A 144,179-nucleotide genomic window follows, 5' to 3' on the forward strand; every position below is an offset into this window, starting at 1 on the left:
CAACAACAATGCAAGTAATATGCTCTAAAATCAATAACTTCTTATTCATGTTCTTTAGACCAGGGTTTCCCAAACAGAGACTCTTTCAAGTGTAAAAACAAGCAAACAAAAATGTCCTCATTATAGATTTGTTTAACAAACAAACACAATTAAATAATTTTAAATAGGTGCATTGTTTAACTGCGTACAATAATATTTTTGCTATAAATTTGAGTTTTATTTCCTGAAAGCAGAACCTATTGGGTTACCAAAATATTTGATTATTTTCAGGCCAAATAACATTGAAGTTGAACCACAAATATATTTATAACTGCAAAGCAGTTATTAGATTCATGATATACATTCTATTCATAATACACATATTCTAGGTCACCTGTATATGATCTATTGTATTATCCATTGATAATTGTATATACAATGCACATTTCTCTTACAACTATTTGATCAGTATTTGCATATTGTATACCTTTAAAAACACATATTTGAGATATTGTATACCATACAACATGTATATATTTATTTGCATATAAATTAATTCGTTTATTTATTCATTTTTTTTATACACCGCTGCAAGGTCTTGAACTCTGGATTCACATAATCTATTTTAACCACAATGCTTCCGGTAATGTTTTTTAGATGTAAATCTTAAACACACAGTAACGTTGTCAAACTTTCTTATAACCTCTGCTGAGGAACATCTTCTGTGCCAGTACAGTATTTATGATCTCACCAAAATCCAGAGTCATTTGGACCGAATCCTGGTGATGAATCATATTCATTCATTCATCCATTCACTCGTTCATTCATTTACTCAAGATACACAGCGCAGCTTGTCTCAGGGAGTGCTTTCTTGCTCGAAATAAGCGCATTTTGCACCGCATCCCGCACTGTTTCGGGTTAAGAACCTGCTCTCTGAGGAATCACTGAGGAGCTTCTTGCTTTGGGATGAGCTCAGAAGATATCAGTACAGAGTAAACACACGCACACTGGGAGGGAAGGTGGGAAAGGAGCAGCAATAATGGCGGAGTGCACCGTTTCTCTTCAGTCTTCCCAACAGCCGCAGTCCGGCCGTGCGCTGTAGGATAGCGGTTCATGTTTAACAAGTAAGTGCGCTGTCTGGATTTATTCTTTAGGATTATTTATCCGTCTCAGGAATCATATTGAGCCCCGATACCGCGTGGTTTTATTGCATGGTATAAATGCGCCTTGTGCATTTCTTCACAGCATCACTTGGATTTTTTTTTTTTAATTATTATTGATCTATTTCTGTCGCATTTGGTTTCTTGGTGCGCATAAAGCACGCATGCACTGAAGGCATTTCAGCTTTAATACGGATACATGCGTAGATATTTGATATTATAAATCAGGACTATTTGGTGTATTACATAAGCAGTAAGGTGAGCAGTAACCTACAAAAAAAGGTGGGAATATCCTGCCTTTGGATGGCGCTGATTCACACACATTGGGTATTTGGATACATTTGGATTGACTTTAATGATGGGGATATGCTACTGCACGAGATGCACATTTATAGTAATAATAAAAAAAAAACCCAATATAAAAAGTTAGATATATTTTGAAAAAGAAAATGAGTAATAGTGACACCTTGCATTCATGAGGCAAAGTGGCCTGGAAATAACATCTATTGGAATGCTGTGGATTTGTTTTTTTGTTTATTTAAACACTCAATAACGCACACTCAAATGAATGCTCACACTTTCTAATATGAATGTTTTTTCTGAGTAGTCGATAGTGAACAGGTAAATATCGAGATAGCGATTGTCTCTCGGTGTATCGGCGCATCCGTGGCTGCAGTGTGCAGTGGAGTGGTGAGGGGCGGACGGAGCGGGTGTGGTAGACAGCAGCGTTTTCCCTTCTCAACAATTATCCTCCTTTACATCGTCGTACACTTCTTCCTCAGTGCAGAATCGTCTGTGCCTTACTTTAACCAACACGCTGCTTTTTCTTTTATTATTAAACACAACGGGCTCCGCCGAGAGACAAAACCGCACTACTGCAGCATTTTGGTTTTGATTTTTTTTTTCTTGAAGACAATCAGTAATGAAATCCTGCATATGGATGCGCATTTTCAGTCCCTAGAGGAGCAAGTGTGTCCGAGACGAGCTGTGTAACCTCGCTATTGGTGCTTTACTGATCTGATCAACAGATATGCAGGCATTTCGGTAAAAGCAAAGGTAAGCAGAGTGTCGGGATGGGATTGCGCATCGAGGGCGATGTGGATTCGGATTGAGCCTGCAGCCTCGGTAGGGGTATGAACAGGGAGATTTGGATTGGCGGATGTTAAGGGGGATTTATAAATACAGAGCTCTGTGTTTAATCAGACGCATAGGGACGTATGAGTAATGCACCTTCAGCGTTTACACCATCTCGGTCGCATTCGCGTTTTGCAACAGATCAGGTGAATTGCATGCCTCGTTGCGCCTCGAAATATATACGTATGAATTAAACCGTATCGCACATATGACGACACACATATGACGGCATGTCATGCATGACAAAAACACACTGCACGATTAAAGCAGGTATACAATTAAAAGACTGTATCATGAACAGCGTCACGGTGTCTGCTTTAGTGAGTGGTGCTGAAGAGACAGCTCCCTTCCACCAATCTCGTCTCTCCAGGCCTCTATGTTCCTAATGTATAAATATGGCGTATATTTATTTCAGGCGCATTAGAATCATCATCAGCACTATGAGCATCACGATTCTGTTTCCCCATACTACAATCGACTCGACGTGTGCGTGAGCCATGATTAAAGCATGACCTGCAATATTTATTCTCTGAACCCAGAATGATTAGCGTATGTTAGATCAAAGAGTAGGCTATAAATTTTGTGATTCATCCAAGCCACGTTCATTCACTTGCACTCTGAGATTATTCAGGATGCTCACAGCACTCGATAAACCATTTAGTGCTTGACTGGAGGCCTTGTTTGCATATTGCAGACTTAAGTCTTAATTAACACACAGTAAAATTGTGGTGTTGTGTGTTCTTATTATTGATGAAACCTACAACCCATATTCAGTAGTTTTTACAGTTGTAAAGAATATTTCATTTTCTTTATTACCCATATAAGAATATATCTTGCATATATCTTTACTAAATCTATTATTTGTTACACACATTATCTTGAGCAGGACACAGTTTTCTTCAAGAACAACAAATTTCACCTCTTTCTATCTGTTCTTTTCATCCTTAAAATATGTAATGCCTTTCAGCTTAGGGCAACCCACCATACCTTATTCCATAACAGACACATGAGCAGCCTTGCTGTGTCCTAGCATTTAATATGTCCTTATTAGCCATATAAAAGGTTCAGATTATTTTCAGTTGAATTTCTTGCTCATTAAATCTGATTTCCCATATTGCTTTCTCATTTCTGTATAATTTCTGGTCAGTGTGTATATTTAACATTTTATTTTATTATTGTATCAGCATTATAAACAGAACTCAGGATTATACTTTCAGTTGAAAAAAAGCAGCAACTTCATTACATATTGCCAACAAATAATCAGACTAATGTGTTTGATGACTTTTGAGCAAATATTTACATACAGTGAAAGCAATTAGTGATATATGATACCCCAGCAGCTTTTGGTGCTGTGAGGTTGCTCAGTGATAGTACTCAGTGGTGCAGTAATGTTCTGGTTGGACTGGTTAAGTTTGTGGCTCACACATGCGGACCGGCGCATGTTGATATATAATTCAGCAATAAATGCATCACATAGAAGATGGCTTGCTTAAAAAAGCTATTTTATTCCCATCTTTATTTCTTATCATTCCACTGGCCCAGCGAAGTAAGCAATGTCACCTTCACATCTTCATGATAGTTATTATTAGTACAAAGCCATACAAGATCCACATTTAAATTTCACAGATGCTCTTGATCTCCTTAAATGAATTACAAAATCAACAGAGATAAGAGTAAGTGTATCAGAATGTAGCAGGATGCTCATGGATGCAGGCCTTGATAACTGAGATTTGTTGTGCCCATTTATATATATATATATATATATATATATATATATATATATATATATATATATATATATATATATATATATATATATATATATATATATAAAGGTATGAGTCAGACACAATCAAGTGCTTTGTCCTTTTTAAGTCTCTCCAAATTTAGTGATAGTGTGTTTTTTAACTGGAGGCTGTTATTTTTAGTCTTATGGGATCTGTGGTAAACCTGTGCAAGTGTGATGTTTATCTGTAAGTTTAACTTATTTTCATTTGACCTTATGTTTATGATTAGACAAATGTCTTATTGAGTCGTGCTCATGGGTATGACAAAGATAAACTGTGATCTTTATCATATTTAATGCATAAGAGTGAGCTTCTCCAAACTCAGATTTAGTTAATACTTTAAAAGCCTGTATATTCTACTCAAATCATTTGTCTTTTTTTTTCAACATCCAAATATTTTCAACATTCAGCTTTAAAAAAAAAACTGATATGGAACCATCTTCTCTGTTCTATGTCCCAGAGCTCACTGCCCTGGATGGTCCCTAAATAAAGAAGCAGTCGCTGCAGGATGAAAACATGGCTGCACCCCTTCTTGCACCACCAGGACCTGACAGCTTCAAACGTTTTATGCCAGAGTCTCTGGCTAACATTGAGAAGCGCATTGCTGAGGAGAAAGCCAAGCCTCCACCCAAGCCAGACAGCAGTTATCGCGATGATGATGACGAAAACAAGCCCAAACACAACAGTGACTTGGAAGCGGGCAAAAGCCTTCCCTTCATCTATGGGGACATTCCTTCTGGAATGGTGGCGACACCACTGGAGGATCTTGATCCTTTCTACCTGAATCGGAAAGTGAGTGATTGAGTTGTTTAGCTTGTGGATTTTTCTATTTATGTTATTCAGTAGTGCATTTTTCTGTTCATGGTGGTTGTCTAAAGGTCAGCCTGACCTTGTTGGATAGGAGACAAACATTATCTTCTTCGAAAATGATCCATATGCAGTCTATAATCTGTAAAATGGGTCATATAGCATTTTGGGTACTTTATAATTTGAAATGTGGAATGGTTCACATAAAAACGCTACATACTATTTCATGTTTATAATAAATAAATGCTATGCAGTTCCAACATGTACATCACCATATAGTGCAAAATCCTTATGTTAATAATGTTTAATCTATAATTTAAGTTTGTACTTTACATAAATAAACATTATGTAAATAATCAGGACACCAAACTAAACATTTTGCTATGTATATTTTCCACACGAATGGTTTAAATCAAACACCAAGATCCGCCATGAAGCACACGTATATAATTTTTTTATACATAATTACAAATGTATACAATGAGTACTAATATCTCTTTTCAGTAAAATCTATGTTTTAGGTGTAAAACCGTCATGGAGTATAAAACATATTGTATCTACTGTAATAGTAAAACACATATCTTTAATAGAGCTATGTGAAATGCACTTGTTTTATTAATTAAAGCATGTGCAACTAGCAACTGATTAAAAACACTATATAGCCAAAGGTTTCTGGATACTTGAACATTACACTCATATGTGCGTATTGAACATCCCATGCCAAATTTAGCCTCTCTTTACTTCTATAATAACCTTCATTCTTTTGGGAAAGGATTTCACTCAACTTATTGAGATGCAGTTGTGGGAATTTGTGCATTAGCAAGTTTAGCTGGTGATGTCTGATGAGGAGGCCCTGGTGATGCAGATTGTATTGCAGTTTATCTTAGATGTGTTCTTTGGAGTTGAGGTCAGGGGTCTGTGGAGTTCTTCTACACCAAGTTTATAAACACCATGTGGTTATGGTCCTTATTTTGTGCAAGATACATAGTCATGCTGATCTTTATGTAAGTGAAAGGAAACAGTAATGTTTCAGTACAATTGTGTGCTTCCATTTTTGTGTCATAAGTTTGGTCAGATGTCAATGAACTTTTGGCCATATAGTCAAACAAGTCATTTTCCAGTGTTCATTATCACAATTCATGTCTTAGTTCAAGGGACTGTAAAATGATGTGAATGTATGCCATATGCATGCTACACATGTCCATCTACAATCAATATACTTAAAAAAACACTGGCATTTTGAATATTGTCTCATTTTATAAGCCTTAAACAGAAAAAGGAGGGATGTGTGGTGCAGCTTTTATCAGCTAACACGCTGTATGCTGATGGCTTTGGGGCTTAGGGAGAAGGTCAGCGGTAGAAACTGTTGAAGCACTGCTGTTCCAGACGACAGACTTCAATAATTGTCCTTCCTCTAATCTGCCAGAAAGGTAGTGAACAAAGAAGTTGGCTAGCACATTCCCAGCCCTATGAAAGGACAAAATATTTAAAAAGAATCTAGTCAATGTTTTGTCATATAGATTTAGCACAAAATGAATAATACCTGTACTATTTAGAACTAGTTGAAAGTAGCAAGAAATCTGCCTGTTTAGCCTTCTGGTAAATGCTAATTTTTACAGCCCACAAGCCAGCATTTCTCTATAGAACCATGTATGTTCATTGCTCTGCATTAACACTAATCAGTAAGCTAATTAATTTAGCATATTGTTCAATTACATTTGCTTTTGCAGTTAATGGAATTCAGAAAGCTTTTTATCTTGCCCAGTGTGATGTTAGATCTTAGTGAAAAAAGTCAAAAATTACTGATTGACTTATTAAATGATATTTTATTGTTATTACATTTCCATATGTTAATCTTTAATTAAATGCATTGCAGCATGAGAAGCTTTTGTTTGTCTGGCCACTGCTGCAATAACAAGTTCTAATTTCTCCCAGTGCTTTGTTAGTACCAAGCTAATGATCCTGTTGTTTTCTCAGTATGAAGTCAGACGGTTTCCTAAAACATACAGATTGAGGTTATATTTGTGTAGTGTGTAGCATTTGTAGTCGGTGTATTGGTTTGTGCTACTTCGAGAGTACCATATTAGCTACCACACTATGCATTAACTAACTACTAAATATCTGAGCTCGACCCTTTTTGTTAATTATTTAATTAGTGGAATCTAGCCTCAATGAAACACTGAGATTAAGTTAAATTAAGCTACTGATCATGGGTCTAGTTTGTTATCCTGAGGTTTTTCAGCTCTGCATTTATATACCTCTAATGACAATGTTTTGTGTACTCTGAGTAGATTTGTTATTTTTCCAGCTGTGTGGCCTTGTCCTGTCTTCTTGTGCTTAAGAGTGCTGTGGCTTGGTGCTAAGTGCACCCATGGAAGCCTCATTAGATCTACCACGTTGACCTATCCTAAATAATGCATAGCACTGTGTGTTGATGTTATATGTGCACCGCTCTCTTTCCTTCACTTTTACTTGTTCACTGTCGGTTTATCTCGCCTACACTCTCCCTCTTTCTATCTAACTCTCTTTATCCCACTCTCATGGAGTGCATGCTTCCTGTTATGCAACCGCTCTGCCTACTGCACAAGAAGGTGATCTCCATCTCATGGTGAAACACCCATTGCTGAAACCTGTTTGAAAAAATCCAAAACCTGCTAAATCCCTTTCATCTCGTTTCATATTCAGCTTTCATATTCGAAGCATAGTGTAGCGATATGATCTTCGCCTGATCCTCATTTATCACCTGATATGTTTCTATTGTCGTATGCTAGCATTGTTTTTGTTGTCCATGCAGCGGGCACAGTGTGCAGGAATGAAACACAACTCGCTGAGCTTTTCCTGCTCTTTTTACAGTGAGTGCAGTGCAGGAGTTGTGGCCAGCAGCTTTTACAGCCTCTTAGAGACAAGTCAGACCCAATACACTGTCAGCAACAATTAGACCTACAGGCTGGCTGGTTGCAGGAGCAGCTGATCTAAACGCAGCCAAAGACCACACTGCTGACAAGCTAAGCACTGAGCATGTGGGTCGTCGGTTTGGTAGGGGTTGTGGCGCTAAGGCGGATGTATTTAGGGAGCAAAACACACAGAACATATTTTGTCTTGGCCTTTGGCTCAGACTGTGCCGAATGTGCCACGTCCCAGTCTCAGATGACTCAGCACTTTAAAGCTGGACAGGGCTTGGCTGCACCTAGTGATAGGACATGTTAGAAGCTCAGGAAAATAGATTTGAGTGTTCTAGCATTCTCCTCTTGACCAAGAACTAATTTCATGCAGTCCTCGTTTGCTTCAAGTCTCATTTTATAGTTTTAATTTTGCTTTTATATTGATTTCATTCCCACTAATTTCTAAACTTGCTTGTTTTTTTTTGGTTTTGTTTTACACTTTTTTAGTAAACTGTAGCTCCACGTTACACCCCCCCCCCCCACACACACACACACATACACACACACACACAATAATTTACAAGGCAACTAAGCTGGAAAGTGCTAGAAAGTGCTTCACTGATGCAACCCTCCCCTTGTTTTTGAAATGCTCTACGCAATCAAGCTCGGCTCCAACTAGTTCTGATGACACACTCAAATCCTGCACTTTCAGAACAAAAAGGTTTGTTAGTTCGTCCCTCTGGGAGACGCCTTAAACGTTCTGTGTGGATCCTTAAATATTGTTACAATATTAGGCATGCTTTAAGGTAGAACCTATTTAGGAATCCAAGTGTATAAGCCCCACCCGAGCAGCGAATGTGTATTTTTTAAGTAGGAAATGTTTTGGCATTTAAAATTCTTGTGATGCCAGGAACAACCCTTTTCTCAAAATTGTCACTTCCAGTGAGTAACTCGTTATAAAGATATCGTGCAACGCAATAATCTATTTAATAGTTATTATATAAAAGGGTTTATTGGTATAAAAAAAAAAAAAAGCCAACGAGATTTCCAAATATAGATATTTCATTAAAAGTAATGATAAATGTTGAACATGTTCAATATTTTGAATAATACCCCAATGTTCTAAAAATCTTGAATTGATCAAAAGTGGATTATTCATTTGTTCTGGCAGCTGTGTTGGCTGCAAAGGAAATGAAAGCTTATATAACAATACATATGTTTTGAAAAGTAACAGTTATTTCGAATGGTGAATATTCCACATAACCTAAAACTTTTTGTATAATGTTTTTCTGTAAAGACATGTCTATTTTTAATTTGTGGAAGGAATCTCAAGTGTCAGTGCTTTGTATTATTCAGATCTTTTTTAAGGGCAGGACAAGTTGGCAATAGATTTTCTAATGGAAATGATAACACAAAGTAATTTAATAAATTGTTAAAAATTGTGATTACCATTCTTTAATAATTCATTGGCAAATTGTTGTGGGTAAGAAAGAATAAAGTATTCTACAATGTGGTGTTGTAGAAAATGAATGGCTGTTAAAGAGTTTATATTCCTAATAGAATTAGAGGTTTAACCATTAAGTAATTGTTTTTCAATAGTGGAATGCGAATGCACTCGTATGAAAGAGACTAAATGGAACCTAAACACAAAACAAGAAGACAAAGAAAATAACCTGAACTATGGAATAAGAAACACACCAGCATGAGACGACGTGTGCTGTGACAGCTGTGGATATACGTATATGTGCATCTCAGCAGTGAATTAGTATTAAGTCCAGAGATCTGTGGCTAATAGGAAACAGTGCAGTATTTATATATCCTACTAGAAGAAACTCACTTTTACACTTGGGAGACATCAAATTATGTAATAATTTTCTTTCCTTTTAGACAGTCTCAGTGAACTACACTGTAACAGTCCTCAGACTTTATGAAGGAAAGATGGGCAGTACTGAAAGTATGAAAAACACAGGGTGTTTTATGTGAATTTCAGTCAGTCTGTGCTGTAGAGTATCACTGGGTGAATTAGAATGTTTTTGTAAATATTATGATTAGGCTTTAAATTCAAATTGATTCAGATGCATTAACTGTTGTACTAAGATGTTATCCTGCAGATTTTGGAACACATTATTACATCTGCTTATAGCACATAAGGAGGAGGCGTTTGCTCGGCATGTAGGTGGTGCTGTATATTACTCAAGGCGTCTTGTCTATCGATGTATGAAGTAGGTGCTGCAGTCCGATCTAATGACTTAAGTGCATGGGCTGTTTTCATTCTCTTGACCCTCCTCCCTCTCCTCCTCATTTCCCCATCACTCACATTCTCACTCTCTGTCTCTGTATCTCCCACCAGTCTAGTACATCTTTCAGTGTTGTTCATCTCCTCCGCTAGGCTTCTGTAATTTGATTTGATTCATTTTCATCATTCATTCCACCTTTAAGACTCACTCTTATTTTTTCCCTACACTGTTGTTTTTCTTACTCAGCCTTTCTATGTCTCTCTCACTGTACTGTTTGGGGTATGATTTCTAACACCCAGTGAGTCCCTCAGTATCCTTATATGAAAATCACATGTTAAATATATTACACAATTGAGATGTAACTTCAGTTGTTTCATATGATCGAAAAATCTTGCTTCAGTTTATAAAATTTTCATCTTTCTTTGGACAAAAGCTGCAATTTTGAGGTATGTTGAAATTCAGACCCAATGAGCACTGACTTGCATAGATGAATGTCACACAAACCTAATCTGACTTAACCTTGTCCATAAGACAGATTATTATTATTGAATTAGTGAATAAGTCCTTTTTATGAACATGAATAAATTTGTTCTTATGACTTTTAGAGCGATCAAATTCATGATCATCCTTTTTTCACATAGTGACAAATATAACTGATTATGTTTTGATCTTATACAACACAATCTCCTATTTTTGTAGAGATCTATTTTAGATTTTAGATTCTATGATTTAGCAGGTTTGGTCTAAACCAAGTTCTCATTCCATCCAGAAATTCCTCTTTACTGCAGCCTCTTATTTTATGAATTAATTTTCCTCAGTTTTTTTTTCTGTCCTCATTTCCTTTTCTTCTTCTCCGTTGTTGCCACAGTTCCAAAGTTCTCATTTTTCTGTTCTGTCTCTGCTGTCTCACACTAAATTATACATTTTCAGAAACCTTTTAACTTCTCATTTTTTATACACCAGAAATGCAAATGAAATTTTTCAGTTTGTGTGTGTGTTCGTTTTTGTGACTTCTGAAATGAAACTAGAAAAAAACAGGACTAACCCCAGCTTGTTATGACCAGCAAGATAGTCATTTCTTTTTCTAAAAAACAATTTGTGTTTGTGCGTGTGTGTGATTAAGTGTCCCTCAGGTGTCTGCCACTAACAGACTGATTGAACTAAACTTTTCCAACCAAAATCCAAAGCCAGTGTCTTTAAAGTGGACCTTAATTAAATCGAACGTTTCTGCAGTAATTACTACATGACTTGGTTTGTGATGAAGAGTAGAACTGCATGATACTGACAAAATACCATGTGGCACACACACGCACATAGTGATATGTATATATATATATTTTTTTTTACGACTGTCCAACATGTAATTATTAAAAATAGAAATAGAATAAGGATAAAAAGAAGTAAAATAAATAAAATAAAAGTACATAGTATAAGTATATTATAAGTATAGCTAAAAGTATATATATATATATATATATATATATATATATATATATATATATATATATATATATATATATATATATATATATATATATATATGCACACACACACACACACACACACACACACTTATACATGCTAGAAAATATATATATTTATAACTATATATACACAAATTGCACAAAAGGGGATGGATATATGTATGACAGATATTGTGAATGATTTATCCAAATTTGGACACAAACACACACATCTTATTTGTATATTGCAGCCTTCACTGTCAGCGAAGTATTATCGATAACTATACATTATAAAGCACATACTTTCTCACACAGAGAGATTCAGAGTGATTGTGTTATGGGACCTTAATTAGATGAATAACACCAGTTAGATGATTCAGTATTCAGTCTCAAACGATTTCTGACATGTTATTCTATAGTACATTTTAAAGAAAGCATCTTACCAGTGAACAAGATCTTTCTGTTCCTTTAAATCTCTTGGTTTAATATGATGTGTTATCAGTATATGGTGGTTACTGTGGAATAGAGTAAATGGAAGAATACAAACAAAACTGTCACTCGTATCTCTAAAACGTTTGTAGTAAACAAGCATACACACATTCATTCATTCTCCTCTCATGATGAAATTCCAAATGTAACTGTACACCGTGTTTAATCTATAATTCCTAATGGTTCTTTGGGTCTACAGGAGAATTTTTGGAGGTTCTATGTAAAGCCCTACAAATTAATTTTCTCAGAAAGCTTGTTTTTTAAAATCCCTAGTTACTATCTGCCATTTCATTTCAGTTGTTAGATCCATTATGAAGGTTCTTCATCAAGGAAATTTTAGTACATAAAGCATGATGTACTGAAACATTTATCTTGAATTTTTATTCAATGATTTACAGCTGAGCATGAAAAAAAACAGGGCATATGTATTATTTTTGGATGAAAATAAAACTCTGAGAGCCAAAAAAAAAAAGTACATCTGAAAACAGACAGAAACTGGCCTTAGGATACAAAAGAGATGGAAGGCTCTGGGTGGTAATTAGAAAATATAACAAATGTATGAACTGTACTATATGTGATAAATATCCTTCCTTTGTTATTTTCTATTTGTTTGTTCTGATTGATTACTGTAGTTTCCAAAAACACAATTATAAAAAAGAAAGAAAAAGAGAAACGAAAAGACATTTTTTGAACTGAATTTTTTTGAACTGAATTTCTAACCTTTTCAGTGTGTATTAATGTAATTCCTGAAACTATATGTATGAAAATATTGCTTACTTATTTGTGTTTATGGTTAAAATATTCAGCATCTTTGTATAATACAGTGTGAAGCTAACCCTTCTCTCTCTCTCTCTCTCTCTCTCTCTCTCTCTCTCTCTCTCTCTCTCTCTCTCTCTCTCTCTCTCTCTCACTTTGCAGACATTTATAGTGGTAAACAAAGGGAAAACGATCTTCCGCTTTAGTGCCACACCTTCCTTGTACTTTATAAGTCCTTTTAATCTTCTTAGGCGAATAGCTATAAAAATTTTAATACATTCATATCCTTTCAATATGCTTCTTTATTCAATGTTCTATGACATCTGGAGAAATTACAGAATTAATAAAGCTACATCCTCTGTTATGGTTAGGCATCAAATTCTTTTAGGATTGCAATGTGTGTGTATTTGTTTAAGTGCATGCCTGCAGTTTTTACATGGCCACAGAAATGACATAAAACAGGTGGGAAAGAAGCTGGGTCTCTCCCCAGGGAATTGCATTTGCAATAAAACGACATCAGCAATTGCAGGTCAGCAACACTTTACAATGTTTTTTTGATGGCGTTTAAAAAACGACTTCCTGTGCATTAATATTTGAAATGTGAGGAATGGCTTGTTTACACTGCCTTAAGCATGCTGAATCTACTTTAGCACAGAGAAGATCCAGCACAGCTGTTAAACCCAGCCTGTGCATTAGCATGATTCCCAGGAGTGATCACTGTGCATGTAATGAGTCAAATTCCTGGAAGAGATGAAGCAGATTCCAGTGTTGGATTATTAAGTCATTAAGCTGGAAACTATTTTCAAAACTCTGTGCCTTTAAAGTACCAAAGCAGGGGTGGCGAAATCAGTAACCATCACTCTTATGTCATTTATTTGGTATGTATTTTTCACAGTGGTGTAATGTTATATTTACAGCATAAACCACTGATTTCACATCCCACCACCTGCTGCACTATGAACATCATCTTTCTTTTAGTGAGCACAGATGATCTTTTTAGAATAGGCAACATGTATTATTATAAAAAACTGCCATGTCACTCATCTGCTAACTTACAAACGCCTCAAAATGCAACATAGTGACAGAAATAAAAATGACTTGCCTTTCACAAATATCTTTTAGGTACAATATTAGAACAGGATATATTATAAATCTGCTAGCCAAAACATTGTTCAGTTGGTCAATGACACATTTGTTAGAAATGCTTAATTGTTATATACTCACTTCATTTAGTTGGTATTAATACACTAGCTAGTTTGCTGGCACATTAGCATTTGTCCCTCCCTGCTTATTTACTTACAACTGAGTGGTTATATTTTAAATCTCTGTAAACTTTGTGATATATCATGAAACTCATGAAACCTGAGTTTCGGCTGTGAATTTAGTTAAGTCCTACCTAAAAAACATAACATAAAAAAACATAGCTGGTTTTCACAGCAACCTACAGAGTGAAATACTGCTGATTTAATCTAAATAACACAATTATGACACAGTAAATATAGATCTACACAGTGAAGGTTTAAGGACATTATCTTTTCCGACATTATTCGTTTGATCAATATTTAGCTCAGAATTAGAAGTTAAGAATGGGTACTGTGTGCGTATCCTTCTAAAGGCTTTTGGCCGTGTTGCATTATTTGATGGTTGATGTGGCATCAATCCAAACCACCAGAAGCATTAAAACTGTCTGGACAAATAATAGCATAAGCTTAAATTTATTCATATGCCATTTTTTGCAATCGATTCCGGGTTACATATTAAAGTATTATTTGAATATTATAGCATACAAAGCTTTAAATATCTGAAAATCTGAACTACATTGACCTGTATGCAGTGTTTTTCTCTGTCAGTTATTCCAGTTTGCCTTAACAGTTTCCCACATTATTCAGCATGATCATAATGTGTACGATTTTGACCAACTGTGTGTTCATGACGTTTAGTAATCCTCCAGAATGGTCCAAACAAGTAGAGTAAGTACTCCATTTCTCACTGCATGAACACCACTATAATATATATCAATGCTTGAAATGTTTTACACAAAATCAAAAAATAAGGCTGGCAAGTGTGTATTTCTGTATATGCTTGAGAAATCTAAATTGAACCATATGCATGAGCTCCTCAGGGTAGCGTCTAATGTCTGGCCACACTACAAGATTTATACAATCCTACCCAATGTTAAAAATGTGAGAGACTCCACAGAAAAATGGAGAAAAATTATCCTGGATCGTTTTTCAGTCCTCCTACACTACAAGAATTGCTCAGAATAAAACACCACTCTTCCAGATTATGCTTTCAAACTAAAAAATAGATTAATGTTCCCAACTCCCTAAAACTGTGATCTCTCAGAATTTCTTATGAAAATTAAAACACCGGTTTGGCTGTCAATTGTAAATGTGTTCTTCAAATATCGTCTAGAGGTCAAGAAGTAATTATTGAACATTACATATTTTTATTCATAATGACCACAGATTTAATATTTAATGGCATTTTAAAATAGGAAAACAATTTGGGATTAAATCAAAATCTCTTACAAGATTTTAGAGGAATTTCTTTATTACTTCTTGTGCTACATCTAAAGGTTTGTCTATAAAGAGTGTTTATCTATCAAAAATCAATAATGCTAAAAACCCTAAATTACCCAGTGGGTCTTTAAAGAACAGTTGTTGAATCCTTGTGTAGTGTGGCATGAGATATCCTTTTTTTTTGTTATCTTCTAAATACACAATGCGCTTTAAAGCCATTCAGTCCACATTTCAATTTTTTTCTTGTTTGCATGTTCTGGATAATTAGGCACTTGTTCGCAATACTCTTGTCATGATTGGGTTTTTACTTTTAAAATTGGATCATTACAGATATTCATAAGCTCCTTGTCACTCTCTTGTATATAGGTACACATTCACAGGAATTTATACGTTCGAATCAGTCGTCAAAATCATTGCTCGTGGCTTCTGTATAGACGACTTCACATTCCTGAGAGATCCCTGGAACTGGCTGGACTTTATGGTCATCTCAATGGCGTAAGTATTTTCTATCACACTCTACTGTTGATTGCAAAACATTGGAAAATGTTTTAATGAATAAATAATTGGTCTGAGTGCAGTGATAGAAATTCAATATTGTCACAGCTTTATAAGAAACAAATAGCTGTGAACTATTATAAGGTTATAACACTAATTATACTATTTAACACTAACTAACTTATTACACTTAACAGAGGAAGCTCCTAATTTTCTTCTATCCATCTAATCACTGCTTAACAAATAACCTTTGCTATCCATTTATCACTGCTCCATTTTTCCGAAGTTGACCTTTAAACTAATCAAGTGTGGGTGGGGCCTATTAGAATATTCTTAATTTTTAATTAATGTAATGGATGCTTATTTTTTGCCTTTTCTGTCTACAAGAACAAATATATTAATACATATTATAGATTATTAATAATATAAGATATATATTATATAAGATAATTATTTTAGTGAAAACAGTACAGAAGAGGCTGAGTAGAATAATATGCCTGTCCTCTTCAATTTCTATTTTATCTTTCTCTTTAATGAGTGTGGTGTGCATGTTGTGTGAGTTCTATATAGTATGTTTACTTTAAAAGTGTTCCAGCAAAACTGTTTTTTGTCCCTTTTCCTGACAGCTCCTGGAAAGCCATGGGCCATGCTTTGTTTTATATTTCTTTTATTTCCCACACATAAGTCTTTGTTTATGGGTTCATTTTAAAGTCATAAGATGGAGAAATGCTTTCCTTGATGTGGGAAAACTAGCAATCATGTCAACTGTTATTAGAATCCTAGAAATCTTATTATGGAAATGATTCAGCCTGTTTATGGCTTAATTTCATTATAACTGAATGTTCAGTTTTAAATGGTATAATAAAATGTATTCACATTATACACACATTTAAATCAATCTTTCGTTTGGCCCATTTACATTGTAGGCTTCTGTGATATGTTTTTCGGTTTGAATTCACTATTTTGATTTCTCTAATAAGGAAATCAATACCAGTGCTTAACTCATGTGCCATGCTTATGACTTATTTCACTTAGAATTTACCCATAAACAAGGAAGCAGTGTCTTTGACTTAAATGCTGTTTCCTACTGTGTCCTCCACGTGAAATAACACATTATAAAGTAAATACAGGAAAAGAATCATATATAACTGATACATGGCTTTATTTGATTGCACAGTTTTGGTTTTCCTCACTAAGTGCATATAAATCAACTTTTAATATGGCCATAAATGCATAAACTTTACAAATAGCAATGGTCTTGACTAAAATAAAACAAATAACAGCACCAAAGTTCTGCTTGCCATAGATGTAAACCACAGATGGACATGCTCCACACAAATCAATAGTCTTTTTCGATTCTTGATCTGTTGAATTATAAGGATAAATTTTAATCTGACCTAAACCGGAAGGTTGATCAGCCCTTACTGTAATGTCTGCCTGTGGAACTGAACCATTGTCCTCGTTTCTCTGTGTAACTTTGATTTGATTATTGCAGGTATATAACAGAGTTTGTAAACCTAGGCAATGTCTCAGCTCTGCGCACGTTCAGAGTTCTGAGGGCATTGAAAACTATTTCTGTAATCCCAGGTAAGAGCATGTGTGGATGGGAGGGGCCGGGTCAGTGTTAGGTGTGTGTGTGTGTGTGTGAGTGTATGCGTGTACAGTACGTGCGTGTTGTTTCTTTTCCTTTTCTTTTCTTCCCCCCTATGCGTGGACAGGCTCTGTGAGTGGTGTAGTTCCTGGTCCAGTGGCGTGCTGGTGTTCTTGCCGTGTTTGTGGTGGTCATTGGTGTCTGTGTGTGATCCTCCCTTATTTCAGATATGTAACAGAATTTGTGGACCTGGGAAATGTATCTGCGCTGAGAACGTTCAGAGTTCTCCGAGCATTGAAAACTATCTCTGTCATTCCAGGTGAGGCCCAATTTAAACACTGAGGCTGAGTTTTGCGGTTTTTTATTTTCCTTTCTGTTTCCTTTTTTAAGTTTCATTTCACTGTTATGATTTTAGCAGAGATTACATTAAAAGTGACTACTTGTCTTTCTCTTTTTGTTTTTATTTTCCTTCCACCTCCAAAAAAAATCAAAAATGGTACTTATACATTTTTGATAGGCTTTGCAGTCTACTATTGCACTATGGTCAGAGTACACAGTACACAATAAAGTAAATACTAAAGTGCAGGACAAAATCATGTAAGAAATGTGCATTTTATTATATACTGTGTATATATATATATATATTTATATACGCACACGCATTTTTGAGAACGTCGCACACACACACACACACACACACACACACACACACACACACACACACACACACACATATAAATGTGTGTGTGTGTGTGTGTGTGTGTGTTTGCGACGTTCTCAAACATGCGTGTATATAATATACTATATTGTATAAAATATAATAAGGTTCAACTAGGATTTTATGTTATAGTATAGTTATAGCACGCACACAGGCACACACGCGCACACACGCGCACACACACACACACACACACACACACGTGCACACACACATATATATATATATATATATATATATATATATATATATATATATATATATATATTTATATATATATATATGTGAGTGTGTGTGTGTGTGTGTGTGTGTGTGTGTGTGTGTGTGTGTGTGTGTGCTATAACTATACTATAACATAAAATCCTAGTTGAACCTGCAAAACGTATTCATATACATTAATATACATATTTATATTAATATATTAATGTAATGTTAAATAATTGTTAAAATAAATTTATGTGTTAACAGTGGGATAAAATTCTAAGCACTTAGATTCAGCATACAACATACTCGACTCTACAATTACTGACAACCTACGAAATAAGAATGAAACTGAAATAAAATTACATTTTATGTATTTATGTATTATGACAAATTATGGTTATACTGTCTATAAAATATTAAAATAATTATGCCATTATATACTATTGACATATATGAATGATTGTCTCTTTTAAAGAATATAAAACATTTTAGAGACCATTTTATTTTTAATTTGTTTTTTTTTATTTTATGGTTTGTTGCTCATTTAAAATCCAGCAGAGCAAAATCTAAGCATAATACAACAAATGTAGGAAACAGTATGAATAAAAAAACACTCAACAGCAAATTATATTATTTTGTATTTTGGTTTTAGTATTTAAGCACCTTAGAACAATCTTATTAACTTTTAAAACGTTAAATGTTATAACTTTCATAACTTTCATACATGCATGTGATTTCATAAATAAATATTAAGCTGAGCTTTAAACTAGAGATAGAACTTTTATTTATTTATTTCTTTTTATGAATATATATGTATGAAATGTACAGTAACAATGTAAGGTAAAATGCAGAAATATTATTCCATATTAGATAATATAATCTGTAATAAATTATTGTTTTTTGTAACTTTTTTGTTTGTTTCTTTTACGGCTTTATTCAAAATCTACATTCCAATAAACTTTTTAGTGAACTTCTAAAAATATACTTTTTACTTATTTATGAAGACTGCCAAGCCTAGATTGGGGATATATTTTATGCTGCATGATGCTTCGAAAGACACTTGCTTTTATAAATATTATAGCCCAGAATGAGCTTGGTTGACATATTTAGCTAATAAAAAAAAAAAAAAAAAAAAAAAAGGAGTTTATTTTATTTGTGTAGCGGCCTGGGAAAATTATTTACATTTTGTGATTCTTGACATTTTTCTCTATATATAGCTCTGAAATGTAGGAAGTGAAATATGAGTCTCTTTTGCTTTAGTCTCAACCACAAGCACAGGTTTTCCATTTTAAACTCCCATAAGTGAAAAGGGAAAAGATTGCATTTAAAGGCTGCATTTTGCATCACTGACATTTTAAGAATCTGTATCTTATTACAAACTGATTCAATCATTACTGATGGTCTGTTTCACTATATGGCATGTGACTCTCTGATAAAATCATTAAAGGGTTATGTTCACTGTGTGAGAAAAATCACATTCAGGTTGCAAGGTTATAGACATCTTTAATCAGACTGACTGTTTTTACTGATGCATTTGTTTGACAAATCAATTTGTGAATGATCTTCACAAAAAGACATCAATGCAAATAAAAAAAACATTTACACATCATTTTTGAGAAATGTTATTATAATTTGTGATGTAAGTAAAATAAATGTCAGTGTGTGTTACAAACTAATCAAATCTATAATAATTCAGTCACAGTAACATCCAATCGACTTTCCCAGACCAGACCACATTTAAAATAAATAATAATTTAAAAAAAAGTAAAGAAAACTGGATACTTTCAGATCACTTACAAAATTAAAATATAAATAAAAAAAAAATTCTGGTGTCTTTTATGCTTCATGAGCAAGTAGCAGGAAACAGTATAATATAATGATTTGTGCAAGTCATTCTCACAAATCACTCAAGGTCATTTAGAGGACTCGAAATCATGCTAAGGGCAATATTTTCAGTTTTAAGAAAATATTATTTATTAGAATTTTTAGGAAAGCTTGTTACTTGTGCTTAGTGCTTAATTTTGACACAGTAAAGTAAAGAGGTTTGGGGTATGGGGCTTTGCACTTGATATTACAAGTCCAATGGAGCTGCATCAGGTGTTGGACCGTGTGCAATCAGCCTTAGGGTTTAAATGCCCTGCATGTGATCACTGCTTTGTTCCCTCTTCCTGCATGCTCTGCTTTCCCTCTGTCACGCCCCCCCCTCTTGCTGTGCTTTAAATATGAATGGATGTCAAATACTTATTAAAAGGGAGTCCTCTCTTTTGGTCTTCATAGATCACAGCAATGAAACTTTCACAATACTGGGACCTGTATGTTGCTTAAATGTGTGTTCATGCATAAAATTTAAGATCGGATTACTATATTACTCCTGATTCTAATTTCTGATTGGCCAGAAGGTGTTAAGTTATTTTTAAAGTAGTTATGCTCAATTAAATATGTTATTTTCTTATAGCATATTACATTGACGATAACTAATTTTGTGAGGAGAAGTATATTTAGCCTTTTTGGATGAAATTTGCCCTTTCTCATTTCCCATTTTTCCATTTCTCAGTAACAGGACAAGGCGTTTTTTTTTATTACATAAGATAGAGAAATAAAATCAAAACAATGGCTCTTTATAGCTGCTATATTATATATAAGCGAGGATAATACACTAATTGTGATGATAAAAATATACAAAATGTACATAGTGAGCAAAAATATTTATTGTTTGCAATAGAATTTGTAATGGGCTGTAATTGATCAACATTTGGTCAGCTTTATTTTTTTTTTTTTACTTCATTTGTTTGTCAGATGTTTACAGAGGGAATGAGGATAGAAAGAGATGACTCCCAAACAGTTACTGTGTAGTCGTGTGATCATATTATATGATATAATTTTTTATGTAAGTGTGCTTTTGTACTTATAAAGGAGGTCAAGGCATGATTATAAAAATTGGTTTAAATGTTAAGTTAGTGGACTTTAAACATGGAAAATTATACCCATAGGTGAGTGTGTGTGTGTGTGTGTGTGTGTGTGTGTGTGTGTGTGTGTGTGTGTGTGTGTGTGTGTGTGTGAGAGAGAGAGAGAGAGAGAGAGAGAGAGAGAGAGAGAGAGAGAGAGATTATGAAATTAGCTGCACTTTTGGCTCTTTTTAAAACGTTTTGTCTTTCTTTCATGCCTTGAGAACCCTTTCGTTCACATCTGGCAGTTGAACACATACACAAAATTTCTATACTTTTCTCTTTGCCTCTGTGTGTGTGTGTGTGTGTGACATGTTCACCACCACCCAGGTCTAAAGACCATTGTAGGCGCCTTAATCCAGTCAGTGAAGAAGCTGTCGGACGTGATGATCCTCACCGTGTTCTGTCTCAGCGTGTTTGCACTCATCGGCTTGCAGCTTTTCATGGGGAACCTGCGACACAAATGCGTTATCTGGCCCATCAACATGACCGAGTTATACCAGGCCAATAGCAGCCACATCTTCAACTGGAAAGAGTACATCATGAATGAGAGTGAGCAAAACATCATGAACCGCATGCCCTAAAAATGCACACACTCTCAGATTTGACCTCTATGGGTTTTGACAGGAGCTTTAGTAATTGAGGAGATTGATTTTATTCCTGGAAGGGATTCAAGTGACTCAGAGCAAACTGTAATAGAAATTGAGAAGTTTGGGGGACAATTATAAAGGATGTTGACCTTCAGGCTGAAAAATGTTTAAGTAAATACATTTTCTTACTGCACTTAAGTATCATTTAAATGGATTTGTACTTTGCTTGATTATAAATTAAGTGAAATTCTCTCTCTAACGTTATTTATTACTAATGTTTAAAACATTAAATCACATTCATTAGATGTGATTCCATCACAAGCAACTGTATATTTGATGTATTGTTTTTATTCTTAAATGTAGAAGGTTTTTTTTTTTTTACCCTTTTTCACTTTCTAATCACTATGAACTGTGTTAGCATTAACTGTAAAATAAAAATGTATGGTTTGTCTAAAGCAGGGGTCTCCAACCTTCTGTACACCACAGAAGGGTTTTGTAAAGACTCGTGCAGACTGGTTGTTGGGGGAAGGGGCTATTTTATTCACACACACACACACACACACACACACACACACACACACACACACACACACACATTATTTTACACACACACACACACACACACACACACACACACACACACACACACACACACACACACACACTAATTGTATTTAATGTGTGATTAATGCAGCATGCATTTCTGTTTGCCCATTTTTTATTTAAAATTAAAATAAATAAATAAAAAATAGGCAAAATTACTTCCTTCAGCACAACATACATTTCACATTCACAATGTCCTTTCTTTACTCATATTTTTTTATATATATATATATATATATATATATATATATATATATATATATATATATATATATATATATAATTTCACCGAAAAATATTTTTATTAAAATCACCACAGCGTAAAGAACACAAAGCATCAGTTGGCGCTCCTGGATTGATTCAGGATCTAATCACTTTCTTATTGCGTTCGTTTGAACCCAAACCAAAGATTTGGCATGAATTTAAATCAAAGACTTAATAATATTAATAATAATTTATTATATATATATATATATATATATATATATATATAATAAACCTCTCTCTCTATATATATATATATATATATATATATATATATATATATATATATATATATATATATATATATATATAATATTGATTAATAATTTGAGCACATTTAGTAATATGGACATTTTACTATTAATTGAGTAAGCTTTATTAAAATATCATGGACAACCTGGAACTGGATTGAAAGTCTTCTTACCCTGATCTTTTGTACTTTTAATAGCACTTGAAACAACTGGAATTAACTGGAGTATTTTATCTGTTTCTCATCAGCCAATTTTTACAAACTCCCAGGAAGCCTGGATGCTCTGTTATGTGGGAATGGCTCTGACGCTGGGTAAGATTATTTGTAGTCCCTTACTCTCTGCCCAGCAGTGAATAAAATTAAACATGGTTCATCAAAGGCCTAACTATCAAAAAAGTTCTTATTTAAATAATTGTGTGTGCTGTACAGAATGCTTATTGTGTGTGTTTCTGGTTAGTCGTTGTCCAGAGGGCTACACATGTATGAAGGCTGGACGCAATCCAAACTACGGCTACACCAGTTTTGACAGCTTTGGATGGGCGTTTCTTGCTCTTTTTCGCCTCATGACGCAGGACTTCTGGGAGAACTTGTACATGCTGGTAAGTGTGCACTATATTTTTTCGAATTAGGCTAAAATATTATTTGTTTATTGTTATTGGCAGTATTGTCAATCCATTGCAATATGCAATAAGCATTTTTTATTCGATTTTTACTCGTTGCTCGATAACCATAGTAAGTCATAGCTTATATAGTTATTTTTTAACGTGCCTATTCTAATTCTATTGTTGTAAAAAGTCATATTAATAAGGAAAGCTGTATAACCTCTGATAAGAGGTTTATTTACGGAAGGAGTCTCTAGTTTTAGTGCCTTGTGTTCAAGATCTTTTTAACTTCATAAGCAAGTTCAGGACAGATAATGCAGTTATTTCTCTGTCACAGAAGTTGTATTTCTTTTTCCTTTTCTATTTTCTGTCCATTCCACAACATTACGAAAGTATGCCAAATAATTTTTATTTATGAAAGGATGCGGTATGAATGAGCTAAAACTCATTGGGACATGCTATATATATATATATATATATATATATATATATATATATATATATATATATATATATATATATATATATATATATATATATATATATATAATCAAATAAAATAATCAATTTTAAATTGTAGCAGAAACTCCACTGTCACAGCACTCTATCATTGATTATTTTCCTATGACAACATCCTTTATCAAGTTAATTTCTTTTTTGAAATGTTGTAAGGCATACTTGGATTTTATTTTTTTTTCACAAACATTAATTGTTCTGTTCAGCAAAGAAGAAAAGCAGCTTGTTATTCCAGTCATTAAACACTATTTAAAATCATCTCATTTAAAAAATTTTTACAAGAAATGTCATTTTATGTAGATGCTGGTCAAACAACACAAGCCATCAGTTTCCTTCCTCCATGCAGAGAGTGAATGCAATACATACTTAAATAGTCCTGTGAAATGCTGTAAATCCGATTATATGTAGCAGTGAGTCTGAGCTGCTGTAGCTGTGTATGTATTCAGCCATGGTGCTGAGTGGAACATTGTAGGCTGCTCTGTAATGGCTGAAACACTTTAGAATACAGGAGCGACTGGGAAGAGGCATGAAATATTAACCTGCGGATTACAGCACAGGCGGACTGATGAGAAATGACTCCCAGATGGGAGCACGTAGCTTACCCTATTTTTGTTCCAAGCTTTGTTTTTTTTTTTATTTATTACTTTGTATTTATATTTGCACACTTTCATGTCATACTCGTCATCGGCCCCCTGTTTCTCTAAATGGCCACAGAGCTATATTTATTCCCACTCACCTCCGAATGATAAAGCTGTTTTCCAGTTGTTTTCTTATGGTGTTCAGTATGTCAGTTTTGGGCGTTTTTTTTTAAACAAGTCTTGATGCACACGCAAACCACCTCAAACTGTAATAATTCATGTATTTTTTTTATTATTAAAGGGAAGAAGATGGTTTTAAATGTTTTTTTAAATGCAACATATTTATCCATTATTACAGAATGCCTATTATCTGCAGCATTTCATCGATCTTATCATATGCATATTAATATGTAAAAACTACTCATGTACAAATATGACTATTTTATTAAATATTTATTTGGTATATGGGACCATGAATTAGCATGAGAATGAGAATGAAATGCAGAATGAGAAAATAGATATCCAGGATATTCAAGCTCCTTGACCTATAAAGTTTCATTATAATATTACTTAGTGACATTTCCTCTTTATTAAAACCAGAACATTTTAAATCTTCCACATATATTTCTCTAGCTATTGACAAAGAGACTGTGTTACATAAATGTCCTTGTCGCCTTAAAAGATCACATGATTAGGTAAGCCTTCCCTGTCTAAATTTTATTTATTCTTTATATTTCTGTAATTAGACATTAAAGAAATATCTGTGGCGAGTGGGTCTTTAAATTGTAAATAACTGAGATGTAAATACTAAAAAAATTACATACAATACAAATATAGATGTAAAAAAATTTGATCCTTTTTTAAATATTTATTTGTTTGCATCATTAGCATGATGGTGTCCTTGTAGAGGTTCAACTGTGAATCAAAAAATTATTTTTCCCAAGTAAAAGTCTAGCAGTTCTCTGGTTTCCATAGAAACTGACAATGAACCAATCAAAACTCTCAAATTATATGACTCAACTTGGTTTTCCAGGCCCAAACATACAAAGTCACCATTAAAAACCATTAAATGTAGAGAACCAGGTGTAAAAAGGTGATCAGCTCTACCACAGTTTAGGCCCCATCCTGTCTGTACAATATGACTGATTTGTGTTTGTATACAGAGAGCATGCAAAATAGGTCAGATAGAGAATCAGCAAAATGAAAAAGGATCTTGGCTTCTCAAAGGGCAGATTCTGATTACAATATTACTTACAGCTGGATTTTTGCTATTGGTTCCCAATATAGACACTGTCCCTCTTTGCTGCTTTAATTACCTATACTCTTCTGGGAAGATTTTCCACTAGGTTATGTAATGAGGCTATGCAGTTTCGGCCACATTCAGTCACAAGAACATTAGTGAGATCAGGATGTGATGAGAGTTGAGTGGACCTGGGTTGCAGTTCGAGTTCCAGTTCAGTTCTTCCACGCCTACTTTGGTAAATCCATGTCTTCATGGATCTCGCTTTGTATACAGAGGCCGTTAAAGCAGCCACTTATTTCCAGTAAAAGCTTATAAAAAAGGGGGAAATCACGGAATTATTAAATGTCTTATTTTTTTGACTATTCAAGCCACCCTATGGTGCCATCTAAGCCTTCCTACACAACACCTAAACATGTTTCTTACTTTAATAATTTGTTTGCACATTTTTGCATTTTACAGACTCTACGAGCAGCAGGGAGGACATACATGATCTTTTTCGTATTGGTTATCTTTGTGGGCTCGTTCTACTTGGTCAATCTGATCCTGGCTGTTGTAGCTATGGCCTATGAAGAGCAGAACCAAGCCACCATGGAGGAAGCAGCACGGAAAGAGGAGGAATTTAAAGCTATGCTTGAACAGCTTAGAAAACAGCAAGAGGATGCCCAGGTTACTATTATTACTGTATAGTGTCCTTTCTATGACTATAGCTTTTAGTAATTTGTCATGTTTTTTTTGTTAACATTTTGCATACATATGGAGTAATCGCTCGGGTCGGGGACTTTTGCAGGCGAACGCCATGGCTACATCAGCAGGTACGGTGTCGGAGGATGCAGCAGAGGATGATGGAGTGGAGAACCTGTCGTGTAGCTCCTCCGAGATGTCCAAACTCAGTTCCAAGAGTGCCAAGGAGCGCAGGAACCGAAAGAAGAAGTGGAAGCAGAAAGAGCAGGACAGGGAAAAAGGGGACTGTGAGAAGTTTGTCAAATCTGAATCAGATGATGGCAGCAAGAAGAGGTTCCGTTTCCCTGACAATCGCTTAGGCCGAAAGTCCTCAATTATGAACCAGGTGAGTCAGAGGACCCAACTGTAGACGTAAGTGTGCTCAAAGCCAAAAAGACAATTAGAAAAGGACATTTGTATTTATTGCGATTGTTTACTGTTTCATTATTATAAATGGTTCATAAGATTCCATTATTTCACTAGTCTGGTATTAAATAGTCTGACACAATAGTAATAGATTAGTTCTATCTATCTATCTATCTATCTATCTATCTATCTATCTATCTATCTATCTATCTATCTATCTATCTATCTATCTATCTATCTATCTATCTATCTATCTATCTATCTATCTATCTATCTATCTATCTATCTATCTATCTATCTATCTATCTATCGATCTATAGCACATTTAACAATGGACATTGTCCCAAAGCAGCTTTATAGAGATTATAGAAATCAGTTTGTTGCTTTATTTTTGAAGTTTATCATGATATTATAAAGACTTGATAGAATAGCTATGACTCACTTACTGTACCTTCTCTTAATTTTTATAAACTTTTCTGGTCCACTTCAGTCTCTTCTCAGCATCCCTGGCTCGCCCTTCTTATCCCGCCACAACAGCAAGAGCAGCATCTTCAGCTTCAAAGGCCGGTGCCGGGACGCCGGCTCTGAGAACGAGTTTGCAGATGATGAGCACAGTACTGTTGAGGAGTGCGATCAGAGACGCGGCTCGCTGTTCAGCCCATACCGTCGCAGCAGCTACAGTGGTTACCACGGAAAACACAACAGCACGGTGGATTGCAACGGGGTCGTGTCTCTAATCGGGCCTGGTCCGGGAGGACGCCTACTGCCTGAGGTGATAATAGATAAGGCAGCTTCTGACGACAGCGTAAGGACAGCTACGTGTAGATCAGTATAGGCACGGACATCTTTCCTCTCTGAGCCTTGGCTTTATTTTCCTTTACTCGTTTTTTTCCCTCTTTTTCACCTGCATTTGACACTATGATTATGGTTATTATTTTGACTTTGCTCTCTCTTTTGCCCTTTTTTAGTTTTGGGTTGAAGCTCGGTTACCAAGCTGCCTGTGGCTGCTGCCCTTGCCAGAATGAAAATGAGAATTATCACGTAGGAAAAAGAATTGCAGAAGATTTTTGCACCCAGGGGAAAACAGAGATAAATCATTGTGTACCAAGTACACAAATAGTTAAATAATTAAAAATAAATAAACAATTTAATAAAATGTCCACAGTTTGCTGGTTTACACCATATAACCTAATGTTATTTAGGACACTTGGTTTAATTAAACAATTTAACACTTACCCTTAAAGGTGGCTAGTATTTTACATTCCGTAGTTAGCCTAACATTCTCTGGCTTGCCACTGGTTTACACTTGAGGCAGAAAAGCAAGCATCTCACCCAATATGTGTTATTATACAGTTCAGTAGTAATCATAATGCTTATTAGTTTTTAAGTGAACCCTTATAACATTTGTACTCACAATTATTATCCGAAGAGTAACTAGCTTTCTAGCAAATATGGTTAATCATTCAATAATATAATAATTCTTCTAATGGTATCTAGTTTGCTAGTGAGCCTGGATAACTGTTCCAACTGCATTGTAGTTATACTAATATCAGTTTTAACTTAGTTTACACACTGTAATTGTTTCTATTAATCATAGCTAGGTTGATACATTAGCAAACCTGAAGATTTGCTAATATCTGGCTAAGTAGTGTTTTGTGTAAACTAGACCCGATTGCCTTTAGAAAACTAGCTATTATTAGGCTTATTACTATTACAGTGTAAACCCCGAACCAGAGTAGCACAAATTCTTGTTTAGCCAAATGTTAGTAGCACAAACTAGTTAGCAGAAAATATGCAAATTAAAACCCTAGTAAAAACATTTTTCCATGTTAATCTAGCTAGCTAGATAATTCATGTTTTGTAGGAAATGTCAGTTCTGTTCCACATGCTAATTTCTTTAAAGGTACTTTGGGTATTTAAATAAGTGTACTGGGTAGAAATAAATGCTCAGGATAGGAAATCTTGCTTCTGGAAGGTCTTACAATTATATATAAAACTATACACAGCAGCATTGAAAAAACTTAGTTGCCAATTTATTAGTTGGTAAATCAACTCACCTAATAAATTGGTAACCTTGTGTATATGTGCATAAAATATCTGGTAAAATTGCACTCAAAAGCACACATTATATCGTTATCATTTAACACAAGTAAAGGATAAGCATGCATGTTTCTTTAGCTTGAGATTAGCATTTGTCTTGCATTTGTCCTTCATTTGAATGTGTTCAATCGTCCTCAAACATTCTTCTCCTTCCTCTTCTTCATCATGTTTGTTTATTCATCGTGTAAAATGTATTTACTCGTGCAACTATGTTTTGTGGTCTTTCTGTATGTCTTCAAATGATCTCCCACGTATTGCTTTAAATAAGTGAAACCGAAATTTATTTTCAGATGCATTAATGAAAGATGGACATTAAGATGTCACTTCTGCATATGTCTGAGCACTTAGACCATTTCAACCATTACTGTGGTGTTTCAGGAGATTCTCACTGTGTGTCCAAAATGAACAGTAATGCACATCCTGCCTGCTTGATCAGGCTCTAGATCACATAATTGTCTGTTTGTGTGTGGTGCAGAAGAGGATGCACAGGCTGTATAAATCAGACAGCCTTCATATCTGATCATTCTGTCACACATTCTGTCTCACTCATATACACAAAAGAGTCATCTTAGCAAGTTAAATATTATGAGATATTGTCTCATGTATCTAGTATTTCTTAATATAAGATTACAATATTTTTATAATCCAAATATCAGCTCATTAAACATATTCCTGGACATAACAAGCTTGTAGTTTTCTATTTCCTAGAAATGAAAAATACATTTTGCTTTATTTAAAAAATAAATGCTTAAAATTGGCAAAAGTATATAGGGTATAGAGAAAATAATATTGTATTTGATAAATTATAATCTTATAATAGGATATATATAATACTTAACTTATTTGACTGGATTCACTTGCTACAAAGACTTTATTTTAATTATAACTTGTTTTGGAACAGGGCACAAACAAACAAGAGCTTCTTTCTCTTTTAATACTTTCAGTTTCTCTCTTCTTTCTTTCTCCTCTATCTTTCCCTTTTTATGTATCATTGATTTCAAACCCCACTCTGAATGGACAGTAATCTTCTGCCGCTCCTGACTGTAGCTAGCATGGTAGATTGCCGTTCTTACAGATCTCTGAGAGCCATTGCGTATCTTGATGCAGCATGAAAAAAAAAGACTGATGGATTATGGTGTCTATGGTTTTTTTCCCTTTGCTGACTCTTATGACTCTGAGTGCATGCTGATGCACGCTAACTGCTGGCCCTTTGGCATCCTGGATAGTGCAATAATACCCAGGCTTCTGAGATGGGGAGAAAGTAAAGCCAAATTGTGGACTGATTTAATTAACTGGTGATTTAGCAGGCTTCGAGCGCAGCTTCCAGACAAGGCTGTGCGTCATTGTGAAGAGCCTCTGTAAAAAGAAAAAAAACAAAACAAATATCTTCAGCTCTACTTTCGCCTTGTTGAAGCCTGCATGTTTTTGCTCTTTACTGTATTTTTGACTGACATTTCTTATGATAAAATTTTTCCTCCTGTGATGCACTCCAGACTGTGGTTTCTGAATGCTTTCAATTTAACCTCAATGATTTTTTTTCCCTCTTGACAGCCAACCACTGATGTTGAGATCAAGAAGAAACTCTCAGGCTCTTTAATGGTTTCTATGGACCAACTCAATGCTTCTTTTGGGCACAAAGAGCGAGCTAACAGCGTCATGAGCGTCACCAATACATTTGTAGAGGGTAGCTTTTCTTTCTTTCTTCTTTTACAACAAATTCACATTTGTATGTGACAAGGTTGTCTTGTCATTTGTAGTTAGTTTTTTGGTGGATCTAAGCTGTTCAGGTTTTTTTTTTTAACGATATACACTATATAGGCAAAATAATTGCGGACACCTGACTATAAGATTCACATGTGCTTTTAAATATTTCATTTCATTTTTAAATTCAAATTTTTGTTATAATAACTTCCACTTTTCTGCAAAGATCCTCCATTAGATCATGGAGTGTGGTTGTGGAGTTCTGTATTAAATCATCCTCAAGGGTTTTTGTAAAGTCAGGTACTGATATAGGGTGTGGAGGCCTGGGGTGCTGCCAGCATACTAATTTATCAGAGAAGACCTCTATAGCAGGCCACTCAAGCTCTTCTACTCTAGCCCATGTAAACTATAATCTCATGGAGCTGGCTTTGTGCACAGGGGCATTGTGATGGCTAGAACAGATTTGTGTCTTTCAGGTCAAGTAAAGGGTATATTAAATGCTATACCATGTAAAGGCATCCTTTATTATTGTGTGCCTTGTACTTTATGTTTATGTTTATGGCTGGGAAAGTCAGGTGTCCTAATACTTATTAGTATAAAGAATTGTTGGCCGAATTACATGTTACATACTAGGTTCTACTAGCAGGATTTTAAGGGAAGATAACTGAAACTAGGCATTTTAAATATGTTTTGTAAAATGTTGGTTGAAATAATACATGAACAGCCACCACAGGATTTATCAAGATTTTGATTTTATGTCTCATCTCTTTGATTTAAAGAACTGGAGGAATCCCAGAGAAAGTGTCCACCATGCTGGTACAAGTTTGCCAACAACTTCCTTATCTGGGAATGCTGCCCAATTTGGCTTAAGATCAAGGAGATCGTTAACCTGGTCGTGATGGATCCATTTGTTGACTTGGCTATCACTATATGCATTGTCCTCAACACTCTGTTCATGGCCATGGAGCACTACCCGATGACAAAAAACTTTGAGCAGGTGTTGTTTGTGGGCAACCTGGTGAGCATTTCTGTTGCTTCTTACTGTTTTTCTTCTTGAAACATAGCAAGTATAGTGAGACCAAATGAAAGAGCAAATGTTTGCAGCCCAGATGGTTTGTAGTAAAAACAAAACAAAAAAAATCAAAATACAGTGCAGCAAAACAAACACTCAAAACATGAGCCAAAATCGACAGAAAATAATTTCAAATATACATTTGCATGGTCTTTGAAGTCTCTAGACCTGATCTGTAGAATGTAGTATGTGACATCCAGCATAAACTGTACATTTGTAAAGAAGAATTGGGCAAAGATTGGCTAAACAGTTTGACAGGGAAATAATGAACACAGAATTATTACTTAAAACTTGAATTATTATTTAAACTTTTAATTATAGTAATAATGTGCACATGAAGAAGGTATCTGTGAGGCCTAAGATGTTTATTTATTGTAATGATTAATAGGTTGTAAGTGACATGACAACTGGTGAGGGAATAAGAGTTTATATCTGCTAATAATGGATAACAACTAAATTAATAATCGTAGTACATTAATAATAATTAGTTGTAATCAATTTGTTCTTGTGTCCTGTTCCATGTGATTAAATAATTAATAAATCGTTGAAGGCATAATGTCCTTCAAGAAAAGCATTGTGAGATGTTGGAAAATTATCAACTTCAGTGTTGATTGGAGGAATATATATATATATATATATATATATATATATATATATATATATATATATATATATATATATATATATATATATATATATATATATATATATTCTCCGTATCATTGCATCTCTCTGTATCTTCTCTCTCTCTCTCTCTCTCTCTCTCTCTCTCTCTCTCTCTCTCTCTCTCTCTATCTCTCTATCTCTCTTTCTCACACACACATCCGCTTTACCCTCCCAGCAGTCGAATTAATATTTCATGCTGCCTGATCGATGAGCTCCTGTAAAATGGTACCTAATATTATAATCAGTGCTGTTTCCTGCCCCCATCTCATTGAAGATAACAACTTCTAGATAAAAGACACAACCTGCTTATTGTTACATGATTGTCTATGTATCGGTTTTTCCCTCTTGCATTAATCTTTTTTTCTTTTTGCCTTTTGTGTGTCTGATTATTTATAGCTCACACACATTGTATTGATTACACTTTGTCACCTAAGGACCTGTGTGTGTATGTGTGTGTGTGGTTGTGTGTGTGTGTGCGAGATTCGAATAGCATTACTGTGACTGATATGCTGTAGTAATGAATTCTTGCTGCTGTATCCTGTATAGGCCAAAGGTCATACCTATTAATAGGAAAAAAAGGTTTCTGTACTGTATTTATAGTATATTTATATATTTAATTTGAGGTAGGTTGCAGTAAATTATTTTTGGGTTAAGGTCTTGCTATGGGCTAAGAGGCTATGTGATTTGAACTCATAATCTTCTGACCAGTATAGCACTGCATTTAACACTTACAGCGAGCATCTACTGCTATGTCTGCTAAATTTTCTATGTCTGTAGTTATTTGTTTTATTATTATTACATACTTTTTACTGCATTTTATCCATTGCACCAGTTTGGCACATATCCCAGTTGTGTACCTGGCAGATTAATCAGCTTTTTTTAAACCACCTAAAATAGGCAAGGGCAGTTTAATTGCTGTCTGATGATTTCCTGTAGATTGAAGCTGATGCTTTTTCACATAACAGTTTCTCTTAAGCTACTATCCTAATGTTAAGTTTCACTTGCTACTGGTGCACAGCTGTTTGGAGGTTAGTGATGACTGGATCAGGTTGTTCCAGGCTAGACTGTTCTGGCCAAGTTCAAGCCTCCTGCAGTCTGTTAGGGCAGAAAGATTTATTGCTGATGTCACAGCGTCCTCTGGTTACGTCACTGCACTCTCTTTGCCAATATGTGTTGAGTAAAATGCCTGGGATGTTACTGACTTATGGGATTGGGATACTTCATTAGGACTGCTACTGAGAGCTGCCAGAAAGCCCCCAAGCTTACATAGTCTTTTAGAACAGCAGGAGCTGTCAAAACGTCAAACGAGGCATGATAAGTGAAAGTGTATGTTTTATTGTCCATTCAATTAAACTAGCAGTGTGCTTTGACTGAGATGAAGATGCTGAGGATTAGACAGAATCCCATTGTCTATTAGCAGACGATTCAAGACATTTAAACCTCTTTCAAGAAGGAAATTGCTAGGATATAATCTTGAATGGGAACTGATCCCATATGAACAGCTAACCTGCACTAAATGCAACTTACCAACCTGTTATGTAAAGCTTTTATAATAAAGTAATCAATGTGATATTTATTAAATAAGAAACAAAATCATACATTTTATCAGTTCATACTGTATACTGTGTATATTTAATAATGTGCAATAACAGTTATTTGTGTTGTAATATTTCCTCACCAGCCTTTCAATTTCTGTGCAACTTAACATCTAAACTCTAAACCCCTCCACCCTAATGAATCCTCTGGAAAACCTTTAATATCTTAAGTTAATATCTTAAAAAACAAAGCTTTAGCTCTGACTGATACAAAGTGCTGATACTAGTGAATTCTTCCAGTAGTGACAAAAAAAGGTCTGATTACAGAAATTACATACTTTTTTGTTTTTTTCTGTTTATGTAGACCATCATGAAGCCACTGCGTAGGATGTTATTATGAACGTGATTATGTATTAGAAAGAGTGCGTTAATGTAAATCTTGTCACTACTAGAGATGCTCTTATTGAGAATTAATCAACACCTTCTGACAATTACATTTAAGAATGAAACTGCCTTTTTAATGCTCCAGATATATAAGGAAAATATACTAAGGAAAATAATTTATTCTGGTTTGTTTTCATGTAAGTCTTAATATGGGTAATAGGAGAACTTCAAATCACAAATATAATCAGAATATAATGTGTGTATTGACAACATTACTATTAAGGTATAATATTCACTTTTTTTAAACCCTCAGGTTTATTGTCACAAATGATGTAGTATGAATAAGTTAACATTACATTCACTACTTTCAGCCATGAAGGGCATTAAAAATCAGGTTTATAATGTTTGAATATTGCTGTGTCTTTCGCAGGTATTCACTGGAATCTTTACTGCTGAAATGGTGGCCAAACTGGTTGCAATGGACCCATATTACTACTTCCAGGAGGGATGGAACATCTTTGATGGTTTTATTGTGAGCCTGAGCTTAATGGAGCTTGGACTGGCTAATGTGGCAGGCCTGTCAGTGCTCAGATCATTCCGATTGGTAAAACACTCACCCATCACTCTATACTGTGTGTTAGGAATATAAAAGTCCTGAACACAATTGATTAATTGCTGTAGCTCTACAAGCCTCATTGAAAAGCATAATCATGATGCTTTAAAACAATTTCACAAGATGTTTCTCCTTGTTATTTATTCTTCTCTTAACTCTTGTTTGCTTGTTGTTTTATGCACTCTTTTATTTAGTTGCGAGTGTTTAAGCTGGCTAAGTCATGGCCCACTCTGAACATGCTGATAAAGATCATTGGGAACTCAGTGGGCGCTCTGGGGAACCTGACTCTGGTCTTAGCCATCATTGTCTTCATCTTTGCTGTGGTGGGCATGCAACTGTTCGGGAAGAACTACAGGGACTGTGTGTGTAAGATTGCTGAATCCTGTGAACTGCCCCGTTGGCACATGCATGACTTCTTCCACTCATTCCTGATCGTGTTCCGTGTGCTGTGTGGAGAGTGGATTGAGACGATGTGGGACTGCATGGAAGTGGCCGGCCAGGCAATGTGTCTCATCGTGTTTATGATGGTCATGGTCATTGGAAACTTAGTGGTAAGAGTTCAGATGTAGTCTTAATTTAGGGTTTTATGTATAAAAGCTTCCCATTTAACTGCTAAGCTTTTTTTCATGAAGAAAGTTGTAATTGTGACCTGTCTGTCTCTTCAGGTGCTAAATCTGTTTCTTGCCTTGCTGCTGAGCTCATTCAGTGCAGACAACCTGGCAGCAACAGACGATGACGGAGAGATGAACAACCTGCAGATCTCTGTTAACCGTATAAAGATAGGCATTGCATGGATTAAAGTCAAAATTCGTCAGTTAGTGGCTGTTGTCCTCCGGAGGAGGGTGGTGGATGAGGCCAAGCCTTTGGATGAGCTTTATGACAAAAAACTGAACTGCATCGCTAACCACACAGACCTCAACCGAGACCTGGACTATCAGAAAGATGCCAACGGCACCACCAGTGGCATCGGTAGCAGCGTCGGCAAGTACATGATCGATGAGGACCACATGTCCTTCATCCACAACCCAAATCTGACCGTATGTGTGCCCATTGCGGCAGGGGAGTCCGACTTTGAAAACCTGAACACGGAGGACTTCAGCAGCGAATCAGAAGCTGAGGGCAGCAAAGACGGGGTGAGTAAAATGATACAATTTTAAAGAATCTTACACAAACACTTGAATAAATGCAACGATGAATACCAGAGTGTAAAATTGTTACATTGTTGGTGTGTGATTATTAATGTTTATCATATTAGTATGACTTAACCCTGTTCACATCTGTTAGCTGGATGACAGCAGTTCGTCAGAAGGCAGCACTATAGACATTAAGCCAGAGGTTGAGGAAGCTGTGGTGGTGGAGGCAGTGGAGGAGTATGTCGACCCAGAGGCATGCTGGACTGAAGGTATCACTTAACCTACATAAGCACACACTTATATTGTTTGTGTATATAAAATGTAATTTATAGAGTGTTATTTGGTTATTAGATATGTCTTGACTTTAGTATCTAAACAATGGCAAAGGAAATCCTTTAAAAATGCTTGAACTGTTAAAGATTTAGTTTGAAGATTTTAAGATGTTGCAGAGTGCTTCATCAGTTTTGTAAATCTATCTATCTATCTATCTATCTATCTATCTATCTATCTATCTATCTATCTATCTATCTATCTATCTATCTATCTATCTATCTATCTATCTATCTATCTATCTATCTATCTATATACACGCGTATATAACAATATATAACAAAATTAGTGCCATTAAAATGGATTTTCGCTAACGTGTTATTATATATATATATATATATATATATATATATATATATATATATAGAGAGAGAGAGAGAGAGAGAGAGAGAGAGAGAGAGAGAGAGAGAGAGAGAGAGAGAGAGAGAGAGAGAGAGAGAGAGACATATTAATGCTTTACACCAATAATATCAACCATGACAAATGGTTAAAAAAATACAATTCATCAAAGAAATAAATGACGACTGTACAGGTAATGGTCTGGAAATTTTTTTTTTTACAAGATTACATCTTGATATTTCTTTTGTATAAATGTTTAGTCTTTTGTGCATTTTTACTACACATTTCCACAGTCTTAAAATCAGGTGTCAAGAAGTTTTTTTCAGCAACATTTGAAAGGTTTTCCAAAACCACTGTACACATACTTTTGTACATTTCCCAATCGATTTTACTCAGTAGTGGTAAGCCTCAGGACTCGGCAAACTACTGTGGAAAAACTAAGTGGAAAAGTTTGTCTTTTATTCAACAAGCTAGCCAGCTACCAATGGTGATTATAAAATGATATTGTATCAACTTTACCACAACAGCAAATTGTGTCTGTGGTAATTGATCTTAAGATAATGTGCCTATAAACATTAAACATATACAATTTTAAAGAGTGAAGGGATAGTTGATGTTCATGGTGTGAGCAGCCAGGTTGATTTGACATTAACATGGGGTTGAAGATGCCTTCCTGACCCCTGAATAGAAATTCTCGGTTAAAATGGCATATGCTTTTGTTTCTCTTAGCATCTATTACAGCATCTAACAGGGTGCTAATCTCTTGCTTTCCATATGGGACCCTAATTTTAATTAGTTTACAGTATATCTCGCCTGAATATAATGTCATTAAACTGTTATTAAGAGGGCATCACCCAAATGTGTGATTTGACAAGGAAACACACAGTTTAGAAGCCTTATGTTCTGAAAATGTAGTCTATTAATGTATTTTTTTTAACTAATGACATCAATAATTGTTATTTTCCCTGTGAATAGTTTTTTTGTGTGGTTAAGGGAATTGTTGTGATTTGCAGCTTGTATTGCGCGCTACAAGTGCTGTGACGTGCCTATCACTGAAGGCTGGGGTAAGAACTGGTGGTATCTCCGCAAGACCTGCTATCTCATTGTGGAGCACAACTGGTTTGAAACGCTCATCATCTTCATGATTCTGCTGAGTAGTGGAGCCTTGGTGAGTTCACACAAGGAGACACTGAGCATCCAGTGTTACTTATTAAAATTGATACGCCTAATGAATTTACAGGTTAGTGTGAACATAGACAAACACCTACAACTACAGCATTCCTGGCTCCACGTTTATTTAGTCTTAGTCCCTGTGTAATATGGAGTAATTGTGTAGACACTAACGTGAGGTGAAGTTCACTCACTCGCTGCAGAGCACTGGAGCCCGAAACACATCTTCACTGCTCTGCCATGTGATTAATGGACTGTACCGTTCATTAAACAGAGACTCTATTTTTGTTCTTAGCAAGGCTCTCTCTCTCTGTGCACCAGTAATGAATCCCAAATTAGAAACTAATGCTGTTCAGAAACCAGGACTTACACAAAAGCATTTTGGGAAGCTGACTTTGCTTTTGTTTAAAAAGAATTACAGCACAATTGCTAATCCTGCGTTTTTCTCACAAAACTGCTTTGATAATTAGTTTCACAAGTAACGATTTAGAATTAAAATTGAAATTGTAACCGAATCTTCTCAATCCTTATGGAGTACATTCATTAAGCTGTGTTGTTTTCAAATTTGTAGAATAGTGCTATAAAATCTTTTGATACTAATTAATCAGAAGGACGTGCAGTTTGTTTGCAAGGTTTATGTTAATTGTGTTTTTCGCATTACATACAGTTGAAACCAGATATTTACATACACTTCAGAAAAAACATTTTTATAATAACTTTATAATAAAAATACATAAAAATTCTCCCTCGCTCGATTCTGACATTTAACCAATGCAAAAAATATGTTAATATTTATTGATTGAACACAGAAAAAGTTTACTCTGATTTATTTATGACAGTAAAGTAATAAATGTTTTTGTGTTTTTTTCTAAAGTGTATGTAAATATCTGGTTCCAACAGTAAATACATTTTTAGAAAGTCGACATAGTCACCTAGTATGATATAGGTTAGTGCATTTGGAATGTTTAACATTTTTGGAAGATGTCTCCACCATCAGTGCGTTGTAACAGTTAGAGGTAAAACAAAATTTTCTGGCATTACTGATCAGTTTTATGTAAGTAATAACGGAGAACTAAAATGCTTTATGGATGGCCTACAGCATTAAATGTAAATATTTTTTGAGGTATGAGGGCTTTTTAAAAATTGCTAAGAAATTGCAAATCATTGACAATTTGCTGTTTGTATAAATAATGAATAATTATGTGCTAGGTGTGCATTACATGATTTTAATACATGCCATGGAGGCAAATAACCACCTGATCCAAAGCAAAGTGCATCACAAACGCACAACTGGCTGAGTGTTATTTTGTTTATACCATTGTTTCTTGTTACCATCAGTGACATGTTAAAATTGTCATTAATGGTTGTGCAAATTTTGTCTAACAGGGTTAAAACATTTTTGTTAGTTATTTTATATATGGATTAATTCTACCTGTTCTAAATAATATACAGATGAAGTAGTGATATAAAAAATTTTGATATTTCACACACCGTTTTTCATTATATTTCTTGTTATCTTCTCCAGTTTTTAAAAATTCAACTTTTGCCGCAGCACAAATACCATATAATTTAAATGAAATACAAAAAACATCCATTTGGCTTACTAAGGTAAACAGGAAATTGGTGTTTTACTATGTATGCAACTTCAACTATACTTTAATATTGTTACAGCATTTTATAATTCAGCACATTAATTTTCGAATGCTGATTAAACTGACTCAAGTATTCAGACAAACCATGGTATAACATAAATAAAACACTTAAGGACATTGGATAAATTGTAAAATAATCCAATCCAGCCAAATGTTATTTTTCTATAACAGCACTCCGCATGTCTTTCATTTCTCACTTACTTTTAGTGACTGACTTCTGCCTTATGATTTTTATGTAGGCTTTTGAAGATGTATACATCGAGCAGAGGAAGACTATTCGGATCATCTTGGAGTATGCTGACCGTGTGTTCACCTACATCTTCATCTTGGAGATGCTGCTAAAATGGGTGGCCTATGGTTTTGTGAAGTATTTTACCAACGCCTGGTGCTGGCTGGACTTCTTCATTGTGGACGTAAGTGTGTTGCTACGTTTCCCCTGTGTTTATCAGTGAGTGTGGATTGTTTAATGGCCTCACATATACACATCTTGTTGAGTGTTAGCTAGCTAAATATGCAAGCTGTTGTATGCAGATGATATACTTGACAATGATATCAATGAAATCCTATTCAGAATTAGATCATTTTCTTCCTTATATTGCCCCAGGGAGGTTTTTTCTAGCCATTATCATCCCATCTTGAATCTATTTCTAAAGAAACTTTATGACTAAACCCATTGTTAAAAGACAAATATACAAATAAAAAAAATTAATTCAGTTCAATTTAATTTAACATAATGTCATGCACAGTGTTCCTTGGACACATTATTAGTTTATTCATAGAGTTAACATTTATAATAATAAATATAATAAATATCTTTCATAACTACCCAAAATAAAAGCAGATGGTGGACAATGTCCAAACACTAACAATATTAGGGTTGAGCTTAAAAACTATTTCTCAAAAATTGTTTATAACAGCTTGGCTATTTTCTGCTATTTACATGCTCACAATCTACATACAAAGCTACCACAAATGCAAAATAAATGTAATCTAATTAAAAAGTTAGTTAGCTAACTACAATTAGAAAAAATACTATTTTTTGTGCTGATTTCTATTTAATAAAATGGCTAGTGTAAAACCAATGTTTAATAGCTCTTCATCAGCTCTTATGTACATATAAATGGCCTGTGAAATTCACTGAGGCTTAAAATAGTAGAAAATAATGCTGTGTATATTTTCGTGCTGAGAACCAAAACGGATTTAGATTTTTTTTTTTGCAAGGTGTGACTGTGTTGGGCCATTTTATGAATCCTGAATATAAAGTGTTACAGAGCGTAATGGTATGCAGAGGTGACATGTAATAAGAGACTATCAGTTACTTTCTCAGGAGTCACTGCACTTTAGCTTTGAGCTGGGAACCTGTTTTATCTATAGAACGTGCAGGATGATCACCCATGCATAACCATGTAAAAATGTTTGCAACTGCGATGCTTGAATATTTAAAGCCATTCTTTGCTAAAACGCTCAGAATGAATGTAGCTAGCCAGGAATTGTATATTCCTCTGCACCTGAGTTCTTTTTTTTTATGCAGATTAAGAAAATAAATATGAATTAAGAATATATATAATACACAATGAAGCCGTATGTGTGTAAAATGAAAACCAACACAGGCATAATAGATATAGCCCATCAATAACAATGATTGTTGATGTGATATTCAAGCATTGCTAAAACCTAAAAATTTACCTTATTTTGAAAACCGTATTCATGCCTATGTATTGTCTAATGCAGTGTTTAATGGAAATGTCTCTCCTATTTGACCCTCATTGTGAAGGACCCTCCAAGTGTTATTCTTAGTTTTTTGTTGCAGAGATAAAAAAAAAAAAATACAAACCTCTTTTTTGTTATAAATTTAGTGACTGAACAGTGTGGCTTTTTGTTTGCTGGGCTCTTGTTTCACTAAAGTAGAAAAATAATCTAAATTACAAACCGATTAGGATAAGTCCAGTGTTTTGGACCTTGAGCCTGTTCAATTTATTTTTGCTGTGCTTTTAGTTCAGCGTGTTGGTAGGAAGTTGGTAGTCTCAACAATGGCCACATTAAAATACCCTTTTTTATCAATTTAATTAAAGCACTTAGAGGAAAACTTCACAGTAAAGGACATGACATGTTCTTGTATGAGTGTATTATAGTACCTGTGTGTGCTTCTCTCCTGTGTGTATTATGATTGCAGTTTATTGTTTATGTATGTATATATTGTGTGTGGTTTGTGTGAATGTGTGTTCTGACCATGTTCCTGATGTATCCACCTTTTAGCAGAGCCTATTACTCCCAACAGTTTCTTCCTGACTTAGACTGTGCCAGGCTGCTTGGAGAGTTGGTATGCCAGATAGAGTTACATTCGAGACATAAATTTACCTTAACAGATCGGTTCTTATAAATTAGTGCATAGTGTCCAGAGGAAGTCTAGGTCCTTTTATTAAGAAACTGAAGCAAATCAAAAAACAGATTTCTATCCGTGTTAATTATAATTTTATTTCCTAGTAGAGGCCTGCTTTGCAGTACTTTTCAAAACTTAAAATAAAATAATTTTTAAAAAGATACAAAAATTCCAATTATAGCTTTACAAAATAGAATTTTTTAGAGAAAATGTAGATTTTCTTTGGCTTGTCTCCCATCAATCCTCCTTCTATAGTTTAAATAATGGCAGATGAGTATTTGGAGTAGGTCAGAGGCTTGAACAGTCACATATCCCTTATTTCCCAATGAGAATATCTTAGGTGGTGATGTTTGGGATGTGTGGTATGTAGATGGCAAGTGTGGTCCTAACATGAGCCATCGCTCTGCCTTGGTTCTGCTTTGTGTCTCATCTATTCCTCTGCTGACTGGTACTGTGTTTTTACATGGCCCAAGCCAAGAAAAGCTACAGCAAAACGAACCACCATCATGTCCAGCATGCTCTCACCTCTATCAATCCTTTTTTTTCCTGCCAATCAGATATGCTTCATCCCTCATTCTGTTTATTATCCTTCTGTTCATGCTGTTGTATTTATTTGCTCACATTTTTGCTTTCAAATATTATTTGTAATATGAGTGTTAAGGGTAAAATATATATTCGTCACATCCTGGTAACGATCAGATTATCTCAGATTATGGACTCTTTGCTTTACTTAAACATTAAAACAATTAACTAAATCATGGTGCAAGAAAACCCATAGTAAATTCATATGATTATCAAAACCTACAAAAAAGGATAAATCAAAGGAAAAAATTACAAAAGGAAATATCCATCCTGAACAACATCCTGCTCAATTCTGATTTTTTTTCTTTTCTTAGTGTAAACCATTTTTATGGACATACTGGTCTTTTTTAATTGGGATTTAGTTTACCATATGTACATTGAGCAAGTGTGGCAGCAGTGCGTTAATCCTTAAATTTATCCAGCTCTTTGTCCTCAATTGTTCAAACAGATTAGATACCAAAACTTTGTCATGTTAATACTCTTATGAGTGCAAGTCTACTATGAGTGCTGCATTTGCAATCTCTATTCCGTCTACATATTTTTGATTAATGCTGTTGCTGAAAAATCTTTTTTTTTTATTTACCGTGAAACAGTAAAAGGTATGTTTCAGACTGATTACATTTCTAACGCTTTATAAACATCATTGCCTCCAGACAGAGACAGAACTTTTAACATATTACAGAAAAAGTGAGAATACAGCATCAACCAACACATTTGCACCAGATTCTTGATGTCCCATCACATATATTTCAATATAAACAAATGGGGTGGGGTTTTCTTTTAACATTGGATTCAGTTTTATGGGTCATGAGTCATTGGATTGAGGCTTGGATTACACTGGGATGTCATTTGCTTCTTTTTATGTTCCTTTTTACTTCAGTTTCCTGTCTTCATTTGGCCATCTCATTGACCTTGCTTTGCAGAGTGAGAGGGTTTGGCACATGAGGAGCACTGGTGCCAGCTCGCCTGGCCCTCCATTCACGGGCCTTCCATTGGCTCAAGTTAAAGGTGACAATTACCTGCACCATCAACCTTTAGATGAAGGTGAAAGCTTTATGGATATAGAACAAGGCCTCTGAGGGACTCAATGAGGCAGAAGGATTGTATTTCAGTTGCTGATTTTTTTTTAACAGTTTTTTTTTTGTTGTTACTTGTATTATACAGGTCATGAACTTAATTAGTGCATGAAGTGTATTACAGTCAAGAAAAATCCGGAAAGGGACTAAGCAGGACTGAGTTTGTCAGGTCAGATCAAGAAAACTAATCCACTAATATTAATCCATGTCCTATAGAAACAGACAATTTACTATAACACCTACAGCAAAGCAAGCGATAAAGACAGAAATGCTTATTCTATTAATCTTAGCAGACAATGCTATTTTCAGGATAAAGCTTTCACCTTTGCTAGAATCCCCTCTGTAAATTGGTCAGCTTGAGTGTCGTGTACTTTTTGCTGTGTTTTTACCATGTCTCTGTCAGTGGTTTATTGGAGATGCCCAGAAATGTTTGTGTTCCTTTACACAGAAACTCAAGCCCTATTTATACGGGCAGTGCCTATCCATGCACATTGGTAATTACACTTTAATTGCTGTCTGAATAGAGAAAATATCAATCATAGGTACGATATATTTTTGCCACTTAGATGACCAATGTGCAATAGATACATATACTAGCTCTATGACATTTTAACACTTGACTGTGTGTGTGTGTGTGTGTGTGTGTGTGTGTGCTTCATTTTGGATGGCACATAGAGACTCACCGGGCTTTGGTTTCTGGAGTATTATCTTGTCCTTTTAGTGTCGTCTAGTCCGGTGATTTCCCCTAATCTGCCCCTCCCCTTATGTTATATGGTATCTGTGTGGTATTTTGAGTTTCTATTAACTGAGATCGATGTGACTGCAAACCTGTCATACACGTTAAACATGTACATGTTTACCTGTATTCTTTCTCTTAGGTGCCATTAGTATGTCTGTCTTAAATTGTTTGGGATTTTATGCCACAGCCGAGAGCAACAAGGAGACACAATGTTAGAAGGGCAAGGGTAAGGTTCTTGTAATCTGTTGGGGTTTTTTGATTGTATTTTTTATTTTTAATTTTTTTTATCGTCTCCTTTGTGCCGAAACCCCCCTTTCTGATGCCCCCCTAATCGGCGTGGTGTCTATTCGCCTTTCCTTTTATTTAAGTCTTATGTCTTTCTGTCATTTTATATATTCAACCATCAGTTTTTTCACAGGTTTAAAAAAAGAAGCCCGCAAGATTCATCGACCTCCTAATATCAAAATCCAGGGGTGTGACTGCAGCCTCTAAAGCTATACACACTTATAACCCTAAACATTACACTCATTTTCTCTCTCTTTCTCTCTCAAGGATATATACATGTATAAAGACATTATTATATATGTATATACCCATCCAAGTGCGTCTATATATGTGTGTAAAGCAACATTCAAGCAGCTCTAGGACCATCTCGTCCTTATAGACAGCTTTGCCCATCTAACAGTCTGGATCCTTTTTTGCTTCTCTGTTTCTGTGTAGGTGTCTATAGTCAGCCTTATAGCTAATGCGCTGGGCTACTCCGATCTAGGGCCCATTAAATCACTCAGGACACTCAGGGCCCTGAGACCACTCAGAGCATTGTCCCGTTTTGAAGGGATGAGGGTAAGAAAAGCTATAGAGCTGATCCTGCATGCCCATTCAACAGTTACAGCATGCTAGAGCTGATCAAAAAAAAAAAAAGAAAAAAAAAGAAAAAGAAAACAGCAACAACAACGCCAAAGTCATACCAGGGGGGTCTTTTTATTTTTTTTTATATTTTTTTTTTTACCAAAAAAACAAAAAATAACAGAAAGAAAGATCAGAATCAATGAAAAGCAATCTTTTTTTTCATACACAATGTAATTTCATGCAATCTTTAGTAGATATGTTTAAGTTATGATGCAGCTGGGATTCCCTGATTTTAGTGTAATTCTCTCTGATCCCTAGTTAAACTACTAAGTAAGGAATGAAACATGATGGAGTCTGCTGTTATAGGAAAGTAATCAACGACGGTGTGGTGTGATGCGATGTGGAGCAAAATTACTCATACCACCCAGATGTTCATTATCTTTCTATAAAACTTCAGAGTGTTTTATTCCTCTTATACCACAGCAGCTTGCAATAGCTTATGATTTCCTATTCATTTATAACTACGTCACAATTTTTTATCCATTTATGATTGTAATAAATTTTGTGAAATGTCCACAGAAAGATTAGTTTCTGTTATCACTTACATTATAGCAGCTATAAAGAGCTCTTTTTTTCTTTTCTTTTCTTTTCTTTTCTTTTCTTTTCTTTTCTTTTCTTTTCTTTTCTTTTCTTTTCTTTTTTCTTTTTTTTTTTCTTTTTACATTTATAAGACAACTAAACTGTTTGTTTTATTAAAGATAGCTGTAGATAGCTTTAGTTCTGACTATTATAAAGTGATATATAAAAATAGAACAATTATGTGTGTGTGTGTGTGTGTGTGTGTTATTTTTTATTTTTTAATTTTTTTACAATTTAAATATAGGGAAATAAAATCAACAAATGAATGGGAATCTGCCAGGCTCATAATCAGCATCTTTTGACCAACTGTAATCCAAAATCCAACAACGCTGTGGTATAAGACCTAACTAATAATATAGATTAACTTCTGATAAAACTAAGGCTTCCCAAAGCTGCCTCATTGCAAATTCTAATAAACTATTTTGTTAAAAAGATTGGCTTTTTGATTTATAAAAAAGCAATGCAAAGGATGTTTATTGTAAACTGAGACTGGCCTTTATCGATTGGCTGCTCTTTTGGCCAGATTTCCAAAACCTATGCTTTTAATGGAGAGCTTCTGTCCCTCCATCATTCCCCTTTTCCCACTGACCCCTACTGCATTTACCAGAGAACAACCAGCAGCACAGATCCACTGGATCATTGAACTCACACCTCTGCCTGCCCCTTAGAATATCACACAGAGCCACTTCAAAGCGAACGACTCCTTTACGCGATGGAGTCGTGACCCCTATCGCACCGTAGCGCACGTCCAAATGCAAGGAATTAGCGTGGCTCTCAGTTACCTCCTGCAGCTAGTCTGTAGTAAGAGTAGGTGTTAAGCTGAGCCTTCTCAGCAGTCATCCCTGCTTTGGTGGTTGTGAACGGTGGTGCCTGGTTGTTGTCGCTTTTAGTCCCTCCTCTCTTACCCCTGGACTGGTTGCCTTGAGCTTCTGTTGCCTTTCTAACCTCTCACCTCCTTCCGAATCCCCTGTCCCCTATTCTCTACCTCTCTACCCTACTTTCCCCAAACCCTGTCCCTCCCTCCAACCCTTTCTCCCTACTTCCCTGATTCCCTTGTCCTGTCCTGTCCACCTCACCCTGTCCAACCTGCTGGAGTCGTGCCTCATCTCTCTTTTGCTTGTCCAGGATCTGCTCATGGGACTAAAAATAAGAGAGCCTCACACACACACCAGTGTGGGTGTGAGAGGAGGATATTTGCTAAGCTTCTGTGGAATGTAAAAATGCTATTTTCTCTGAAGCCTTAGATTCAGAGGTATTCAAAAGTGGATGTTTTGGGCAGTTAGGTGAAAAGTTTATACCACTGCATACGGTGGAAAAAGGACAGTATGGCATATCTGAAGATCATTATAAATTGGAGATTTTTCAAAGAAATATTTATGAAAATTGGCTAGTTTTTTTTGTCAAAACAGAAGCTTAGGAAATTGACCGGGCAGCCTGCTGGCAGTAAGTTGTTAAATTCACAGCATGGCACTTTTAGGACATGGCACGATGATTCCTCTTAGAAATGCTGAAACCTGGAGACTGGACTCACTAGAGCAGAGAGATGTTTAGAACTTGCAGCCAATTCTCACAATCACATGTGGCTAAAAAATACACCCATTTTCACTCTGGGCAAAACTTGTGTCCTCTTTACAGAATGAACAAGTGACCCAAAAATGACAGAATAGACTTATACAATAAAGAATACAAAAATGATTATGCACGGATTTCACAAGCCTCTGCTGCTGTTTCTACTTTTATCTATTAAAGAACAATCTTTATTTTTGTTCATATTTTTTTCTTGGTTTATGTACTATAAGTTTATATATCAGTACTGGCCTACTACACATGTCATTTTTGGGTAACATATGGAATGTCATGTTTCTAAAACTTTGTAAAACTGCGTTGTCCCTATAAGAATTCAGTTTTGATTGGGTTCGAATTAAGATACATTCTTTTATGCAGTAATAGAAAGAAAGATAAGTAAATGAATATTATATCTATAGTATATTGTTCATTAAATGAAATGCCATTTTGTTGTAACTGAACAAAAAATACAGTTTGAGTTAAAAATGAATAAATGACTTGATATGGAGACAGCAGCGCAGAGAGGTGAGAAATATAAAAAACAAATCAACAAAATATTTATGAAGAAATTTGGAAGCGTTTAATCTGGGTTGTAGTTAATCTCCAGACTAGCCGAGATTAAGCACAGATCATTAAAGCCCATCAGCCCCAATAAGACCTATGATAGTTTCACTCTTGTGATTATACACCTATGTAAATCTCTCCGTGCTGGTGCCTCTCCTGATTCATTTATTCATTGATTTTAACAGTGTTTGAGTTTGCACAATGATGCCATGTAACACGCATGTCCAGTTCAATTGCCAATGCACATTATGCACTTTTGAAAGCCATTTTCCCTCGCTTTTATATCTGTGTTGAATGTCTTTGTGACATTGAAATGTGTGCTAAATTCATAGCCGACATTGATTTCTCCTGGCAAATAGATTTACATGGGGATTCCTTATCCTATATTTTAATTTATTTAAACCAATCATGCAGTAGTATTTTTTCCTGATCATGTATCTTTAATGAGGTACAGCTTAATGTACTAAGTACTGTATAGTATTGTACTGTAAAGGGGCAGATGTGTTACATTGAGTTGGTCAAGGGGAAGCTCAAGCATCCCCCGCCCCTGGAGTGTTTTCCAATGATTAGTCAATAACAGCAAATGAAGAGACCAGGCCCCATTTTTGCTTGGAGAATCAAACCATTCCACAGTATTTTATTAGTGTGTAAGGAGGGAATATGGTTCCACTGTGGAATCTGTGAAAAACATGCATGCTCAGCTGCCTGCCCCAGAGCTGCGGCTCAGCCAGCCTAACACAGCGTGCGAGCGTCTACAGCACGCTCCACTCCTCGCTAATCACTGGTGGATGGAATCCTCAAAAGGGCTGAGGGTGGGAGGGGTTTAAGAAGTGGGGGGTTCGATATGATCAGTGTTGATATGATCGGTTCTTGCTTGCTTGTGGGTGGGGTAAAAGGTTATGTTATGGGGTTGCTGGGTGTGTTGGGTTTGCATTGCCTATCTGTATGGCGGGTATTTATAAATCTTATAGATCATAAATAAACTACATGTAGTGCTATAGATTGCTCCCATCCCAACGACTAAATTTATAGAAACTTACAAATATATATATATGTTTTGTTTTTATTTTACTCTGGTTAAGACTATTGCATGATGCAGCTGAATTTGGATTTATCAAAATAATAGTGTAAGAATTTCTTTATTTAAAAAAATCACCTTTCATTAGTTAAGTGTTAGTGTTTTTTTAATAGAATGTATATTAGAGATTTGATCTCAAATTTACAACAAATGTTTCCCTAAACATTGAATCCCAGCAAGACCACAGTTGAGTCTAACAAAATCAAAATGATCCATGCTTTCTGGATGGGAATAATGATATATAACTTTTCATTATGTGATATTTAAAAATTATTATCCTGAGCCATACAAATATGACACTGCATTATATATGTTTGTGCATAGCTGGTAGTAATTGTGATGACTACACGTGTGCATTCCAATTCTTGGTCTTCATGAAGTTCTGCACTGTCTCTCCACTCTTGCTCTAGGTTGTAGTCAACGCCTTGGTGGGTGCCATCCCTTCCATTATGAATGTGTTGCTGGTTTGCCTCATCTTTTGGCTGATTTTCAGTATCATGGGCGTCAACCTGTTTGCGGGGAAGTACTACTATTGTTTTAACGCAACTTCTGAGGAATACTTTCAACCAAATGAGGTGAACAACAAGACGCAATGTTTTGAGCTCATCAATGCGAACTACAGTGAAGTGCGCTGGAAGAACGTCAAGATAAATTTTGACAATGTGGGGGCTGGCTATCTTGCTCTACTTCAAGTGGTAAGCATCTTTGTTTCTGACACTCATGCTAGCAATCAATAGCATTTCACTGCATGTCGAACCCTGTATGTATGTGTATGTGACAAATAAAATTTGATTTGATTTGATTTGAAGTATTTAAATGCCATCTCAGGAACAAAGGGCGTAAAGTGGACACAGTCCACCTTAGGGAACCATGTACACATACATTCTTATCAGGGGCAGTTTAGCAGGGTTCTTTTAATGGTCTGCTTTTGAGGAAAAAAGCAGAACCCAAAAGAAACATAAGCAAATATATGAAAGCATTAGAAATTTAGACATGGTCATTAAAATGTCATGGTCATAACAAAGACCCCAGAACTGTAGGAAGGTGCTAATAGATGATTAATGGATTTTTTATTATATTTTTCAATCGCAGGCTACTTTTAAAGGTTGGATGGACATTATGTATGCAGCTGTTGATTCACGGATGGTATGTATTGTAATATTTGTATCTGTGTTTTTAATGGCCCTTGTGGAGTTTAAAGTCAACTATTTTATTTGTTTGTATGATCTTAGGTGGAAGAACAGCCCTTGTATGAGGACAACATCTATATGTACCTTTACTTTGTCATCTTTATTATTTTTGGCTCGTTTTTCACTCTCAATCTGTTCATTGGTGTCATCATTGACAATTTCAACCAGCAAAAGAAAAAGATAAGGCTCCTCTCTTTCTTTATTTTTGAATATTCAAATATATTTGCTGTTCGGCAGCATGTTCATTTTCTCAAACACTGTATTGGTTGTAACCAAAGCTTGTGTGTTCCTATACTTTGGAGGTCAGGATATTTTCATGACAGAAGAACAGAAGAAATACTACAATGCAATGAAGAAACTTGGTTCGAAGAAGCCACAAAAACCCATACCAAGGCCTCAGGTAGTATACACCCATACAGCTGCACACATGACAATAAATGTATATGTTCAAACAAATTTTGAGTCTCTCATTTCTTTTGTCCTTTAGAACAAGATCCAAGGAATGGTCTTTGACTTTGTGACACAGCAGGTCTTTGATATCTCTATCATGATTCTTATCTGTCTAAACATGGTAACCATGATGGTGGAAACAGATGACCAGTCACCTGAGACAGAATATATACTGTACTGGGTCAATTTCATCTTCATCGTGGTCTTTACCGCTGAATTTGTCCTCAAGCTCTTTTCGCTTCGCCATTACTATTTCACCAATGGCTGGAATATCTTTGACTGTGTTGTGGTCATTCTTTCTATAGTCGGTAATTCTCTTTGCATTCTGTAAGGTCTGTATATGATTATTTATTTATTTTCCCACTGCTCATTTTTGTCTTTCTCATTTGTGCCTTTTAATAGGTATGTTCCTGGCAGACCTGATAGAGAAGTACTTTGTTTCACCGACACTTTTCAGGGTTATTCGCTTGGCACGAATTGGTCGCATCCTGCGTTTGATCAAAGGCGCCAAAGGCATCCGGACTTTACTGTTTGCCTTAATGATGTCACTACCAGCTTTGTTTAACATCGGCTTGCTGCTCTTCTTGGTTATGTTCATCTTCTCCATCTTCGGCATGTCTAACTTTGCCTATGTAAAACGTGAATCTGGAATCGATGACATGTACAATTTTGAGACGTTTGGAAACAGCATGATTATTCTGTTTATGATCACCACTTCAGCAGGGTGGGATGGCCTGTTGGCTCCCATTCTCAACTACCCTCCAGACTGTGATCTTGATAGGGAGAACCCAGGTACCTCTGTAAAGGGCAACTGTGGCAATCCTTCAGTGGGCATTTTCTTCTTTGTCATGTACATCATTGTATCTTTCCTGATTGTGGTAAACATGTACATCGCCATTATCCTGGAAAACTTTAGTGTGGCGACAGAAGAGAGCGCTGATCCTCTGTGCGAAGATGACTTTGAGTCCTTCTATGAGATCTGGGAGAAGTTTGATCCTACAGCTTCGCAGTTCATCACATTTGCAAAGCTCGGTGACTTTGCTGACACTCTTGAGCACCCCCTGAGGGTGCCTAAGCCCAACACAATAGAACTCATTGCCATGGATCTACCCATGGTGAGTGGAGACCGAATTCACTGCCTGGACATCCTGTTTGCCTTTACCAAGCGTGTTCTGGGCGACAGTGGTGACCTGGACATGATGCGGCAGCAGATGGAGGAGCGTTTCATTGCCGCCAATCCCTCCAAGATATCATTCGAGCCCATCACCACTACGTTGAGGCGCAAACAGGAGCACATGTCTGCTTCGGTCATCCAGCGTGCTTACCGCGCCCACCTCATACGCCGAGGCTTCATTTGCAAGCGGCTTATAAGCAGTGGCAAGCTAGAGAATGGAGGGACCAACCAGGAGAAGAAGGAGGACACACCCTCCACTGCCTCACTGCCCTCGTACGACAGTGTGACTAAACCTGAGAAAGAAAAACTGGATGAATGCGAAAGCAAAGGCAAGAATGGCAAAAACCAAAAAGACATCAAGGAATCAAAGTGTTAGAACTATGCCAGTGGTTATAGCCAATACAAGACACAATTGTGATGAGACTTGTTCAACTCTAACAAATGTAAAGGAAAATCATTTTAAATGAAACCCAGAAAAGAGGAAAAAATTAGTTGTTTACAGACATTACGGATGCGCCAGTGCAGAAAAAGCAGCTTGATTTCTTACCACTTTGATTACGACCAAAATCAAACCCCATTGAGCTTACTGTGTGGCATCTGTACTCAGTGACCAAGATTTTACAGCTTGACAAAGCAACTAACAACATGACGAAAGGCCCATGGGAGATATCTACGTTAGGGATTACCACCCATAGAATATACATCACCCCATGTGGAATTCAAACATTCCTCTGCTACAGATTTGCCCCTTATAAACACTGCCTAAATCCAGCAGGAATATCCCCCCCTCTGTATAGGAGCGTTTCTGGAACATTGTCCATTGACCAGAAAAGTATGAGATTACAGTAGAGTGGACTAAAATAAGAGGGGAACTGAGGAAAATGACAAAACAGATTATGCAAGGGTTATGTGAGATGAATATATGTGCATCTTATTTAAGAATCAAAAATGATGGTAAAACTAAATATTTGGCCCATGTCGCTAGTCTTTTCATCATCTCTTTGTTATACTTCCTTAAAAAAAAAAGACATTTTATACATAGACTTCCACACTGCAACATTGGGTTGGGCTCATTAATCAGGGTTTTGACTTGGGCTATAAGGGACTTGCTCAGACTGAGTTCCAGCTAAATAAGTAACTAATTGTGCTCGTTCAGTGCATAGAAATGAATTGCATGGTGGCATGTTTTGATCCGAAATCATGCATGTATAATCATAGTTCACTTGACACTTCTACTCTGACCACAAATGTGGCATGACCATATGTTTCGAGGCTGTCCACAGGTAAATATTTCAACAGAAATGACTGGAAAGGGAAAATTGGTAATACTCCAAAAATGTTTCTTAATTATTCTGGTTGTATTTTCTACCCCAACATTGGTTTGAAAACTAACAAACTTTCAAATCATGCAAATCCATATAGTTGAATTTAATAGTCATTGGATTATCAAAAGCATATTATTATTATTATTATTATTATTATTATTATTATTATTATTATAATATATTAATTGTGGCATACTTGAAGCCTTTATAGGTCCACTTACAGGCTTTCACTATTCCAGACTAGTAACTTTTGTTTAGGTATCTATATTAATCAAAATCTTGGGTAAATAATTCTTGGTTTATTTTACTTTTGCACCAGCAATATGATTTGGCCATTCCAGTCTTGTAACATGCAATCAAGGGCCTATGAAGGTTGCAGCAAGCCACCATGCCATCTGCAATCTCTAACAATACTATACTTTGTCAGTTGGGACCAGACCTCTCTTGGAGGTGACCTCTAACATACTTTATACATTTTTTTTTTATGTTGTCTCAGTCAATTTGTTTTAAAGGTAATGCATAATCATGCTGATCATATCGGGGGTTTTGTGTGTTGTTTTTAGTTTTGTGTATTGTCTTGGAGGCATTAGGGAGAGCAGTAGGGTAGCTATAATGAATGCATCTATTGGGTGGCTCTCAGACTGTTGAATACTAGAGTAAATATTGACAATTCAATGCGTGTAGTATGGGGCATGTGCAGAATGGATGTTATACAATGAAGTGCTGAGAATGAAGTGATTAAATGGAATAATCCAGGTTATGGTGAAAGGATGCCTGCATCAGTGAATATTATGCAATTATGGAAAGTTCATCAGTTTTTTAAATAGTGTCTGCCTATATTGGGAAAGTTGTCTATATGGTCTGCAACCTCTTGAGCAAACTGCCATCCACTTTTGCTCTGAATGTGAAACATTTTTAAAGCTTGGAAAAAAAATGTCATTCCTCCAAAAGTCCTAGATTTATTCTTCGTTTCTACTTATTATACCGTGGGCTATTCGAATGTCTTACTGCTAGAATTACAGGGAACCAGAGAATATGTTTTACACACAGGACCAACCAGTCATGAATATTTTCTCACAAAAGAAACGGTGCACAGGTGACAGTTTTTTTTTTTTTTTAATTGTTCCAACTCGCTCTTACCTGCCAAGCTCTTCTCTGCCCTCATTAACCCATACACATAGAAGGTGAAAGGTGATGATGACCCTGAGTCACTAAAGGCACTAGAATCCACACCATCAGAGCCTGAGTGTGTGTGTGTATTTAGTGTTTACCACCCAGCTCCCTTTCCCTATCAGACCTGTTTGATGGTCTGTTGACTGCCTGAGATCTCCTGAGTGGGAACTGTGGACTCCAATCCAAATCGGTGCCCAGACGACCGTGCAGCATCTCCTAACACATCCCTTTTCTCCTTGAATGCGATTGTACCGTGTTGTAAAATCACTCTTACACACTGTATGACGTGTTAATGTATGGTTCAGTGGGAGCTATGATGTCCATGGCACAATTGCTAAAACAGTAAAGACTATACTTAACACTTAAGAGAGATGACAAGTATTGTAATATATGCTTTTCTTTTAACCCGCATGCTTTGTTGTGGTTTTTGTAAATACAGAATTTTACAGATTAAACGACTATTAATCGGTTAATGAATTATAACAACAATAATACATGAATGGCTTCCAGCTAATGCCCTTGTTAAATTTGTTACCTTTCATTTTTTCATTTATTTTATTTTTTTATTCGATCAGTTTAAAATTGGCGAGGGGAATAAATGAATGATCTATTGTACCAAGGATACTGTATTAGAAAAAAAAAACTATATTAAATATATATAAATATACGTAATATATATGTATATGTATGAGAGCATATATAAAAGAGCACTGTCAGATTTTTGTTTATATATGCAACATGTCCAGTGGATGTCAATTTTTTTTGTGTTTTGGGGAACAAATTCACACAGTTTTTATTTGAGCTGTTTGGAACTTACTACTGTATAATGATTATGATTACACTACCAGCACAGCTTTGTGAATTCCGAGTCCTGTTTAATGGCCACACACGGTGCGCGTACGCTCCGCCCGACCTTCAGCCAACGTTCACGCAAGTCAGAAGAACTTAACAGTCACTGAGACACTGATGTCCCCGATTTCTTTTTTTTTTCCGTGCTGTATCTCCTGGATCAGAACACTGGCTGTATTATCTTACCTAATCACTTGTACTTCTTCAGTTCCTGTGATTTGTTTTCTAGTGCTACTTCACAAAATTATGTGTGCCTTTTTTTTTTCCATGTTTCTGCAATTTCAAAAAATGCATTTTTTCCAGAGGATGGTGCCATAGCATATGGCCCTGTGCATGGGAAAGAGAAAGGAAATAGAAAATGGAGCACAATGCAAATCAGGGACTTGTGTACAAGGTGTCTGACATACTGCCAGAGGAATACCTTCTCAAAAACAAGTGAAAAACAACCCACTAGGTTTGATGTTAGAAAATTTCTGTGCTTTGTGTATCATCCACTTCACATGAGAAGAATTGCTTGCCTTTTGAATTTTATTTTATTGTTTTTTTTCTCTCCCCACCACCACATATGTACTCACTTTTGTATCAGTATTAGGTTACTGGGCAATTTCATTTTAAGCATGATAGAAATGCTTCTCCATTTTGCTGAAAAATAAGTGCTTTTCAAACTGTTGTTATTGTTTGACACAGTGTTGTAGGAGGACATATTATGGTGTGTGTGGCACAACCACTTGGACTCTTAGTATGACACATATTGAAAAAAATGTCTTCATTTGAGCACGAAATCTTTTTATTAACAATAAAGCAGCCTTCCAGTTATTAAACTTGTCAACTGCTTCTATAGTAAAATTGTAAAAGATGTACCAGGCTGTTGACCGGCTATCCATCAGCATCCATTTGACTGCATATAATAGCTAATGTTTTCTATAAGTACTCTAATTACTGGCCACATCGTATCACCTCTCTAAAAGCAATGTTATTGAGCAGAACTCAATAACACAGAAACATGGCAATAATGCGAGGCCAGAACATTGCCTTTATTTTGGATAGTGTGTTCTATGCTCGTGTGTATGTGTATCTGTATACTGAGCCATCTTCTCTTGAGCCTGAGAGTGAGAATGGGTCTTGACAGTGTCATGAAAATCTGCTGAACTCTGCACATTGCTTCACTAAGTCATGTTTTTGCAGGAGAATCAATACAAAGCCATTAGCTGTGTGGTGAGGTATCTGCGTCCCCACTGTAACAGCCTCACCACAGGAGCCCCGTGGGGATTTGATCTAAGCTCCTCGCTCTTAGAGTGATTGATCTGCACTACTCCAGCAAAGTGTTGGTGAAACGTGTGACAGGAAGCTCATCTTGGGGAAAGGAAGGAGAAATACAGTACAGCATCAAAGCGTCTCTTGGATCCTCATGCTCACCATGTCCCTATTGACAAGTCATATGCTTTCCTCTCATTTACGCTGCCTTTCCTTTTGGAATAATCGCAGGCCTTCTGCTGCTGATCCTTTCCAAGCAGCTTTTTTTTATGCTTTGGTGTAGATCTATAAATGTGTGTCCAGCCCCCTTTTCTGTGTGCTTGGTGTGTGCACGTGTGGTAAAAGCGAGAGAGCAAGGAAAAGGGAGTGGGAGGGAGGCAGGGTGCGGCGAAGCACTGCAGTGCAGATAAACGAATGCGCCATTATTGGCTGAGTCAGCAGCATACTCCCAGCTCAGCCCCCTGCCTGCACCAACCTGCACCTCAACACACTTTACACGCATGCACACACACACACACAAAAGCAGGCCAGGTCTGGCACTAAAATGGTCAAGGGGGTGTGGGTGACTACACAGGCTCTGCTGTAAATAATGGTTTTGTGCTAATATAAACTGATTTGGGGACACATTTGCAACCATATACACACACTAACGCAAGCTTTGTTTTGTAATACATTTAACCACAATATATTCCTACAATTTTACATACCCCTCATGAAGATCACGCACATCACTCAGTGTCTTATCAATCTCTAACTGCAAGCATGTTTAAAAAAAACACAGCCAGCTTTATGAAGTATTAAGCCACATGCATTGCTAAAATGGTGTTGCTTTGAGGCTCCATCCTAAACAAGACAGAAATAAATCACTCCCGTGCCAAAAAACATGCCTTGCCAAAATCCCCCCTTTACTCCATTTACAGTGTTTTATTAGGGTTGGTCTAACTCCACCTAGTGTCTGTACAGGCTGGGTGTGCTAAAGATTATGGCAATTGATGCTTGGTAATCTCGTTTATATGTACATTTAAAGATAGATGAAAACTGATCTGGGTTAAATGAAGTATACTGTGGTTATGTAAGAAAACCCCCCAAAGGATTTGGCTATAAAATAATAATCAGTGATGAGGTGGTGTGATGTTAGCTGAGCTTGCCACGATAAGGTTGAAATTTCTATAATAACACCACAACATAAAGTGTTCATTTATCCTATGCCCCATTATGTTTAATACTGTGGGATGTAATGGACATTAATTAGTTCTTGTAATAAGGTATGTTACAGCATCTACAAACACTCTCTCACCAGATCCTCAGTTCTCTCTCTATTCTTAATGTCTCAAAGTTAATAATACAAATAAATGTTGTAACCTCTGGAAAAAAAAATAAAGAAAAAAATATAATAATAATAATAACATTTAATAAATAGACGTCAGTTTACAGCTTTTTATACATTGCATTTGTATTTTCAGTAAATAGAAAGTCAGTAAAGCCTTCCTTTACTTTCAAAACATTTGTGGCCTGGATTCCACAAGATATTAGAAGCTATTATGCCCCAATGGTGCCCCTACTGGATCGATATCCTCTGACTGCAAAGGACACTTCTTTATTTATTTATTTGTTTGTAACAATCTTTCGTCATTAAAATTGATAGAGAGAGAGAGAGAGAGAGAGAGAGAGAGAGAGAGAGAGAGAGAGAGAGAGATCACTGTTTATTATGTACTTGGGCAACAACAATACTCAAAATACTCGCAGTGGATTTTAAGCAATGACTGGTATTAACAAGCCAAAAGTGTGCCAAGGTTGGTTTTGTGGATTCATGCTGTTGGCACAGTTGAGCATTTGAGATGTCCCTCAGCAGAATGCAAGGTCTGTCAGACCAGTCAATGATTTTCCTTTCTTCAGCTGTTTCCCATTTGATGAGATTGTGCCCACTGCAGGCTCAGTTTTCTGCTTGTGGCTTTCCATCAGCGTGAACCAGTCTCTCCAATTATCTCTCTTTTAGGTGTTTTACAGAGCTGCTACTCACTGGATTTATTTTTTCTTAAATAAAGACTATTGTGTTTAAAAAAAATCCAAAAGAGCAGCAGTTATAGCAATATTCAAACCAATCGGTCTGGATGCTTTGGTCAAATACATTGGGACCCAATTCTAATGGTTGATGTGTAACATATATACCGATCAGGCAGAACTTTAGGGCTGCTTATGACCACATGCCTAATTCTGTGTTTGTCCCCTGTTTGCTGCCAAAACATTCCTGGCCCCTTGAGCATGAACAGCATTAACTTCTTCAGCAGTTTGAGCCACAAGAGCTCGTCTGTTGGATCAGATCAGATGGCCAGCCTTCGCTCCCCATGTGCATCACTGTTCCTTGGCTGCCCATGATCCTGTTGCCGGTTCACCACTGTTCCTTTTATGGCCATGGCTTTTAATTGATACTGACCACTGCAAACCGGGAACAGCCCACAAGAGGTGCAGTTATGGATATGCTCGGACCCTATCTTCTAGCCATCACAATTTGTCAACCTCCCTCGTATCCTTAAACGTGCCCATTTTTCCTGCCTCTAAGACCTCAACTTTAAGAATAAAATGTTCATTTGCTGCCTAATATATCCCACCCACTAACAGGTGCCATGATGAAGAGATAATTAATGTCATAATGTTATAATGTCATAATGGTATGCCTGATCGGTGTGTATTCACTGTATTGCTGCCACATGATTAGTTGATTAAATAATCGCCTGAAAGAATTGGTATACAGGTGCTCTTCATGATTTGGTACAGTTTTCTTTATAAAATGTCTGGTGAGTCATTTAAACAGGCATTTTTATACTTTCCAATTTGTGTATGTATGTATGTAAAATAAAGCATACAGTTCAGAGCATTTGCTTAAAAGGCAAATAGTTTTGCATATATATATATATATATATATATATATATACACACACACACACACACACACACACACACACACACAAATACACACATGTATGCATGACGTCCTTTCTTTACTCAGATATATAAAAAATAAATACAAAAAAGTATAAACTCCAGCGAGTTTTAATATATAACTTTTTATTTTTTTATTTTTTTATTTTTTATCACTAAACATTTGTTTTAATGATACGGCAAATCTCATATCAAGCACCAAAACCCGAAATGTTTTTTCTTCTTCTTTATTGGAGGTTCGCATTCTTAAGTAGAGCATTACCGCCATCTACTGTGGTAGTAGATCAAAGACTTATATCCCTAATTACCAGATCAAAAAACCGCCATGGTGCAAATATCTGGCAATTAAAACCGTCCGTGTGGAAACAGCAAAAGTTCCGCTTGATCTCCTGATGATTTACAGTACGTAACTTAAAAACACCATAATTACTTTAATATATTTACAAGCATATTTAGATAGTTAATTATTTAAATGTGTGTTCTATAATTCTTACATTCTGTAAAGCTGCTTTGAGACAATGTCCATTATGAAAAAGGGCTATAGAAATAAACTTGAATATGTAGCATTGCAAGTCTGACTTACCAACTTAATGTTATTGATCCACAAATAAAACTGAGCAAACCTTGTGTCCTCAAGTAAAAGAAAATGAAACAAACAAAAAAAATCACATGAGAGTTAGCATACGGAAAAAAGTGAGTACCTATTTGTAGCATATATCTTATGTGTTCTTGTGTATATTCAACAGTGCAAAGTAATGGAGAGTGTGTTAGAGAAGTGCAGGAGTGATAGCAGGAGTGATTTGTGGTAGAAGAGTATCTGCAAGAGTAAAAGGGAGAGTTTATAGGACTGTGGTGAGACCTGCGATGTTGTATGGTTTCGAGACAGTGGCATTGAGTAAAAGACAGGAAATGGAGCTGGAGGTAGCAGAGCTGAAGATGTTGAGGTTTTCTTTGGGAGTGATGAGGATGGACAGGATTAGAAATGAGTTTATTAGAGGGACAGTGCATGTAGGACGTTTTCGAGACAAAGTGAGGGAGGCAAGATTGAGATGGTTTGGACATGTGCAGAGGGACATGGGGTATATCGGTAGGAGAATGCTGAGGATGGAGCCGCTAGGAAAGAGGAAAACCAAGGAGAAGGGTTATGGTGGTGAGGGAAGACCTGCAGATAGTTGGTTTGAAAGAGGCAGATGTAGAGGACAGGGGGGTATGGAGACGGATGATCCGCTGTGGCGACCCCTAATGGGAGAAGCCGAAAGAACGAGAAGAAGAAGAAGAAGAAGAAGAAGAAGAAGAAGAAGAAGAAGAGGGACAACTGTAGATTAACAACTAGTTAAACAATGGCGCCATCTAAAGTTGACGTTTATTACATAGGCTACTGCAAAATGCATATGGCGCATGGAGGCCCGCGTGCATGACCTCAACGACTTGGTGAGATATGATTCTCAGGTGATCCCGCCATGACGTCATCCTTTAATAAACTAAAAAGTTGCAACTGTTTTTTTAAGTGGAATAAAATATGACGGAATATTGTAATAGGAAAATTATAATATTCGCTGTGGAAATCATATATCCGCTAATAGAGACACTTTAGTACATTCTACCTCTACCATATAGACGATTTATCAGGACCCCAGAGCCTTCGGTTGTGTTATTTAAAAAAATGCAATGTACACGTTTATCCGCTACACTAGTCAGTGAGCCTAGGGACCGTGTTCAAAGTAACACAACTGAACAAGACGAAGAAATCAGACCGACATTTTTTCACGTGAATACCGAAAAACAAACAAACCACAATTGTTAAAGCAGCAACTGATGCAAACCTTTCAACTTTGGATATTAAAAGTAAGATTTATTGGACTGATTAGAGGATTCCCCCCAAAAATCATATATTTTGTGTGTCCGATTTTTTAAATTGATTCCACAGATCCTATTATAAAGAATCAGAATCGGACTCGACTCCAAAATTCTCGGAATCGAACAGCACTAGAATTGGGGACGAGTCATAAGGGCTGTGTTCCAAATCCATTCTACATGGTGTTAAATATCCAAATAGTACCCCACCCTAGGGCCATGGTTAGTGTTTAGGTACAGTTTGGTTTATTTAGACCTAATAATGTATGTGTGCAGGAAAAGTGGGTAAAGAGAAACAGCTAAAAACAATAAATAAATTAAAAAAAATTCTAAAATAAAAAAAAAGCTAATTGTAAAATTATTTTTTTTTTAGTGTTACTTGCATTGTGTTGATTTTTTGTTATAGGTTAGTTAAACAAATTAGGCAAAGACCTGTTGTGTCCTATTTGTCAACACCCCCCCGAAACTCAGCACAACGAAGACTACAGGATTTCAGCTCCATCACCTATAGTAAACTTATACCCTTATACCAAAGTGCAATGGACAGTCTGAGAAAATATTCCAAATACAAAAATATACATAAAATATTTTACATATAAAATGTATATGCTTTAGAGAAAGGTAGGCAGCCAATCAAATTCCAATCCCCTGAGAATCAGATCTCACCAAGTCGATGAGGTAATGCACGCGGGCCTCCATGCGCCATATGCATTTTGCAGTAGCCTATGTAATATATGTCAACACTAGATGGTGCCATTGTTTAACCAGTTGTTAGTCTACAGTTGTCCCTCTTCTTCTTCTTCTTCTTCTTCTTCTTCTTCTGGCTCTTCTGGCTTCTTCTTCTTCTTCTGGCTCTTCTGGCTTCTTCTTCTTCTTCTTTTTCTTCTTCTTCTTTTTCTTCTTCTTCTTCTTCTTCTGGCTCTTCTTCTTCTTCCATTAGGGGTCGCCACAGCGGATCATCCGTCTCCATACACTGTCCTCACATACACAGACACATCCCTGTCCTCTATACATAAACATTGTTGCTTTCAAATTGCTTTTAAATCACTTTGTCATTATGGGGTACCGAATGCAGAATAATGAGGAAAAAATGTATTTGAACAATTGTACTTTAAGTCTGCAACATTTTACATTTGAAAAAATTGAAGGGGGTCTGAATACTTTCTGAATGCACTGTAGTATTTGAATCCCGCTTCATTGCAATTTCAGACCCCCTTCAAATTTTGTTTGTTATGCCTGATACTACAGACAGATACTACAATTTATTTTTCTTTTGCAATAATTACCATTTGGTACCCCATCATGACAAAGTGAAAACAGAATTTTAGAAATGTCTAAATTTATTTTAAACAATAAAAAACTGAAATATCACATATACTAAGTACCCAGGTTCTTTACTCAGTACTTATTTAAAGGACCTTTGGCAGCAAATACAGCCTCAATTCTTTTTGGGTATAACGCAACAAGCTTTGCACATCTGAATTGGGGGCTGATCCGGTTGGATTTGGATCATCAGTAGACAGCCACTTTCAGGTCTCCTCAGAGATGTCCTACAGGGTTCAATTCAGGGCTCTGGCTTGGCCAATCTAGGATATTCACCAAGTCATCCCTAAGCCACTCCTGTGTTTTCTTTGCTGTATACTTAGGGTTGTTTTGAGGATATCTCTGTACTTTGCTCTATTCAGGTTTTCCTCAGCCCTGACCAGCTGCCAAGTCCCTACTGCAATAAAAAACACCCCCCATGGCATGCAACCAGAATCATGCTTTAATTTTGGATGGTTTTGTATTTGTATTCTGTATAAAGTATTCTGTTTCAATGTTACAAAAAGATTTCATGTTGTATAGGTGTTTTTTTTTCCTGAGCTGCTTCAAGGCATCAATCTGCTGCTTTGCAAGTCATTAAATTAATTAGCAAGATAAAGCCAGTTAATTCTTAACCATTTTCATATGCAATAAATTAAGCTTTAAAAGAACTGTACATGGTATTATTTCAGCATTATAAAAGCATTACTTAAGCATTAATATATTCATTTATTTGTGGGATTATTTTCTTTCTAGACCACATCTTATACTTTTATGACTAATATAAGTTATGTCTTGTACGTCTGCTTATACAGTGCATTGCATCAGTATTCACCCCTCTTAAACATTTGAATATCTTCACTTAAAAGACTTGACAATTCTGACAGTTCATATATGGTATTCTGGTGGTGACTATTTTCCTGATAAAGTAGTATAAGATAAAGTAATCCTAAAATAATAAAAATAGAGTCATTAAAATGAACTCCTACAGGTGATGTATTTGCAGCTGACCACCAGGGGGAAGCATTTAGCTGTTAAGCGGTTATTCAACTGTTAACTAGTGTGTGTGTGTGTGTGTGTGTGTGTGTGTGTGTGTGTGTGTGTGTGTGTGTGATATATATATATATATATATATATATATATATATATATATATATATATATATATATATATATATATATATATATATATAATGCTACTTTAGTTTTCATCTATTTAGTAAAATGTCAGTATTTTTTCTTTTCATTGCGTGCCATTTTTAATCTACCACTGTTGTATCATTTCCTGGTTATCACCACAGACTAAAGCAAACAATGTGCAAGGCAGAAGGCAACAAGAAGTCTGGCTGACGTGGATGAAACACAGGGAGTCAGTGATGTAAACATGACTATAAATAAATAATTATAAAAGGAGGCGTAATTAAAACCTTCAGCGCAACACACTTTTATTCACAGCGTCCTTTCTTTACTCAGATCTATAAAAACAAACAATTAACTACACCGAAAATAATTTTTTTATCAGTACACTTTTGTTTTACTGATGCGCCAAGTTTCAAATCAGCATCAAAATCCGCCATGATGCACACAATTACCCGTTTGGGGTCGACAGCATTCGATACTGTAAAGCGTCTAATTTTATTTGTAGACACTCATAACAGCCATTATGGTTGCACAAGCCAGTGCACTCTTAGTGCTGGTCCCAAGCCCGGATAAATGGGGAGGGTTGCGTTAGGAAGGGCATCCAGCGTAAAAACGTGCCAAATCGAACATGCGGATCACGAATACGGATGATCCGCTGTGGCGACCGCTAATGGGAGAAGCCGAAAGAAAGTAGTAGTACACTCATACACAAAATGCTGTGCTTTTGTAAAATTAAGAAAACAGACAGGGGGCGCTCTTTGTCGTCTCAGTCTCTCTGTCATCTATCTTTACAAACACAAATAAAACAACCTAAATCTCAGTGAATACTTGCCTCACAGACATAATACATATATAAATAAAAAGCTCGAAATAGCCACTTTAATAAAACCAATTGAGAAAACAAATATTCTCTGATTATGTAATACATATGACACACACATACACACACACACACACACACACACACACATATATATATATATATATATATATATATATATATATATATATATATATATATATATATATATATATATATATATATATATTTGTGTATATGTGTGTTGACACACCATGTTAAAGAAAGTTGAAAACAATTATTGTCTGTTCGATGGTTTTTATTTGTAAAAAGAGATGTGTTGTCCAGGCAGTGCCATTTTTATGTCATTCCATTTGTGTTGGGGCACATTACCTTTCCCATGGGCCCTTCCTGACTGGTTCTTGATCCCCCCTGTCCCCCCTTTTTGAACATTGTACGGTAACCTTCTTGGAAAACGCTAGGTCATATTATGTCCTCAGATGGCTCTAAGACCGCTAATGTTTTTCTGCAATGCATCCTGTGGGGGGATCTGTAGGTGGTGCCATTGCTATCAAGTTTTGGTCTCCTTCTGTCCCATGATTAAACTCAAGCCTTATTGGTTTACCTCAGCATAGTCAATATCTGTAAGTCAAATATAAAATATTGACTGTGTTAAAACAATACTTGGAAAGGCACGGAGCAATTGAGCAGCCAATAAGTAATATTATTCTAAATGTTACTTATCTGTTTTGCATACACACATGAAATCATGTCAGAGCAGCATAGTGTGTAACACAGTGCCGTGTGTTTGCATCGGTCAGTCTGACTTTATCACTGTATATGTGTGAGATGAAGGCAGTAGTAATATTAGCACGGCTCCAGCGTGTCCTATCCGGATTTGTAATAAGCACGCTGCATGTATTATTCAGAACTGCACAGACAGGTTTCACTTCACGCTCACATCATTTCTCGTGGCCTGTCCCCAGGGACCAGCAGCCGAAATTGCTATTTCTAGTTGATATATTCCCTTGGCTCAGGCTTTAAAATGGCCAAGGAGAGAATAGTAGGGTGCTGGGTAGGGTCACAGAGAAGAGTCAGAGGTGCACTGATGTTTATAGATTTATGCATTCATTCTGATACTGTATTACAACAATGTCACCTTCTCACCTACACAGCTTTGAAAGAAAAAAGAGACATAAGGTTTTGATAATATTGGTTTACTGTTAATGAATGTGTTTGGGTTACTGTTATTGCTGTGGTTAGTTTCGTAGGGAAATTTAATTGTAGTTAAAAAGTTACAGTAATAAATTGCAATTTAAGGTCAACTTAAATTTTGCAAGATGTCTTTTGAAATGTTTGGCAGATTTTCCTTTTTTTTTTTTTTTTTTTTTTTAGCAATTTTCATTCAGTGTATGATAGAACCAGATCCTTTTTCAGACACCCTGGGCATGATGTGGGAGTACACCCTGGATAGGAATCCAGTCCATAGCATGGCATCACACATGCATAGACATTCAGAGATTAAGCGAATTAGACTATCAAATCAACCTGCATGCATGATTAGTGGAAAGAAACCAGATAACCATTGGGAAACTCATGCAGACACTGTGAAAATAAACATGTGAAACTATATACAAGCAGTTGCACAAGTTTAAGAATGAGTTGTGAGGCTGAAAAACTACCTTCTGCTGGCCATAACTTTATTAATGTTGATATCCCGAATAACCTCGGTGTTAATTCTGTTTCTTTCACCCCCCAAAAAAACCTGTTGGGAATTCAGGAACATGACTTGGTTAGGAGGTAGTGATAAACTAATGTATGTGCAGCAAACAATACGTAAAGTGCACTGTAGTGTACTTAAAATACAATATGTTAATATAGTGGATTTGTTTTTACAATGTACACAAGCCACTCTATGCAAATAGTAACATTAAAACTGTCGGTGCTTCAGTAACTGGTGAATTTTGGAGAAAAAAAATTCTGCATATATGATTTCAGAGATACAGGGTGTTTTAGACAAATTCCCTCCAAGGTTTTACCTCTTACTGCCTCAGAAACACTTTTGTTGCACAGCTGATGAAAGATGTTTTTTCACCTTTTGGAAGATAATTTTCACTACATTCATTATGGCTACTGAAGCACACTGCTGTAACTATACACACATTACTACTGCATACTTATAGCGTTTTAAGTGGAAATACCAAAAGATGCCTCACACCTATCTACATCTGGGTTTCATTGTGAAAATCTAGCTTGCAAGTGTTTAATAGATTCACAAGCTTCTCTCCAGATGTGGTTTCTTAGCTAGAGCTGCAAGCTAATTACACCTTTGTTGCTAATGTTTCTGCTAATAAACCTTGTAACTGAGGTCAACAGTTTAGCTGGGCCTTTTTTCTCCATTTATTTGGTCTGTTAATGGCAGGCTATCAGATTGCTATCTTTCTTTCCTGTGCCGGTCTCTCTTGCTTGCCTGCTTTAGCCTGGAGGAGGACACATCTAAAGTGAGCATCTGGTGGAAACCTGCTGAATGGTTTCCTTTTTTTTCCCGGGAGCCTGCGCTTCAGCGAGCGTGCTGTAGTCCTCTCACACTTGCTTTTTACCTCTTGCGGCCCATTCAGACACTCTTCCTCTTCTGTCATCTCATGTCTGCTTCTCATCTTTCACTCGTCTTTATTTCCCTCGCCACATCGATGCCTTCGTTCTGTGGCTATAAGTGTATAAATGAAATGGGGACGAATTGGACCCTGGGATGAACGGAAAGATTTATTGATAAACACAGAGGCCCGGTGGTCTACGAGCCTGTGTAGGAGTCCAGATAAATTAAACAGGCTGGGCTGTGCTTCTACAAGATCATAAAGTCTTCACAAAGCCCTGCAAAACAAAAAAAAGCCACCTCAACCATAAGCAGCGCTGTGTAGGGGGTGAAAGCAGATTTTTTTTACTCATATACAGCAGCTGAACTATTGTCTCAGGTCGGAAGGATCTCTGAGATGAGCAGAGATCCCAAGGTGACGCCCTATTGTGCAATGCTGGAGTATCCCAAGGTCACCTCCTGTGGGATAAATGAAATGGCGGTGAAGGGAGTGAATAGAGGAGCGCAATGGGCACTCTTTGTAATAGTTCCTTTTCATTAATGTCCAGTGAATATCCCTGTTGTTGTAGCTGAAGTCCTCATAACATGTTCTTCTCTGTCTGTAAATAACATTCATCCTCTTGATGATATTGTAACTTAGGCTTTTTTTTCTTTGGAAATTTTTTTAATGAAGGTTTCATAGGAAACAAAAGCAATGCAGAAAATTATGACATATGTTTTAGAAATAAAAAGTCTCCATCTAGCTTTATCACATTTGAAACCTTATCAGATTTTTCATAGTGTATCTTCCTTAAATAAATGGTTTGTGATTTGTCTGAATTCTTAGAGTTATTTTCATTAATCCATGTTTGCATCAGTTCAAAAGCTTGTGGTAAGTTGTGTACACTGGACATTCAGGGGTTACTTCCTGTGCCAATGCAGTAGCTTAGAAGTTACTTCCTGTGTGTGGTTTCTGCTGGTAGAAAGTAAAAGGCAGGCCTGCACGCCCTCCTAAAGCTAAAATCCTGTTAACCCGTGACCTATCACTTGACCCAGTGAAGTGTTGCGTTGGACAAGAATCTGGAGCAAAACAATAAAACACTAAGAGGCAAAATCTTAGATGAAAGTAGTTGCTCTCTACATTTAAAAGCCTATTTACTCCATTTTACTTCATTTTTTTTCCTGGAGATGTTGGTATAAAGAATGAGTGATGGTTATGGGTGAAGAGAGGAGGTGAGTGAAGATTGAATTGGACTTTGCTTTATTGTTTTGCTTTAAAGACGATGAATTTGAGGACATTATTACTGATCAATGAATATGTTTAATACAAAACTATCAAAAGTAGGACTTTGAATAATGCCAACTTGAATGAAAATGTTTGTTTCTATTGATTTATTTAGTATCCACATTTTTATATACTATTCTGTATTACATTAATAAAATATTTAAGTATTGTTTCTATTGTGGATTATTCACATAAAAAAACCTGTATAATGGGGCCTAAGCATATCTAGTACCCCCCAAAGCATTTGTCCTCTCATTGGAAGGGCATTAGTTGGAATCCCAATGATGACACAGACATCCGTGATTGTAAGTCTAAGACAGAATAATTAGCCTTGCTCTCTGGGTAGAAAGGATGGTCCTCCTCTCATCCCTTGTTGACCTGAGTGATGGTAAATAAGGGGTAGGAATTAGGTAGTGTGTAGAGAATTGGGCAATTAGTTCTCTCCTTGAAACATGTTCAGCTGAATTAGAAGCAATTAAAGTAGCTTCATGCATTTTAGAGAAAGTATGTTAAACCCTCACCCTCCCAGCATAATAGCTGTTGTGCAGTTGGGGAGAACCCTAACAGGTGGGAATTTGCAAGACTAAATTGGGCGAGCATGGGGGTGTTTTTATGTTTGTGAGGAATAGCTAGCTTGAGGCTGAAAAAGTGGTTTAGGCTTGTGGTGTATGCTTCTGTGTAAAAGGAGTGGCACCAACTCAAGCCCATGGACACTGCTGATAAAGCTTATCTGAAACACATAAAAAAAACAGAGAAGCTTTTCAGTAGTATGCTGTAACACAAATCCACCATTACAACAGGCTTCATCATTTTGCTGGTGTTATGACATTGCTTCTCTCTTCGACAGTGGCATATGGAAACAGACCTCCAAACAACCAACCCAAATGTAATCCATAGCGATTTGATTTCCAGGGCCAGGGATAACAAAATAGGCATTAATCCCACTAAACAGACAAGCCACTCATCTCTGGTTCTCATGCAATGAGGAGGGCTCATAATTCGTAGTTTGATGGTGGAAAGGCAGGATAGCTCGTCTCACGTGCCTGGAGAGAAAAGGCCGATCTGCTGGAACAATGACAATCAGGCCAGAGTATTAAACGCGCCAGTGACCTGGGCTTTTCCCCAGTGCGCCTCGTCCTATTGTGCACCGCTGATTGATGTTGACTAGGGGTCACCTAAGCCTGAGCACACAACCACAGTATGCCACGCACGAGCCTAAACGTTTACACGCATTTATTTTACACACACATGCGTGTGCACACTCACAAATCCAGCAGCCTGCAAAAAAGCCATGCACGGATACAAACAATTTTATATGGTTTGCTCAAATAAGAGCAGCCTTTTCTAGGTAAAATCTGTGAATTGTACTGTGTATACACATCAGTTGGTGTGCATGTGTATGTGCGTGTGGTTGTGCTCAGTAACCACTCAATATGCATATGTGCTACACAGTGGCCACACACAGGAGCACCTTATCACTTCAGACAGTGATTAGTGGATCCAGCTTGTCTTAGTGTAGAGTATGTGAGCCAGCTATCTCCATTCTAATCATGAACCTATATTCGTATGCATTTTTTTAAATACACATTTATAAATTCTCCATTGAGGAGTTTAGTAAAGCTTTGAGTTGACCAAAATTTCAGTTTGTTTGTGGCATACACTTAGAGATCTATTCAAGCTGGCAATGGCTCCTGCCTATTGATCCATTGATCTGAAATCTATAGAGGTGAAGTTGCCCAATAAACCATCTTGAATTTCAGACCCCTCTCATTCTCAGCCAAGTGTGACTCACAAAAAGGGGGAAGGTAATTGCAAATCTCTAATAGACATCCTTTATCTGACCTTCACCAGCTAAATCTGGAATATGTAGAATATGCAAAATATGAATGTCAGAATATAAAATTGGCAAAAATGTCACAAAAGTATGTATGCATACTATGCACTATATGCAATGCATGCATGTATAGTGCTTCAAGTATTTGTATTCGGAGATGGATATAAATTTGAAGTGGGTGTGGCCTAAACCTGGAAGGGGTTCTGGGGCTTTGAAAGTTTTTCAACCTCAGCAACATCCCCCTAGTTCACTATTAGACTTAATTAGTGATGTATTCAAAAGTTTGTTTTATCTCTGTTCATGCAGTTTTCATTACTGGTCCCTGTAGTTGGTTATATTTCTGTTTTTTTGACAGAATTTGTCAGATGCCCTTATTCAGAGTGGCTTATTTATACAGCCAAGCAGTTGAGGGTTACAAGACCTGTAACAAGACTCATCAGTGACAGCTTTGTGTTGCTGGAATTTAAACTCATGACCTTCCCATCAAAAGTCCAACATTTTAACCTTTGCCCAAAATATAAACAAATTTAAACCCTAATTAAAACCTCTGCAACCCTGACCAGGCAATTACTAAATATGAACAAATGAATGCTGTATATTAATTTTAATGATCATCTTGTTCATAAAAACCTTAATCTTTGTTAAGCTTTCTGACATAAATTGTGTGCCTCCTATTTATATCTGAATTTATAAGCTGTTGATTTTGAAAAATATTTTCATACTTGGTTACATTCATATTTATGATAATTAAAAACCTTGTTTTGTGAGTTGATACTGATTAAAATCTCTCTTCATTTTCTTCTCACAGCATCTTGTTTTACCATAAAGTTGGTGCTGTGCATGAACCCATCTCCATAATTAGTCTTTGCTTGCTTGAAGCTCTTCAGCAGTTTCTGTAAAACAGCTCCACTGAGACCCAAAGTGGGCGAATGAAACAAATGAGACCAGCTCCAGAATCCTGAATTTAAATACAAAAATACCCAAGAGCACAAACCTGCCAAACCTTTATCTAATCAGCTCCTATAGGTTTCAGATCACATTGAAAAAGATAAGTCCTTGTTCTAGTATTCATCATTTTCTAGTAAACGTAAACACTGAATAGATTTATTATATTTCTCCTACATTGACAGGTCTCTTGGGTTTTTATGGAACAATCCTAATCATGATAAAGTGTATATAGTCAAGAACGCCTTGTATTTTTTATTTTTTTTAGTTATTGCAGCTTTATTTTTATTTTGTGACCATAGAAAATAAGAAAGTTGTGATTTGCTAGGTCAGCATTTCATACATCAGGCCATGACTTATCATGTTTATTTATTTACAAAGTGCTGGTAAATCAGTGATGGAGTATAGGGTGCCAGAGAAATATTTTTCAAGCAGTATTTCTTGTTTTTGTTTTTGATTTGATCACTTTCTTGCATGACCATAATGAATAGGATGAAACGTCAGAGTCTTTCAAGTCAACAGGATTTATAACACAAGGCCATGGCTTATTACGTTAAGTGATGTCATGACCATGTTTATATGTCATTAGTAGCTACGATTTAGTGACATCATGACGCAAGGGTTAAGACTTTACCCTCATAAAGCAGAATGACCAAATTTGGCAATGCTTGCAATTGTGATTCAGAGCGTGCTTTTAAAACCAGTGGTCAGATGAGTGCAAGGATAAAATGGAAAAGTTGATATGCCCTTGGGAAGAAATGGAATGAGAACAACATGTTTAGTTTAACATGCATGTTAAATATTCAAGTAGATGAAAATGATATAACAATTTTTTTTTCAAATATCCTTTTCTGGTTTTGATAGATAGCTTTCCCAAACTTTTCTAATATTAACTGCTGCCATTGTCTTTGATATCATCTGTACAGATTTAGGTATTTTATATAATATTTGGTCCTTACCGACTCATTCACCACCTTCGTCATTTTTATTCCACTTTATGTAGATAAATTGAAAGATAAAAAATAGAGCAACCCCCTGCCATTTAAAAACAATGGAAGAGGGTTCCTCTAGTTGCACTTTTTGCATTTCCACTGTAAACAACTTGGAAAAGTCACTATAGAGTCAAACGAAAATGGACACAAACCTTGTTTTTGTTTTGCATAATGAATAGGCTGAGAAAATGGAGGGAAAGCAACAGCAACAGTGTGCAGAATGGATGAATTAAGGGCTGACCACTCACACATGCATGCACACACGAAAACACACACACATTAACTTGGCGCATCTATTGTCTGCAGTACATCCCCAATGGATCAGCGGCTCTTTGACTGACAGCTCGACAGGCTGCTTTTGGAGTGCTACCACATGGTGAGTGTGTGAGGAAGAAGTGTAGCGCATGGCTGGTTCTGATCCAGCACTTTTTTACACACACACACACACACACACACACACACACACACACACACACACACACACACACACACACACACACACACACACAAACACACACACACACACACACATATACACAAATAACTTTTGTATACGTGTATATATCTATTTTAGATATTAAATATCAGACACTGACATAAAAAGTACGATATCATGATATAATGCTTCAAATCATGCTGTACTCATGGTTGATGTCTTTATCTGTGTGACGTGTAAGAGTATGAAAGTACGCTCATTCATGCTCCCTGTGCATGCTTGTGTGTTTGAGTGACAGGACTGTGGGAGACGTATTGAAATGTTGGACTAACTTTTGGCACCCTACAGTCCTCCTATTTGAGAAGGAGCCCCTATTCACACACTCCCTCCCTTTTACCACACACACAGACTCATAGACACTCACTTATGGCTCCACATGGATTCGGGGAGCGTGGCAGCAGTGTGCAGCATCTCACACTCGAGGGGTGTGTCCTTTGGAATGCCGGCAGAGCCAGGAGGCAGAGAGAGGGCTGCTGGGAAACAATGGGCAAGACATCTGTCATGCGTGGCTGCACTCCCCTCCACTCACAATGGAGCAAGGCGAGTGGCTAGTGGTGCTTTTCTTTTTTCAGGCTTTCCTTTCCGGGGACAGCTCTGCACAGCACAATGGCTCTTTTGTCCCCTCCCTGCTTTTTTTTTTTTTTTTTTTGCCAACATTTAACCCTTCAAACCTGCTCCTTTTTCTGCCTGCCTGCCTTTTTTTTTTTTTTACCAAGAAAATAAATCAAATGCGAGAGACTTTCCATCGAGTGCTGCTTCTCATGACTACATTCCAAACACTTGTATGAGTACCAACACCATATTGTAACATTAATAAGCATTTTTTTGGCGATTTCACCCGATCCCTAAGATGCTATCACACCCTCCTGGAATCATTTCCTCCAGGTTGATACCTGTCAGAGTATCGAACACTGTGTGCATGCATGGATTTGAATGGCACACCATTAGTCATTAGTGCACATGGTCCAGACCAAACACCATCGATTGCTCTGTCCAGCAGCACTTGTGGAGAGTTTTCTGGAATTACAGCACCGTAGTTCCTGGCCTGTTCTTGTCATGCTTGCCGCTGCTAGTGCTCATGTAAATTGTACATTGATTTCACAGCCTGCCTGCCTTTCTTAAGGAATTAAGGAGTTCGAGCTGCTCAGTCATTGATTCCGAGTCAGATTGCAATTTATTATTGCTGTCAACAACACGATTTCACAAGGAGACAACTTGTGGAGGAGAGATTTATTTATTTATTATTGGCGTGTGGATTTTAAGGACGCAAAACCTACCAGTTTACAGCTCATGTATAAAACAGAAGACATGCCCAAGACAACTGATAAACAAAGTGCTAATTATTTATGCTTCTTAAATCACGGGTGTCTAAGGACCTTAATGCACAGACTGGCAACCCTGAACTGCTGTGTCCTGGCTGTTAATTGTTCCCAGCTGTTGTTGCTTTAGGAACAAAGACACTTTTGAAAAGGTGATCTGTTGATTGGGGTACCGGTCTGCCTTTCTTTAATGGGACGTGGATCATAGGAAAGGCGGCATCTGCATAGAGCAATGCCTGCTTCATCGCCATCGCTTTAATGTGCACACTGTAACAGCAGTTATCCAGCTGTGTGTATGTGTGTGGTTGGATATTTGTGTTTCGTAAATCATGGGGGGTTTTAATAGGCAGACAGTTAGCAGCTTTGTATGCTTCCTAAGACTCTTCCAAAAGATTGTAAAAAAGCACAATTCAATATTTGTGCTGAATATTTTGCCGCTTTATGACAAAGAATGAAAGAACAAGCTTCTAGATTTGATTGAAAAAGACTTGGTGACTGACATACCTACAGATTCGTCTGCACTGATAAAGGAGAGCATGCGTGAAGAAGCGCAGTAGGGCGCACATTCACACACAAGTACAGGCTCGCACAGATGACACGCTCCACACTCTGTTCCTCATCAGCATAAATATTTAAAGAGAGACTGTCACTGAAGCTCCGCTGTCTTCTCTCAGTCTGGATGAGCACACCTACGGGGATGAGACAAAACTGAAGGACTTGAGAGAAAAGACAGGAGCGAGACAGTTAATCAAAGAGAAAGGAATGCTAGCTATGCAAATGTTCTGTTCTGCAGAGTCCAGGACATAGTGGCGTCTTTGGGAAAAAACATGCAGAGATGGTTAAAATGTTCTTATAGAAATATACCAAAAGTGCAAAATCTGACCTCCCTAGTTTAAGCTCTTAATAACCGATATACATTAGACAAATGGCAAGGGGAATAGAAACAAATCATATGAAATCTACCCTTCAGCTCTACACATGATCATGTGTACACAAGGTGCCAAGTCAGCCAAACCATTGGTATTTACTGAAAGAAGAAGAATCACCAAAATGTCAATATTCCCTTGATTTTTTTGCTCTACCTTATTTTTAATTTAATGAGATGACATAAATGATAAGGTCAAGCTTTGAAAGATCTGTTTTATAAGATGGACCCAGGAACACTTTAATATTTTACATCACAAGTAAATATACTCTTTCTTTTATAGATTTCATGTAAAGATTTGTAAAAAGATTTTATTGAATGTTTAATAAAATAGCCATGGAAACTGTGATGCATTATTTTAAAAGCTATTAAGTGTATTGTTTTTTTTTTTTTTTTGTGAAATTCCCTTTTTACTCTAAAATACTTGTGATTTTTGATTGAAATACATGCAAAAGAAAAAATACATTTCAGTTCAGAAAAAGTGTTTGAGAAGTGGAAAATATAAAGGGTTTTCTCAGGCCATCTCACAAACATAAAAGGATGCATATTTGACTGAAGATGAACCAACATATAAGTTTAATATTTCAATTAAACAAAAGATTATATTTTGAAAATATTGTCCTTCTGAAAGTACTGATGTTCCATTCATAATATGTATTTTCATAACCAAAGGACAATTAATTATTAAAATCCTTATCTTATTGTTAAATCCAGAAGATTATTCTCATTCTTTAGTATCGAGTCCATTTCTGCCTTCCCTCAATGTCTCTTTCTGCTTAAGCCATGAATTCTCGTTTCAGTGCATTAGTATCACTGACAACATGACCAGGAGTCTAAACTTGATCTGTTCATTAAGAGTCCAGATCTCATGTAAGCATTTAAGTTCACCCCCTACACACACACACTCTTAAAAAAACACTTTCTATAATATGATGCGAAAGGAAAGAAACTCCTTAATTCAGTTCTGACAAGTATAATCAGTTTTTGTTTCCTAATTGTTCAGCTGATACAAAGGTTTGCCTGCACTTACTTTAAAATTATGAAGTTACTGCAGGCATCCCATCTTTATTGCAAGTAGGAAAAACATGTTCAGATAGATAGTTATTCAGTCTGTATATATATATATATATATATATATATATATATATATATATATATATATATATATATATATATATATATATATAGTGGAAATAGATATAATAATAATAATAATATAATAATAATAATAATAATAATAATAATAATAATAGTGATGATAATGACAATATCGTTTAAAATAATAGTTTTTTCAAATAGCAAATAATAATATGATTCCATGATCAGGGTGTTAAATGCTAGGTAGCTTTTCAAAGCTAAGGTTTATTTTAAACGTTTTTTTTTCCCCCACAACAATGTAAGAATGTAAGAATACATGAATTTCACCATTTACACATTATAGTAACAAATCTCAGAAACATTTACAACATGGTATCTTTGCATACAGGCTGTATTTTGCAGGGTTGAGTTGCATTTATGAAAATGGCAAGAATATTTATAATTTTCTCATCATTTAAACCTAACCATTCATTTTCAATCTGTAATTTACGGGGAAAAGGCTGTGCTTTCAAAGTGACCCCATCAGTCAAGATCACAATCTAAATGGGAAAAAGGCAATGAAAGAAAACATTTTTTATGTTGAGCTTTAGGACATGCATTCTGACTTCCTAAAGAACATATGACTTGAGCAATAACCCAAAATGGGATGTATGGGTGCATTTGAGTTAGTTGTGGGACATTAATGCATGTTCGAATAGATTTTTAAGATTATATTTTGAGGTAGACCATAATATTTTAAATGTGCACATGGTTTCTACAAAGGACACAACTACTTTAAAATTTATTTTACCATTACTTTACTTACATATCTGTAAATATAATATAATATAAAAATGTTACCCCACTCATGGAGTTACTCGAGTTATTTTCTTTATTGAAGAACAAGTAACCTATTAGCTATAAATGAGCTTTAACCTGGTCTTATGCTTTGGCTTTTGGCTTTGGGTCTTTTCCCAAGAATAAAAAATAAATAAATAAAATTAGGGTTTGAAAGTAGTTAGATTATGCTCAACTCTTTAGTGTCTGATTTGGGTTAAATTCAAGATGGATTTGTGACGTGACCTCATTCCATTGCCGTCTCTCCACACCTGTATTATGTAACTCCTCCGTCTTAGATAGTGGAGGGATTTGAATCAAGTTGAGAGGCTGAAACTAAAACTGAAACCAGAGAAAGAAAGAGAACACGGCCGGTCAGTCCAGGTGTCCACTTGCAGTATAGTGTGTGTGTTTGAATAGGAAATAGAGCTCTGTGAAAATAGCCAGTGAAACAGTAGATCTCAAGCTTCCGTTCCTCTGGGTTCTCACGCATAGCCCTTGGGACTGCAACGATGGTGAGCTTTCTGCTTGAGATTGCTCTTGGATCAGCACCAAAAACAAAGACCAAATGAGAAATGAAGTCTTTTAGGTTTTCTCATTGTCATGTGTGAAATGAAATTCAGTAAACTGAACAGTAAACTGTGTACATTATGTACCATAATGTACACAGCCACTAATCTGTAATAAAAAATAAAAAAAAAACCTTCCACGGTGCCTGAGAGCTTTGAGCTTTGATTCCACACACATGCCCTTTTATGTAGGACTCTTAGAGCATGCAGTACCAGTTCAGGGTCAGACCCCTTCATGCCGTAGGGTGTTAGAGATGCGTCCTGAGTCTTGGGAGTGAACCTTGTAAAGACAAACGCTACAGCATGACAAGCAGAACCACACACAAACTGTAAACGTGTCACATCTGGCAATGTAGGATTGAAAGGCAGGAAGCTTACTCTTACTTTCTCCCTTCTTTTCAATTTGAAATAAATGAAAGTAGCACAGCTATCATTAATGTTGAGCCAAATCGCTTTTGAGATTCCCTTTTAAATGACAGGATATGTTTATGGTCAGTGAATGGGTGGTGTTGGCATTAACGGGGCTTTCAGTCACCTCTGACCTTATGGCAGCTGTAAAAGTTGCTGTCACTGCTTTACTGAATTCACTAGGCTAAAGGTGAGGTTAAGGACATCGCTTTAAATAGATAAATGAATATATTCGTGCATCATTATAGCATGCCATTTTATTTATTTTTTATACGATAGTGTACTTTCAAGTTATAAAGCATCTCTATGAGTATGAAGATTAGTCATTGGCCTTAAAAATTTTTACTTCTATGATTCTGCTTCAATAAACAGCACTCAGTGTTGAGTGGAGGGGAATTGGGGCAAACTGTGACTTTCAAGGTGTATTGGAGATCAAGCAAGTGAGAAGTAACCTGATATGAGAATAAAACAGTTCCTGTGGGATTTTTGTCATTTAATTTTGGAACAACTTAATTTCCTTTCCTACTTTTATAGACATAACGTCTTAGAGTTGTCCCTTTAGACGTCACAGCCTTAGGTCAATGACTATTACTATATAAAAAAAAAAAAAGGCGAACAAACTGATCTGAGCACACTGCCATACGGCAATAATCGCAGCAAGCTTGAATGGAGAAAAATATGTTATAAGGACTCCTGTGTGTCTTATGCTACATGTTTCCCTTTGTAAAGGGCTATTAAGCTATCAGGGACAAGGCCTGTGCGTAGCAAAACACTGTCCAGAGCCAATGGATTCCTTGGACCTGGGGGAGGCCTGAGGGAGGGCTGCAGGTTGGGCTGATGAGGGACAGACATGAGGTGAAGCGTACTATCAAAGTCAAAGGAATGTGGGAGCAGACAACGGGCATGTAGAGCGCCGTCTGTCCTTCATACACTTAATTACAACCAGAAAAACAAACAAAAAGACTGAACAGCACAAAGAAATTATGGCTTGGAGGCAGCAGATGTTAATATGTATGTAATAAGTGTTATCTGAAATACCACTAGCTTTTTGATATGAAAGTGGTCTGAATGTGGGTTTCTTTTTTTCATTATTATTATTTTTTATCAGTTTGATTTATTATTCATTAATTATTATTTTTTGCTATTGTTGAAGATATAATAGCCAGAAATAGATTGTAGATAAACCTGTGGAGAAAGCAGTCTATCGAATGCATAGAAGTGCTTGCCTTTTTTGTCCAGCTCATTCTAGTTTGGATAAGAATAGCCTTGCAAGAGGTTTATGCTGATTGTTCAAGACATCATTGCACATAGCTGTAGTGTTGTGTTGTTCAGGCACATCTGGCCTTCAAACATCTTTTATTTGTTCAGCTCAGACAAAGACATGCTCCACCACTTGATTTTAATTCATTCTCAGGGACGTGCACATAAACCCTGAGTAAACCTTTACATCTTTACTCCTATAACATTGTCATAAAATTCCACTTTCTGCCCCTTTTGACATGGTGTGTATATTGTCATGAATTTTTTTTCAGTGTTTTACTTCCTGATGTAAGATTCAATTGATAATTGCTATCAGGTGCTAGTAAATTTCAATAGTTACTGAAAAATTCACAAACATTCTGATCTCATGAACATGTCATAAATCAGCTTACCATAGAGCTCAGCCACTTAATGCGTTAATGTTCAGTTTAAATTCTATTGAAACACTAATTACCTTTTATTTGAGGGACAATTTAACACTTACATTTTTTTTCTTTTTCACAGGTACTCTGATGTTCCTTTGTTTAATACCCTTTCTTACTTGCCAGTTTAGCACAAAATTAGTTATTGTTGTACCTTGTGGTCAAAAATAGGAAAAAGAGGTTAATCGCTTTTTTATAAATGCTTTCTGCGGAGGAGAAGCAGTGGACTGGGAAGGTAATGGGTTTGCCAAATTAGGCTAGTTTATACAAAATGTATACAAAAATAGCAAATGCAAGTGCATTGAATTTCAGCTTTTTTTTGTTTGACACTCACCAATTTGTTGCAAAATGATGCCTAAATTATAGGGTAAAGGATCCCTAATCGAGGCGGCAGGCCACAGATATGTCAGATTTCTTTTAGATTTCTAGCCATTCAATACATTTCTATTTCTGTTTGCATTCTTGCAATGAAGTTTTTTGTCCATTTCTTTCCACGTTTTTTTTTGTGATACAAGGAGAAAAACATTCAATAATTATTGATTAGTAGACATGCAACTTTTACTACAGCCTCTATTTAATCACAAAAGCTGATTTATTGTTACTTCTTCAACAATCCCATTAAATTGCTGTCTAGCTAATCAAGTCTATTCACTCTCCTGAAGGACTAATCTTTTACAAGGCTAGCAGAACAAATCCCTGTGGTAACAGGATTGCTGCGGAGCCAGAAGGCCCGTTCTACCGCCTCGGCCCATAAATGAGGACCAACGTTTACAAGAGTTTTTGTTTCTACGGCAAATCCATGAGGCAATTTGTCTTCATGACAAACATGGTGAGTGGGACCTCAGTGATTTGAATAAACACCAGTAATGAATGATATTCTTCTTTTCTTCTGTACATGGGGTCTGGATGAGGTGCAGGTCTCGTTGAGTGAACCTGCACTTGTATTTTGTTATTTTGTTGTTGAGTAATACTATTGCTAACTATTGATTGTGTGTGTGTGTGTGTGTGTGTGTGTTGCAGCAGCACGGTGTTGAGGTCACTGAGATGGCTTAGGTGTGACAAACACCACCCCACACAACATATCTCCAACCTGTACATTCCTTCAGGAGAGTTTAGTTTGCTTATCTGAGCTATTCGGCTTGAGGTAATGTTTGCAAAGTAATCTTAAAAATCACCCGTGTATTTGTACGTGGGTGGGTTTCTGTTTATATGCCTGTGTCACATATGCAAGCACAAACACGTATGGTTGCATTTTTAGAACAGGCGTCTGTTTGAGGGAAAATAAATTGATCCCAGTGCAGCCATGGAAAGCCTTAAAACCAGCCATAATGAAATTGTACTATTAAAAGCCTTCGGTTTTCTCCTCAATGGGCATATTTGAGAGGAAGGCCAGGTTTATGAGGTTTTCATAGTGAGTGTAGGGGGGGGCTCCATCCACTAAATGAAATGAGAAGCCTGTATAGATGATGAAAGTGTGGAGGTGCTCTGTGAACTTTATGACTCGCTATGACTCACTGGTTCTTGCACACAGAATCCTTGTATTTCTTCATTGTGGTATGATGGATCAGCATTGAACATATGGAAAGTTTACACGTTAAATTGGCTTTCTTTGAAATTAGAAATCTGGAAAAATATGTAAGGAATAACACATGACAGGGTGTGTGATTATAGAAGGATAATTTTGGATGGGGTGATGTGATGTCACTGTTTATGCCTGTAACTATTATGTGTTTTATTAATTTCATAGCAAAGCAACTTTCTACTAGCATCTAAACAATGATTGCATTTGTAATTTTTAATCAAAGATTTCATAATTGTTTTCATGTATAGTTATGTTTAACATTGTGGATGTTCCATTAAATAATTTTCTGTATTACTTACACTGACACAATAGTACGTGCTGAAAAAGAATGAAAATATAAAGATAGTCCATGTGTGGTGTATGGTGTAATCTATCCTGAAACAGATTGTTCTACCTATAACAGCCTGTCTTGGGGTGATTCTTTTTCTTATTTCTCAGTTCTTTGGCATTCATTAACGTTTTACTTTTTATCCAATTATAGCTACTGTTACTATCTTTGAGTACATGACTTAATTTGTGTCAACCATACAAATTTTTACTATAGAAACAATATTGTATTAGAAGCAGTACGTTCATGTAAAACTTTGTTGCTGGAGCTATGGTCTGGGCTGCTGTTATAGAAATGTAATTAACACCTTCTGCCCAGATTGCGAATAAGATATTTAATGGCACAGTTGTCCAAAGTTGTATTTTATTTTACTGTTGTACGTTTATGTTCATGAGAATTAGATGAGAGTGTGGGAACATTGGTTTTAGTTTGCAAAGGCTCATAAATGCTAGTGAAGTGTAAAGATAGTGTGCCACACTGCACATTTAGTTTCATATGAGGTACTCGGTAATTGTGATGGTGTCCTTTCTTTATCTCACTAGCCATTTAGCTAATATCCAGTTTAAGCACTGTAAAGATTGCTATTCAAGTTATATCTGATTTGTTCAATGCCTCTGGCCATGTGTATATAGAACTTTTATTAAATTGTGCATGCAGCCTCTTTGAGTCAGCCTGAGAATAGCAGGAGCCTGCACTGCTACCTCATAATCAATGCTTGTTATAGGAAGAGGTATTGATTTCCTGCTCATTGGCATCAGATACACAGGTGATTGTTCCTCTGCTCTGCCTTATATAGAAACATTGCTACTAACCACTCACACTGCAGTAACATGCTGCAATACTGCTGTCAGATTTTATGTCAGATACACTGATGCAACTGAATGCAATGCAAAAACAAATGTGATTAAATATTGCTGCATTTAGGTTTGCATCAGATTTTGCTTGGCAGACATATATATTATTATTACTTGTCTGTGCAAAATAAATGTGATTATCCAATTTGCACAATTTGTAAGATTCAAGAAGTACAGCACAAATCATACATAAAATGAAATCATCATTATCATATCATATGTACATTTTAAAGAATTCATGACAATTAGATTAAATTCTAATTAGTCAAAATTATTCTATAGCATGAGCTCAGACAAGAATGTATGAGGCAAATTACAGTTTAATGTACAGTAAGCGGCAAATTAAAAGTTTATATTAGTAAACATGTTATAAGGTTAGGGTTTGTTTTGGATAGATAGATAGATAGATAGATAGATAGATAGATAGATAGATAGATAGATAGATAGATAGATAGATAGATAGATAGATAGATAGATAGATAGATAGATAGATAGATGCAACAGTCAGAGGTTATGTTGTATCTTTCTTATGATGGGAGGCTGCGAGTTTTTCTGTAACATGACTCCATTCTCCATTTTTTGTGGTTAATAACAGCAAGTTTTCCACCACAGGGGAGGCTTCAGGGCAGAAGACCTTGCACTTTCTGGTTTCTCTGTAATAAAAAAATGAAGGCTGGTAAGGGAATGATTATATCTTGGTGCTGTAATTTAAGTGATAACAGAAATTGATCAGTCCTGTAGACAATATACATTGAACATAAATTTAAATGGATAAAAACGACAGGTTCTCAAACATGTAATCATTGGCAAATTGCTGTGGTATAAAAAAATACTTCATTATTAGTTATTGTCCTATAGCTCACCTATGTATGTTTAATTCCTCAATTAAAAAACTTTCTTTTCGGCTTCTCCCGTTAGGGGTCGCCACAGCGGATCCTCCGCACGTTTGATTTGGCACATGTTTTACGCTGGATGCCCTTCCTAACGCAACCCTCCCCAATTTATCCGGGCTTGGGACCGGCACATAGAGTGGCTGGGGATGGTTCCCTGACCGGGAATCGAACCCGGTTTGCAGCGGCCGGAGCGCTGCATCTTAACCACTAGACCACCAGGGGACCTGTTTAATTCCTCAATTAATAATGCTAAATCTTTGACTTTCCAGCATCATTGCTTTTAGAGAAGATCCATTCCTCATTATAGATTTCTATATATAATATAAGAACTTGTTTGAGTTGGTTTGTGCAGCAGGATGAATGCTTTTTTTTCTGCAGTTTCATTATAATTTACTCCATCTCTAATTGTATTAAATGTATGACGGCCATCTTTTTTTTCAATATATGTGTTGTAGATGTGTGATGCTTGTTTAAGTTTCCATAAGTGAAGAATACATTGGTAGACTATATACAATCTGTTTTAATAGAAATTTAGTGCATTTCCCATGGATTCCAGCATAAATAGAATGCATACATTTATCAATGTATGTAAATAAAAAATAAGACTTTTACCTTTATTAATCAGTCTCTTATAAAATAGCACTCAATCCATTACTTTGATTTTTAACATTATTATTATTGTGACACGGAGTTGTGAAATATAGAACACTATATAGACAAAAGTACTAGGACACTTGACAGCTCCAGGAAGATATGGTTTACATGGGTTGGAGTGGAAGATCTTGAGTGGCCTCCTATAGAGCTCTGACCTCAACCCTATTGAACACCTTTGGAATGATTGGAACAGCAAATGGGGACTAAATGTAGAATGGGATGTTGAAAAAGCACATACGAATCTTATGGTCACATGTCCACAACTTTTGTTTATATAGTAAATTATAATAATGACAGTGAAGGATGCTGACATTTTTTGTAATGCTTTTGAATCATAATTTTTTTTGTATGTACGAATTTTATATAATAGATTTATGCATAATAAAATCAATATTTTTCTAAATCATTTGTTAAACTCTGCTGTAAAGAAATCATGCACATGGTTTTTTGAATAATAAGCTGACAGAGCAATCATCTGCAATGCATCTGCTGTTGTTCATCTTTTTATCCATAAAAAAATTCAGCCCTTGGCATTAACAATGTCTCGATTATACTTTAAGAATGATAATATAATTTCTTTTGTAGTGAGACTGACTGCATGGCCCAGGTGTGACATCAGCACCTGCAAACAAAAGCCTTCTCCATGCAATTAAAGAGTGGGGAAAGATCTTTGCCATTAACCTTATTGAAACTGTACATTCAATACTTTGATTTATTCAAGAGGGACAAGCTAAACCTTAGTCACAAGTTTAAATGCGGCTTAATCAATAGCACACAATGAACAAAGCTAGCACACATGAAGAGAGCACTGTACATCGAGCTTTTGCTATCTGAAATCACTGGATTGGATCTTGATTATCTTTGTTGCTAATTTTTTCGGCTTTATGAAACTTTAACAGATTTATAACTGCTTGGATATATATTGTTAGACTGATACACTAATTTATGTTAGTACCAACCCTTATATTGGTACTGTTGCCAATTCCGAGCATGCTACACAGACAAATATATAAAAAGATAACATGGTAATGTGATTAAGATTAAGGTTGGGACAAGAGATCCTGTTAAAATCATTCCTACATAAGATAACAAAAAAAATTTTTAATTTGTTATTTTAGAGAAAAATTACATAGGATGTGGGTGTTGAACCTTTAGCTTAAATGGGGTTAAATATTCTATGTTCACTTTTACATTATAGAGGAATGAATTTTAGGAAAATTTTAGTGCGAACACCTCAGTGTGTGCTAGCAATAAAAATTGTTCATATGTTTTCATTAATTTGGCTGTAGACATATAGAAATGGCTCACCCCAAATAGCTGTACAGAAAGAGTTTAGCTAATGTGTATGTTTGCTATTGAATAAGCATAACCTTCACTTAGTGTTATGCAAACAATCCATGCTAATTGATGGCTGGTATCCCTTATTCATGCCAACACTTTTGGTGAAACAAGTAAAAACAAGACTAGAATCTCAATGCAAACATCTTAAACATCATAGTCTTTCAGAAAAAAACACGTATTACACAACAGATGTATTACACAACATGTGTCAGTGATAATTGTAGTGCTTCTTCTTAGAGGTTCCATTACCTGTTAGTGCTGCATGTTCCAGAAATAGAACCTCTAGGCACCTTGCTTTTTAGGTCATCGACAATGACTTCGGTATGTAATTGGTTTTTAAGTGAACTCATTTTCTAAAAGCACTCATTAAAAAAAAGACAGTTGCAGCCTTAATGGAGGAACCTAAACAACGAGATGCGAAATGTATTAACAATACTGGGAAAGAAAACGTATTATGTCTAACACTTTCTGTCTCGTAATTCCTCAATATTTTGTGAGATAATCAGGATGGTGTGGTGTGTGTAACATTTATGTGTAACAGTCAAAAGCACTGAGTACTTTGTATGGTCTGTGGAAATGTAATTACTGTAGCTCACAGTGTCATGGAGAATAAGGAAGTAAGTGGATTTAATTTCCCTGTGGTAATGCTGCTGACATATGCAATAGGAGATTCACCTCCACTGGGCAGCCTACAACAATAATATATTGTATAAATATAACCGTATATTTCGATCTGTGGTGTCCAATCACTTCTTTCAAAGAGCACTCCCAGTGGCCATTTTTAGCAAAGATAGATAAACAGAAATTAGGAATAGACCCCCTCCGCAAGTGGACAATATGACTGAAATTTTTTTGCTAGTCAGTCTCTACATGTACTCCAACTCACCTTCATATCTTTATGACTTTCCGAAGAAAGGAAGAAAAAATTATAACAATTACAATAGTTTTCAATCACCTTCAGTGCTTGGACCCCTAATAATGATGTGGACTGTAAGGCCTTTTCTGCATCTGTCTTTTCAATGGATAACTCTCCCTTTAATGCATTGATCTTTAATACATTATGTATAGGCTTGATTGTATTTGAAAAATATTTCTATAATGACTTTTTTTCTAGCATAAAGCATTTGGAACTAAATGCTATTCATCTAGTCAAGGACAAAGGTACAGACAATGAGCAGTCATTGAGCTCTAACAGTCAGCAGAAGGCAATGTGGGTAGTTATCAATACCTCTGAATTCTGAAAGCACAAGGGCAAAATGATCTTGATGCATGATTTTTTTCTACTGTTACTGCTATAGAAATCAGATAGTGTTATCATCCACATCTTTAGTTTAAGCTCACTTACCACATGTGAGAACCTGATAATAAACTGAACCTGATAAGGAACTGAAAATCTCTCTGTGAAAAAATGATTTAGTATAAGGGCAGTTATCTGGGCAGTCAATAAGCTTTGTTTAACTATTTCACAAAATATTCCGCAATTACATATATTTGTGAATGATGAAAAAAAGAAATACAAAGGTTTGATGGGCATTGGGCACCACAGATCTTTTGGGAAAGTGGGAATAAATAAACTGGAATTCGATATTATTGCATTGTTCACAAGTGGCACAGTGGCACTTGCTGCCTCACAATTTCCAGTCTGACCCTGACCTCAGGTATGGGGTTGTTGTATGAGTTGTTGTGGCCGTAGAGTGAATTAATGTATTGTTTTAGTCATCTTTAAATTGTCCTAAGAAAGAATGTTACATTGTTTTTTGTTTGAAAATCCATTTATTTCTGACCTTTTTTTTAAATAAAGAATTTCATGCATTTAATTTCAGGTAGAAAATGGCATCTGATGTTGATGTTATAATGTCATGATGAACATGAGTTTTTAACATTTGCCACATAGATACTAGTGAGTGACTATATTGTGCTGTTTACCACACATTTTCCTATTATTGTAAACACTGAATTAAGAGTCCTTCATTGTGAGTACATTTGATTTATAAATCAGACAGCCGTTTGAAACGTCTGCAGTATAATAAGTTATTAGAAATACTGAATAACCCTTTTGCAGCTCTATAGCAATGTCTGTATTTGAAAAGAATTTAGAGAGCTGTACAGTTTAACCTTGAAACTGCAGCACCTTTAAATTAATCGAAGACCTGACAATGAAAAAGAGCAAGAACACATGTTGATGGACACAAAGATAAAAGCTAGCTGTGTGTTTTTTCCCCTATTAGGTCTTATTTACAGCTTTGGGATTGTTGAGAGAAATGACATCTGTAGAATGAAATAATAAATAAATTTTTAAACATCAATTTTTCTATTTTGCTGTAATAGAAAAGAACTAAGTCTTGTAAGTGTGCTGCAATTATTGAAAGCCAGAACATGTTTTATTACAAATGATAGTCCTTTTAGACACTGAAAATCAGACTTTAAAAAAATCTAAACAAACCACAAATTAATCTCACCAATCACTGTGCTGTCACTGTAACTGTGGATCAGATTAATCACTGATGGATGACTTATTCTAAACTCAATTAAAGACAAATGATTGGGGAAGAAGGACACTGGGACACTAAAAGGGTGATTGATTTGCTCAGAGTAGCAGGAGGGGAAATGCACTTCAGAGCCCTCCAGTATCTTCCGTGGGTATGAGTGACTTTTCAGCTGTACTATGATTTCAGCTAATTAAGATATAATTCAACCTTTTAGATTTGTTTAGAAATAAAATAATAAAATAAATGTAAAAATATTCTGCAATATTTACTGTTTGTTGATATGCAACATTTGATACATCATTGAGTACTGTTTCTTAAAATGGGGACAATGCAGCATAACAGACACTAGAGGACTGTGATTTTTGTGCGTGACATATGGTTTGGACAAGAGCTGTTTTTTTTTTTTATAAAAATAAAAGGTTAGACTTTTATATTTTCATACTTAATATTCACTGCAATTGTCCAAGGGACAAAAACAACATTGATTTCTAAAAATGTGGTGCACAATTCTTTATTGTTTATCAGTAGTTTATTTTTCCAGTAGCTTGACATAAATACTACCATATTTACCAATTGCCCTGAAATTTATAGTAGAAACACACCATTATTTACTACACAGCCACTTCTCCTTACAGTCTACACAAGACAGCAAACAGCATCTCTGGTTGGTTTCAAATAAAATAATCATTTTAAATTATTGGAAAAAGATTGAGTTCATCACTGTACATGTTTTCCAGCTATATTTTTTTTACTGTAAAATTTTGCAAAAATGTCAATAAAAAAAAGATACTAGCATACTCAGTCACATAAACTGAAAAGTTTGCAGCAACATTTCACAAAGAGTCAGATTTACACCTTATATGAACTGTAAGTTAAATTTGAAGTCAATGGTTTAATTTTTTTTTAATAGTATTGCAGGGATGTAGTGCTAAGCTAAACAAACAAAACAAAACAATAGAAAAAACAAAACATTCTCACTTACATTTTAAATCTGAATACAAAAGGATACAAATATTTGGAGAACTATGCAGATGCAGGTACAGATACATTTCTCATCCCAAATCAAAGTAATGAATGAATTTATTATTTTATTTGTATTCTTTTATTTAATTTAATTATATATATATATATATATATATATATATATATATATAATATTCTTGTATTTATTTATTTATTTATTTTATTTTTCGAATATATATATATATATATATATATATATATATATATATATATATATATATATATATATATATATATATATATTCTTTAATTCTTATCAGATGTATTATTTATTCCATTTTATGTCAGAGGAGTTGTTTAAAGCATTTCACTGCACTGTGTATGGTTTTGTATGCCACAAATAAAATGTTAATTTGTATTTGCATTATAATAGTTGTTATTATTAGAATTTCTACTGATTTCGTCTAGCTATTATCAATATTTTTTAACTAGTCACTTGACTGGAAGGGATTTAGCCTGAACGTCTAAAACTTCTATAATTAATGTCTTCTTGGGTATAATGTGTTATACCAGTAAAAATAGAACTCTGTGGCTCTGCTGAATAGATAAAATATTATAGCATTCATAATATAAAGCTCTCCTGAGGGGGTCTAAGGAGTTTCATTTACATTTAAGGGTGTCCCTGGATACAAAATGTCTGCCTCATCCAAATAATGAATCCAGAGGAAATAGGGAAATTGAGACTTCATCACAATACTCTCGATCGAATCTATTAATATTTCATCTCTGTACAGACATCTATCGTGTGTGTGCGTATGTGCATGTGTGTGTTTGTGTGTGTGTGTGTGTGTTTGTGTGTGTGTGTGTGTGTGTGTGTGTGTGTGTGTGTGTGTGTGTGTGTGTGTGCGTAGATTTGGAAATATTTCGTGAATATATATCAGCAGCATCTGGTCCATCCTTGAAGCAGAACATGTGCAATATTGCTACACACTCAGAATATATGTGCATAAATATTGGCATTTGAGGAAAACTCATTCATATAACATGGCTCACTGAATTGGAATCATGCCTCGCAGGGCTGGAAGCTATTACAGGTTTAATGTGGGATCAGGTCTGAGCGTAACACTGAAGAGAACGGGCTGACTGAATTGGAAGCATTTATCTTTTTTTTTCTATTGGTCAGCAACTAAGGAGGGGGGAAAAAAGATTGCTGATTAGGAGGAAAAGCTTTATTGAACAAATCTATTTCAGTCAGCCGTCAAACACCTGCTGCAGATTCTCTGAGAGAGAGAGAGAGAGAGAGAGAGAGAGAGAGAGAGAGAGAGAGAGAGAGAGCTGAGCACTTGTGTTTACCAAATCTGTTGGCTTGGGACAACTTAGGTTTTTGTGGTACGGACCTCACATTGCTTTATCTGCCTCAATAGTTTAAGCTCATCAGTTAATATCACCTCAGTTAATATCACTAATTATCCCAGCACTAATGATAATAATTGCACACCTCCTTTTATTGTAAAGAAACATTTGATGTAGGATTAATTTTGCACAGCAGCAGTGCGTCTTTGCTGATCATTTCTCTGAGTGTGACTAGAATGCGAGCCGTAAAACAGGATGCCCGTTTGTGAGCCGTCACTGGAAACAGTGACTGAGGGGATCAGATAAGCTCAAGCTTTTTCTGGTTTTCTGGATCTCCTTGAACATTTTTGATTGGTCATCATGCAGTCATGCATATATGTTTATATTCATGAAGAGTAAGGTTTCCAGTATAAACATATAAAACAATATTTTATTTTGTTGTTTATATTTTATGTTTGAATATTTTATTTTTGGGTTTGCATATTAGATAGTTTATATATACTGTATAATAAATGTTAGAAAATGTTTGATAGAATCTAATTAGTTTTATGATTGTGTAAAACATTTTATCCATTTTGTATGCTTTTGTTTTCTTTATGATGATGTTAATGATGATGCTAATCAGGATTTCATTTTGAATTAAAAAAATACTATAATTAGGAAAGCTGCAAATACTTTTAGTCATACTTTCATCATTTGACAAGTATTGTGAACATACGTGTTGGTTTAGTTAGTTAACAATTAATTAACACTTTTAGTCATTTTAAACAGAATTTCACAAAACTGTGTGTGAGTTGCAAATAAACTTTGGTGAGGTATGTGTTATGTAGCTTTAACTCATCACTACAAAAAGCTGAGGAAGTATATCAAAAAAAGTACAAAAAAATACTTAAAGAAAGAATGAAATGATTTTTACTGTGAAACACTTTCAAACCTGAGTTGTTAAAGGGACAAAATAAATAAATAAATAAATAAATAAATAAATAAATAAATGAATAGTTAAAGAGAGACTGTAGTCTGTTATATATGTTAAATAGTCTGTTAAACATGTTTAAGATTTAATCACTGTTACTGCTGGATGCTATTTCAATATTTCAGTGTTTAAAATAATTCAGCATGATCATTAATGTTGTTTATTAATAAATTATATTCTCTGTCTTCCTGTTTTTGGTTAGCAATCTGGATGCTAGTTATTGGGGTGGAGGCTAGCTAGCAGGTCAGTTTGCTATAATCTTCTAAGTGTATTAAGCTTTAATAAAATTACAGCAAATCAACAATAATGGTGCAGTAGTATTTTAGCAAATAGGGTACTGGTGTTACATAAAGACATAAGGCTTTTGAAGGATATCTAGTGCTAGCATTCTCCCAACAATAAACTAACATCACATTTATAACTGAAATTAAACCCCTGGTGTTATGTCAAAGTATTATTCTAAAATATATAGTTTCTCGGTTACAGTGGTTTTTTTTAAGGGGTATTTTTTTTTGGTCTATTTTGTGTTTTACACATGTTTATATTTTTGTTTATTTTTTGCCAACCCTTGCCATTAACAGACTTTGGGACTCTATTGCACTAATCTAAATGCTTATAGTTATTGATAAACCACTCTAAAGTTGCCAATGTGAGCCCTAGGCCAGATCAGCTCCATTCCCCAGGTTCCTCAGCACTGTGGGTGGCTTTCACAGTGCTGTCTCTGTGTCTTTCTCCAGACGTTATTCCCGGCTGCGCAGGCCCCGGTGTCTCATAGCTTCGGGGCTCCGTCTTGTATAGCGACGGCTGAACTGGGCTTTGTAATTGTCCTAAGAGTTGCTTTGCGGCTCTTGGGTGTGTATATGCATGTGTGGGTATATGGTGAGCAGTATTTGGCAGCACATGTCCATGCCATTGATCTCCGCTTGTTAGTGCCGTTCATCAGATAAAATCCTGACAGATGAATTGTCTTTTCTGAAACGGAATCTATCCCCGATCAATATGCCAGTAGCGTCTCTCTTTGCTTATCCATCATGGAGAAACGGAGAGAAAATCAACAGCACTTGATAGCTTACAACTTTACTTTAAATAGCCTTTGAATTTTGAGACTGTATGCTTTCCAGGAATGTTAAACAATTAATGATTTTCATATCAAAATGCTAATAAAGTGAGAGAAATAAAGCAATGTTTTTCTTTTATTATTTTTCTTTACTTTATTTACAAGTCCCTATGACTAAGATAGATAGGCACTATAAATATCCAGCAATGGCATTGTAAATGTTCCTCTGTCTTTTGCTCTCTTATGTCAGCTCATATGGACGACTATATTTAGAGTTCCTGCCATCAGGTGCTGTTAGGAGAGCGGTAACACAACGGCCCGGATGAAGTTCCAATAGTCAGCATGTCTCAAATAACACACAGGCAACTGCAGTGCCAAAGTCAATCCTCACTCTTTAGCTTATAGAGGAGAGAACTTTGGGGGCGGGGTGATAAAAAGTGTTTTTTAAATATTTTTTTTATTTTGACTATGTAGGCTATATTGACTCTGGCAAACCCCCCAGGATCTGCCGGTTTCTTATCTCTGTTCAGTGAAGTTACTGAATAATTAATGGTAGTTACTGAATAATATGCTGTAATATGAATAACAGAGGAGGCTTTGGGTTTGAGGAGTTAATGATTAATTAGTTAGATTAGCTAGATTATTGTAAAATAATCTGATCTGAAACAATACCATTATACATTTCCAAATACTAAATAATGACTAGATGATGAAATTGGTAAAAAAAAATTTCTGTTTTACTTTTTATAGACTTTCAAAATGAAACAGTGCTTGTTTTTTTCCCTCTACCCCCTCCTACACACTCTGACCCACAATGTGACTCTTATTGTTGAGCTAAACCTTTTACTAATGGTAATAGTGGGAATGGTTAGCCAGAGTAACTGGAGTCGAGCCCTGGAGCTTGCGGATTAGGCCGCCTCTGTCTTTAATTAGAGCTTTAAAGCCGCCTCATCTGACTCCTCTTTCAGCTCGACAAGCAGCTCTGTCACTTCAATCAGCGGACATTCAACTTTGCCCAATACATTTCGAGAGGGAATAACGCTAAGCCAGGCTTCACATTTTCCATTAATGCTTTGGCAAGAGATCTCGATTTCAGTTTGATGGCATGATAAGAGCAGCAGCTTTATACTCAGCGCAACAGTCACACAAACTGAATGCATTCACATACACTGGAAAAAAGAGTGATAAATTGAATAGATTTTATTCACACAATTATCAAATAAATAAATCGTGCATTTACAGTTACATTTAGCAAAAAAAAAATCATTTTGTTGATATTTTATAATTATTTATTGAGGTGCCTTGAAAAAAGTCGATGTAATGTTTCGATAATATGTCATAATTGGAAGTGCATTAAGTGTATTAAATTGGTTTCTATACTATTTCGAGTATATGGGTTTTTTTGTGTAGAAGAGATTTGTATAAAATGCTGAAAAGTATAGACTTTAACATCAATTTACAGTGCAAGGTGAAACAAAGTCTTCTTTTTCCCCCAAATAAAATAATCTAATCAGCCAATCAGCATATAAATCAGGAATTATTAACAAGTGCACAGAAATTCTCTGATGGTAACTAACACCCCCTTGAAGCCTTAGCTTTGGTTTTGTCACAGTAAAGTTTTTTAAGACATGAACGTGCAGAAAATTCAGTGTATGTTCAACTTGTGAAACAAGAATGTACTGTAGGCAGTGAAAATGGTCAGGAAAAAAAATAGTCTGCCAAGTATGTCAATCTAACACTTTACAAATTATTTTTGGTAATTATAATTGGAAAATACTTTTGCCCTCTTGTGCCGGTCAGGTACAGTAGGAGGTTTAAAGATCAAGAGACTATAACATTTTACATACATAGTTTTGTATTTCTCAATGCAACATCTGTTTCTTAAAACAGAAAGAAACATGTGCATGTAAATGTTTCCAGTTTTTCAGATGATTTGTGAAAGGAGAATGTCTATAACAGCCAAATTTATATCTTAGACAAGGGATTTGTCGAAGAACTATATTGTAAATGTGCTAAAATCCTAATCAACTTAAGAAGAAACTGTTGGAATGGACAGTGATATTGGTATGGGCAATTCCATGTTAATGACACTGGGAGTCTGTTATTTCCATTACAAACTGTCTGTGGCTTCCATAAATGTGAGTGGATTTTGTAAAGAGGATGCTGTAGATTCGATGGTGGTGCTCATTTCTTCTCTTTGGTCAACATCAGAGCTGTGATAGAAACACATAGAGAATAAATGGGTACCAAAAGACATCAGCGCTTAATCCTTTTATCCTTTATCACCCCTTAACCCACAGCCCTGTTCATAAGTAATTGCAAATCCACCTATTTCTGTGGTATGAGGCCCTGCTGCATAATGGTTCAATTTCTCAGCTGTTCAGGATGAATTCGGAATAATAAACAGCTGAAACACCTAGTAATAATCCGCCTGACCCTTCTCTACCCTTGCACTGCAGAACAGCACAGTTTGCCAGGGCAACTGGTGCCGGGTTCGGATTTCAGCCAGGGCTAATCTCCGCCACGGCCCCCGACACTCGTTCGGCCCCACTAATGAAATCATATCACCACACCGGTGCTGCCTGCAAATGATTATCGCCCCCCACCCCCCAACACACACTAACACACACACACACACACACACACACACACACACACACACACACACACACACACACACACACACATACACATACACACATGCTTACTTTCACAAATGCTTTGGATAAACACTGACAGATTACTTCTGTTTGTGCACGTTGCTGCTGGGAAAATGAAAAAAAAAAAAAAACCCACAAAAGCAATAAAAAGCCACTTCACAGCATGACTGCAAAGACAAATATGGTCACACCTCTTGGATCCTGTGTTCGATCTTGAGCTCGTATTACTGCCTGTATGGAGTTTCACGTGTTCTTTCATGTCCATTTCAGGGTTTTCCTCCGGGTACTCCAGTTTCCTTCCACCTCCCAAAAACCTGCCAGTAAGTCGAATGAGTACTAAAATTGTCTCAAGATAAATGATGAAGGTGTGTGCATGGTGTCTATGTAATGGACCGGTGACTCGTTCCTAACAAATTTTTTCTCCCTCATGCCTAGTGTTTCAGGAATACACTCCCGAATCGACAGCCATGAAAAAGTGGTTACTGTAGACAAATGAGTGACAGAACTTTTATTACTATTCAACTTCCAAAATGGCTTCTGAAATCACTTTGAAGAAAGCAAGAACCAGAGTTCTTTCAGTTCAATTCACTTTTTAATTTGTATTGCGATTTTAACAATGGACATTTTCTCAAAGCAGCTTTTATAAACAGTAATTAAAGAATGTATGTTTGTTCTTCATAGTTGTAGGTTTGTCCCAAATAAGCAAGCTAGTGGTGACTGTAGCAAGGAAAAACTCCCTGAGATGGCATAAGGAAGAAACCTTGAGAGGAACCAGACTCAAAAACGTGAACCCATCCTCATCTGGATTGCACCGATTGTCCATTCAGACACTACTTCTAAATTGATGTCATGTAGTCTTTTTATTTGTCTCATTAAAAAAACATTGACTCTATTTTGTTCTGTCATGTATCATGTTGTGGGCAAATCCGATTGTGTTAGTCCTACTTTTGAACTTTCTACCTATCAAGCTGTTCATAGCTCGAAGCACAAGCACGGACACGGAGAGAGGAGGGAGAGGGTGCAGGTTTTCAGAAGGTACAATCTCTCCAAAATAGTACTATCTAATAATAGACTACTTATTTTGGGATCAAGCAAAAAAAAAAAAAAGCATGCTTGACATGATTTACTAAACCTGGTGAGAAGTGTGCAGCTGTCACCCAAAAATACGGACGGACGGACGGACGGACGGACGGACGGACGGACGGACGGACGGACAGACGGATAGACAGATAGATAGATAGATAGATAGATAGATAGATAGATAGATAGATAGATAGATAGATAGATAGATAGATAGATAGATAGATAGATAGATAGATAGATAGATAGATAGATAGATAGATAGATAAGGGCAGATACAGTGTGAGGGTAAGGTATGGTAGCATTATCAGATATAAACATTTGTGATACAAGAGCAGAGTTAATCAATGGATGTAAGGTAAAATCAAAGCTAGTCTCTCAACAGCAGCACCTAAAACCTTAGAGAACATAAAACAGAAGGTATGTCAGGATGGCTGGATCTTCATCAACGGGGTTGCTTGAAAAGCTTTCTCTATCCAGCTCACTAATGAGAAGCTGGGGGGGGGGCACGCATGAGCTCACTTTGCCAAATGACTTATTAGCCTGATTCATCACGAGGCCATTACCAGAGCAGCCATAATCTCAGCACTGTACGGCAAGCAGCACAAGAACCAGAGTGCAGAATGACCAAGGTCACGCTCAGATCATTGTCAGTCATGACCTACATGCCTTGCTGTGTTGTGGGTCAGTAAACCAGTTCCGTTTGAACCCTCACACTCTTGAGCTGCTCGTGCTGACCTCAATATCGTGTTCTGCTCTTTCAAGCAAAAGACTATGCAGAAATGCCTTTAATATATTTATTTAAAACTATTGTGCTAATTTGTTGGCTTCTACCAACATTGCTAGCATAGTTATAATGGTGTAATAATTAGAGTAAAAATGTAAGCATATGGGAAAGTGTCAAGGTTTTGTTGAGTTTTGTGTTTTGTTTGTATTTTGTTTTAAGGTTTCATTTTCAACATTTTTCAATGAAACTTGATGTACACAAAAGTCCAGAATGCAATGAAAAATACAACACTATCAGAAATTGCATTGTTAGTGGTATTAGCAGTGGCGGGCTGTGCATTTCAAACCTGGTCCTTTAGTTGTGTCCTACCTGAATCAATCCACGACTTAATACCATTACTATATCATTATGACACCACGGCTATAGAAACCATTAATATTATACAAAAACAGAGAATTACATTACAGAATGGCGTCTCATGCTGCAAGAATGCATAAGATTTACCTTTATTCGTCCCACAGTGGGGAAATTTCTTTGTTACAGTATATCTTATCTTGTATTTTTTTGCAAATTGTACCAGAAATAAAACGCAAAAGTTTAATAAAAAAGCTTAACAACTGATTTGAACTGCTTTGGCTGTTCCTCACGATGTCCAGCTTTTTTTGAAAGGTCCGTCTTGCTGTTGCCATGTGTAAGTGTATCTGTTGACCGAATCAATTTATTGTCCTCTGTCAGGCATTATTCTATGTCGCCTAGCTTTCCTTGAAGTAAGCAAGTTGCAATCTGATTGGTTAAAGCAACAGCTTCAAGGAACATGGATTTGATGTTATCCAGAGCCCATGCTGTTAATTTCTGCTGGCCTTAAAGAAATACGTGATGTGAAGGTGAAATCAGATAGAATAGAAACTCCAGCGTAAAATTGCGACTGCTCCCTGGAGCCGCACAACCATAAGAGGCACTATGAACTAAAGAGAATAAATGATTGGAAATAATTTATTATATATTTAAGGACAAAAAATATATTAATACATAAGTCAGTGATTCTGTTCAAGTTAAGGCTGGCAGAGAAGGCCTTTCTGGCCATAATGGTCTGCTACTGCATATAAGAATTAAAATTGATTCCTTGTAAGCTGAGAGCTTAACAGACTAAAAAACTAAAGCACTGCTGCATCACATACTATAGGTAGAGCTGAAGCAGAGCTAAAGGCACTAGTTTCAGCCGATATTCAAATGGCATTATGGGTACTGTAGCCAAAATGTTTATCAAAATGGAAATAGATCATTCTCGGAATAGAATTAACTCGGAAAGAAATAATAAAAACAAATCACACAATTATTGATATGTAAGCCATTGATGGTGCATTTCTTTCCCCTTTCCAGTTTCAAAACTGTTGTGTTTCTTAATTCCTATGCTTTTATGTTCTCATACTGGACGATGTAGCAGAGTGACACCTGTCACATTTACTCACAGTAGCGGAAGTGCTTCTCTTGTCTCTTTCTCTGATCTCTGCTCGGCCGTAGTGCTGCTATCAGCAAGCTTGCAGTTGTCAGACTGCTTGCCTCAGCACAAATGGCAGATTTTGTTTTTCTTTCCCTGGGTTGTGATAGACATCCTCATGCAACCCTGCTAACATGCTACTAAACACTCACAATAATCCCTGTATTACAGTCAGCCTGGGGAAACAAACCCGCATGACTAATCAGTAATGCAGAATAATGTAACGCAAATTGGATATGCATGTCCTCTGAGAGCTAGAAAAAAATAATCATTTTATCCCAATGAATTGTGCTTGAAAGCAGTTGGTTTTTAACTGGGGAAAAAAAATATATATATATTGCTTAAAACATATCCATTTATTTTACTTTAAAACATAAATTTACTTTATAAGAATGTTTTCTTTAGCTTTTGTCAAGTTTATATTGCATTTATATTTTTGTATCATTTTGAACTATAATTTATTCACAGTTGTTTATGTTTTTTATTTAAAAACTTATCTGCTACTGCCATTATATACTGCTATTTTTAATGCATTATTAGCAATATAAATAAGGTTTATAAATTATTATTATTATTATTATTATTATTATTATTATTATTATTATTATTATTATTATTATTATCATCATCATTATTATTATTATTATTACTTCCTTCCTTCCTTCCATCCTTACTGTCCACATTACACTGAACTGGTTATCAGTGGGCCCCATATGCTATCTTTTGGATATTGCTTTTTTTAAGTCATCAAGAAAATGTCATTTTTTGATTGATGAAGGAGAACACTACTACACCTATTAAGTCACAAATTTAGAAGGTGGCTAGTAGGCTTATTAGCAGTTACCATGAGGTCATACTAAAGATAAATCAATGCCGTCAAAGGAGCCAGATAACTCTTCGTTTGATTTCCTTTAAACATTGTAGGTTTCATGATTTTAACACTTTTATGGTTACAACAATTATCATGGTTAAATGTGGCAGGTACCCTTTGCATTCTGTGTTTCTTGGCCACTTAACCTACATGACCTAAACAGAGGTAAAAAAATTTTAATAATTACTCTAAAGACATTTAGGACATTTCTTTAAATAGTTTAGTTAAAACTAAGTAGATATGACAGTGTTTAGTGTTGTTGTTGTTTTTTCTTAGAGCCAAAGCAGTGTAGAGAATAGTGTCGACTAAGTCTTTTTGTGCAGAACTTTCTTTTGAATTGGAGCAGTGCTGAATAGAGGCATCTGAATAAAAGACCTGCGTTAGACAAAAGGGGTAGTTTTTATAGATGCTGATGGAGCAAGTTGCCGTGTGGAGTTGGCGTGGAAACTGGCCATGTGCTCACTCGGTACCTCACATGGGGGTAGAACACCAAACACTAAACATTAAACTCTAAGCAAACGCCAAAAACTTAAACAAATTAAAAAAACAGCAAGCACCAAATAACAAATAGCAAACCCTAACCACAAAACAAACAAGTACCAAACATTAGAGATCAACCACAAACAAACAAACAAACAAACAAACAAACAAACAAACAAATGCCAGACATCAAACACCAACTACAAAACAACTACAAACAGACAGATACCAAACATCAAACTACAACTACAAAAAACTAACACTAAAAAACAAACACCAATGACAAATAAACAAATAAATACCAAACATCAAACAGCGAACATGACACAACCAGAACCTACACCATCCACAAAACCTGATCCACTAAGCACCAAAAATCTATCTATCTATCTATCTATCTATCTATCTATCTATCTATCTATCTATCTATCTATCTATCTATCTATCTATCTATCTATCTATCTATCTATCTATCTATCTATCTATCTATCTATCTATATATCGATCTATCATGTCTGTCTGTCTGTCTGTCTGTTCCCTCTATCATTCTGCCTCTCTCTTTTTTATCATTCTCCTTTTTTTCTCTTTCCTTATCTCACATTCTCTCTCTCTCTCTCTCTCTCTCTCTCTCTCTCTCTCTCTCTCTCTCTCTCTCTCTCTCTCTCTCTCTCTCTCTCTCTCTCTCTACATGATGTTGTGTAACACAGTGTGCCTGAGTCTGAGGTGTTCAGGCATGTGTTAAACAGGATCAGTAGATGGACAACACAGGGTTCCAAAAACAGACTTTAAGCTGTGCTGCAGTGCCACACACACACACACACACACACACACACACACACACACACACACACACACACACACACACACACACACACACACACACACACACACACAAACACACCTTTAAATTTTAATAAAGTTCTAAATATGTCTTACACCACATAGTACACATGGAATTATAATGAGGGGAAGTGTGTAGAAACATATATCTTTAGCTCCTCTTACGCTGCGTGTTATGCAGATGTAGTTTAGTGAAGTGTATATATATATATATACACACACACACACACACACACACACACACACACACACACACACACACACACACACACACACACGTAGGTTTATGTTCTTGGACACATGGGAAGCCACAGCCGTGGTTGTGTGTTTAAACAGGAAAACCTCAGGAAAGCTTCAGGAAAACCTCAAACCAAAGCAATGATAGTGGATTTCTAAAACATTCCCATGTTCACCGTTAAGCATGCTCACTGATTCTACACCATTTTATCATCAGAAGAAAGTGATGCTTATGAAATAATTTCAATTCATGTAGTCAGTTAAAAATTACATTTTTGTCACACACTCTTACTGTTTTGTCCGGAATAATAGACACTGCTGTGGTTTTGGTGTAAATCAGGGATGACATTCATCAGTTCAGAAACCTCTCTGCACTAGGTATACTTTCAGTCCTGCTTTTTCTTTTTAAATAAATTGATTGCAATAAAAGTATATTGATTTGTGTATCAAAGCCTGAAAAAGAAAATGGATCCAGAGCCAACACTCTCTGAATAAACTGTACTTTAATTGTCACTAGTGTGGTATCCTCAGGGGAAAAATCTTTAATATCTTTACAATCTTTAACAAGCACCTTTCACCTGGACATGTGGGTATAGTGTATCATTATAAATTATTTTAATTTGTTTTAATGAGTGTAATGCTTTAAAGGCAAACTACTCATTTCAGGTTTATGGACTAGGGCTATGTTTTCCACAAGCCACTGCACCTCAATGTACCATTTCATGTTTTTGTTTCACATTCATACACATGGTAATTGTCTCATGTACATACAGTATATATTTTGTTTATTAGTGTAAGAGTTGTGCGTGGATATTAGCACGAGATTATTTATTCAATAGCACTCACAGACACTGACGAGCTCTTCTTTCTCATCCTTTTCCAACTTTACATTTGTCTGCACCCCAGTGCTCCTCTGCACACCCCAACAGCACAACCTTGTTCACCTCCATTTCAAAATGGAGGTTCATCCAGAAATTATATTTAGTATCCAAATACAAGATAAATTCTTTCCTAAATTTATAGCAGTCTTCATATATTTTACCTTTTACACTAGTTTGTTAAATGTTCAAGTTATAGTTTTTGTCCATTTTATTTTTGGTCATGGTGTGATTTTTTATGTATAATTTATAATTTCAAAATGTATTATTTATGAAACCTTTTTCCACTTTTGCATCGACTCGCTCATTACATGACAACATGCCTGTACCAAATTGGACCAAGTCTAAAATGGCAAAATATTGAAGTACTTCTTGAAAAGTGTAAATCTCTCACCCTCCAACTAGGAAAGTACAATGAAAACGTGCCTTAACTTGTAATACTTACTCATAAATGCAGGACGGTCTCCACAACCTCGAGTTCAGCAAGTGACATCAAAACAGTATGGCTGCTCACAGCACCAGCATTGTACAAAGTAGCAAGGACTGTGAACACTCTGTATTGTTCTTACTGTATAAAAAGGTTATTTTATAAACTAGGATATTATCAACAATAGCATAATCGCACCTGTTACTTGAGCAAATAGTTGATCTGATTACCAACTTGTTTACCAGGGGACTAATAGTTGGGTGGTGTATAAACCATGAAAACAATGATTAGCAGTTTCATCATGTACACACTCACGAAAGTGCACAGTATTTTCTGAGATTTCTTCTCACTTTTCCAAACCATGGACCATCATGAATAAGTATGATACCAGAAACAGCGGATTAGAAGTTTTCATGAATATAAAAGCATTTGCTTCAAATATACATCACTCCTCACAGTTAGCTGGCTAGTTTTTGATCAAAAAACATACTTGCACCTGTTTTTTCCCCCCATTTTGTATCTCGTACCCTTAGACACAATTCCAGGATTGCACTTTTAAAGTTGGATGCAGAATTAATCTCGGTGAACCTGATCTGCACTTTATGCCATCTCAGTAGTGTGAGCGTTTGGAAATGTATCTTATATGTGATATAGATTCTTTCAGAAATTAAACAAGAGTCTCTAATTGATTTTTTATAGAAATCCATGTTTCCGCAGATTTTTTTTTTTTTTTATGTGCTCAAGAAGGATTTTCAAAGTATTGATATTGGGATATTAGTATAAAATTACTTAGTATTTCATGGAAAAATAAAGATCAATATTATCGTCCATCCTTACTCTAAAGGATCTGTAGTGTGCTTCCCCCCTGGACACCCATCTCTCTCTCTCTCTCTCTCTCTCTCTCTCTCTCTCTCTCTCTCTCTCTCTGCTTAAATACCTTTGACAAAAAGGACAGAAGGAGGAGGGAGAGGGGGATGGGAATGCTGGGGGAAGGGAATTGTATTCGTTTGACTGTGAGTGTGTTGTCAGTAGAGAGAGCAGGATAGAGAGAGAGAGAGAGAGAGAGAGAGAGCAAGAGAGTGGTGTTGAGTCCGTACGTGGAAAAACGTATCCGAGCACGCGCACACACAAGCGGGGATTATATGTCTGTTCTGAATTTGAGAAATGCAGGCATGATTAGGTAAGTCAGGTTCTCTCCATCCTGCTTTCTCTCTTCCATTCTCATTCTCTTTTACCTTATACATTGATTCAGGTTGCATTGAAGGAAAGCTTCAAGTTGCATAAGAAAATGCAAGTGCTGTAAGTTTTTCTCAGTCTTCTTCTCCTCCTCAATCTTATCTAGCTCCTGATTTATGTATACTTTTGCATACAGGTGTTTCTATGTATGCTCTCTTCATGGAAACGACTTTCCTTAGCTTGAAGAAGTGTATGTTTGTGTTTCTTAAGTTGAAGAGACAGAATGGTGTCAGTGCTTTAGTATAAGAAACGTATTTTTCTTATTTAGTATAAGAAAAATTATACTGGTGTAAAAATATATTATTAAGGAAGCCTAAAATTTTGCCACGTGCATGCATCTTTTTTGCTTTTTGCATATTTGCAATTTATTGCAGATTTTTTTTGCAATGCAAGTTTTGAAATATAAACTAATAAATCATTAAATGCACTGGAACCAATCATTCAGCATTGCAAAGTAAACATCTGTTATAGTTATATATGTCTATAGATAAACAGTGCTTCTGGATAGAACAGTTTTTAATGTTCTGATGTCAGAGGAAGTGTGTGTTGTCCTGCACAGCGTGTCAGAGAGGAGCGATCGGCTTTCGGAAGCAGCTTGAGAAGCCACACTGTTTGAATGGCATGATTATGTAATATTTTTCATTCATATGTGAGCTCCTCTGCTCTCAGACTTGAAAGGAGAAACGGAATTTCTCTCTGAGGTCCTCAGCACCAGCTGCTCAAGAGTAGCTTTTCAGAAAAGTAGTCGTTTAGACCACAATCATTTAAGTAAAAAACAAAAAACAAAAAAAAAAAAACGTGTTAGGACTGTCACAATTACTATGTAATAAATGATATTTATTATATGGATATTTATGATTTGGATCTGGATTGTTTGACTGATTTGTGGTAGTGATTCCTCATGACATTCCATATTTATACATTTTCTTATTCAAATAAAAAGCAGTTTAGTCCTTATAGTATTTATTATTAATGAATAAACCATTTATAATTCTTTGTTTTTTTATTTAAAGGAGCATTCATGTGACTTGACAATGTGAGAAGTACACGCATGTTTTGTTTACTCTTGTTTAGCTGTATGTGACGTGTGATCACCAAGCCACATTTTATAATCATGATAATCATGATCATTTGAGATGTCCGAGGTTTTAGATCTCAGAGCTTTGGTGTTGTAGTATCTCATAATTTAATATTTTTGTGCTTAATATTTGAGTGTATAAATTCAGTGCATTCAATTTCACTGTTTACATTTCAGTATTTTATTGGGTTCCTGCTAAATGTTTTACGTTGGTGGTGCTGATGTTTTTTGTTTGGGGGTTCAGTGTGATATATTGTAGTGTTTTATATTTTTGTCTCTGTGTGCTGTTTTAGCAGTTTTTATTTTAGTGTTTGAATCCAGTGTTTAATCATTTCGACTTTAATTCCAGTGTTTCATATTTTAGTGTTTGAGCTCAATTTGGGAATATATTTCGACTTTGAGCACATACAAATTTTTTTTGTGTTTAAGTTAAAAAAAAACATTTTTAAACTTTATATTAAATAAACTATATTTGAAAAAAAAATATTTATTAAAATTTTAGTCTATATTTAACATATATTTTTGTATTTTTGTTTTCCTAATTATCATTTATTGTTTGAGTTTGGTTGAGTGTGGTGTTATAGTATATCTATAAATAGTGAAGTATATCTGAATGTTTTAAGTGTTTCATTTTTACTCTCTTATATCTCAGTGTTTCAGTCTGTCATGTTGTAATACATAAATATAAAGTCTGTAAATTCTCAGTTTTTTATCCCACACTTTTACCATTTAGTGTTTTAGAGCTTTTTTTTTATTAACTATTTCTGAACTATTAAGTGAACACAGTGTAACCACTTACATTTTTTTGTTTGCTTATTAAACAGATAAATATGAAAAGTACCTACAGTTCTAAAATGAGATTTTTTCCCTCTGTAAGTTATATGTTCATATATATTTCCCTGTTTATAGTTTTTCGAAGCATTAACCAAAATCCTTTTGGTAATTTTTTAATGCATAAAACCGATTTAAGTTGATTTCTTATTACTTTTCATCTGTGTTTGTGTTTTGAATAAACCTCAATAGATGTAAAGGTCAGGAAAATGGCAATTAGAACTATTTTCATTTTACTATTTTACTATTTACTATTTTACTATTTACTATTTTATTTTCATATTTATTTCTTAGCCTTTCATAGGCTTAGGCATTTTAGGAACTTAGACATTTAGGAAAATGTGGGTTGTAAAGCAGGATCTGAGATCTGTGAACAAACTGGTTTTGAAATGTTCACAGTCTTGTGATAGTGCTCTCTTTATTGCAGTTGGTTGCAGCACTGTGGTATGCATGGGGCTTTTTGTGAGGCAGATTTAGAAAGGCCTCTTTAGAGGCTGGACACAGCCATACAATCAGCTTAATGCCTACGTGCAGGCCCTTAATGAATACCCCCTGTGTGTGTCCAGCCCACAGAAGGAGCAAGTCCCAGCGCAAGCCTCCATGACTATCAGATTCCGCTTTGAGTCTAATTTGTTTAATAAACTTTGTCATTTTGCTCTGGATTTTTTTTTTTTTTGTTGTTGTTTTTTTTTTGTTACTAAACCGTATCTTGTCCTGTCCTAGGAAGTGGATCTGGATGCGTAGTGTCCTGGTGCTTCACAAGCAGGTGATGGACTACAGACGCACAGACGCTAACCTGGCTTTCCCTGCAGAAGTGTCACCTTAAACCAGACCACGTCCGCAGAATGCTGAGTCCTATTGTTCCCTATAGTAAGTTGCACGCATGCTTTATTGTTAACATCAGTTTCATATGGTCCTTGTAGTGAATTAGTGAAGTATGTACTAAAATACCCCTGCTTAAATCCAGGTGGAAAAATCACTAACACATAACAAATAATATGAATACACTTGTATAGGAATCAGTATTGCACTTTTTTTCCTTTGATATAGAGCATTGTGCATGCTGCATGCTTTAGTAAAAAAGCAAATTGTGTGTGCGTGTGTATGTGTATGTGTGGGATGCAGGGAGGGGGGTTTAGTTGATGGCTTTAGCAGTTGAATCCCTGCCGTTCTGACAGTGTCATTTCACAAATCCCACTCACCCTCCCAGTTTTTCCTACTCTCTCCGCTCGGCCGACCTAATAACCGATGTGTCCAGTTTTAGTCCTCGTTCCACTTCTCCAATTCCCCCCTCCTCCTTCTTTTAGCACCACTCTTCATTTGAGCTCCTTGCAGTCCCTCACCAAAACAGCATTGTTTATTAGCCAGCATGGTGCTTTTTTTTTCTCGGCGATCGGCCCAGGGACTCTTCGCTCACCTCCTCTCCGCTTTATCGGCGTGACAGCTACATGAAAAGAAGGAGAGAAATCAAACCGCTCCGCCACGTCTGATCAATTGGAGATGTAATTACATAATAATGAAGGGAGGGCTTTTTTTTACGCTTGGCTTGGGATGTGTGTTGCAGCAGGCAAATGGCTGTTCCTTATGTTCACTTTATGCTGGTGAAACACTTTTATACATATTTTCTATTAGTCAAATAGAAATATTTATACAAACAGAAATGTGTGGTGCATTAAAAGAAGCACTGTGTCGAGACGAGGCGTGCATCGCAATTATCAGTTGTGATGATCTCGCTTTTGTTCTTAAAGCAAAGCTGTAGTTGCTCAGAGCATCTTTTGTGCTGGAATTCACTTAAAGGCTTAAGCCCAGACTTGTCAATTTAGTCATTCTAATGGACGGATCCTTACTGAACAGTTCTTGACAGGCCACATTTTTGTCTTGCCCAGAATGACATAACTGCAATCGAAGCATACTTGTTTTTTTTTTCTTTCTCTTTGGCTCTATAATGAGTGCAATAAAGCACTCTTTCTGAATCATTATAATACAGTAAACACAGCACGATGTCGTGTGTTTACTCAATAAACTCTCGCTTTGTACTTCAAAAGCTTTCTCAGTTTGGGTATTGATTTTCGAGAATGTCACAACGGCTTGGTGGAATATGTTGCATTCCTCAGAGACGCATCATATTTGAGCGATTTTAAGCCGCTCTGAAGTGACCAGTGGATTTACACAGAGCCTGCTCTTCCTGTGTTACTGCTCTTTGTTGGCGTGGGTAGATGAGAACAGGCTGTTCTTTTGAGTGGGGTTCTGTGTGTTTGTGTTCTTGGGCATGTCGTGTGAATGTTAGGATTGCACATGCGGTCGTTAGATATCCCTGATGTTTACACTCTAAGCACTTAAACACACGCAGATTCCTTCCCCAAGACATTAACCTAACGTCCATTTATCTTTCTTTCACTCAACCTGACACGTCCTGCTAAAACTCTTTCTTACTTTTAATCAACGCAGTTTGTGGACATTATATTGATAGTTAGAATTTATGTTAAAGGTATGAGTACTATATTAATGATTGCAAATGAAAATAGATTTTTGTGTTTTAGAGATTTACAGTGTATAAGAACAATTCGCTATTTTTTAGCCGATCCCATAGAAAAATGATGGATAGTTTCTTTAAATATTTTGTGCATTGCCAAATACACCTGTAAACTGCACATGAAAAAAAGCCTAGCCCATGTGGCATACATGTGAATAGTATCACATCCTTGCTGGAATTTTCTTTGTAAAACAGTTGGAACATTCCCACCATCAGGATGTGTTCCTGACCACACATATCACAGGCATTAGTGGTTTCCACATATATGCTCTTGCATGCATGGATGCACATGTGTACACACACACACACTCAAATTCAGTTTCTTTCACGCCCATTTCCACACATTGTCTCCTCACACCGCCCGTGTGTTACCTCTTCTTTACACTTTTAAACAGACAAACCTGAAGGAAATCTGAGAGAGATTCCTGGGGCCATGGATACTCCTGTAGGGATTTGGTGCAAAGAATCTGTAATCTGCACTTCAAACACGCTCCTAAATCAGTCCCAGGCCAGCAACTCACGAGTGCTCTAACTCTTGTTGCTCAGAGGCCCGCTGTCCGGTCGATCCTTTTTGCTTTTGAAGCACGAAATGAATACAGCCCAGCACCTCTTCTTTACAATGACCTCATTTCTATTCTGCAAAAAAAAGAAAAAATGCCAGGCCTGCCGAAGCACTCTGATTACATCTGTTAAGTCATTAAAGTTCTGAAGCTCCGAGGGAAGGGGGCACGCTGAACTCTTCTGGATGAGTGGCGCATCTCACAGTCCTCCAACAACCCTAACGAGAGCGAACGAAGCTGAATACGGCTCTGGAGGGGCCCTTGAGTAAACAGGCGGCACGCTGAAGTGTCTGTGTGAATGAGCACGAGGGTCATTAGCGGCGGGTGTGAATGGGGTTTAATTAGCCCTCACGGTGGTGCGCGCTATGTGGGCCGGGGAGCTAACGGGGTGACAGAAAATGAAAAGCTTTCTGCTTGCGCTTCCTTCCCCCTTCTCTCATCAACTTACCATCATGCAGGAGAGCTCATTAAGGCCCAACGCTGTTGCAATTACTCTCCTAATTAAGGTTGGTGCTCAGACTCATTTGGGTGGCCTTCATAGTCGAACGGCTGAACTCAGGCCCACAATCACTCCCCCTTCTCATGCGTGGAGCTCCTAATTAAGGCAGAAATAGATAAGATGCCGTATGTACTTCGTGTAGTGCCTCAGGGATCGGGTTTTAAGGCCGCTCACATTTCGTTTTGCTTCTGCGTAAACAGAAAATCCTCACTCTGTTGTAGAGTCAATAAATAAACAAAGAGAGAGAAAGAGAGGGCAAAGGATTTAGCCGTGTGGGAATGAAACACGCAGGGTGGGATTGAAAGGGAGGGAGTGGGGGGGCAAAGACGAACAGTGAGGAGAAAGATTCAGAGACGAGGATGAAGGGTGAAAAAAGGAGGAGAGATTTGGTGGTAGGAAGACAGATGGAGGGGGTGATTGGTCATCGGCGAGCCTTAGGACAGCTGTTCTTTGATATATTAGTGGACACAATGACCTAAACCCAGCCTGCAGCCACACAAAATGGGGACCCTGTTTTTCTAAAAGCAGAGGGGTTGCCTGGCTTTTGGCCATTTGTGGACACAAATTAGCAGATTGTGGGTGATAGGGGTGGGGGGGGGGGTTCTAAAATTATGAGCTTAGAGAAATGCATCTAGCTGTTTTGTGCAGCTGACCACAAATAATCAGCTACGAAGTGTTACAGCTCCATCATCATTAAAATTTGTACATTCAATCCCTCAATTTTGAATAAAAAGATAAGGATTTGATGTAATTACATTCAAATGCAAGACTAATTCTTAGAACAGAATTCAAACAGATTAATTTATTTTTTAAAGTGATGTCATTCTCAAAATGTAGTATAATGAGTGTAATTTATTTAGTTTTTACACAACTCTGATGGTGAGAAATACTATCAAAGTAATATAAAGTAGTTGGTTATCATTTTTTTTTTTTATCAAGATTTTTACCAAAATCAACTTTCAATAAATAAATAAATAATTAAACAAATATGCTATTAATAAGAGTCAAAGCAAATACAGTGTGCTTAGTTTTGTGGGTCTATGAATAATAATAATAATAATAATAATAATAATAATAATAATAATAATAATAATAATAATAATTAGGAGAACAAGAACAAGAAGAAGAAGAAGAATGAGAATACAATCCCCAATAGTGTTAATAAACATATAAATAAATATAATTGCCCAATATTTAAATATGTTCAGTGTAATCATAGATATAAAATAAAGTTGTGCTGTGATCCTAAGCTACATCCTTCCTTTTTTAACTGTAAGAGGTTCCTCGCTGCAAAATGCTCCAGGAGTGCACTCGTCATTTCCGTATATATCTTATGGAAAACAGCTTATGTCATGATTTTGTGGTTCTAGTAGCTAATCAGAACAGATCAGGAATGATCTAACATGCCTGCATGCACTTACAGTGTGACACATGGAGGAGTGATAATGCCTTCAAAAGCTCAGAGATTACAGAGGGCTGGCAGAGAGAGAGAGAGAGAGAGAGAGAGAGAGAGAGAGAGAGAGAGAGAGAGAGAGAGAGAGAGAGAGAGAGAGAGAGAGAGAGAGAGAGAGAGAGAGAGATGGGAGGGGTGGGCCAAGAGTGAGGACAGAGAAGCTCCTTCACTGCCACTTGAGTAGATAGGCTCCCTCCTCTAGGGATCTTGCATGGGCTGTGTGAATAGATGTGTGCACGTCTGGGAGGGCGCTGGGCAGCAGGTGTGAAAACTCGTAAGAGCCCTCCAACTCTTCTGTTATTACATCTTTTTAGGGCCATGAAAAGAAAAGAGCAGATGAGCTTCGGCGAGAAAGCGTGAACGCTGCCCAGGGATTGGGTTTCCTTTGATTGATCACATCGCTGTGACTAGCACATGGATTTATAATAATTTTCTCGGCAATGCTCAATTAGTCATGGTCTATAAGTAATGACAGGGTGTTGGACGAGGTGCTTTTAATTGGACTCTGGTTTTATTTTCCAGCTGCCGTTTCCAGTCAGGATGTACATGTTAAAATAACAATGCAGTTTGAGTGATACATGAAAGAAAATACATTTACGCATTTTATATATTGTTGAAAACTATAGTTTGTTCTGAACTGAAATACTGTACGCTAGTTAAAATGTTTTAATTGAATTACCTTCAAAAGTTTTCATTTGAAATTCAAAAGAAAGATGCCAAAACATTCTATTAATTTAGGTACTGTTTGCTGATTTAATATGCATTGTATTAGATACATGTTTGTCTTGATTAAACTGGATTGTTATCAACCTGACACGATTCTCGCCTCGCACAGTTATAAAAATATTTCTGAGCTATTTAGGTGAGACACATTTACTTTTCTTGTGTTTGTGGCATCTGAATGTTTCCACAGAAGCATCCAATAAAAAAATATATATCAACACAAATAAAAATTAAATGCAGGAATGAAACATTCTTTTTTACACGCTCACTCAAATGTGATTTTATTATTGTTGTGATTCACCCTATAAGAAGGTTGTAAGAACTCTCCTAAAATTACATGATCTATAATATTATATAACATTGTAATACATTCTAAGTGTGACTCCATGTGTCTATCAGCCATAAAACATTTAAACATGGCAGGCAAAGCGATCTAACTGAATCTAATTAGACCAGCACCAGCTTCATGTTGTTGGGGTTTTTTTTCAGATAAAAAAGTATTGTGTTTTATTTTTTTCATCTATTTTAATTGACTTTTTAATAAGGTTGAAAAGGAGATCTGATGTTAACACTAAAGAATGTTTGTACTTTCTTTCCACACATAAAGCTCCCACCTAAATCATTAATTCTTCAAGCAGCTAAACTAAATACGCTGAATACAAATCAGCTAATGATTGGAACTCAGGATCTTGTCTTATCTTTCGTGCTCTGCGATGATTAATTCATGTAAACAACCACCCTCCATCTGTTTCTCTCTTCTTTTTCTTTCTTACCATTTGCAACTTTCTGCCTATTGCTTTTAATCCTTCTGTTCTCCTTGTGCACTAATTTACAGAAAAAATGTGAGATTTGCAGACATGTGGAAATTTTGACTTAACTCTTTTCACTCAGATGCTGTTCTCTTGGGGTCTGTTGATGGTAAATACAATTTCGTATTATTTAAAAACCGACAGATGGGTGTGAAAAAAAAAATCAGCGAGTGATATAGAGTCTCCATCTTAAGAGTGGTTTATTAGCACATGTGGGGGCAGGAGTGTGTGAGTGATCCTGCTTGATTGAATTGATTCTTCCTACTCACCCTCATTGCAGCTCTTTTCACACTCTGCCAACTTTAATGGTCGCCTATCCCAGAAGGCATGTAGCATGTGAGTAGATTTTGTGCCTCAAGACAGAAAAACAAAAGCAGAGAAAAAGAAAGAGAGAGAGAGAGAGAGAGAGAGAGAGAGAGAGAGAGAGAGAGAGAGAGAGAGAGAGAGAGAGAGAGAGAGAGAGAGACAGAGACAGAGACAGAGACAGAGAGAGATGTCCTGTGGACCCCATGGGAGCTGTGAAACAGCTTCTGGCCTAGTCTTCTCACATTACAGAAAACTGGGATTGCTTGTACACACACGTTCTGCTGCAAGAGTTTAACATTGTTATGGGTTTAAATACATGGGGTGGGGGGAGGGGGTTACATTATCAAAGTGGAAATTGTTTACATTTATGAATGACATTTATACAATTCATTTGACCTAGGTGGAATCCAATCCAAGCTATGAGCCGCTTGAAGATGTGACAAAGTCATTTTTCCACACAGCAGGGCAAATCTTGAGACATTCTCCGCATTACAAATTACAAATGGCATAATCTGATCCTTAGCAGTGTTTGCAAATACACATGCTGGTTGATATAATAACTACTTATCCATGTGTATGCTGAGTACTGAAGTACGGGTCAATTTTAGACTTTTTTTGTGAACAAGTCACTTAACAGGCCACATTCACTGCTTTGTCCAAATGAGTATCCCGTCAATTTTTTTAAAGCCATGAATTCTACTTTATTAGAAGCAGAGGGAGTGACTTCAATCTATAATTGGAAAGCAGGTGGTTGCTGAACTCTTAACACTGGCAAGCCCAAAACAGTGCTCCATCACGCACTCCTTCCAAAAATAAAGAGATGCAATATGAAGTGCACACACACACACACACACACACACACACACACACACACACACACACACACACACATACACACACACACACACACACACACACACACACACACACACACACACACACACACACACACACACCAAACTCCCTCAATAAATCCCAGAGCACCACAAAAGCTGTCGGTGGACCTCGGCTGAATAGATTAATAAGATTTCCATAATTAGGCAAGCCTCTGACAATAGGATCCCTCTCCTTTGTCTCAGAACCAACAGAATTGTCAGGCTAAGGGGACGTCTGCTGGACTGGCCATTTCAACAATAGACATAGAGACAGTAAGGCGGTCAGTGGAAACATCTGTCTCTCTGCGAGGCCTGGAGTCTTGTGCAGAGAGTGGCTGCACCAGGCCCTCTGAGTCTGCCTCCCACAAAGCATAGGCTGCAAGGGTCCATGTGGACAATAGGGCCTGGTGGCGAGAGAACCCTTCTTTTCCTAATCCAACTGCTGCAGCTCTGTTTACTCGCCAGCTTCCCAAGTTGATTACAGCTACAGAGGGTGACATGCAACCTAGAGCTAGTCATATGGACATCAATGTGTTGGGAAGCGAGCTTTAGTGCTTTCCTGTGTTTGTTGGAAAAGCGAACTACAAACCGGGAGCTATAATAATGCAGCATATTAATTATTATTATAATGCACATTTAGAAGTCTATATTACAGGACATTGCAAGTTTTCTAATAACGATTTTCCATAGTGCATAGTTGCCAGATAATCATTTCACATAATTTTCTGGGATAAAATGAATCAGTCAGTTTTGTGTTCAAGACTTCTAATTACAATGATAACAATGTAATGAAAACCGTACCTAAATACTTCTTAGCTTCTTAGCTGCAGAAAAAGAAAAGACAAATAATACTCATTTTCGGACACACCGGGGGAAAACATTATTTATCATTGCTCTTTGATGTTTTTCTAAATTTTAACATGTTGTACCCATTGTTTCTTTCTATAAGGCTAGAATAAATTAATCTGCATTGAATGTGTGCAGCTATGATTGAATCACAAGTGTAGATTAAACCCCAGCCATATCAAGACAATCCAAGCGCAAGCTTAGGTGTGATTGCAAGCTGCAGCTTGTGTCCGGTTCATTTAATGCTGGATGGAATAGTGTTCGGTGAGGTTAGAGGACAAAAGGGAGCTGTAGAGGAGCTGTGGGTGAAGGTCAGCACCTGGTCTTTATCCTACGCTTCATGAGAGCAGGAATATATCCTTCCATCCCAAATGGCTCATCCGTGAGATTGTGTCTGTGAAAGGGAGGGGTATGGAGTGTGTAGAGGGGGGATTAGACAGCAGGCTCTCTGGCCGAAGAGAGTATCTGTATGTTAGCATGCATGCATATGGGAGCCTGTATGCACAATCTCGTGTATATTGATGGAGTGGACAGCAGTTTGGCTGGTTGGCTGAGTTTCTTAATGTCAAGCTTTGTCCACACACAAATGCGTGCGCACACATGCTCACAAACGCACACTGGCCAGTGCGTCTGCTGTCCACTCTCTCCCCTCCCCTCCCTGCTGCAGGTTTTATGAGCTCCCCTGGGCTGCCATCCATCTCTGTCACACACTGGCCCCATTATTGGGCTCTGCACAGCTCTGCTCCTACCAGACTGCAGATGGGAATGTCCTGCAGGACGTCTACTGTTTCTGCAGTCTGGACAATGACCTCCAACTCCAAGCCCCAAACCCACTTCAGGGTCTCTTTCTTGTTTTCTTATAGTTTGACACAGATTTGAACACAGGACTTCTTTGCACTGTGGGAAGTTTAAAATATATGGATGTATATTCGAAACACAAGGTAATGCAGTGGCCATCTGGAGAAGAGAGAGAGGGAAGGAGGAAAGGAGGAAAGGGGGAGGGCAAAGTTTCAGAGAAAGCCTGAAGGAAAATGCAGCATATTAGCCCGAGGTATGATTTAAATGGCAATAAAACAAGGGGCACCCCCACACACTTGCAGAAGTATAAATAATGAATCATAAGTTTATAGAAAAAAATCCACCTATAATAAAGATTCAGAGACTTTATTCTTTCACCCCTACATTTTCCTGCTGCAGGTCTCACCTCTGGCCAGTTTGTGACAGTTCAATAACGCCGAGCTATGCAAGGAATTTCTTACTAATACCTCTGCAAACAGAAGCGAATCACCTTGCAATACGGGTTCCAATGTGATTTTTTTAAATGACTGAAAATGCATACACCATAGAATCACAATGATTGAACTGAGCTATCAAAGCTTTATAACAACAACAAAAAATGCATTCAAGGGCAAAATGTAGAGTTTCACTAAGATGGAGTGAGGAAGGGAAAAGGAGGGTTCCACATTTGCAGAGGGAAATTTCTGTTTTGTTTTTCTTCCCAGTCATTACTCTATTGGTCTCTCTTTCATCCCTTCAACATTAGGGCAGTGTAATGAATCACAGGGTCCAAAGCTGCAGATAGCCAGAGGAAAAGACATTCCACGCTACCAGTGTTTCATGGGAAGCAGCCGATGAATAGCACAACTATTCTGTGCCTCCTGCCCATCCCCCCCCGCCCCCCCCATGCCCTTGCCCCACTGTCTCCCTCCCCATTCTTTCTCCCGATCTGTCCTGGATGCACAGGGCTTTTAGAGAATTGCTTTGTGGACTGGCCGATGTGGTACATGGGATGGACAGCAGGCGTTCAGTCAAACATACACTGGGTGATAACAATGGCTCCTCAGGGAGGGCTGCAGATGCTAGCACATGTCAGCTATGCTCTGTAAGTGGCGAAAGGACCAGTCCACCCCTTTTACACTCATGGGAATACAAAGATATTCCTTCTCTGTGTGTTTGTTCGCACATATTTGGTCCTATAATTTCCCAAATACAATAACCTGCAACCGATCTATGAGAAGACTCTAGCACTCAATATATACACACATGTATACATTCATAGTTCAAAGAAGCTAAAACAATCAAAATGTAAAGAAATACTTTTTTGTCTAATTTTTATCTAATACATTTATTTACATTTGCGGCATTTGGCAGACGCCCTTATCCAGAGCGACTTACAACTGTGCAGGGGAGTGTTTTAGGGCTTTTGCTTAAGGGCCCAGCAGTGGCAGCTTGGTGGTGGTGGGATTTAAACCTGTGATCTTCTGATCCAAAGCCCAATGCCTTAACCACTGAGCTACTACCTCCCCTAATAACAATGACCACAGATAAAAAATTTAAAAACTGAAAAAAGAATGGAAACAATAATAATGTCAGCACTATCACTAAATTAAGTGTATTACAAAAACTGTAGTGTTTGAAACATTTGAACTAAAAAGTTCTTACTTTTTTCAAAAAGTTTTGTGGTGTTCATTTGCTGTAAGGTGATGTCATATATAAGCGTAAAGGGATTTATGCAAAATCACATTATAATATACAATACAAACCTGCTTTCAACTTATTAAGTAATTTCAATATGTTTAAAATTTTGCTTAAATTTTGTTATTTTAAAAACTGAGACCTAATCAACATCCAGTTAGAATGCCCAATGCATTTTCTATCATTTTAAGCCCTCATTTTTCTGTGTTGTGACATGGGTTGTTTGTATCCAACAGGTCTGTTGAAGATGCACTGGAACCCGGAGCATGCCCAGCCCCTGAGCCAGTGGCCCGAGCAGCATTTGGATGTGTCCTCGACCACCTCCTCACCCGCCCACAAACCTGAGTTGTATTCGGCACGTGGCCGCGGCTCTTACAGCTACGCTTGGGCCAATGATGACATCTCTGCCCTCACTGCCTCCAACCTGCTTAAGCGCTATGCTGAAAAGTACTCAGGTGTGCTGGACTCAGCTTATGAGCGCCCTGCTGTGGGTGCCTACCCTGAGCCTGCCACCTTTGGGGCTCTTAATGGCAGTCAGAAGAGTGAACTGGAGCCCTGGCCCCTCTCACACAGCACTGATGTAACTTACCCTTTGGTCCCCCCCTCCACCCATGATAGTCTGAAGGTGGTGCCAGCACCCACAATGCCACCTGGCTCAGGCAGCATTTCTGCAGGCAGCAGCAATCTGTCAGATTCAGGCTACAGTGGGAGCAGTTCATGTAGTGGACCCCATTCGAGTGATTACACACCCAGCTACAATGGTACCTACCTCTCATCAGGATACTGCCCCCAAGGCAGCTCAGCACTTCCCCCAGCACCACTTCATGCCCTGCAGTCTGGCCCCACTTTGCTGCCCAGTTACACACCCTCTGCACCTGTCTATAACTACCCGCCTACGACTTACCCCCACCAGACTGGCCTTGTGCCCACCTACAGCCACCCAACACCCCCTTACCTTCCCTCTGGTATAGCAGCACCAACCCCCATCACTTCCCGGACCACAGTAGTAGGAGGCAGCTACACTTACCAGCACAGTGGCCTAGGCAGCTCAGAGACAGCAGGTTCACTGAAGAGGAAAGCATTTGAAATGACCCCTGAAGAAGAAGAGGGAGATAGAAATTCACGCTATAGGAAATATAGCTATGAAGCCTTAAAATCTGGCGGAGACTCAAATTATGGTGTGGGTGACAAAGCAGAATGCAGAGGGAATGGGTTTGTTGCTACAACTGCAGACCCACAGGCATTCAAGCCCAGCAAACCTGGGTCTCAGCCAGGCATTGCAGGTGATGAGGTGGGCAAATACAGTGGCCTGAAGCCCCTGCTTTCGCCAGCATATGGAACAGCTGGTGACTACAGCCCGCCAACAGCCATGACAGGAGAGAATGGAGGAGCCGAGCATGGCTTTCCCCAGCAACAACGTTCACTCAAGCACTCTGAGTCGCTAAAGATTACAGAGCAGCACCTGCTGGAAGTGATAAACAATGAGCTACAGGACTGCACACTGCCTACATTGTGGTCAGATCTAGTTGGCCATGCACGTCTTAAAGCAGTTCTGGAGGAGGAACTGCTGTGGCCAGTGCTGCGCTCTGACAGTTCCGCTCGGCCTCCCCGAACTGTGCTACTGTTTGGCCCACGAGGGGGTGGCAAAACCACACTTGTGCACTCCATGGCCACCCAACTTGGGGCTATTTTTTTCAGACTGAGCGGTGCCACATTGGTATCCAAATACAAGGCAGAGGCTGAACAACTTCTGGGCATGTTATTCTCAGTGGCTGCAGCACGCCAGCCAGCGGTGGTGCTTCTGAGTGAGTTAGAAGCCTTTGAGGATGATGAGAGTCTCAAACAGCAGCTGCAGGCTCAACTTGAGAAGGTGCAGCGTGGCTTGGTGCTGGTGGTGTGTTCTACACGACACCCAGAGCTTCTGAAGGAGCCACTTTTGTGCTGCATGGCCAAGCGCTACCATGTTAGTCTGCCAGATGGAAGTGGCCGCAGGCAGTTGCTGCTGCAAGCTCTTGGGCCTCATGGCTGCAATCTGAGTGAACAGGAGCTGGCTGCTGTGCTGCAGCGTTGCGATGGATTCTCAGCACATGAGCTGCTGCAGCTTGGACAGCAAGCCCTGGCTTCAGCATCAGCTTCAGCCACTGGTCAGATGCACGGCCTTGGCACACCCCTCTTATCGCCAGCCTTCAAAGACTTTGAGAGCGCTTTTTGTAAGGTGCGTCCACATGGGGCTCCCAAAGAACTGGACACTTGTATGGAATGGAGCAAAGTGTATAGCCACTAAGAGACAGTTCAGCCACTGGAATCAGGACTGCTTATCTTTGTGTAGAAAGCCTCATGGATATTTTTTCTTTGTTTTTATTTTTATTTTTGTAGCAACATACTTTGCAGCCAAAAAGGGGGGTTATTTTGGGAGATTACATTTTACAATGAAAAGTCATTGTAGAATGAACACTTTCTTGTCTTGGAAACATGCCATGGTGTGCTGTTTTTTTTATGATTGAACATATACGTTATTCCCCAAAGAGATTAAATAATAGGCATTTATCAGAAGGGTAATTCTTGGTTGTTTGCTGATAGAAATTCTGACATACAATATTTTCTGGAATTTCACTAGAATTCTGATCAGTCTTAATCCTGGAATGACCCTGGATTATATTAATAATGTCCCATTAACCATAATTCTCAGGATCCTATTTATTGCCTGTCTGCTCCAATGGCATTATATTTTTATTGTTTTGATCTACTCTAAATTGATATTTTGGTGTTAAACAGCTTGGGAGCAAATAATTATTTTTGACCAAAAAAATTATAAAACAGCACCATATCGCTTTTAAATGATACCTGCCCTATTGACAGCATTTTACCAAAAGGCAACCAACGTTATGCAACCTATTTGACAACAACAATATTCTACAAAACAAGTTCATTGTTAGACTGTGGTTATATTGTGTGCACTTTGTCAAAGCTCTGTCTTTTAAGAAAAAAGTGTATGCATTGCTACCCAAATAGTATTAAGGGATAGGAAGTAAGAGAAAAACAGAGATAGGGACTGGCCCTCACTGTCTGCACAATCTGCTCTGTACACTGTACAAACCAAACACACAAGCAGAATATAGAGTCCACAGTGTTCTAGGGCGTTAAAACCAAAAACCCCTAACCATTAGTTCCTGCAGTCTATCTCACATTCCTCATCGAGTTTTCTGAATTCTTAAGACAAGCAAGAGCAAAAAAAGTTTAATATTCTCTTCTGCTTAATTTTTTTTTCTTAGTATATGTAGTCTTGTTTAAAATACTCAGGAAGAATTTCTTTACCTCAGAAATGATATCGAATGTATGTAACTTTAGGGTCTTAGTAGTTAATATTGAGGTGTTTCAGAGTTGTGGAGAAAGAGAAAGAGTGGTCACAGACCTGTACACACACTGCAGCTGTGGTATTACCTCACAGAAGAAAACTTGAAAATGCTACAAAGACTAACGTTGAATGTAATTCAGGTATTTCAGGAAATATCTGATGCCATAAAAATACAGTTTTTTTGTAATTCTATACAAGTACATATTTCCTTCATCCTTTCCAACTTTTTTTTCAATGTAGATTTTGATGGAGTGATGATTGTCTTCATGAAAAGTTATTGTAGATGGCTGATCAGAGGCTTGATTTTGTTGGACAAACTGTTTATAAGTAAATAATTTTGACATAAAATCACAATTTATTTGATTTTAATGAACACATACATTTTACAGCTTTTATACACCATACATTACAACTCTTCAGATAACTGAAAACAACCCAAAGATTAATCAGAGCAGATTTGTATGCAACTGGCAGCTAATCATGTCTAAAAATCGATTGTGTCTTGCAATTTCTTTCAGCGTACACACACTGCTGATATACTCTACATGTAGACAATCCAGAAGCTTCTACCAATGTTAAAGATTTTGGCTTTTACTCCAAATGCTACTGATGGTGCCAATGCCAAAAAAGTTCTGAACATTATAATCATACATCTGTTCACAAGGGATTGTATTGCAAGGGATAGAGAGAGATCCTTCTTCTCATTTTTTTGTATTTAGTCATCATCTTTCTTTAAGGCCTATAGCTCCATTTAAGCTTAGCGTGCGGCTTCTGACACGACATTAACTACAGGTCAATCATGATGATCTTCTGCATACACATCGATCTGGACTGATGGTAAAGTACAAAACCCAGCAGTCTTGCACTCTAATAATGTTATAGCGTAGACACAATACCGAGCACTGCTCACTTCTAGTCCCAAAATCTGAAAGACAATGTTATATAAGACTCAAGAGATTTTTATCCATTTTGTTCCCAGGCATGTTCAGTTAGCAGTTTGTTCAACAAAACTCTCGTTTATTAGCTGTTTTTTTTTTTATCTATTAGTACAGTAACTTTGATTTAGTTTCTTGTTCTTGTACATTTTCTGTAACCATTTCTACCTCATTTTTTTTTTTTGCAACATATTGTACATGAAAGTATTTATTTCATGTCTTTTTTGATGTCTTGTTTTGAAAATGCTAATGTTCTTGAACTGTAATGGTCTACCTCAAAAAAGGCTGTATTTTAAGAGAAAAATATCACACATTATTAAAGAGAATATGTCAACCTTTTGAACCAGGTTTATTTCTCATGCTGTGTGTGTGTGTGGGGTCGAGAAAATTACATGACTGCAGTTGGCAAACTACCAAGATAAATGGCCTGATCTTGGTCTGCACTTCTGTCCTCAACTGACCTCAGTGTATGGGGCAAAATAACAAATCTAGATTTACTTTAGATTTAGATCTAGATTTACTGATAAAAGATTTAAAGAAAACATGGGTTTCACTTATTTCAGTTTCACTCAAGAGATTCACTCATTTGATCAGATTATTAGTGAAGAAATTGTACTGTGCATGTGATAGCTAGAGGTGATCTCTGTGTGCACCTGTAAAATACCGCAGAATCATTACAGGACTGTGCAAAATAAAAAACATGTAAAGAATATGTCTAGTTTACTATCTAATGTCTTTTTGCAAAAAGAGGGTCCATGAAAATCAGATTCAGCTTATAGAAGAAATCCTATCGTGCACAGAAATGGTTTGTTATAAACTACTGGAATACTTTATTGATTAATTATTTAGGTGAATTATATGTCATTCTTCATAATTAACAGATAGATAGATAGATAGATAGATAGATAGATAGATAGATAGATAGATAGATAGATAGATAGATAGATAGATAGATAGATAGATAGATAGATAGATAGATAGATAGATAGATAGATAGATAAATTCCTTTCAGAATGGTAAATGTTTTCTATTTGATTAAGAATAGCCATAACATTTGTATTTATCAAAGGCAGCATCATATTATATATAAAAAAGACATTAAAATTTGTAAGAATTAGGATTGTCGGTCGTTGGCCAGACTCTGAGGCTGCCATTTGTGCTTCATGTCCAGACAGCACACTGACATTTTTCAGAATGACTGTAGGTTGCTTAGGGCCAAATATCTGTGTAAAATGTACGACAAGCACCAAAACACGGTTCCAAAGAAAACATCCCCACCTAAGAATCAGGTTTGGTCCGACCGGCAGGCAAACACAGGTATATCTCGTCAAACTAGTACACCACCAGAGTGCTGGTAAAAATTAATGTTTCTGAAAAACTGCTATAAATGCTATATCACAGATACATTTTAATGCACTATTTGGAAAAGACTCCACCACTTGAACCAACTGTGCCAGTGTTTTAAAAACTGGTAGCTTGACAATCCAAACGGTAATTTAACAGATTTGGGACTTTTTTGGGAAGAAATGACACATTACTAATATTGTTATATGGTGAGAGAAATGTAGCCAGTTCCTGCATAGCTGGACTTGAGTTGGTGTGAACATGTGTTTAACATACAGAAAATGCTAGATCTCTGTGTGTGTTTTTAAATATCAAACCCTGTAGCAGTGTATGACAGAGATTTGTGATTCTGAAAGTGGGTCTGAGGACACCCAGTAGGTGTATGATTTTTATTTTTCAGTCCAGTTACTTACAAGGGTGAAAATTACATTATACGTTTGTCAAACAATTAAGCTTGACTGCTTACTTAAGTAGAATGGATTGAATCCTGACATTAGTGACTCAAAAACTAGTCTCTAGTGAATCAATTTAGACCTAGTTACAAAGATGAGGAATAAAAACCTAAATCGACAACATATTATTGTACACATTGTGCAAGTGATCATGAAATAGAATTGTATTTTGAACTAATTTTGTACTTTAAATTGTGACTGGATACAAACCGTGTAAAAAGCATAGATTTCTCTCAGACTTTAACAGTGAATCATTTGCACTCATTTTTAAACAAATATTGGTATTTCATTAGCTTATTTTTTCCAAAGAGAAATGATCATACAGTAGATAAGATGTGTACAATCTGTACAGGTTTTAATGAGCAGCATGGTTTGCAGAAATGATTTGAATGTAATGTAGGTCAAAAGAAGACAGGATATTTCATTCTTTCTGTATATATTTTTACAGCTTGGTGCCTATATCTAGTAATACTAAAATAATACTTGAGGATTACATTTATTTTTTTTGGATTCTTTTGGAAGGGTTTAGCACATATATCTACTACAGCATAACTCTGTTTGCTATGGTAACCATTTGTGCCATTATGATGGATATCTGGATTGTTCAGCATGAACATTTTGGATCTCTGAGCTGATTTCTAAGACTATAGGCTCAGCATATTTCTGCTGAAATCACAGCTGACTGAAGTGGAAGGAATTAAATCAGCATTTAAATCATTCTAGAAGAGTAGAAAATCAAATGATAACAAAACTTACAAATCAGGTACTTTATTATGCATTATAAAGTCGTAACATGATATATTACAGAATAACAGTATGAGAACTGTTTATAACATTATAAAAGCACTACAAAAGAAAATTAGCACCTACGTACAGTGCATTATGATTATTTTTCTTTAAATAAATCAAATATAACAGAGAAATTTTAATACTAAATATAACACATGTATTAAACAGAACAGAACTGAATTGGTATTGATAATATAATGTTATAAACACTTAATGTATTCGGTTAGCAATTTATAAATAAACTAAATGGCCAATAAGAATAAATACAATGTGAAGAACTGTATTTTGTGCAACACAGAAAAATCATATTGGTGCATAAATAATTGTGGTGAATTTTATTAAAGGAAAATGATTTACATTAGCTTTGATGTGTTCTCAATTATGTATTGAAGTTTCATATGTAATTTTCACCAGAAAGCAGGGAATTTGAAGTACAACCTGCAGTTTTTCCCACCAATAATATAACGCAGCTAGAAAAGTTATCTCTGCCCACATGTCTCTGTATTGCTGCTTTGTCTCTGGCTCTACATTGTCCTGTCTAGCCTTGATACTGACAAGGTTGACATCAGAGGAGAGCTCTGACACCGGGTGAGTTAGGGCTGCCAGCTGGGAGCAATCAAGTCTATTTTGAAGCCAGGGACATACAGACCCCCAGGGCCAAAGCTGTAACTAGCCTAACCTGTAGACCCTTCTCCCCCCCAAAACCTCTAGTTACCCAGCCGAGTGCTATTGATTCCAGATGTGCTAACCCCTCCGTAAAGCGACTTTACCTAAAAGGACCCTGAAATAATCACGGCTTCACAAGCGCTGATGAAGGGGCCAAAGAATGTGGCAGAGCCTACTTTAACATAAATAAGCCAACTTCTGCCCACTTCATTAGTGTGGTAAAAGACCCCAAATGGTCAATTAACCCTACTGGCTGCTTTACGGTTGACCAAAATATATTTTTCGACAATTTCCTTGTGTGCGAAAGTCATTATTTATAATATTATTTATTTATGTACATATCAAAGTAAATGATTCTAAAGTATTTGTACATTTTGTCCCATTGATGTGAATCCAGCTTGTTTACAAGTGGTAAAAAAAAATTGGTTTGTGTCTTTCCCAACATATGTAGTCCCCGAGATATGTGGTAAATCGAATGTTTACCAACTGTGTAACCTGACGTGGGATCCTGTCACAGTCCATCAGTGAGAGATTGATCAGGTTAACCACTGGTTTTGTTTAAGTTCGTGTGAGACACGAAAAACAATCTCATGAAGCTTGCGTTTGGTTCTTCTGACCTATCACAACACGCAGGCCAAAGTCATCACTGTGCTATCAGGAAATGAGTAGTGATATGAGGAATGCCCTCAAATGGACCTCTTCAACCTTACACCCCTACCCAAAACACACAAACACACACACACACACACACACACACACACACACACACACACACACACACACGCACAACACACACACACACACACACACACACACACACACACACACACACACACACACACACACACACACACACACACACACACATTCCTCTCACAAATGTTTTACTCAAAAATTGAAAATCATCACTTTATTGTAAGATTTTTATTATTCTGCTAAACCTATTTTATTTTCCAGGTCTTAGTGACCCATTCAAATATTTTAGCCAGTTTTAGAGGCTAATGGGTTTTTTTTACTTTCCCACAGTATTTTTTTTACCAGAAGACCCTACAAAAAGCTCTGTGCACCAGATGTAGGCAGCGGATGATTCATATAATTGTTCATTATGGGATAAATCACTCAAAAAACTTTAAACATCAGTGAGCCCACACACCTTTTCAACTAAGTAGATCCATTCAAATCATTCAAGCCTGTTTTAAATTTCCTGAACTTTTTTACCTACATACACCAAATCATGTACACTGTTTTAAAATATAGATTCTATCTATCTATCTATCTATCTATCTATCTATCTATCTATCTATCTATCTATCTATCTATCTATCTATCTATCTATCTATCTATCTATCTATCTATCTATCTATCTATCTATCTATCTATCTATCTATCTAATTCTAAGTTGAATTTGTTGAATTTTTTAAAATATGGACAGAAACAGAAACAACGATAAACTTCACTTCGTATACTGATATACAGTGAGGTCCAAAGGTCTAAACCTATATTATAACATTTTTAATTAGAAACATAAGGATCTAATAATGTGAAACATTTAAAACAAAAAATGCAGAAAATGTTTACCATCTTAAATATTTAATAGAAACATTTTCACTAGTGGTTTCAGACATTTGGACCCCACTGTATAAATATTCCCACATTTCAACATTCCAAATTATGTAGTGTAACAAATTAAAATTGAGACATATCACGAATCTGGAATTTAAAAAATAAACAAATCAGTTAATTAATTTATTATTATCCAGTAGTGATCAATTGGAATGTTCTATATTTTTGTAAATTTTCTGTATTTCAAAAATATTATCTAAAAAACTCTTTAGAATCATCAGAAGTTCTAAGAAGAACCCAGTTAAACACAAAAAGATGACAAAAATATTATACTTAATTGTTTATTTTATTTATTTATACTTAAGTCAAACCTTTAAATGTATTTGAAAAAAAACCAAACATACTTTGTCTGTATCTCAGGTCATGGCTCTGGGTTTATTGCTTTATTTTCCCTTCAAGTTTATATATAACACTGGCCATCTCCTATTTTCATTCTCTGCCTCCAATTACAGTTACAGAAATATCTTAAAATAAAGCAGGATTGTTAGCTGAGTTAGAATATTAGCTCAGTCTGTATGTACATAGCAAATATGTATATTTTTTTCATATTCTATATCATTTAATGCTGTAATAAAATTGGGGCATTAGTGTAGAATAGTATAGTTCCGGGGTCCTGGGTTCAATCCTCATTTTGGATTCTTTTCAATGTGGAGTTTTGTGTGTTTTTCCTGTGTTTGTGTTGGTTAACACCAGGTTAAAATAGATTAAAATTGTTTGCTGAGCTGAAATATTGGCCGTCTGTATGTACATAGCAAACATGATCCATGTACAGTATTAAACATATTGTGCGGTGCTGCCCTCTTGTGGAAGTGACAGGATGTTGCACTAAAGTTACACCTGCCACTTTTATTCTTTTCATTGTTATGATCATACATATCGCACAATCTTGTTCAGACAGTTCACACACAAGCTTATGTTGCTTATAATCAAGAGAGAGGGTTTATTATAAAGAATAACCCGTTTATATGTCACTTCTGTCCAGGTGGGAAGCAACGAAGTACAAATACTTTGTAACTGTACTTAAGTAGATTTTTCTGGTATCAGAACTTTAATTCACTATTTATTTTTCAGACAACTTTTTACTTTTATTCATTACATTTTTACATTCTATTTGGTGAAATGTCAATAGTTCCTGTGCATCACAATCTTTTCTCTGCTTTTGTTCCATATGGTGGATGTTCAGCCTGGATATATTCATTTGGTAACACAATTTGAAATTAGTTTTTTATTAATATATTAATTAGAGCTGTTAAATGTAACGCGTTAATAACGTATTTAGATAACGTTTAGTTAATAACGTATATATTAACGTATTTAATAAAGAGGTACAGTTTCTCGGGTATCACCTCGTTAATCGTCCGTGTGGAAACATAGCAAAAGGTACCGTCTGGTGTCCTGATGATTCAAGTTATTAAAAACACAACAATTACTTAAATACATTTAAAAGAATATTTTGTCTTCATGCTCTTTATTGGGTATGGTTCCACTAATAATAAACATACATTTGCATAAAGCATCCATGTTTGCCCATGTTGATTACAGTATTAAAAACTTAAAAAGTATTAATTTAAGGTACATTTGGAACAGATAAAAATGTACGATTATGTTTGGTTTAATGTTGAGTTAACTCATGACAAGCATGCAATTAATCGCGATTGAGTGTTTTTAATCGATTGACAGCCCTAATATTAATATGAAGTGACGTCCACTTGCCAGTGTTACACTAAAACAGGTAGTAGTAATGGCTACTTTTTACTTAATTACATGTCAATGTAGTCAGTACTTCAACTTCTATCAGAGTATTTTAAAACATGAGTATCTGTATTTCTACTTAAGTGATGGATGTGTGTATTTTTGCCACCTCTGCTTCTGTCATTTGTAAAAAAAAAAAAATTATATATATATATATATATATATATATATATATATATATATATATATATATATATATATATATATATATATATATATATATATATATATAAAGAAACAAAAGTAGAAGAAGAAGGAGTCGAAAGAGTAAACTGTATGCCATCTCTTCACCAAGCTTTTGGGCATTTTCCGACAGGGAAAAAATAGAAAGGGAAAAGAAGTATGAGCAAAAACACTCCGGAAATGTTTCGAAACAAACCTCTTACTGGAAATGGTTCCGTCTCCGAGCTGAAATGACGGACTTCTCGCGCCGCCCACACGGTGTGACGTCAGCGTCTCCGCCGTACAGTGCGGTTATTGTGTAATAATAAACACACTACAGATATTTCTGACGCAGTGACTGCACATTAGCTCACTGTATCACAATGCAATATTTGGAGCATTTAAAGCATGTGTTTAATGTAAATAAAACATTGTTTTAACTGGTCTCAATTTAGCAGTTTTATATTAAAATCAACATTTATATTCGTAGTAAACCTATTAACACAAGAAAAAAAGTTATTTCGTTGAGTTCTACCTACATGATATGATTGTGTGTGTGTGTGTGTGTGTGTGTGTGTGTGTGTGTGTGTGTGTGTGTGTGTGTGTGTGTCCGTGTGTGTGTCCGTGTGTCTCCTCAGGGCGGCAGGATGAGATCTCGTATGTACCACTGACAGGAAAGTGAAAGTAGAGCCTGGTTGGGAAGGGAAACAACAACACTCTACACACACACACACACACACACACACACACACACACACACACACACACAAACACACACCGCATACGCGGAAGGAGCACACACACTTCTTATTTCTCTTACATGCTTTAAAGAGCTGGCGACAACGAAAGGTAAGTTATAACAGGAGCCACAAGTTCTCTTGTGGTTCTCTCTCTTTTTATTATCAGGCATTTCCGGTGTCTCTGTACAGTAGAAAGACACTCGATAAGGAAAAAAAAAGCTGCTCATGATAAAACCCGGACTTAAGCCAACGCACTCAGCTCGTAAAAACTCGACTGGTTTTACACGAGCCATGACACCTGCGGAGAAAACCACCGCAACACGGAGAAAGACTTTTATTAAAGTGGATCGCAGTTTTTGCCGTTGAAACGGTTTTTGCTTTGGAGCGAAAGAGAGAGAGAGAGAGAGAGAGAGAGAGAGAGAGAGAGACGCTCAGAGGAAGACAGGCCTAGAAGAACAGGCCTTTTTAGGAATGGTATCTTTGGGTTGATGTGGAAACCTGTGGCTGTTGACTGATATTTAGTTTTAGTTTATTATCAGATAGTTTAGTATTAGGCCCAGTTTTTTCTCTGTTTCTAACTTATCATGGAACAATAAAAATGTTTTTTTTTAGACTGAGAACCTGACAGCCTGCTCTGTTACTTTCTGTTCCCTATCGACTGCATGTGCTGTAGTTTTTCTCTATTTTTTACTGAGGCCCACCCTGCTTTTATGCAGGACCTGGGTTATCTTCTACATTTCCAAGGTGTGGTTTAGTGCAGGAAAAAAGTATTGTTTTGAATACTGAAGGCTGCTGGTCATTTATAGCTCAATGGATTAGGTAGGTAGTGGATGGATGGATGGATGGATGGGTCGGTGGGTGGGTGGGTGAATGGATGGATGGATGGATAGATGGATAGATAGATAGAAATTTGTCAGTGCATAGGTACGCAGCACAGAAATGCAGAACATTCACCAGGAGTGCAACCGATAGCATTAAAAAAGTACTTTATATGAACTGTTTACTCTGGCTTGAGGTCAGTTTCTTAGGTGTATTTTAATTCATGGTCAAAGATAAAGGACCCTCAATGCCTGAGTAAATGCTGTAAGGACCTATGAAAGTCACAAGATTATTAGGTTGGTATCAGGAACTGTACATTTCAGAATTACTGTATGTATATAAAATGTCATGGGAAGGTAGTGTTTACATTTCAATCACTGATTTGGGAAAACATTAGCTTATTCTTAATTAGTTTTTTCTCATAGCAGTTGTTTGTGATAATGTTTTTGATGTGATACAGTATCTGTGACATTTGCATTGCACCTTCAGGGTTGGGGGTTCGAATCCCGCCTCTGCCTTGTATCTTTGGAGTTTGCATGTTCTCTGTTACTTCAGGGATTTCCTCCAGGTACTCTCATCTCCTTCCCAAGTTAAAAAACACTTCCAAATTGTCTGTAATATGTGAGTGTGTCAGATGAGTTGTCGCCCTATGCCCTGAGTTTCCTAGGATATGCCCACCTGTGTAGGATTAGTGGAAGGTGGCTAGTTGGACAAAATGTATATATTTTTTCCCTCTGTGTTACCAGAGCAAACGTGAAACGTTTCCACTTGACTACGAATGTTTGTGATGTCATAATTATCTATATAGCACCACATTTCACTATGGAACTACAGTGAGCGTTTCTTCAAAATGAACTGTATGAACCGGAAATATGGAGGATAGTTTCATACTTTTATTTTTTCCTATGAGCATTCACATTATGGATTCTATTCGGTTTTGTTTGCATTGAGAGTTGCTTCAATGGCCATCATTTTCAATTTTAATGTAATATTCTGTACAAAGTACATCATATTAATTTTATTACAATACATGTTTTGCGTTACAACTAGGAGTGGGTAATCAAGGTGTCATGGTCATGGTCTATGAAGAAATATTGTGGTTATCTAGAAAAAATATAACATTATTGAATTCGCCATCTCTGATTGCAACCATTAGCAAATCAGCACTATAACTGGGGATTAAAATACACTAAGCGGCAGGCAACCAAATGCAAATGCGACCTTTGACATCTCTCTGGGACTCCCCTCTCTATAAGACTCTATTGATGACTCATTTTAGTTATCTTTCTGTATGTATTGGTTTTGCTATGCAGCTAGCACTACTGCTGTGTCATAGGAATGATTGAAAGCAAAGCAGTCATGTGATTATAGTATATTTATTTTTGTTTTTTAATCTATAATTTACCATTGGATTTTGCAGTGTTTATTTAATATTTTTTGCCTGAATTGAATTTCTACAGGTTTTCTGTTGAACTGCAAATAATCAGGACTTTCTTTCCCGGTCACCAGCTAATTTTCACCCAACAACCTGTTTTTATTTGTCTCCCCTATGTGCACATTCCATAACTAATATTTTTTTTAACAATTTTGTTTATTTGTAGTATATCACCCATTCTATAGGATAAGAGTCTACAAATATGTTGAATCTTGTTTCGACAGTACCTCTCTACCATGGGGTTCTCAATACCTTTTAGATCTAGGCTTTAATTATGCGATTCCAAAACATTCATGGAAGGTAAAATTTTCAGCTAGACTTTGTGCCAAAATAGATTGGTATCTTAAGCATTTCTTTGTCCCAATCCAGTTAAATAGAAGCAAATCCTATCATGATTCTCCCACCATCATGCTTCACTGTGGGAATGGTTTTCTGTGGGTGATAAGTGGTTTTATCAGACCATATCACATAACACATTTTAGGTATTTAGGCAAGTGTTGATTTTTTTCTTTTGCCTTTGTCTAGACACACTGCAACAAGAGATGTTGTGCAGGGAGCATGGAGTATTCTGCCAGATATTCCTTCACCATTAATGCTGGATCCGTTTTATTGCATTATTTTCAGTAGACTGGGGTTCGCAACAACATCTGGTTTCGGTCTACATGTATCAGATGAAGGTCTGGTTAGTTTATTAATGACAAATAAATGACAAACTTCTTGATCTTAATGAAATAAACTGCCGTTTTGCAAAATGTACTGCCGGAATGTACTGCCGGCTAATAATAAACATTACAGTAACAAACTAAAAAAAGGGCAATATAATAAAAAAAAATTCTGTTAGATCGTTTTATTGGTGAAAGCGAGCACACCCTTTTAAAATTGTTGATTACGCTTTGTGTTTCACACATGCATGCTCGCATGATCAGTTAGCTGTGAGCCACTAAAAAAGGTGTTAAGTAAACAGGCAAAGCAGATTTTTTATTTTTATTCTGTTTTGTTACCTGACATTTCCAACCCACCTGCCAGCTTTTTCTTAGCAAATGATTCCTGGGCTGTGTATCAGTGACTAGGTGTAAGTACTCTCTGTACTTTTTCTCATACTGTACATGAAGTCGCAGACAACTGTGATTGACAATGCTTTTTTTGTTTTAAATATACAAATATTGCATTTATTTTTATTCCAGTAGCCTTTAAACATAGCCTGAATTTGCTCCTTATACCAGACTGGCTCATTTTAATAAAAATAAAAATTAGGAGCATTTAATCTGAAAATTCTTTTAACAAAATATCTATAAGCCATATATTAAGTTCCAAAATTCAGCAGGGGATGTAGAAAATGAACAATAGGTAAGAAATAAAATGCTCGGAGGCATTCTGTTACAGTAAATCATTCACTGATGGGTTTTATTCATTTCTAGTTGGATTTGATGAAGTGAAACAGCTACATGTTATTTCCTGTTGTTAGTTGAGTTATAGCAGCTGTAAACAGTTGTTTCCTCACCAGCCCATGCTCGAAAACCTACAGCTTCAGGTTTACCTCTAGTCCAAAGTACTGATAGTGGAGACTCCTAACATAAATGTTATTTAAGCATCTGCATTGAACAGAGATTTTATAACCAAATTCCTTGTGTAATTTACTATGAAAAATGAAATGTTTTAGAACAAGTACATTAATGTAAACCTGCTGATTACAGAATTTCAAAGCTGTACTATAAGTGAAATAAAAACAAGTTGGGACTAAGGAGCAAGTCAAAGGTGATTAATCATTTAGACTGTTTTATCATGTAGAGTGGGTAAAAAAAAAATTCACGCCTCTTTATTCTTTTTAATTCACGGGTGCAGAACAGAAATGATTGAATTATATTTTTGCGCTAGCTTTCCACAAATGCCCTGTAGTAAATTATAGGAAACCTGGGCTATATAAAAACCAATCTCCATGTTTAATCATGAATGTGTATTAATTTGTAACATTTTCAGAGCATCAACTTTACAGTTTTTTTACTGCTTGTAAAATTATAAGAAAAATACTTTTTACTTGCATTTTCTTAAAAAAAAAAAAAATTGCTATCTATCTACTGTCAAGTTCTTCATGTAGTAAGGAGTACAGGAAGTGAGTGATGTCAAAGATGTTGGTCTGCTGGGAAAATATTTAGGTTTTGGCTACACTTTCTTGAAATCAGTCTGGAATGGAAAAAGAAATTCATTAAGCATCAGTCTGTTCTCACTTTGAAATATTTTAGAGTTGTTTGCGCTTTTAGGTTCAGTAAATACGTTCATTAGTTTTTCGGTTTGCATTTTCCGTTCCCTGTAATGTTTCCAATTCATGCTTGGAGCAGGTTCTATTGCAGTTCTACAAGCCTCTGAGAAGGTATTCAGGAGCTAAAAAGGGAAGCGAAAATAGTTATCATACTGAAAGTTGAAATCTTCAGCTGTATAGCAGAGGCTTTGTACCAGAATAGATCTAGATCTGTGATAGATCTATGTGTCCCTCTGACTCGACTACAGCCCCAGGCCCAGCTGAAGTGAAGCAAGACATAGCATGATTCTGCACCACCATGCTCTACCATGTGCCCAGCCACTGTAGCCCAGACATGTGGAGAACACAGGAGATTGTTGTAATGTTTAGGAAGTGAACATGTTGTCATGATCAGGGTGCTTTCCAAGATATTCTTGGAGAGATCTTTGTTTTTTGGAAAGATGTCCCTGTGGGGAAAAATTGTCATAGAGAATGCTGAGAATAATTTCAGAAGACAAGCAAATGTTTTTTATTCTTGTTTTTATGATGTCAAGGACAACATAACATGTACCACCTTATAGCAACAAGGATATAGCCATTGAACACCAAGTCAAACCTGCATTACACATTACATAGTAATCTATGAATAGACCAAAACATTTGGTTTTACCAATTAAACAAAAGCATTAACAAAAGAATATTATGAAGGAGCAAGACTGCGGCTGTTGTCTTATGTTTATGTCTCGGTATACACACCATAGTCATATCTAAAGCCCTGCCAGGACAAACCCATATAATTATATTGTATTTTGTGTGCTTGGTCTCCTTATGGTAACTGGAGATAAAGCTGACAGGATGCACCCCTTTCTTTGACCACAAAAAAAAGTCAGGACAACCCTGGTTTCCGTTCATAATATATAAATGCAGACCATACACACTCTTAGCTTAGCCTGACACACTTAATCTTTTTTAGACCTGTTGTTCAGAAAAGAACAGAAATGGTTTTTTTGGCTGTGAATTTCTTTTATTCATCCTTCAACTTAAAACCTGCAGGGACAAGCTGGAGAATGCCAAACATAATGCCTAAACAATTGCGCTTGTTTTTTTTAAAGGTCTGTGCAAAAGCATGTTCCTGTAGGATCCAGGTTTGCATTACATAGACACTTGCATAAGTTGTTAACTTTGAATCATAGATAAAGGTGTTAAAAGCAGCACACAAGCAGGATTTGAATTTTAGTCTGTAAAATCCTAAAGAAAAACCCCAAATGTATTTGATTAAGATTTTTGCTTATTTCAGAAAGGGGTGTAACAGCTTAAAAAGAATTTTTTCTATTGTAATTTTAATGCTCTTTACAATGGATATAAAAAGTCTATAGACCTCTGGAAATGACTTTTTTGTGTGTAAAAATAAATTTCTTTTCTACTTTAAATGTAAAATACAACATTTACAAGTAAGGTTGCATAAGTGTACACACCCTAAAATAAAAAAAAAATAAAAAAAGGTATTACAACAGATGTGGTTGCTGAAGTACAATATATTGGCAATTGTTTGCAGATACCTGGTCATAAGTTTGATATGTGCTTTTTGAGAACCGCCTTCTACTTTTAGTACCAATTTGCTCTTATATTTCCCTCCACAAATGTTCCACTAGATTTTGGAGTGTGCTTGTGGAGATTTGTGCTCATTTAGCCACAAGGGTTTTAGTAAAGTCATGTACTGAGGTACTTGAGGAGGTCTGGAGTGGAATCATAGCGTTCTAATTCATCCCAAAGGTGTTCAGTAGGGTTGAGTTCAGAGCTCTATAGCCGGACATCTTTCACTCCAACCCATGCAAAGCGCATCTTAATGAAGCTTGCTTTGTGCACTGTAGTGTAGGTATACCCCAGACTAAAACATTATTGAATAATATTTTTCATTTTATTAAACCACTTAGTTTTTTGGGTAAGAGGGTAGCCTCTTGAGACACATCTTGATACTGGCAATATTATTTTACACTTTCTTGCAAAAGACATCATAGATCCATCATATTCTATGGAAATCAAGTGTTGAAAAAGGAAATTCCCTTTTTTCTTTAACTTTGTAGAAGACACCTGAATGTTTTGCCTTAAAATTGACTGGTAATAGCTATTCATCATTTCTTTCAAACTGATAAATGCCCCAGTCTGGCTGAGGCTGGCTAAAAAAATCCCTATCGCATTAAACTGATACCATCATGCCCCACCATGGGTGTGGTGTTCTATTTGATTAAGTTTGGATGTTTTTTGTGAGAAAAAAGTTGTTTTTAAATTCAGGGAGTAATAATTTATTTGTGTGTTTTTGTACTGTCCTATTTTTTTGTTTTGGAAATTCTTTTACACCTCTTCAATACATGACATACTTTTTAAGCTTTTTGGGGACCCATGGCGGCTTCTGCAGTCATATAAAACCAAGAATTTGTCAAGAAAATCCAGTAGAAGAAACAGATTATATATTTTTTTGGGGTTAATGAGGAGGTATGAGAATTACTTTTGAACATGAGATTTTGGTTCATTCCAAACATATCCACATTCCTGATTATAAAAGGTTATACTCACAGATGTATGACAAGGTTATTCTTACTTTATATTTTATAAATTTTTAATTCCTTAATGATTCCTAAATGACTTTTGAGAGTGAAAAACTTTGAACAAGATTTATCTTAAAATGTATAAATTTTTGTTGAATTTTTTAATTTTGGTTCACAAAAAGCTTTCTTAAAGGGTGTGTGTAGACATAATGTCTATATGGCTATATTATACAAATGTACTTTGAACTTTGCACCTGTTTGCACAATACATTTTTACTTTTATAGCATTTGTTAGACACCTTATCCAAAGCCGTTAAGGGTTAAGGGCCTTGGTCAAGAGCCCAGCAGTGGGAGCTTGTAGGGATGGGATAATCTAATTCTCTCTCTCTCTCTCTCTTTTTCTTAATCGCTGAGCTACCACTTCCCTCAATACAAAAGTACAACAAATCTGTCATGTGTACTTAATAGAATTGTAATAAAAGATAAAACAAGGTTACTCTTTTTACTTGCTGTATAGAATTTTAGAGACAGACATGTAAGCTTTGCAGTCAGATAATGACGTCAATGTGCAGATTTTAATTTCCCAAAAATTCTTACTTGTAGAGGTCAATACTCTATACGATTTAGGGGTATTAAATTATGGAATAATTTATCTCATTTTAGTAGAAAGATTTTCTTCTTTAAAAAGTTATAAAAGATGTATAAAGAATTATTTTATTGCTGCTTTGTAATTATGCTTTTGTTTATTGATTTTTTATGAACTTTGTGTACTCTATATAGTTTTTGAAGTATATTATTATTATTTTCTTGTTTAGGTGGAGGCTTTAAAAAAGCCCTTCAGGTTTTTTGCCTCTCCCTGCACAATATTTGGATTGTATTCTTGTATATTGTATATTGTTTATATTTGTGCAAATAAACTAATAAATAATACAGGTTTTATAATTTTTTTTTACGGACATTTTCAGGTGAAATTTGACATTTCTTTTTCATTTCCTCTTTAAAACTCCTAATATAGTCAGATGCAGTTTTCTGCCAATGTGTTTTTTTTTTTTTGGTAAGGTAATACGGCTTAAGTAACCCAAAGGAACAGTACATGAGATAGATTAACTGTCTGTTATTGCGTAGGATGCGTTTGGTATGTTTTTTCAATGTGGAAATAGGAAAACTGGAAATGGCTCTTTATTCATTTCAGATTATCCTGGCAACTGGGTTGCTTTGACACATATTAGTCCCTTTATTATATATGGGTTGATTAATGCAACTATCTCCACACTGTCACGTTTTTTTTTACTTCCAATCATCATGTTTATATACCAGGGCTGTTAATCGATTAAAATATTGAATCACGATAAATCGCACAATTGTCATCACTAGTGAAACGCAACATAATCACTTTTTTTTTTTTTTATCTGGTTTAAATGTACCTTAAAATAATACTTTTAAAGTTCATAATACTCTAATCAACATGGTCACAAATATGGATGCTTAATGCAAATGTATGTTTATTATTAGTGAAACCATAATCTAAATATAGCATGAAGACAAAATATTCTTGTAAATGTTTTAAAGTAATTGTCGTGTTTTACGTAAATCATCAGGACACCAAATGAAACGTCACTAGGTTACGTTTGGGAATGCCTCACGTTGTTCACGCTCTAAATTACGTGTAAAATCTGGCCACTAGGCAGTCATGACGTCATTGGTGGGCGACGTCACGCAAACTAGGAAGCTACAAAATAGGAGCACGATGGGAGCGACATTAGCTTCTACAAAAGGAGAAGGTAAGCGCTTCAGGGATGCAGGGAGTATGGCCTGTTGACGCAGTTCTCGTTTCCTTAGGAGTGGCTCTGATGTCAAGGTCGTAGAACCTGACGAAGGTCAGCGGGGTGGACGACCCCGCAGCGTTACAGATGTCCTGGAGTGACACTCCAGCAGACCAGGCCGTAGATACCCCTGGTGGAATGAGCTTTAACTCCAAAAGGAGTGGGAAGACCAGAATACCCATAACACCGACAAATGGCATTCACAATCCATCTACTGAGCGTCTGCTTATTAGCCGGAAAGGAAACCTTTAATGTGACGGCCATAGCAGACGAACAGCTGCTCCGATGTCCTCCACGCACTCATCCTGTGGAGGTTTGTGTCCAGTGCTTGCATTGATTTAGCTTTTCCTGGTTAGGGGCTAGGAATGGAGGAGGGCAGAATGCCTGCAAAACAACATGTCGTGAGGGAGCCGCAGGCACCTTAGGCACATACCCTGTTCTGGGGGAAAGAATAGCACTGTCCATGCCAGAGGAAAACTCCAGGAGAGACAGGCAAGCTGTCTTAACCGACAAATACCTAAGGGCCATCTCGGCCAAGGGCTCGAAGGGGATCTTAGATAGAGCCGGCAGCTCAACGGCCAAGTCCCACACAGGCACTCTGGGTCGTGTCCCAGGCCTCAGCTTCCGGGTGCTGCGTAGAAAACGTGTCACAAGGGGGTGCTTTCCACCCTACGCCCAAGAAGGTAGTTCTCTGTACTGGAGAAAGCACACTTTTCTTTGCTTTTGGTCTTAACCCCAATTCCTTCATGTGGCCACTCTGAAGCTCTGATCAAGCTAATACCAACCAATCGTCGATATAGTTAAGAATGCGAATGCCCTGAAGCCTTAGTGGGGCTAGAGCTGCATTCATGCACTTGGTAAAGGTGCGGGGTGAGAGTGCTAGGCCAGACGGGAGGACCCCATATTGCTAATCTTCAACACCCACGGTAGGGAGGCTGCACTCTGAAGCATCTCTTGTGGCAGATTTAACAGCCTGGCCTCTTGAGGCTGGCTTTTGACCCTTTCAGTACAGCTAGGGAGATCAGTACAGCTTCCCAAGCTGGCCAGGGTCTCCTCCATCTCCAGTGGGGACGGAAGGAGCCACCTGGTGGAGGGAGACTGCGCTCTGTGGGAGAGCTAACAGTCTGGCCTCCTGGTGGTGTCCAGGAGACACGGGAACCGTGTAAACCACCTCTCCTGAAACAGGGCACTCTGAATGTCAGGGCTGCTGCACCACTGCCCGTTTGTTCGCGGAGAGGACCATCCTCAGGTTGGCCGACCTCTTGGATTCGGGCTTAGAGTGTCGCCTATGGCCCTTGGGCGTCTGTTCAACCCTGGGCATCTCCCCATAGCCGCAATCCCTAAACCCTGCTATATTCCTGTATAGCGAATGTGGGGGATCACCTTGGATAGCCATACGGCTACAGCGCGGACAGTTGTCTCTCTCTCGAGAGCCGATTGAGCATGCTTCACTCCCAGGCAAACAACGCAAAGCTCATAAGCGTGAACAACGTTTTCAAAGCAGCTCAAGTTCCTGAAAGGAAACTTTTGTTATCTTTCCATTAATGAGGTGATAGTGGAGAAACTCTTCTAACTTTCATACGGATTACACAATCAGAGTATATTTGTGAATTGGTTTATTAAAAGTAGACATTTCAAGCTTTCTATGCATATATTTATGTGTGTGAGGCAAGTATTCATTAAAATTCAGGTTGTTTTATTTATCTGTCTGTAAAGAGAGATGACAAAGAGACAGAGACGGCAAAGCGTGCGTTTTTTTTGTTATTATGAGTATACAAATAAAAGTAGACCCTTTACAGATTCAAATGATGTAAGAAATGTAAGTATGTTTTGGTGTTATGAGGAAAAAATGGCACAAAAAATGGCGGTGCATTTGTCGACCCAGCGGGTTAATTGCCGGGGGTGTGCATCATGGCGGATATTAGTATTTGATTTGAGTGTTGGCGCAGCAGTAAAACATAAGTTTAGTTATACAAAATGCTTTTTTCGTTTAAATTTTATATATATATATATATATATATATATATATATATATATATATATATATATATGTTTTATATATATATATATATATATATATATATATATATATATATATATATATATATATATATATATATATATATATACAGTGAGGAAAATAAGTATTTGAACACCCTGCTATTTTGCAAGTTCTCCCACTTAGAAATCATGGAGGGGTCTGAAATTGTCATCGTAGGTGCATGTCCACTGTGAGAGACATAATCTAAAAAAAAAAATCCAGAAATCACAATATATGATTTTTAAACTATTTATTTGTATGATACAGCTGCAAATAAGTATTTGAACACCTGTCTATCAGCTAGAATTCTGACCCTCAAAGACCTGTTAGTCTGCCTTTAAAATGTCCACCTCCACTACATTTATTATTCTAAATTAGATGCACCTGTTTGAGGTCGTTAGCTGCATATAGACACCTGTCCACCCCATACAATCAGTAAGAATCCAACTACTAACATGGCCAAGACCAAAGAGCTCTCCAAAGACACTAGAGACAAAATTGTACACCTCCACAAGGCTGTTAAGGGGTACGGGGAAATTGCCAAGCAGCTTGGTGAAAAAAGGTCCACTGTTGGAGCAATCATTAGAAAATGGAAGAAGCTAAACATGACTGTCAATCGCCCTCGGACTGGGGCTCAATGCAAGATCTCACATCGTGGGGTCTCAATGATCCTAAGGAAGGTGAGAAATCAGCCAAGAACTACACGGGAGGAGCTGGTCAATGACCTGAAAAGAGCTGGGACCACCGTTTCCAAGGTTACTGTTGGTAATACACTAAGACGTCATGGTTTGAAATCATGCATGGCACGGAAGGTTCCCCTGCTTAAACCAGCACATGTCCAGGCACGTCTTAAGTTTGCCAATGACCATTTGGATGATCCAGAGGGGTCATGGGAGAAATTCATGTGGTCAGATGAGACCAAAATAGAACTTTTGGGTCATAATTCCACTAAACGTGTTTGGAGGAAGAAGAATGATGAGTACCATCCCAAGAACACCATCCCTACTGTGAAGCATGGGGGTGGTAGCATCATGCTTTGGGGGTGTTTTCTGCACATGGGACAGGGCGACTGCACTGTATTAAGGAGAGGATGACCGGGGCCATGTATTGCGAGATATTGGGGAACAACCTCCTTCCCTCAGTTAGAGCATTGAAGATGGGTCGAGGCTGGGTCTTCCAACATGACAATGACCCGAAGCACACAGCCAGGATAACCAACGAGTGGCTCTGTAAGAAGCATATCAAGGTTCTGGCGTGGCCTAGCCAGTCTCCAGACCTAAACCCAATAGAGAATCTTTGGAGGGAGCTTAAACTCCGTGTTTCTTAGCGACAGGCCTGAAACCTGACTGATCTAGAGAAGATCTGTGTGGAGGAGTGGGCCAAAATCCCTCCTGTAGTGTGTGCAAACCTGGTAAAAAACTACAGGAAACCTTTGACCTCTGTAATTGCAAACAAAGGCTACTGTACCAAATATTAACATTGACTTTCTCAGGTGTTCAAATACTTATTTGCAGCTGTATCATACAAATAAACAGTTAAAAAATCATATATTGTGATTTCTGGATTTTTTTTTTTTAGATTATGTCTCTCACAGTGGACATGCACCTACGATGACAATTTCAGACCCCTCCATGATTTCTAAGTGGGAGAACTTGCAAAATAGCAGGGTGTTCAAATACTTATTTTCCTCACTGTATATGTTTTTATATATATATATATATATATATATATATATATATATATATATATATATATATATATATATATATATATATATATATATATATGTTTATGTATATATATATATATATATATATATATATATATATATATATATATATATATATATATATTATGAGACTTATTGGATATAATAGTGTAGCTGTGTTATTGTGAAGATTCACAAAACAAAACAAAACAGGATTTGTAGACACCTGAGAAACCTAAGACTCATATGTACCTTTTAAACATCCTCTTCTGCATCCTCTGGAAAAAAAGTATTTGGAGTATGGATATGGAGATTTGTGCTCATTCTGAGACACAATGGCACAGTGGGTGAGGAGACCTGGGCTGCAGTCAGAGTTTCAATTCATTCCAAAGATGTTCGATAGGGTTGAGGTCGTAGCTCTCTTGCAGGCTGCTGAAGATCTTCCACTAAAGGCTTTTCCAATATAGCGCAAATTGTGCCTAGGTCCGCTGTCATGCTGGAACAAGTTTGGGTCTCTTAATTCAAGTAAAGGGACAACTGAATTCTATCAAATCCAAAGACAACCTACTGTATACAATAGTCTGTCTCCAACTTTGTAGTAACAGTTTGGGGAAGAATCACATATGGCTGGAAAAGTCAGGTACATATCATGGATCATAAAGACTTGATGGAAGGTAACTTGTGTAGACATGCTTCTGCAACTCAGTGGAGGTCCAATCAGAATGGTTTTCTTTTAAAACTATCAAAATCTTCTAGTGAGTTTTTTCTTACAGAGAGCACAGCACAGTTCTTATATTACACCAGACCGTGTAGTACACAATTAACAGTTGAATTAGGTGTGTGAACATAATGCAATTTTTCATAATGCCATGATGTCAATATCATGATGTACTGTATGTTTACTGGAAGAAGACATTTCTGAGCATTGAAAAATCGGGAAGGGGTAAAAAAAATCTTCTAATACAGCTCTATAACCCTAACAAGGTTGTATTTTTTTGTGACAGCTGCAGCTTCGCCTCACTATGGCGCAGTGGACGCAGATTTCCCAGAAGCTTCCTTATTTTACCAATGAGACCCTAGTGGACCTATACCCCACAGATACTTTTCCCATAGATATCAGGCACTACCTGGCCAGCTGGATTGAGGAGCAGAGATGGTATAGCTTTATTTTCTCACTCAAGCAATTCATAAAAAATGTGTTCACAGAGTGAATTACAGAAAGATAATCCCATGTGTGTGTGTGTGCTTGGTCTTAGGGAGGACTTTGACGTGGACAACCTAGAGCAGGAAAAACAGGCTCTCCAGCTGCTGGAGCGAATGATGGAGCTTCTGCAGGAAGTGGCATTTCAGAATCCCAATGTGTTGGAGAAAGTCAAACTTCAGCACATCTGCAGGAACATGGTACTTGCCATATTGATATTTCAGTTTTGAACATAATTCTGGGGTGATTTTCATAAACTACTGAGGCAACATTTGTTTATTTATTTGTCTTGAACTAAAAAGAATTTAAGAAATTAAAATCATTTGAACATCATTTGAAATTAAACCGTTATAGGTGGTGCCATGGTGTGATTTGTAGGAGTTCAGCGATAGATTTTGAACGAAAAAATGCACTTCACCTGTGTTCTGAGGTGCAGGGCTTCAGGAGAAAAACTTCCACCGGTGGTGCACGACGATGACAAAAGATAAACTCCCCAGAGAAATACAGTGGTACCTTGACCTACGAGTTTAATTCGTTCCGTGGACGAGCTCGCACATCAAATCAGTTTTTCATACTGAAAATACTTAAAATGGCATTAATCCGTTCCAACCCTCAAAATGACACCCCGTTTTTATGTTTCATGTTATTAAATTGGAAAATACATTTCTAAATAACAAATCTTGTATAAAAACATAATATAAAGAGTATGTAAAGATATAATAAGGTTTTATTTAGTGTATTTTCCTTGGAGTTGAAACGACTTGAGCTAACGAAAACGCCGGTGGGGTGTGTGTGTGTGTGTGTGTGTGTGTGTGTGTGTGTGTGTGTGTGTGTGTGTGTGGAGGGGGGTGGAGGCGATAAGCGGAGGCGGGGGAAAAACTAGTTTTTTACTATCACTCCTGTACACTACATATCCCAAAACTTTACATTTTTCACTTTTTCTTCTTTGCTTATCTTAATTTTCGTCACAATCTGACCGCTCGTACCACGGAAAACTCGTACATTAATGCCCTCGTAGGTAAGGTACCACTGTAGTTGTGAAAGGAAGGAGGAAGACAGTGAACAATTACTTACTTGGTCGGCTACTGTTTAGATATAAGCCGTTGTAATGAGTTGAGTCTGGGTGAAGGGAGGAGCTCGCTAAAACTCCAGTTGCAACAGAAATCATATAAGCACAGACAGGTTTCCAAAACTCCTGCTTTTTTATTTTTCTTGGCAGCAGTGTTATGGGTTAGTCAAAGAAACTTAGAAATGAGCATCAGAAAATAATAAGGACATAATTCTCAGTCTCACACGCGCACACACGCAGTAATACGGGAAGAATGCAGTCATATGCTTTTCCCAAAATACCGCTATGCTCCTAATAGAAGCGCAACATAGTGCATTTAGTGTCTTTCGTTAAAGCCTGTGTAAAGTTCATTAGTTTCAGTGTAGACACCTGTGGCTTATAGACAGGTGCGGCTTATTTATGTTAAAAATATAAATCTTTGTCAAATTCATTGGGTGCGGCTTATATAATGGTGCGCTTTATAGTCCAGAAATTACGGTATGTTAAAAACTGGTCACCATACAGCTAAGTAGAATTTGAGTTTACAGATGAGGCCAAAAGTTTGGGTTTTTTGCGCATTTGTAACACTTAAATGATTCAGATCATCAAGCAACTTGTAATATTACACAAATATAGCCAGAGTAAATGCAAAATACAGTTTTTAAAAGATGATTTCATTAATTTTGTCCGACTCTTCTTTAAAGAATTGTTTTGAATAAGCCACAGTAGGGTTTTTTTTTAAGCATGAATGCCATTTTTCATGAATCATGAACACTGTTCTTAACTGAGGCAAGTGAGGCCTGCAGTTTTTTTAGATGTTGTTCTGAGTTCTTTTTTGCTTACATCCAATCTCCGTAAGCATTATATACAGAGCAAACTGTCCCAAGTCACTACACATAAATCTATTGATCTGCTCTGGGATGAACTTGATCACAAGGTCAGAAAAAAACTTCCAACTAATTAAAAACACTTTTGCGAGTTTGACAAGAGGCATAACAACGTTTTTTTAACTGAATGTTTGGGGAAAAAATTAACTGTCCAGATGCCAAGACTGTATAACGGTGTAATTATTGCTAAGGGAGAATATTTAATTATAATACATTTTAACATTTGTTCATTTTTTATTTGTTCGGTCAAAGTAATTTTTTAAATGCTATTTGCTTAGATTGGACATGTGAGAGACAATTTCGTTTCAGTTTTTATTTACAGATACTTTTATTTTTTTTGGCGGTCAACAGTTTGCATACATTTTGTTAGAATTTTTGGCCTGTTTAGGATATTTGTTTGATCAGAAAATGCCAGTTGGATCAAGATTTATCTTTAGACCTAAACGGACTCCTTAAAATGATTGATGACCAGCAATTTCTTTTATTCTAATCTTAAAATAGGATATTTTCCTTAGCTTTTAGGCAATAGCAATGTTGGAAAAGGTAGATATAGTACATACTTTGGAGATTCACTGATTTCTGTTGCCTGAATCTTCACTGGTTCCTTTTGTTGTTTTGGGTTCAGTTGAACTATTTGGACCAAAGCTCCTTCATGCCTCAGAGTTAATTTGTTCTTTCTGAAAAAGCAAACGATCGTAATCTAAAACCATTAAATTTTCCTTGGCTTTAGGCGATGGCAATGTTGGACT

At 36.6% G+C, this 144,179-nt stretch overlaps 3 protein-coding genes and 1 long non-coding RNA gene across 13 annotated transcripts in view; all 4 read left to right on the forward strand.

The window, feature by feature from the left end:
- Positions 1–797: 797 nt before the first annotated feature.
- On the forward strand, positions 798–56,046 carry scn8aa (sodium channel, voltage gated, type VIII, alpha subunit a). Of its 6 annotated transcripts, none has more exons than XM_083569561.1 (27): positions 798–1,103; positions 4,521–4,852; positions 12,857–12,975; positions 14,575–14,664; positions 15,583–15,711; positions 17,207–17,298; positions 21,500–21,721; positions 23,125–23,188; positions 23,334–23,475; positions 26,275–26,481; positions 26,603–26,881; positions 27,392–27,673; positions 30,553–30,685; positions 31,482–31,720; positions 34,790–34,963; positions 35,167–35,523; positions 35,638–36,105; positions 36,257–36,374; positions 37,788–37,942; positions 39,836–40,009; positions 45,094–45,216; positions 49,480–49,764; positions 50,162–50,215; positions 50,302–50,439; positions 50,555–50,659; positions 50,747–51,017; positions 51,112–56,046. In XM_083569561.1, the coding sequence occupies exons 2-27, from the start codon at positions 4,577–4,579 to the stop codon at positions 52,257–52,259; spliced, it is 5,844 nt and encodes a 1,947-aa protein (XP_083425687.1). In that variant the 5' UTR covers positions 798–1,103; positions 4,521–4,576; the 3' UTR covers positions 52,260–56,046. The 6 variants fall into 6 exon arrangements, with proteins under 6 accessions (XP_083425687.1, XP_083425689.1, XP_083425685.1 ...); XM_083569563.1 differs by lacking the exon at positions 17,207–17,298 and adding an exon at positions 17,530–17,621 and having other exon boundaries at positions 887–1,103; positions 12,857–12,974; positions 14,574–14,664; XM_083569559.1 differs by lacking the exons at positions 798–1,103; positions 17,207–17,298 and adding exons at positions 1,814–2,195; positions 17,530–17,621 and having other exon boundaries at positions 27,392–27,706.
- Positions 56,047–60,804: 4,758 nt separating this feature from the next.
- Positions 60,805–81,334, forward strand: LOC310741749. 2 transcript variants are annotated; one of them, XR_014538053.1, is made up of 4 exons: positions 60,805–60,873; positions 72,453–72,522; positions 80,122–80,288; positions 80,480–81,334. It is a non-coding gene; the product is annotated as an uncharacterized lncRNA (long non-coding RNA). The 2 variants fall into 2 exon arrangements; XR_014538054.1 differs by lacking the exons at positions 80,122–80,288; positions 80,480–81,334 and adding an exon at positions 72,991–73,448.
- A 21,340-nt stretch (positions 81,335–102,674) lies between these two features.
- Positions 102,675–120,501, forward strand: fignl2 (fidgetin like 2). 2 transcript variants are annotated; one of them, XM_083569865.1, is made up of 3 exons: positions 102,675–102,824; positions 105,513–105,659; positions 116,105–120,501. In XM_083569865.1, exons 2-3 carry the CDS (start codon positions 105,635–105,637, stop codon positions 118,150–118,152), a joined length of 2,073 nt encoding a protein of 690 aa, XP_083425991.1. In that variant the 5' UTR covers positions 102,675–102,824; positions 105,513–105,634; the 3' UTR covers positions 118,153–120,501. The 2 variants fall into 2 exon arrangements, with proteins under 2 accessions (XP_083425991.1, XP_083425992.1); XM_083569866.1 differs by lacking the exon at positions 102,675–102,824 and having other exon boundaries at positions 105,280–105,659.
- Positions 120,502–127,528: 7,027 nt separating this feature from the next.
- The window catches only part of stat6 (signal transducer and activator of transcription 6, interleukin-4 induced), a 45,844-nt gene continuing 29,193 nt past the window's right edge, over positions 127,529–144,179 (forward strand). For 2 of the 3 annotated variants that reach the window (XM_083569846.1, XM_083569848.1), the window contains exons 1-3: positions 127,529–127,795; positions 141,299–141,450; positions 141,551–141,695. In XM_083569846.1, the coding sequence (XP_083425972.1) occupies positions 141,317–141,450; positions 141,551–141,695 (279 nt within the window). In that variant the 5' untranslated portion in view covers positions 127,529–127,795; positions 141,299–141,316. The remainder of the gene's footprint in view (positions 127,796–141,298; positions 141,451–141,550; positions 141,696–144,179) is intronic. The other variant, XM_083569847.1, reaches the window with a different exon arrangement.

The sequence above is a fragment of the Silurus aristotelis genome, assembly GCF_946808225.1.
Source record: "Silurus aristotelis genome assembly, chromosome: 19".
Lineage (NCBI taxonomy): Eukaryota > Metazoa > Chordata > Actinopteri > Siluriformes > Siluridae > Silurus > Silurus aristotelis.

Excerpts from the sequence above, each read along its gene's own strand:
- scn8aa (XM_083569559.1), top strand. The coding sequence starts at position 4,577 with ATGGCTGCACCCCTTCTTGCACCACCAGGACCTGACAGCTTCAAACGT. Across the intron at positions 12,976-14,574 it reads ATAAAAATTTTAATACATTC|ATTATTCAGCATGATCATAA; the intron begins ATATCCTTTCAA and ends ACAGTTTCCCAC. Across the intron at positions 40,010-45,093 it reads TGGACTTCTTCATTGTGGAC|GTGTCTATAGTCAGCCTTAT; the intron begins GTAAGTGTGTTG and ends GTTTCTGTGTAG.
- fignl2 (XM_083569865.1), top strand. The coding sequence starts at position 105,635 with ATGCTGAGTCCTATTGTTCCCTATA. Across the intron at positions 105,660-116,104 it reads GAGTCCTATTGTTCCCTATA|GTCTGTTGAAGATGCACTGG; the intron begins GTAAGTTGCACG and ends TGTATCCAACAG.